The sequence below is a fragment of the Agelaius tricolor genome, unplaced genomic scaffold, assembly GCF_023055355.1.
Source record: "Agelaius tricolor isolate 1412-34295 unplaced genomic scaffold, bAgeTri1.0.p SCAF_4, whole genome shotgun sequence".
Taxonomy (NCBI): Eukaryota; Metazoa; Chordata; class Aves; order Passeriformes; family Icteridae; genus Agelaius; species Agelaius tricolor.
In genome coordinates, this window is record NW_027269264.1 from 17,783,175 (window position 1) to 17,927,353 (window position 144,179).

The 144,179-nt window shown below is 40.0% G+C and overlaps 2 protein-coding genes and 1 long non-coding RNA gene across 6 annotated transcripts; 1 reads left to right on the forward strand and 2 right to left on the reverse strand.

The window, feature by feature from the left end:
- Nucleotides 1-2,366: 2,366 nt before the first annotated feature.
- Nucleotides 2,367-10,265, reverse strand: NXNL2 (nucleoredoxin like 2). Its single transcript, XM_071425932.1, has 2 exons — nucleotides 9,898-10,265; nucleotides 2,367-2,953 (listed from the first exon to the last, which is right to left on the reverse strand). The coding sequence occupies exons 1-2, from the start codon at nucleotides 10,197-10,199 to the stop codon at nucleotides 2,785-2,787; spliced, it is 471 nt and encodes a 156-aa protein (XP_071282033.1). The 5' UTR covers nucleotides 10,200-10,265; the 3' UTR covers nucleotides 2,367-2,784.
- Nucleotides 10,266-23,588: 13,323 nt separating this feature from the next.
- On the reverse strand, nucleotides 23,589-94,170 carry SPIN1 (spindlin 1). Of its 4 annotated transcripts, XM_071424779.1 has the most exons (7): nucleotides 93,584-93,721; nucleotides 92,905-93,062; nucleotides 55,728-55,956; nucleotides 36,565-36,613; nucleotides 31,039-31,292; nucleotides 29,862-30,095; nucleotides 23,589-27,348 (listed from the first exon to the last, which is right to left on the reverse strand). In XM_071424779.1, exons 3-7 carry the CDS (start codon nucleotides 55,777-55,779, stop codon nucleotides 27,149-27,151), a joined length of 789 nt encoding a protein of 262 aa, XP_071280880.1. In that variant the 5' UTR covers nucleotides 55,780-55,956; nucleotides 92,905-93,062; nucleotides 93,584-93,721; the 3' UTR covers nucleotides 23,589-27,148. The 4 variants fall into 4 exon arrangements, with proteins under 4 accessions (XP_071280880.1, XP_071280883.1, XP_071280879.1 ...); XM_071424782.1 differs by lacking the exons at nucleotides 92,905-93,062; nucleotides 93,584-93,721 and adding an exon at nucleotides 94,036-94,170; XM_071424778.1 differs by lacking the exons at nucleotides 92,905-93,062; nucleotides 93,584-93,721 and adding an exon at nucleotides 93,813-93,953.
- Nucleotides 46,716-50,880, forward strand: LOC139588935 (uncharacterized). Its single transcript, XR_011678867.1, has 2 exons — nucleotides 46,716-47,041; nucleotides 50,387-50,880. It is a non-coding gene; the product is annotated as an uncharacterized lncRNA (long non-coding RNA).
- Nucleotides 94,171-144,179: the final 50,009 nt, after the last annotated feature.

Below are 144,179 nucleotides of genomic sequence, written 5' to 3' on the forward strand. Positions count from 1 at the left end.
TGCCATTTTTCATAGTAAAGTAATTGTCCATAAAGCCTACAACAAATTCAACACCACTGGTTCTTAGCAATCTTAGCATATATTGATCCATAAATTATTTACTAATAATGGACAATATCTTGTCCAGTGGAATTAGGAAGAATGCTCCTCTTCTTAATTTTTTTTTTTAGTTGACCCCTTTAAAAAGGTGCAGCATCAACAAGTATCACTATGCCGCTGCCTATTGTCGTATTTTTAAAATGAGGTGTTTTTTTCTCACTCTACTGAAAAAGTAGTAGTACTCACTAATATTCAAGGTGATGGTGACTAAATATAGAGGGTAGAAAGTCATCAGTGAACTGAAGAATTTAAGAAAGTTAAAGGGACAATTATTTACATTCTAAGATGAGTACACTGAAAGTTCCATTTCCAAAGAACACACATCCCAAGTAATAATAAGCCTTACAGCAGACCCACTTCTCTAATTTCTAGGATTTGCTTCTCTAATTTCACAAGGTATTGCTAATAAGAAAATATTTTCCACTACTCTGTACCTCATCTAGGTCAAATATGGATTATTTTAGCACTGACAAGAAAAACAATTTTCTGATATTCCAAACACTGATGTGCAAAACCAACAGTCCTTGACTGAAGTCACACCAAGCTTTTTATACCGTGTATATCTTTGTTTCATCATTATGAATTTTTAGCTGAATTTTACTTGGAACTTGTGTTACTCAGTTGGTGTCAATTATCCAAAGGGCCTAAGTCCATCTCTGTTACAAAATACTGAGTTCTTTCATATATGTGCATATGGACAAACAAGAATCAATATATCAATCATCTTGAATCAAGATATCTTGGCTGAAGTAATGCCTGATATCTGATAATAGGGTGCAGTGGATACTTTCGCTATAAAAATTGTTCCACGTTCAGGTAACCTATCTTCAAACTTTTGGAAAAACTTTGATAATTGTTTTTCTCATCTTATATTTGAAATACATCTGCTATTAGGTGGTTTCAGAACAGCAGGCAGAGCTCACATCTCACTTGCACAAAAAATTTACTAAGGAGCTTAGCATTCATTAGGAAAGACCATGAATACTAATATGGTGAGACGGCACAAATTAGAAATTGTCTGTGGTATACCCAGATGTAATTTTTAAAACAGCTAAAAGGAGCACAGAACTCACAGCTCTGCTGAACACTTTCTAGAGTTATTATTTTCCATTTAAAAATCAGTTTCTCTGGTGTACTTGCTTCTTACCTACTGTGAAGTACATGTGACTTTTTACATTTCCACTCTTCAGACAATCTTTTCCTCCTCCATTACAAGAAAATTGCACAGGTTTGTTATTAAATTATACAACTATTCACACACATTAAAATTCAGACCCTCTTTGTTAAGTTTTCTCATGGTAATAGAGACAATGGTGGATGGGGTCAGCAAGCCTATAACTGCAAATGGGACATCACAATAATGTTTTGTTTGGCTGAAGTGGTGACCCTTCTGACAGCAAAGAACTGTCTGCAGAACCAGCACACTCTGAGGAATCAGCACTCTCGGGTGCCTCACTGAAGTGCCTCCACACTAATGTGCATAGCCCAGGGGATGGACAGGCAGTCACAATTCTGGGTGCAGTTGGAGGACTGTGACCCCCTTGGGGTCACAAAGAGATTTGCGGGGATGCTACACACAACTGGAGTGCTGCAATTGATGGATGCAGGCTCTCGTGATTGAGAGCCAAAATTGAGTCAACCAGATTTCAAGTGTTAGTAATAAGTGCTTGTAATGGAAACAATAACAGCTCTGTTAAAGTCTTTAAGTTCTAATCAGCAAACACTCAGCTGGCATGGGAAGTGGGGTTTTTTTGGCTCATTAATTGCATGAATGTCTGGGCTGGGACGCCAACCATGAAGAGACAGCAAATCAAGCTCTGCTTTGGATACAACATGAGCATTCATCAGAGAGACCTGGTATAATTGTTGATGTTTGCTTCTACATATTTTGGCAAAAGAAAAGATGGAAAATGGTTTCTTCTTAACCTGACCTGATGTTTACTTGGGTGCTAACATAATAGAACCATGGAACGGCTTGTGTTGGAAAGGACCTTAAAGATCATCTAGTTCCAATCCTGTGGAATTGGAACTTAGCTTATAGGGCAAAGTTTTAAAACCCATGGTTAAGGAAAACTGAGCAGAACTATAAATAAATATAAATAAATCCCATAAAAGTAAAATAAAGTAAAATAAAGTATATTTAAAAGAATATTAAAATAGTATTTCTTCAGTACTGACAAACAAATATGTTCTATTTAAAAGTCATGACATTTTCTGATTATTCTTGTTAAGGTAGATAAGGAAATACATGAGACATATTTCATAAACAGTCATTTATTAAAGCAAACAGTTTCATTTTCTTAATAAAATGTGCTAATCACCTGAAAAAAGTCATCAATAAATAGGTTTTTTGCATTTATTTTTACTGTGTTGACTTTGCAAAGTAAGTGTTTGCATAGATTTCACAGGTTTCTATTATTACTGTCTAAACAGCCTATTCTTCTGAAGTTCTTTAGTATTATTTGGAACATTGTGCTTCATATTAAATATCACAGATAGAACAATACAACAATAATTGCATTTTATGACACTGGAATAACTGGTTCTCAAGTCAAACCCAAAATTTGTTTACAAGCAAAGGTAAATAAATAAGTCTTACCCTTCTCATTCTGAACAAAGCAAGAGTCTTTTCAGAGCTCTACCAAGTTCTCCACTATGCCTTTTCTTGCTTTATTTGTCAACATTTTAGCTGGAAAAATTCTGAAAGATATCTGCACCCTCAAGCCAGTTCCGGAAACATGACAGCCCTTTGTCTCTGATCTGCTTTCTTCCCTTGTCAGTAATGACTTCGCCAGTTTGTTTCACAATCACCAGTTTAGGAATTGCTGTTATGTTGTATTTCTTCTTCAGATCACTGTGGGAAAAAAATTAAAAATAAAACACACCATTAGGAGCATTTTAAGAAAACCCCTAGTGTCTTTACAAAGGCTGCTCTGGCCAGGACACATGGGAGAGCAGAAGTGATGAGTGCCTGGGCTTCCTCAGAGTTTGAAGCAGAGCACTGGGCACTGTAAGGAGATGAACAAGGCTGTAGCTGGAAGCCTACACAGTGAAATGTAGCTCTGAGAGTTAAGAGAGCTGCAGCATCCTTCCTGTAAATGCTCATCACTGCTGCCTGCAGTTTCCACAGGAGCAGAGGCTCTTGGAGATGTAAAAGAAGTCCATAGAAGCAAAGTTTGATATACTCTTCCACCTGTTTTTTTGCTAGCCCAAAACAGATGTAATCCTGGGTCCGTTTTACAGCACAGGAGAAGGATCTCACTTAGATTAGTATTTGATATTCATTCCCCTACAAATACACTTGAGTGTCCCATAGTGCTACTTCCTGCAATCACCATTAAAGAAAGCATGATACATCATCTTTTTGAGTAAATGGAAGAGACTGAAGATACTCCTTAAAATCCCTAAGAGAAACAAGCCTTCTACAGACAGAAAAGTGAGCAATCAAAATATTTGGAATAAGAGCCACCTGTCTGTGTTGCCAGAGAAAAAAATTTCAACACCTCCTCTGCACCTTTAGAAGAACCAGAGGACAGACACAAAACAGGCAGTAACAGAATAGCCAAATTCCAAAACACAACATCTCTCTCAAAACATACTTAAAATACTAAATGGAAATATGCTGCCTGAGCGCCATCACCACAAGCAAGAACATTTGCTGTATGACGTTCAAACACCACAGAAATTTGAGTAGGAAAAAAATGTAGACATTGCTAAAAAATGCTTTACACTAATACATAGACATTCTCAATGATTTCCTGGGAGGAAAAAAAATACTGAAAGATAAGACTGAAATGAAATACTGACCCAGATAAGGCATACCTGAAACATGCCTTCCCTTCTCTATTTTTCCTTAAGAGAAGAAAAATCAACAGGTGAAGCATACTGCTCTGCTGTTTTGTAGGCTGAGCAATAATGCAGAAAATACTATGGAAGCAGCAATAATGTGTATGGACCAGGTTTGCTTCCTCAGTGAATTGTGACATACAAGCAATCAACCAACAATCCCCACAGACCTTTCCAAAATTGCTAAAACAGGTGAAAAAACCACATTCCAAAGCAAGTATGCATAGAAGCCATGTAAAACTACTATCACCTTGTTATAGGTAGATAAGGAGACGATTGCCTGTCACAATTAAGGGATGACTATTGTGTGAGTATTAAGAAAAGTTTTAGTGATGTATAGTTATGTTATTAGAGTTTAGATGTCCTCTGTTCTCCCCATAGCTCCCTTTCCCCCTGCCCAGTATTGTGACCATGAGACAGCCTGGGTTGTCTATGTGGTAAATAGGTATGATTCGTGCTGACAAAATTGAAACAGTAATCAATATTGATACAGTAATTAATATTTCAAAATAGTAAAACAGTTAAAAGGTGTAACGCCAAGAAAGAAAGGGAGAGGAGGGGTTCCACCCCCCCCCACACCCCTTTCCTGCAGATGTTCAAGGCAGGAAAAAAAAAGAGATAACAGTTACTAAAAATTAACAGAAAGGAAAATTTGGTTGGGTCCCAGGAAAATGCTAATTATATGAGATTTATCGCTTTGATGCTTAAATATAATATTATGTTAGTTTTGGCTTACATTATACTAGCTCGGTGCGCATGTGTAACTCAAAGCTGAATTAAAGGACATTGAGGAAGAGGAGAGGCCTTCATCAGAGATGACCCCCAAAGAATGATGCAACCATCTGAAAGAGTGGAGGAGAGTGCGCAGTAAAGGTGGTGATGAGGGCAGAGGTAGAAATGTGATGAATCAAAAACGGGAGGAGATGGCATTGACATATGGCATAAAAGGGGGAATTTTTGCTTGACAAGCTTGTATGTGAGGTGGCAGGGGTTCGAGGACCCTGCACTCTGTACCTCACACTGTTATTTTTTTTTTGCTTATGTGCTATTATTGGAACCAAATTATCCCTTATTTAAACCAAATTATATTGTCAATATTTCAAGTGTATCTGATTTTATATATTCTAAGCTATTCAATTAAAATTGCTGCTACCTTTAATATTGTTTGGGTTTTTTTTTTTTTTGATGATGGGATAATTGGGCAAATATAACATCTAGGACAGGTAAAAAGAAGGCTGCACATGTGTCCCTTGCATGGGGCAGTTGGGAATGGAAAAGCTTGGTGCTTAGGGGGTGCAGCATGGCAACACCTGACCTCTAATCAAGTTACAAGAAAGCAGTTTCCACTGACAAATGGCAAAGAGGAGCTGACTGACAGAGTTTGGGAGGGGCCAGGGCTGGCTGATGCAATGCCCAGGGGTATAAAAGACTGAGCATCCATCTTGAAGACTAACTGGCTATGTGGTATGCACATATCCCATGTAGCCAGTGCTGCAGCTTTTTCCTTCGGCAGTCCTTTGTTGTATTTCTGTTAAGGTTTAATAAACCTTTTTAAATTTTCAAAGTGAGCAGCTGTTTCTCACAACCTCATACCACCTGAATGACAAACAAGATGGGTGGAAGACTTATTAAGACTTATTGGTGAACGATAAACACAATTGTATCAATCACAGACAGAGCACAAGGAGACTGAAGATACGGAATTTGCCATGGAGACTGGAATCTTACACATCACTTTCCTAAGGGAGTGCATATATCCAGCCCAGCATGGCACCTTGTTCAGAGAGCCTTAGGGCAGAAGGTTGCCTGCATCAAACCAGACTGAAGCATGCACAGATTTTGTTCACATTTGTGCGCAGCTTTCAAGATCGGCGGACCTGAAGAAGGCTCAGAAAGAGTTCTGCAGACAGTGCTTCTTAATCACTTGGTACATAGGTACATGTGCTTACAAAAATGACTATTTAAAAGTTATTAATATCATTTTCTCTGATAGGAACCTAAAATGTCATGATTCACCTCCACAAACCACATATGTCCCATGGGACTAACTCCAATGGCAACTCATGGTATCATTAAACCATAAATAGAAATAAAAACCCATGACATTAAGACTGAGGCAAACTGGAAGGCATAGCCATTGTTAGATCTTCTTATTCTTATGAGAAGGTTGGATGAAAGTTTCTGAGAGCACAGATTTTGTATTTCTAGAAAATACTGACATTAGCTGGGAGCTAGTTTTCTTCACAGCATCCTTCATGGTGTGTGCCAAAACAGCACTGATAACACACAAGTAATTTAGCTATTGCTGAACAGTTCTTATGCAGCACCAGGGCCTTTTCTGCTTCTTGCGCTACCATGCCAGTGAGTAGGCTGGTGATGCTCAAGAATCAGTGAGGAGGCACAGCTGGGACAGCTGATCTCAAACGACCAAAGGATGTTCCATACCATGTAACACTATGATTAGCTGTAAAAGCTGACGAAAGAAGGGAGGAGGGACCAACATTCAGAGCCAGGAGATTTATTTTTCCATGCAGTCATTACAGGATGAGGCTATCCTGTGCTGGAAGCTGTTAAATATCTGTCAGTGAATGGGAATTAGTGAATGAATTTCATTTCTTGATTTGCCTGTGTATCTTTACTTCTGCTTTATCTATCAAACTGTTTTTATTTCAACCCCAAAGTGTTCTCACTTTCACCATCCACATTCCCTCCGCCATCCCGTGGGGGCAGGGAGTGACCCAGCAGCTGTCTGGGTCAGGCAGAGCCTACCCAGGCTGAGCCACAACACAAGTCTCTTTATATAAGGGTTTAAGATCTATGGGCAAGAGCAGTCCTGAGATGAAAATAACATGGGACAGATATAATATAATCTTGGGAACATAAATGGTAAATTTTATACATGTGTGTAATGTGATATCTGAAAACACTTGAATTATAACAGCTTTCACTTGGAAGTGCAGTCATGTGAAAGTGATGGGCTTCTTGCTCATCTGCTTCTAGTAGTATGTCCTGTAATACCACTGTAAGTATTTTCTTTTAGCTGTGAAATTTCTGCATTGTTAAATCTTAAGTCATAAGCATGCATGTCACATGCTTGGGATTAAATTTTAAAGTGTCTGCTGAGATTTTGCAATAGCAATCTAAAAACTCTAAGAACTAGGCAATTGCTCTTAACTGCTCAGATACTTAACATTATTCTATCTTTGTTTTTTAACACCCCATCATCTCCAGGATTTCTGCAGGTGCCAACCTACCCTCATACGTAAAGCTTCCTAATATAAAATGTACATATAACCTTTTCATTTTCTTTTTATGGGCATTTTCCATGATTCTAATTTTTACTGAGCTGTACAGGACAACTCAGTAAAAACCTGCCTACCTGGAAGCCTGCAAGAACTACTGCACACACCAGGCACCCTCACAAAAACTGATGCCTTTCATCACAAGATTCAGTACAAACACAGCAGAATGTCTTTGTGTGCCATTATCAAAACATCAGTCCTATTTAACACCCTTTGTTGTTGATGTTCTGTCCAACACCTGCTTTTCCTCTCTACTACCTTCTTTCTCTTCCAAGTGTTCACTTCCTACCAGGCTGTCTTCACACTCCACTTGAAGAATCAAAATACTGCGCCTCAGGCAACAAAAAAATTTACATCAACCTCAGACAGTAAAAGGATCAGGAGCAGTATTTCCTAATCATGCCACAGACCACATAGGGTAGTAAAGGTGCAGTCCCACCTCTGGGAAATAGCCAGGACTGACAGCATGGAAGAGTCTGGAGATCCTGCTTTGAATTCAGTATTCTGTTTCTCTGAAGGTAGGCTTGACACTGCAGTGTTAGGCTCTACACACTACAAGAACGAATGTTGGCTATTTCTTAAGAAAAATTAATCACCAATGCTTCTGTTCTTGAAAAGTATTTTGGATGGCGTACTTAGAATTGGCTCTCATGTCTAGAAGAGACATCAGTCTATGCTGCAATTATGTATCTTAAACACTGAAGCAACCAGCTAGGATATCTTAACCTCACTGAAGATATTAAATGCCTTCTTTACACAGTCAAAATAACAATAGCCAATTCAATTAATTGCAATGGAACTTTAAAAATAATAATGGAATTTAAAATATTAATAATACAATTATCTTACCCATTTTGTAAAAATTATATTCTTAAATAGAACTAGTACCTAGCCAGAATTATAGTTTGGAGTAGTGACTACACATCTGCACTAAGTCTATGATTTTTAACCAGTACCCCTGACACCAAACTACCAGTTAATCCAGCCTAAGCACCTTGAAGAGCTCCACACAGTCCTTCATTGTTACACACAAGAAACACAACTCCAAAAACATTGCTTGTTCATATCCCTCTCCATTCTGTTCTTCAGTAACCACTGTGATCTCACATCATCTGGCAGGACAAGCCATGCTTCTCAACAGAACTGTGAAGGACATTACAGGATGCCACAGAAAAGCCAATTAAACAATCTCTTTGCCTCCACTCTGCATTAGTTGAGCAAGAGCAGTCAGAAATAGACCTCTAATCCACAGAGGATGAAGCTGTAAGCACATTCCCATGGGCCATGCTGAACAGCTTGCTGGGTGTGGGGACTTCAAGGGCTGCATTTCCTGATGGAAATCTGCCTGCATTCTATTATGTTTAGTAGATATCAAATACAATTACTGCCGGGGAAGATTGTAGAGAACTATGCAAAGCAATATTCAAGCCAGTGGGAAAAAGATCTAACATAAATTGGTAGTGGGCATCCAGAAATGAGCCAGGAATGGATGAAATTGTTCCTGGCTTCAAGTAATTTGCTCTTGAGTTTGTCAAACTGCACTGGAAAAACAAGATTAGCCAACATGCTCCCTGTTGAGTGAGTAGCTGGGGTGTTACACATCAGGTAGCATACTGGGGTCGATCTAGAATTAAAAGGAAAGATAGAAGTTACTAGAAGCACTAGAAAAGATTCCTTTCTTAAAATAATTGATTTGGCTGCAAGTTTTATTACCCAATCTCCATTTAAAAGTCATATTACCTTCTTGGCTGGTACCACCTGGAAAAAAAATTTCTACAATCAACTCATTTAAAGAGACGGGGGAAAAATCTCTTTATCAATATTTACATGTATTTCAGGACTCCAGTTACAGGCATTTCAGTAATCCTGAACATCTTACTTGTCCTCCTGTAATCCCAGTTTAAACGTATAGGAGCTAAATCAGATTTCTAAAAGTCATCCAAATGAGGCTCCATCCTTGACTTAGGTCATCAAAACACTTCTTGGTATCATGCTTCACCCTGTTACTTACACACATGCCCTTTCCTTTTGCTGTTTTCATGAGCAAGCTGCCTACAGGAATGTCACTTTGGAAACGGAACAGCACAGGAGTTCTACACCCCAGTACCAGGTGCAGTATGCCACCGCTAAACTCCAGCTGATACTGTATCTGTCTGAAATTCTTCACAGTTTCCTCTGCTTAAAGTAGTTCAGTTACAAGTTTTGCTGCGTCTTCATTTGCCTTTTTCCCAGAGCACTAACCTAGACAATGCAGACCAACCTTAGTAACAATTACCACCGTGCTGAAAAGCAATCACTTGATCCTCACTTGCCATTCGTTTTTACTTCGCTCATCACTTTAACACATGGGGTCTTTACTCTCTGACTCTTGTTCACAGACCTTTTAGCTTCCAAAGGAGGTGCGCAAACCCGCGTTCTTTACGTGTGGGACGGGCTAAAACCCGCGACCCAGCGGTGCGACAGCCAGCGGCGGGCGCACGGCCGGGGACGCCGCAGCCTGGGCTCCAGGCGCCCCAGCGGGAAGGCAGGCGCGGGCTAGCGGGGCACCCGCGGAGGTTCGCGGCAGCTGCTGTGTCAGGGCTGTCCGAGCGCCCCTCCGCCCCCTCCCGGCCCTCGGGGCAGCGGCGCTGGGGTGGCCGCCGGTACTCACTGCTTGTAGGGGTCGTGGAAGGGCAGCGCCAGCCAGTCCCCGTGCATGGCGCGCATGTAGCCCAGCATCTCCTCGGCGCTGTGGTCGGAGGAGATGAAGACGACCTCGAAGGGGGCGGGCGGCTCGCTCTCCTCCAGTAGCTCCGTGTAGAAGTCACAGAGGACGGGGGTGAAGTCGCGGCACGGCGAGCACCAGCCGGCGGAGAAGTACAAGCCCACGACTTTGTTCTGCAGGGCCTCTTCGGGGTCCACGCTGCGGCCATCCTTGCTGACCAGGAGCCGCCCGCTGAACACATCCACCATGCTGGCACGGCCGCGGGCCCGAGCGCTCCCCAGGGACCCTCCCTCCTTCCCCCGGCGCCGCCACACCGCCGCGACACCGCCGCCCTGCCATGGCAGCGCCGCCGCCGCCCCTTTATAGCGCCCGCCACCGCCCGGGCCCGCCCAGCGCCCCGCGCAGCCACGGAGACGCGGCCGCTTCCCCCTGGCCCTCCGAGCGCCTCCTCCTTCCATAGGAGCTCGGGGCAGCTCGAGGATTGCTCGGGGTGCCGGACCTGCCGTAAATTCAAACAGCAATCCCGTGCGCCGGGCCCCTTCAGCTCGCCATGGAGCTCACCGCCTCTCTCCTGGAGGTCTGACCACCAGCCTCTGTAATTTTGACAATAAAATTTTTATTATCAGGCGTCCTGCCCTTTCTTCTTTTTTTTTGTAGCATTAAAATTATCTGAATTCTGGATATGAAAGGAGCTGTCTATTCTCTGTCCCAGTAGATAAGAGGAATTCTCATTTTATTCCAGTGCACTTATCATGTGTTTGGGTTGAATAATGCTTTTTTCCTCCAGCTGACATTGAGTTAGAAATTAATAAAAATTGTATTACAAACAAGAAATCTTTTTTCCTGCGTAAAGCAAACTGCAAAAATGGAAATGAAAGATGATTTGGTGGTAGGGCTATTAAATTACAGTTTAATTAAAGGATCATCACGGTAGGGTGATAATCAAACTTGGTACATTTTCTCCTTTCCATGAACTGTGCAAAACCCAATTAAAGAGAATTTGTCTTAAAAAAAATTATCAGTATCCCCCAAAATAAATTCTAGTGTTTATAATGGATACTTCAAGTGTTTAATGAAGCTAGCTTAAAATTATTTCACATTAAAATGGTGTGTACAAATTCATTCTAGGATTTACTCTTCAGTTTTTCTCCTGTTTTAATCTGCAGCCTTCAAAAATCTGTCAATTTTACTTACAGAAAAGATAAAATCGTGACAAATATGTATTATGATTCAAATACTTAACACTAGAATGGAATGGTCCTTAGTTATGAAAAGTACTTGCTTGGATAAATTGCAACCAAGTTTATAGTGAAATTAAAGTCCAGTTTCTACATCTGATCATCTTCTGACCATAGAGTATGAACAGTGAGAACAGCGATACTTCAAGACAGAATTCCAGTTTAAATTTGCAAAGGAATAAATTGAGCACAAGTATTCTCCCCCACATTTATTTCCTTTTGAGGTCTTTTTGAAACATGCTTTTTTTCCGTTGACTTGACAAAAAATTTTAGTTTGTCTATGTTCTGTCCTCAGTGGAAAAGGATATGGTCTTGTTTAAAATAGTTGAAGATGTGAGAGAAAAGAGAGAAAACCCAAAGATGAACCTCAGAAGTAACACAGCAATCTTGGGTTTTTTTTCAGTAGGCTCATCAAAACTGGTTGTAGGGTCACTTTGAACTGGGAGCTGCATTCCTGCCATTTCTCTTACCCCTTTTGCCTATTACTATGAAGATTTATTGCTAATTAAAAGACTGTTTGTTTCTTGTGCAGAAGTTCACACATTTAAAAGAAAATAGTTCATTCATCATTGTTTTCTAAGAGATTCTTTTGAATTAATCTTTACAGAGCAGACGTTTTTATTTATTTCCAAGTATATCTAGACTAATATGTTACTTCAATTCTAATATTCAACTGGAAAACCAAAAACATTGCTTAGGTGTTTAAAAAGTAGCTTTTATTCAAATACTGTATTTCTCCACTTTTCATGGAGAGGTAAACTATGTTTTTTCAAACCCAGATACTCATCTGCTTCCAGTACAGAAGTGACATTTAAAACAATCTAGTCCTCCCATCTGTCACATCTCCTATCAATCCTTTCTCCAACTTTTGAATGCTGTTTTGTGCATTTCCCCACTTCAAAATTCCTCTGGATGTCAAAAGTAGAAGACAAAAGGAGCTTTGAAGGTTGCCTGTTCTTAAAATAGCACAGGTGAGAAATTAGGCTTGCCTGAGTTTTTGATTTGCCATACTGTCTGCTTTTGTGAGACCATTGTGAAATAGGATGGAGACAAAGCATTTGGAGCCTGTAGAATCACCAACAAATGGAAAAATAAGTTTCCATACAAGTTCAGGCTACCATAGGTTCATTCTTGATATTCCTACCAATTTCTCTTTCCATCGGTGGTGAAAGTGTATTTTCTCAGGTACTATGAGTGGAAGCAATGACCCAAGGAACTTCCAACTGTTCCATCTGTACAGATTAGAAAGCTGGTTAGCCAGAAACAGGGCTATGCCATGAGAAAAGAAAATACTGAGATTGTCTTTGAGACCTCTAGGTACGGAGAAAAAAAGTTGATAACTACACACATCTCCCTGGGGAGAAGAGCTGGATGTACATGACTGTGATATTAAATTTCTTGAAGCTCATTGAGGAACAGCTACTAGGCATGAGGAACCAGACACCTTCCCTCAGGATGCTTAAGGCAATCAACTCTCTAAACGTATCAAAGATTCACTGAAAATGCTGCATAACACAGAAAATCTTGTCTTGCACCTGCCGTTGAATTGGCTACAGGGACATTTCTCCATGACACTAACATGCACCAATAAGAAATGCCTCGCTTTATGATTCATACCAAAGAGACTCAGACCTGTTTCAGTTAGAAATGTCTTCTAGGACTATTCTTGTTAGTGATGTTAACACTGTGGTGATTTATTCCATCCCCAGTCTCCCCTTGGACTGAAAATATTGGAGCTTCTTTACACAGAACCTGTGGTCCTGTCTCAAGGTAGTGTGTTGGCTGTGATGTGACACTATCAGAAAATCTGCACACAATGCTCATCCAGTGGAAGCCTCTGGGGAATTCCAGGATAAAATGAAACAAAAACTTCCTACCACAAAAAATTGGGCTTATGATTTTGCTAGAAAAGAGCTTCTTGTTATTGAATTTACTATACTATTTTTAAGGTAACAGTATTTAGTCCTGTCTTTAATCTAAGCTGAAGACTTTTAGTTTATTTGTGCTCACATTGCAAAGATTATCCTAATTTCCTTGTGAGTTGTGCTCCAATTAACACTGAAGTTAATTACATATCCAGATTTTGACACACAATTGAGAATTTAAAAAAGAAAATATGAAGAGTCTGAATCATAAACTCTTGCTTTTAATGGCATAGGGCAGCATGCTGAGATAGACCTGTAGAAGAAATGAACTGGAAGTAAAAAATGTTCAAACTTGCTGACTCCTAAGTAATATAAGAAAATACAATAAATACAATATGTGCTCAGAGCAAAATAATTCCATACACCCATGGTGGCAGAGTTAATGTCTCTGTAAACTATACACAAGATAAAGTGTGAGAAGGTTCTGAAAGCCTGTCTAGGTCTTTAAGGAACATACCCATTGCTCTCTCCTTCATGTACCTTCTTCGTAGCTGGCACAGGTCTGAGTAGTGAATTTGACCCAATAAATATTTGCAATAAAGAGTCTCTTAAAACTCATGTTATATGCATGATGCTGGATTTTTAAATGAAAAGGTATAGAACATCAAGTTTCAATCTACTTATAATTCTTAGGCATTCTGTAGGAAATGCCATCATTACACCGTTGATGTTGGCAGGCTGTATATCCATACAGTGAGAAGCCATGAGGCAAAAGCTGACTAAATTCACTCAAAGGAGAGTGTGACCTGGTTGAGGGCTTATTGACTCTGTGGACAATTAATCATTAATGCACCATCTAGTTAATTATAACCCGATGAAAACATGCAAATGACAAAACTAATAAAGATAAACTCTGGTTGGGCAATACTGCATGTAGTGCAATCCCTGAAGAAGTCATATTAGCAATTGGCCTTGGTGAATCCCATTATGAGTGACTATTAGCCAAACAGAAAATCAGAACACACAGAATAAAGGAAACACATTGGTGGATTGAAGAGTTAAATTTGTAGCAATCATTGATAAAATTTTGTAAAATAGCTGGGTTTTTTAAAATTCCTTTTCATAATACATAAAAATATGCTTTACAGGAGAGAGTTATAATCTGAGTTATTGGTGAGAAAGAGGCAAAGTTACTCACCACAGTGCATACAGTGAAAAAAAGGAATAGCAAGTTTCTTGATCTCAACCCAACACATTAACCAATGAGCTGGGGAAAGAAGCCAGTGCACAAAGAACTACTGAGCCAAAAATAATTCAATTTTACTATACACAGCTTGCCAACTAAAGTAGTTATTGCATATTCATAGCATTCCTTAGAGCTGACACATTCGGAACACCTTTTCCTCAGCTGGGTTCAGGATCTTATGACATAGTCAGCAGTGATACAGATATGTAGTGAATGCTCCCTCATGATTGTTCTTGGAGCTGCTTCCCCTACATAACCTCCAAACACAAAAGAAATAATACCAGCTTTTCTCCAGTAGGAAAAGTAATCAAATAAGAAGCATACTTTTTATTTTAATTACTTACTATTTTATTAATTTTATTTCAACTCTTTGGTGCCTATTGCTGCAGATATCAAGGGTTACCTGTTAGGGAATCTTACTTTTCCTTCCTAAGAGATACTGGGATGTAGCTTAGTATTCTTACCACAAAGACATCCACCATCATCAAGAATGAATGAGAGCTGTAGCAGCTACCAAATAGCCAAAACATTTTAGTACAGAAGATACTGTAAGGTATATCTCCTTTTCTTTTGTTTTCCTTTTTTTAAGCAACAGATTGTTAGCAATAAGAGGCAATAATTATCAGAGAACACTGCACTGTGCTGGTGAGGCCTGACTTTGGGTCCTGTGTGCAGTTTTGGATTCCACAATATAAAAAGGCATTAAGCTATCAGAGAGCATCCAAAGGAAGGCAACAAGGATGGTGAAGGGCCTTAAGGGGAAACCTCATGATGAGTGGCTGAGGTCACTTGGTCTGTTCAGCCTGGAGCAGACTGAGGGGAGATCTCATTGCAGGAATGGCCTGAAATTGTGTCAGGGGAGGTTTAGGTTGGATATTAAGATAAGGTTCTTATCCCAGAGGGTGGTTGGGCACTGAAACGGGTTCCCCAGGGAAGTGGTCACAGCACCAGCCTGACAGAGTTCATGAAGCTTGGACAATGCTCTCATGCAAGGACAGGGTGTCCTATCCAGGGCCTGGAGATAGACTCAACGATCCTTGTGAGCCCCTTACAAATCAGGATATTCTTTAGTTCTACAATAGCAATTTTTAAGTAAACATTTGCAACATTAGGTCTGGATCCCAGTTTAATAAGCATTGTTGATGTAAATAAATAGCACATATGGAAAGGGTGAAAGAATGCTCTTAAAAATGTTTAAAAATTAGCTGGATTTGAGAGTTTTCAAGGAATATTTTTTCTTTTAATCAGGAAATACTGCAGCCTATTAACAGATTCCTACTATGCAAAAAGTCTGTGATAGGAAGTGCAGCAATAATGGGTACATTCTTTCTATTTTACAGATTTTGAATTTAGGAAAGGTGTATGAACTTCTCCTTGCAGTACAACAAGCCTGATTCAATGATCCTTTACATCTAACTTTATCCTGAGTAGTGTATCTCAAATTACCAAGTGCTAGATAGTCTAAATATCAGTGCTGTAACTTTTTGACTTCCAAATAGGTATGCCAGGGAAACAATGCAGTGTAATCTAATACAGCAGCAGCTGCATGGCAACAAGAAACAACATTTTCACCTGCAGAAATGGAAAAATACCGTGGTAAAATTCTGCACTAGTTCATTTGAGTTCAGTCACACTTTTCACTTCACTCTAGCCTTTTGGCAGTTAATGTAGTAAAGAGGACATTTAGGGTTTTTTTTGTCTGAAGAGACCTCTGACTAGATGTATTCCTTTCAGATTCAGAGTCATCCAGCACTAGATCCTGCATTTATGTGCCTTATGAGAAGTGTAAAGCTGCTTTTGAGTCTTTGTGCAGAATCTAGGTCAGTGCCCTACAGTTGCTAGCAACCGCCACTTAATTCTAACTTTTTTCAGAGTTTTGGTTGAAGAAAAATGTCAGATTGACACAAGCACTCTGCTGCAAGGAGGGGCTCCATAAGTATAATAGCAGTTTCAGTTGCTTTAATGAATTTGATAGGTGCATACAAAAGTAATTGGCATCTGCACAACCTCTTCTGACAAAACTTGAATAGAGTCTTCAGTTGTGGAAGGGACAGCCTGCATCTACTTCTGCCCACCTTGTTAGCAGCCTCTCTTCTAGCTAGATTAAATGACTTCATTAAACCTTGTACTTCAGGCGCTCATTTATTAGCAAAAAAAGGACTGGGTCTAGAGAAGCCAGTGTAAGTTTTACAGTGCTGAAGCTAGAATACTGTTCTGCCAATAACCAAGCTGCCAATGCAGCTGTGTGGCAGCTGGTAGCAGGAGTTCATATTGAGAGTTTTGGCAGAGCACATTCACCTCATTGCAGTCACTTTTCTCATGGGTTTGTAGATAGCCTCCTAAGACTTTTCAGTATAGCATGCTCCTTTTCACAAGAAAGCTGTGGTTTTGCTGTTTGAATTAAGGGAATGTTCTTTTAAGGCTGGCATTCACTGTCACTTACATTGTACATGTTTTATCTAGCCACTGTAAAATCCCAAAGACCTTCCCCTTACACAGACATACACAGAATATGTAACATTCTGTAGCCTGTCGTACCATGTGCTCTGATTTTAGAACCATTAGAAGCACAGAAATAATTGAGAAAGTGATGTCACTAAATAGGCTGAAGTCTCCACTAGAACCCCTCCCCAAAAAGTAGCCTAAGAAAGCCATTTTCTGTTCCTTTGGTTGACTGTGAATTAAAAAACAATGACTGTACTTTAGAGCTCTGAAATGACAATTAACTGCAGAGAATGACAGATGTCAAAGATTCAGGTTGCACATGCTTGTTTCTGTGCCTCATGAACATTGACTTTAATGTAGTTTTCATGGCCAATCCCTGCCCATAGCGGGGGGTTTGGAACTAGATGATCTTACAGTCTCTTTCAATCCAAGACTTTTTATGATTTTATCCTTTTCATTTACATAGAAAATCATCTTGGGCAAGGAAAAGAGAAATCATACATAAGTTGATTAGAGTTGAGTAGAATAAATCCTTATGCTATTGTGGTGAGTTAACCTTGCACGACTGTCAGAAGCCCACTCAGCTGCTCTCTCAGTCCCCCTCCTCAACAGAACTGGGGGAGAAAAATGTTGAGAAAGTTCATCAGTTGAGATGAAAACACAAACATTCTTTACTAAGTACCATTGAAGGTAGGGCAGACTTAACCAAGGAAAAAATAATTTTTTGCAAATTAAAAATAGGATTAGGATGGTAACAAAGAAAGACTGTACCAAAAATATCTTCCTCCCACCCCTCTTTTTCCGAAGCTCAACTTTGCTCCTGAATTTTCTACCTCCTCCTCCTGCCCAGCTGGTGCAAAGAACTAGAAAATAGGGGTAGTGGTCTGCTCATAATACTCCATCTCTGCTGCTCCTTCATCTAAACACAAAACTGTTAGAGTTGGAGGGGACCTCTGGAGATCAGCCAGTCCAAAGTGCCTGACAAGGCCAGTCAGCTAGAGCAGGTGAGAGCCGCCCATGCCGGCTGTGCAGAGGGCTCGGCCGAGGGGCCCCTTCGCCCCGGAGAAGCCGCAGCCACACGAAGGACCCGGGGGTGCCGTGGGCTGCCACAGGATGCCCCGAGGGCTCCCAGACCCCGCTCCGGGGCACGGCAGCGCGGTACGACAGAGCCGCAGCGCTGCAAGGGACGGCCTCAAACTGGGGCCTGCAAGGGAGGCACCTGGGCATCCCCACTGCCCACAGGCACATCCATCCACGGGATTCCGTACATTCCCTGTGCCGTGGGGGCACGGCAGCCACAGGGGAGCCTCAAGAAGACCAGATGTGGAGGGGAGCAATGAGACATCTCTTGTCTAGAAAGTGATATGCTTCCACGTAACCCCTTCCCTTCCCTTCCCTTCCCTTCCCTTCCCTTCCCTTCCCTTCCCTTCCCTTCCCTTCCCTTCCCTTCCCTTCCCTTCCCTTCCCTTCCCTTCCCTTCCCTTCCCTTCCCTTCCCTTCCCTTCCCTTCCCTTCCCTTCCCTTCCCTTCCCTTCCCTTCCCTTCCCTTCCCTTCCCTTCCCTTCCCTTCCCCCCACCACTTCCCTTCCCTTTTACTATAAAATAATTTTTTTTTTGCACCAACATCTAACCTCATTTGTTTTTAATCATGTTTTTGGGTGTATTTCCAATCAGTTTTCAAAGTGGAAATTAGATCTCTGTGTACAAAATAAATCTCTGTGTATAAATTTAACTCTCTAAGTCTCTGTGTATAAAATGGAAAGTCTATTTTATACACAGAGATTAATTTCCTTTGCTCTTCTGGGTTTAAACCAGATTTTAACGGGGCTCTAGGAGAACTTCTGCTCCAACGACTGGAGCACCTTCTTCCCCTTCCTTTGCCCTGACCTTGGTGTCAGCAGGGCTGTTGCTCTCACATAATCTCACTTTTCTCTCACAGCTGTCTTGCAGCATTTTGTACCCTTTCTCTAATAAGCTTTCCAGAGGCAGCACTAATAGCTTGGCTAATGTGATCAGCAGTGTCCTGTAGTGGGACTGTTCAGGCTGGCTGTGTCCTACACAAGGGCAGCAGAAGCTGTTTTCTCACAAAGGCCACTCCTACAACTTCTCTACTGCCAACACATGACATGTACACCCAATACCCCTATTTTAAATTCTTGCATCCCAGTAACTTCATCCCAAACCTTCTTCTATGGTTGAAACAATTCAGAAGAGGAATTACTTGAACACAATCATCTTCATATTCAAGAAATTGTTAAGGCTGCTAACTATGAAAAAATGGCTGCTCCAGGCATACTTCTGGGGCTAAGCTACAGGAACAGATCACTGTGAACAGGACATAGAGAAGATGCAGAAAGTTGGGTCCAGGATGCAAAGACCTCAATGCTGTTTATGTCACCTGCCACTAGAAGGCCGGATTTGTTTTCTACATAAACAGTATTAAAAGTATTAAAGCCTCAAAGCAGCAGTCTTTGTGTTCACAGTAAAACCACATTTAATCCTGCATCTCCGAGTGGCTCTGACAGACATTCTTCCTGTGAGATGGCCCTGGATCTTGAATAGAAGTAACAGAGTGAGACAGGACTTCCCCAGTACCAGAGCATCAAGACAGAGCCTTCCTTATGTTGTTAATCCCATTGTAAGGAGAGCACTAGAGCATGGGTCAGGACCAACCTTAATCTGGTCCAGTCAAGAAAGGATCACTGCTTCAGAACTGAGTATTTATACCCTTACAGCTCTTGTCCAAAGGCCAGTAAAAAGCAGGTTCATTTGCTGCCATACCTTGCAGGAGCCTCCTACCCCAGTGCCATCCCAAAGGCAGTTTAGGATTTCAGTCAGTTGGCAGGTAATTTTTCACTCCATAGCACGATTTTCTCTGGTGCTTACTCTGCATCTTTCCTCTGCCACTCAAGAGTACTGACTAATCCCAGTTAAGAAAACCAAAATTAACTTTGAAATTGCACTTGTTATTTCCAAAATGTTTTTAGTGATATAATTAGGTAGTTTACAGAAAAGCAGATTTCTGAAGAATTCAAATTTCTGCCTCTGGCAGGGTAGTGAATACATTTTTTTATTAATTGACTCAAAAGGACACAGCTATCAGCAATTCTTATTTTTGCAATCTTGAACCTATACTGAGTGCAAAAAATGTTTGTACTCTACAGAGGAGCATCTCAAAACAAAGAATGAAATGCACAGGCTTTCTGCAGTAATGTTTTTAGCACTCTTCAGCTACTTTCTTCCTTCCACATACAAATACATTCTTTAAAATTTGAAGCAATTCAGATCTCCATTTCATGCTTTTGTATTATCTGGAGGAATATGACTAGATAGTATCAATTAGTAGTAATTTTAGGTAGTTGTAGTTTTGTCATCTGCTAGAGTGGTATTTGTTGAACTAAATATTCAGAATTTTGTAGAACATCTGGTGTTATTTTGGGCCATTTACCTGCATAATTTGATTATATTTTAAATATGACAATTTTCATGTGTTAAACCAAATCTGTGGAAGCCAAAATGCTAAGAATCTTCTCCTGTGCACACTGCTAGTCTTGTAATATCAAGTTAAAGGCTAGGATAATGTTTGGATTTACAACATTAAAAAGCACTATCTATTGCAGTTAATCTTAATTTTCTTTTCTTCTCGGTAAAATTTAACACAATGCATTTCTCATATAATATGAGCATCTTCCTGTTAAATCTTCCTGACAGTTTTTTAGAATAAAATCTTATTCTCAGTTCCGAATCAGTAGAGAATGGATCCTTATATTGTTTGGATTTTTTCCCCCCTACCATCAGAAGTTCTGAATCAGAGTGGTTAGGTTTTCGGCCTCACTTTTTCACAAAACTGCACTGTAACTCCCTTTTTTATTTTTTGTCTATCAGCTACTGAGTAGACAATACACTGAGCTGCAGTAATAATAATAGAAGAGGATTTTGTGTCAGGCAGAATGACATCCTTTTGAGGCATAACCTGAATTAAATTAAAAATGCTGGAGAATATTGAGGATTCCCAGCAAAACAGAGTTCCAAATTTCCATAATGAAATGTGTGGCATCCTATCGAAAAGTTACTTGTAAAAACTGCTGTTGCCATTCTTCCAACACTAAGCACAACCTTTTAATCACTTTATCTTCTCTAGTGCTTCTGCTGTTAGTGCTGATTTGTTTTGTTCTTACAGCTTAAAAGGTTAATGTTTCATAATTCATTAAATCAATGGAAGTTTAAGTTAGACATCTGCCTCTGTAAGCTAAAAATAACGAGGAGCTAGTGAACAGTGTGCAAAATCAAACAAATTAGTGACAGCTTTTATCCAGTGGTAAAGGTCTTTATGAAGATAATTTAATCAGTCATCCCCCAGTCCATTTCAAAGCTGAATACATCATGTGTAGCTAGTTAGTGCCACAGGAACAAAACGCATCAGCCTAAAACTCAGATGAGTGCTGCCCTTACACTGAGTAATCTTCCATAAAAGAAAGAGAAGAATAAGACCACTCTCTCCTCAGTGGCTGTTTACACGGAATCACTTTGATCAACAAGAATGTGTGTTTAAAGTAGTGTGAAGTTGTGTTGAGTCGGTTTTTTTTTAATTAAAAAAAAATTGCCTCTCATCTCTCTGGGTAGAACATCCTTAGGAAGTGACAAGATTATGCAAATCAAAGTAAACGTGAAGTCCATGTTCATTACTTAAATCAGCTTCAAACAGACCAGTCTGTAGACCTGAGGAACAACAGCATCAAAATACTAAAAAAGGGCCTGTAAAAGTGAGACTCCATTGAATATAAACAAATTTAAGGATTAATTGCATGGGGGTGGGTGGAACCAGTGTCAAAACATAGAGGTACTTAAACTATGAGGTTGCAAAACCATTCACACAAGTTGCATACAAGTGAAGTTAAGCAAATCATTACTGATTTCAGAAGAAAAATGTGCAGAGATCTGTAATGAACATCTGTGTAGAATAGGGAAGTGTTGACACCACCTCACTTACACTGCTGAGATCTCAGCTACTTCCTGTTATATACACACAGGTGGACATTGGGCATATACAGCTCTGCACTCTGTTTGGAAATCAGGAAACTCCAAGGCAATGGGAAGAGCAGAGCTTAAAAAAATCCTGAGTAGTTTGATAACTTCCTCAGGTTGTAAATCCTGAAATGAATTAAATTGGTAAGTTACTGATACTGGTGAAGAGGTTAAGTGATGTAACATGCTAAGGCAGGAACTTACTGAAAGAAAAATGAGTCAGATTGAAAATAATGCTTCAAAGTTTGTAAAATAGTAAAAATCTTTTATTATCTAGTGCTTGAAGATGAAAGAACACACCTCTAATTTCCTTCACCTATTTTTACTTCTCCTTTTGTACCCTAATGATCTTAAATTACAGCAGCCCAACCTCCTCCAAAATATCCTTACTGAACTTCATCCTTTCCAGAAAGCAGTAGTCCCCTGAAGTCATCAATGGCTCCACTGCTTATAGCATGAATATAAAAAGAAATTATGTCAAAGTAAGCAACTCAGTGGGCAAATAGCTTTTTTTTTCCCATGAAAATTTAACCTGTTCATATTGACAAGGAGGAACCTGACAGATGTGAAAATACAATACAGCAGCATTAACACAATAGCTCTGAGTAAGACCCCATCACCCTCTTAAATCTGAGGGACATTACTGTCTACACAGCACTGACATTTCAGATGTTTCTAAGTCAGCTTGTAAGCAACCAGCTCTCAGGAGCGAGCTCATTACTGCAGTGATAGACAACAAAAATATCCTTGCCTCTATAAGCCTTCTCTTTTTCTCTATACAGAGGAAGATGCCACCAAACTGAGGGTGGTTTATCAGTGGTAATACAGAACAGGTTCAGGCATTAGTCACAAAGTGTAAGTATCTGTTGTTAACTACAATTTAACAGACTGATCACAGAGACAAACACCTACTTTATGCAGGTGCAAAGACTTTTTGGAGCAAAGTCTTAGACTCTCCTTAATCACAGATGTACACAATATAAATCTTCACTGGGAGCAGTGTCAGAGGCAACAGGATACAATAAACTGGATGATGAAATAAGGGAAAAGGCTTGGGTATGCATGCTGGCATTCTCCATATTCTCCACGTTCTTCAGTATATGACTAAATGAGCTTGGTGCCAAAAACATGTTTTAGAATCACAGAATCATTTAGGTTGGAAGAGATCCTTCAGATCATTGAGTCCAACTGTTAACCTAACACTACAAAATTCACCACTATACCACATCCTTTAAGTGCCATGCACCCTTTATTATCAGAAAAGTAATAAAGAATATATGTTCAATATGGGAAGCCTGCCTTAGTAATTAAACCACATCAAGTCTTCAAAACAACTTAGAAGACTTTAGAAAATCCACAACATGGTAATGTTATCTTCTTTCCTCATCACCTCCAATTTGCATCAACTTTGTTTTTTATCACCATTACAATACACTTTATTAACTTTTAAACTGCTTTAATTCAAAGTAAATTAATGTACCACCAAAACACTGAAAGACTGTGAAATGCTTCTGCAGTTCCCCACTGCCGAGACATTTTGTGTGCTCTGGAAATAGAGACTGCTTCACAGATCTGCACAGTCCCTGGTGGGGGGGGGCAGTTTTCTGTGTTTAGTTAAATACAATTTAACAGTATGCTTTTCCTTAGGCAAGTTCCATCTTGCAAGCAAACATATTTCATAGGGCAAGTATTATACCAACATACATGGCTCAACATTAAAATAATAAAACTCTTCAATCAGAAAAATGAAGAAACTGCTTCTTCAAAATCTGAAATCACATCTCTGTGTTTTGCTCATGAGAACAAAGTTTACAGGCATAAGTTGCACATAAAGGGTTTATTTTAAATGTTTTAAGGATAGAGTTACATCATAATTATAAAAATTACTTACAGAATTAAGTAACAATTTAAAGTGTTTATACTTCTAAATGCAGAGAACAGGGAACTGTCTACATTGTTGAAAATAAAATAAAAATAAAGAAACCAAGCTCTAAAGATGAATTAATTACCTAATTTAAAAATGTGAACACGAAGACCTCTGAACTATACACATACCAAGAACCATCCAAATTGCACTAATGATGTAAAATACAAAAAGCACAGCATTTTCAAGGAACCAGAAACTGTTTTTACCATAATTCTTTTCCCTGATGCAACTAGACAATTCTCTCTGAAGACAAAGCCCCTATGTTTAAACAATCCATTTAAAGAATGCTTCTACCTATTCCAACAAAAAGGGTTTTCCCCATCTCTACTCCAACATAGTTTAGGGTTTGGCACTCAAAAGAAAGAAGAAGAATGTAGTGTTCTGCTATTCAACTGAAATTTTATTTTTTTCTTCAACAGAATACATGGTCCCTTCAAATGCTGTATGACACATACAACTGGAAAATTACCTTCCGTTGGCACTATGCTCGTCTCACCGGTGCATTTAATCCTACTAACAACCATTAAAACAGCACAATAAGCAAATTCACAAAAAACTGAACACAAAATAAAAACAGAACAAAACAAAAACCTAAACATTTTAACATGCAACTTTAGTTTGTTACATTGAATGTTCTAACCCTCTAAGCATGCAAAAAAGGATGGTCTGCATTTAAGTTGGTTTTTTTTTCCCTTTTAAGTTTTACATGGCAGCCTGACATCACACACACACACACACACAATATACAACAATACTACAGCAGGTAAATGTGAAAGGTGAATAAATTTTTATACAAAGATCCATGGCTTGTGCCATCACAAGCCCTATGTGATTTTGGAAAGTAATGTTGAACCCCTATAACAAGGAACCAACATTTAGTTACCAGGGTAACGCAAGCACTGCATGCAGATCTGAAACATGAGCCTAAAACAAAGCCCAAAGCAGATGGGCAGGGAGTGGAATTAGTCTCAAGCCTCAAAACTGTGGTTTAAGCTATCAAAAAAAAAAAACCAACCAAACCCAAAAAAACAAAACAAAACAAAATATCCCCAAAGAAACCCCAAGTGAAAATATCCACACAACAGACAAACGGGGACATCCAAAAATGACAGTGAAATTTACAGTTTGTAGATTATACTCTAATTGTCAGAATACATAGTGTATTCAATAGGCTTGCAGAAAACCCACAAATGCAAGCCTAATGCTAGAAGTGTTCCAGTAGACCTAAACCTCAGATATTCCAAACAAACCTCTTACTCCTCAGATATATAGCCCCAAGCTCAGTGTGCTAGGTAATCCATGTATCTTGTGTGTAATTAATACACTCACTCATTCCTGTGCCACAAATGTCGACTTGGGCTCATGGAGCCAGGCTCAGCTTTGAGATTTACATGCAGGACTCTTAAGAGTCAATAGAAAACACAACAGATCTGCAGGATGAAAACACTGTGTTGCAAATCTGCTCACTTTGTTCAAACACAAGAAACATTTACGACTCAGCTACTTACTGCATAAGGACTGCATCAGAAGCTATTCACTGAAAGACAATAGCCTGCCTTTGGTTGCCCATGATGAAATACTGGACATAATGCAATATAGTAGCAATGGACAAAGAATTAAGGTATCATATTTATATGGAGAGTATTTATTACCATTCAACAGCGTAATGAGGCACAAGACTTAAGGCTAAAATATGAAATCAGGCAAAAAAATGGACAGAAAGGGGCTTAAACCACTGAGTCTTCAATATCAGGAATACCCACAACAGAGGTCATCTGCACCTCTGTCCTCTGATTAACAGCTCCTGCATTCTTCCACTAATGGCACACAGCTGGATATCAGGGTATTTGTTCCTTCCATCAACAGTGTTAACTGTCTTCACGTTCTGTACTTCTGTGAAGCAGTTCTTGAAACTTGCAGAGCTCTGCCTTACTGTAACATGACAACCTTGTTGCTGTGCTGCATTGTTGTTCCAATTCCATTGTTTTTAAAAGCTGCCACACTTAAGGAAACCCTAATTTTCATTTACAACTATCTTGCAAGATTATAACCATGAAAAGATTTTGCAGTTGTGGGCTGCTATTTACATCCACAATCTAATGCAGATGACTGAACCACTGAGACTGCCTTATAGCTTCCATTAGATAGTACAGCACTGGCATGCAGAACTCTAGTGTTCATAGAATGAAATTAATGTTAACAGCATACCTCAAAGCAAGTACAATGTACACCACAAAAGGCAACAACAGGTTTAAACTGTAGATTTTTCCAGACACTCCTTAAGTGGAAAAGCCAGAAAAAGAATAAACCGGGAAGATGCCTTCTTGAACCAAAATTATTAAAAGCAAACCAAACAAAGGAATGCAACAGACTGAGCAGAAGGCAACAAATGCTTCTCTTTCTCTAAAGTTACATCTTCACTGTAAAAGGACAACCCCTCCCACTCCCCTGGTGTGAGATTGTATTTACCATGTAAAATATTAACTACTGTTAAGCTTCTAAGTCCACACACAGACATTCAGGTTGCTAGGTTTTGATTTTAAATAAGAGACTACTGATGCCAATGCGTAGTCTAAAGTCTTCTGAAGTAGCATATATACTGTTAGAGTTGTGGCACCAAGCACTTGGGTTTTGCTAAGAAGTGTGTATAACAAACAAAGAAAGAAGTACGACATTTAGGATTGAAGGCAGCCTTGTTGCATGTATTTTACTGGTTCCTACAACTTGTAAATATGGGCCATTAACCTGCATATTCTAATTAAGTGGTTATACAGATTAAATGTAATTTTATAGTTTAATGCCTTTTCACTGAAAGGTGCGTAATCCAAACACTTGATATCCTACTGCCCTGTGACTAGTAAAAAACGCACAAGCATTTCCACGCACTGCAAGTTCTTAAAAAGCTAAATTTGAAATAAAGTGTAGAAACACAGCAGATTGATGTTACTTGGGTTAGGCACTCCTTGATACTGCACAAACGGTTTAAACCTTTCAAAAAAGTCACCTCTGTCCCAACCCTGAAGACAAGGACTGCCAGTATCCAAGAAATTAAATTTAATGTTACAAAAGAAGGCGTATCAAAATATCAAACTACACTTGCATGTGGCAGTTGAACAAGTGAGTGCAAGATTGAAGAAAAAGTCAAAATCTATGAAAAAATTTAGATTAATGATTACAACACTAGATCAACTTTACACAGCTTGAATTTGCAGCTGTTCTTTGCTTTTAACTCCCTCCTGCCCAAACATACTGACTTCCTTCAAGAAAAGGAGTTCTCTTACACAAAATGTGTCATGTTTGTATTACTCAGAACAAAACAGTTTTGCTGGCAGAGATTGTGGGTTCGCAGGGACATTTAAGCTTTCGTTAAACTGGAAAGCAGTCAAGTCTTTGTGTCTATAAATTTTACATTTAATAGTTCCACAAATTTGGCAAAAGTTCATGATGATGTCTAGGATGTCTTCACCAAATCGTAGACATAAATATGGAAATCATCATCAAACTTGATGAAATAGACAGATGGTTTGGCTTCAACTTGATGAATGACCATTCCAGTCCTTTTCGAGCCATCTTCTTTGGCATATTCCACTTGTTTGCCTACCAGGCTGTCCACAACTTCACCTGGTTCCCGTTCTGCAGGAGGTGAATCATCTGTAACATAAACCCAGCAGGCTTTAGTAGACATTTTAATAAAATTTTGCACTACGAAAGACAACTGCACAGTCATCTTTAAAACTCATACAAAACAATTAGAATTTGTAAACAGATTACTTAATTTCATTCAGACAAGCATTTAACAGTTGCCATGCTTGTAGAAAGTAGTTGCAGAAAAAGTTTTTAAGCAATGCTGTCTTCAGTTTTATTAAAACAAAAATAGTACTTTGGTAAGAGAAGTAATACTTTGACAGGAGGGTGTATCCACAAGTTGTAGAAAATGGCTGTAGATAGCTGAATTTAAGCTATGAGCAGAAAAAGGCATTGGACCTACTTAGCAGAAAGGTACCCTAATTTAACTTCCCTCTTCCCACACACATTATTCAAAGGTTCAATACGTGCATTTAACTACAACAGAAGCATCTCTTCCGAAATGGTACTAGGTGTCAACTCCTTATTAAAAGGGACTTTTGACTCCATATTTGAGTAATTTTGGTAAAGTCTGACTGTATTATTTTCCTCTCTGGCAAAACCTAACCAGACAATCCCTATGCTAAATCTGGATTATGAAAGGTGTGATTTGTAACATGCCAAGTGACTGGATACAAGCCAATTACAGAAAATGATAAAGGGTAAAAAGTACTGTATGGAGAACTGAAAGCTAACCACATCTTCTTTCTCAACTCCTCTTCTTGGATTCCTAATTCAGATAAACTTGTAGTTTGTATTCTACAGGAAAATCTTCTAAAGCAATTGCAATATCTGATGTGGCTTTTATTCTGGAAATCATAAGCTTTTAAATTAATAACTTAGTTACAAGTTTGTATTTAAGAATCCCTTACAGACTCTACCAGTTTTATTTTGAGTTTTGAGAGCTGTGAAAGAACTCTCAAAGGAGAAAAAAAAAAAAACAACAGGGAATGAATAGACTGGCTTGCATTTGCACTTTGAAAGTCTTGCAAACAGAAGGTTTTTGTTTTTCAGTTCCTCTATAAATGCATTGTCACACATAGTTATTATTCTCTTAGTATGAGTTTTATATTTCTTGGCAAAGATGTAAGTTCAACTCCTACATTTTCACTTAGAAGTGTAGGCCAAGTTTGAGTATCAGATCCAGCAATATATTTTCCCCTCACAAAAAGAAAAAAGGTTAAAGCAAATTACCTATTATTTGGTCTCCTCACATGTGCAGAACCTATATTTGATAAGGGACAGTACCCTAGAAATTTTATTTATAACATTATGGCAAGTTCCACCAAATTTATAGAAGTATTTTCAGATATTCTAAAATCTGATTTTGAATAATACTACTCCAAAATACTAACATTCAATTGTTGAGTCAAGGACATGATTCAAAATATCTGGAAAGCATTCACATTCAGGAAAGGAAGCAAATACTTAGAAGTGTTTAGAAAATCAGTAAGCAATAATCTTTTGGCAAGCACAGAGGGTAAAGTGCACTAAAACCAATTAAGATTTAAATGGAAAGAAAGCATATAAGCTTTCCCTACTCTCAAGGTGGAAGAAAGCAAAGCAGACTTAAAATACATTCCTAGTCCATTTTGATGATTAATACAAAGAACAAGTTATTTTAACATTCAAATCTGAAAGAGCTTGCTTTATTTCTTTAAGAAGAGGAAGGTCACTTTTCTCCATTAACATTTGTGGTGCTTTCTTTAAAGCATCAGAGATGCTGCTTTTTGCTCGGGCCAGAGGAGAGGGTCATCTAAACACAGATCATTAACACAGAGATTATGCAAATAAGTGCCACTTTTTTATTCTGCCAGTAGATCATTACCAGTGGTGCATCTGAAAGAAGATGATCTCAAACTCCACAAATTACTAATTGGATCACTGTAGTGGTTGGCTACATAGTGCTTTGCATATGTGTTAGTTACAATAATTTTCTTTAAATCCCAGATGGCTTCTATCAGAAAGGGCTTTGTAACACAGGAGAAGTAAACCCAAAGTATTCTTTATAATCTCTTTCTTTGAACTGACTATCTAAATCTCTAGAATAATACTGATTCTGTGAAAAGCCTCCTGAACTTATGGAAGTCCTGAAGAAGACTACTTCCAAAATGACAGGAAAGGTACTAAGAGGAAATCTTTTCTTATGTGTTACAAAACGTGAGAGAAAATCAAATTTCAAAAAATAAGTACTTCTTTCTCACAAGCAACTACTGGAAGACTTCTGGCTTGTAAATTTCCAATAAAAAACCAAAATGTGAAGTCTTTCACGGTAGCACACCCATATTTTCAGCAGAATTAAGATTAATTATGAAAAGGTATTACCCTGCATATGTCACTGCTACGAAAAGTTAATGTTTCAGCAGTTAACACAGATGTTCTTTCTTGTACTACCATATTTGTTAGCTGTGATACTTTGATAAAAAATTAAATGGAACATCAAATATGATGGTTTGTCAGCTGTCTTGACCATAAATAAACCACAGCTAAATGTTCAACACGAAAAGCTGTCAAAAGAAAAGAGTAATTGGCCTACTTACTTGAATCAGGCATAATGCGAAGGTCACCTTCTTTATAATCATCTAAGAGCTGGTACATGTACAAGACGGGATCTTTCTCGTAGGTTATATAAAACCACGTGTTCATAATAGGAGCTCGAGCCAAAACCATCCCCCTCCATTCATCTTTTGAGCCATCCTCTGTCTCAAACATATGTTCCACGGCTTTACCAATCATTGTGTCTGCCAGGTGGGCATCACTAATTCGAGACGAAGCTGAAACAACAGCATTTCAGGTATTCATTCAAAATGTGTCTTTGTAAAAATAATCTTTATGCTGATTAATGCACAAATCTTATTGGCAGTTAGTAAATTCACACACAAAACAAATAGTGTCCATTCTAGAGAGTTTAGTGCTGCAGAACTAAGAACTTCAGAATGTTGTTAAAATAATTATGAATTATTGTACTCCCTGTGATTAAACAATCACAATGTAAGCTAACAGGAGATCAATCAAGCAGCAAAGACTCTGTACTTTAACTAGACACTGGGCAGGGAGAGGCAGAAACAAAAGGCCTATCTCAAGGCAGTTCTACAATGGTATTAATTCAACTTTGGGGATGGTTCCTTGTAACGCCACCCTACAGATTGTAACCAATTCCTTTGCAGCTAGAAGAGGCTTTTTCTATTTACAAACTAGTGTTTACTTGAGTAGATATCAAACTTGGTGGATTGAAAAACCTGCAGTTTAACAATCCAAATGCTAATTCTGAAAAACAAAAAGCATTATTACTCATCAGGTTAATTCACTTAGAAAATGTCTTCCAGCCATTATTATAAGTACATGGTGGTTGTACAAGAAAAAATGTAACCTTATTACTGTTAGACACACAAAATAGCCAACACAGTCTAGATGGCTTAGAGTTGGAATTTTAACAGAAATATCAATGTTAATCTGAAAACTATAGAACGTACTGCATACTACTTTAAAGACAGAAGACAGCAACTGCACTCACTAGCATCATCAAAATTCATTGGAATAGAAAAAAAATCAAAGCACTTAGATTACCTGCTATGAGACAAAAATGAAATTGAGCAGTAACATTTAAGTGGTCATGGGTTATCCTGGGGGAAGTCTGCAGGGATTAGTGGAAAACATTTGGTGATAAATGTCAGCCAATATGTGTATTTATTTAGGAGAAAAAACCCAAACACTTACCAACTCTGTCTGGAAGAACTTCAAGTGCTGAGACTCTTTCATCTTTGTGAAGTTCTAGTCCATACACACAATCAAATCCATCATACTTTATGAGATAGAGCGAGGGATTTACAGGAACTTGATCAAGAACTGTGCCCTTCCATTGTGTTACAGGTCCACTTCCTTCTTTCCATCCGTGCTGTATCCTGCAGCCTACAATGTTTCTTCGTGGCTGAGAGATAGGTTTGCTTGGTCCCACATTGTTTCTATGCTTTCTGTACACAGATACAAACATTAATATTAAACAGGTACATACATAATCTGCCTTAGAAAATAGCTGTTTGCTTTTACATGACAATATATTTATAGCTTAGCACACCTTATTCAAATTAGGTCATAAAGCTTATCAAACGTTATTGGAAAAAAGAAAAACATACTTAGAAGTAGTGACACATTTTTGACATGCTGTATAAGATAAGATTTGTGCATTAAGTTCAGTTTCCTAGCAGTAAATTCTAAATGTAGTTTGCTTAAGCCAAAATAACAAATCCTATCCCTTGGATATGAATGTCACTGAATGTCAAAAGTGAAACTCACCTGATCAAATCTCAAAACACAAGGTTACCTGGTAACTGTAGTAGTAACCTGTAGTTACTACTACAACTTTACTACCTTGTTACTCTCTGAAGAACAGTAAACAACTCCTTTCCAGAAGGAAGAAGTCAGTGCAAGCATTATGTGGCTGACTGAAATTCTTTCAAAATGTTTGTTTTCCCTAAAACAGACCTATTTTCACCTGAAGAAAATTTTGGCTCCTTCATTTACAGGTAATTTTGATTCCATGTAGTTTTAAAGACACATGACAGCAACAACACTTCCATATTTAATATGGAAAATTAAAAACTGCATGTAATGTAAATGGCCAGAGAGGGGATACTCCTTTATGTGGAAAACAGATCAAGTAACTTTTTTGTCCTTCTGATATTTTCATGGAATTGGCATGAAAATTCCCTCTGGTAAGTAACAGTTGCTATTCTGATGAACTGTAATGTAAGCTATTTGACAGTTCCAAATCACTGAAAGTGTTATACAAGTTTTGTTTTATCCAGCTATCAAAACCACAATTTTGAACACAAATGGAAAAAACTAAGGGGCATTATGACAATATACAAAATTCTCCTGGATATCAATTAGTTGTAAAACAAATTTTTGAGCTACTGCTTGTAGTACTCATCATTTCAATGGCAGTAATATGTACACACAACTAGCTTAAAAGTAACATCTAAAAGATGATCAGTTGCAGAAGGCAATATTGTTCCTTAGATTAGAGATAGTGATCAAAGAAAAAGGTCTCCAGATATGATTAATGCTCTCATAGAAGTCCCTATATGATCAAAAAAATACAGATAACAATCATACCACTGAAATCCTGGAAGCAGTATTTCAGAATAATACACTCACAATATGATATTGGAATGTTTAATGCTGTATCACAACTGTAATCATAACTAGATAAAAACAAGATACACAATTAACTTCAATACTTATCCCACCTCCAGACGTTAATTCACCATGAAGATCTTAGCAAGGGTATTTTCAAATTTCACTTTTGTTATCATTTGAGGTTTCCAAAGATCAGGCTGCAGTTTTGCATTCCTAACTTTGATTAACACAGATAACTGGAACAGGTTTGAGTTCCTATAAAGAAAAACTCTCCCACAAAGCTGGATCTAATTTTATGCAAAAACTAGAATGTATTTTCAGATTCTAGCTCTACTCAAGTATATATATATATGTGTTTTTAATTGTAGTAAGTGTCAGTAATAGCTTACTATTACAGAATAAGTTCAGAGATCAGGTTCTCAGCACAAAATTGAGTTTGTTTTGTATTCAATTCATTTAATTAGTGCTAATGGAACACTGCTTCATTCTGAAGGGAATAAAAACTACTAGAAATAAAAAAAGTTTAAACTGACATTGCTTTGTCTAGTTTAAGCAGTTTATGTTGCTCATCATTTCATCTTTGAAAAAAAATTATAATGCTATTGATATTCAACCTCACAGTCAACTTTACTTTCTGCCTACAAAGCATAATCCACTTTAATATTTAATTTGGAACAATAAGGTAGAAAGCTTTACACTCATTCTAAAAAAAGACAGAAGAAGATAACATAACTGAGTTCAAACAGGTTTAAAATGCCTCATAGAGCAAAGATTATTAGGAATTTAATTACAAATCAAGTACCAGCTACATGTACTTGTAGTTCAAATTTTTGTTTGAAGGTTGCATAACTGAACAGCTGCTCACTTCTCATTTGAAGCAGTTCATACTATAACAAATTAGATACTCAAACTAGTAAATTATCAAGGAAAACCTACTTCTTGTATCTGAACATGGTAAGAAAGCAAACAAAAGTTTCTAACTATTAGTAAGTAAGTTATGAATGTAGTTCCATGTAAGACAACCAAGTAACCAAATCTCCTTTCCTCAACAGCGTGTCATTTTTGTAATAAATCAAGTTACTCAGATAACCTTCTATGATGTTCTATCCAGAACGTCCAACACAATTTTTCCTTCTCTTTCATTAAAACAGTATTTAAAATTTCCACAGACATTTGCTCTTGAATATTTGAAAACAATTAGACATGTAAGAAATGAAGCCAGGATAAACAGAAAATAGCAAGTCCTGGACGTAGTTCTTGACACATCAGACATATCATCATTGTAAACGGCCCTTCGATTCCCAAAAGTTTCTGATCCTCTTCTTTATCTTGCAGGCTGTATGCTGTTAAATAAAAACCTAATGCGAAAAAGTTTCATTATCAGAACCAGATATTTTGGAAATGTTCTAAAGACTACACAGCCAGAAGAAAATCTGCTCAGATGTTAAAGCTGTGTTTATATGGTCCTTACACAAACTTTAATTTGGCTACTGCTATCTGGGAAACCAACATATTTCAGAACTTCAGAGGACTGCTAGCAGAAAAATCAGCTATTACCAGAGAGTTGTGCTTAAAACACAAACTAGCATTTATAAAAATAGGAATGGCAATGCCCAGTAACCTACAAAGTTACTCATTTAAGTTTCGTTGATTGTTTTTTATCCTTATCATGTCATCTCAGAAAAACACCAAAAGAAAATAAACAAAAACAGAAGGATGAAAGAAAATGACATCTCTCAGATATGCAAAACATGCATAACTGTGAAAAACTGGAATGAAAATGATAAAACATTATAGAAGCAGTACAGTAGCAGTGGTCAGTATGCCTTCAAATCTCTCATGGTACAAAACAAGTTACAGAAAACAGGATACAAAACTTAATACAACTGTGATCTTATTAATGTCTATGACTAATAACATAATGGTGATCTGAGAATTGTTATTAACTACTTTTCGGAATATTCAGACTATGAGGCATGTTAATTAACACAGAATTTTTGAAGTATATTCTGTATACTCCCTCAAAAGCAAAAAAAATCATTAAGTTGTGAATTTCAGCTCTAGATGCTGCAGAAGCCAAGAGCAGTTACATTAAAGTAGTATCAAAATGTCAAAATGTTTAAGTTCACTTGTAATAAATTGCAATTATAACCTACACCTCCGAGTCTCTGAATTGCTGACTACAAGAAATCTGGAGAGCCTATGAAGAAAGGATTGTTTCATACCTGTGCTAGATCTTGCACTATCCTAATACACTAAGCATGGAAAGAATGACATTTGTGAGTTTATTGATTGATCTGATGCCAGTGAGGTCAGCTTCATATTGGCAGAGATCACCACTACTCAGTGACAGAGCGCTTGGAAGAACTGTCCTAAAACCACTGGAATCATCTCCAAAAGGCTCAACGGTTGTGGGCCCCTCTTTCCTTTAAAGAAAAGGGTATTGTCTGACAAATAGTTAACTACTATTTAAAGAGTTCAGAAGGCTCATCCACACTGCTCATTCTATCACAGCCTCACTTACTGAGTCATGCCTTGCTCCTTCCTCTGCCATAAACCTTCTGAAATAAACCTTTAAAATCTCAATGGCCTTTGAGTACTAGTAGGCTTCCTTTTCTTTTTCCTTAAATGAGGACATAACTATATAAATAGCTAAATCAGTGACAAAGTACATTACTAACTCACAGTCGATCATGTTGGCTCAGAGTAGTGTCAGCATACAGTATTACATCATATTCATATCCTACTCATTTATGGTAAACGATAAACAATGTTCCACTACTACACCTCATTCTCAGGCAGCACACAAGAAGTCACCTTGGCTTGGTACAAAAAAACCTTAACTAAGTAATAAAAAATTGAACTAGGCTAAGTTAACATAAAACTAAGCTGGATGCTTAAGTTAAATACCTCAAAATTATGTCTCTTAAGATCAAAACTTCTTATGTCCCACAAAAGCTTTTATGCTAATAAATTTACAGCCTATTTAGTTATTTAAATAAGTGTATATTAACACAACAATAAAGACAAATCTAGCCACCCTCAAGTACAAAAGGCAACCCACCTCTGATAGTCTTCCCATCATACACTCCTTTCTCTGAGCGGTTGAAAGAGAACAAGAGAAATTAAAGTTTAACCAACTCTACCTGCCCTAGACAAAAAAATGTTTCTCTTTGCCTTCTATGAAGATAGACAAGAATGGATAATGATGAGCTGGTGGAAGGCATCAGAGTAGTTTAACATCAAGTGTTGTCTCTGGGAAACAGTTAACACTGTTAATAGTGATTAACTAGATTAATTGTGGAAAATACACCTGCCAAACAAATTGCTTATGATTGATACACACTATATGACTTTACACTTACAAACAGCTGGTAACATTTCAAGTTTCCAACTTACCCAGCTTAGATTTCTCTCACCAGATACAGCCAGATATGGTATCTTGCTGCATGACACTAAGACCAATTATATCCAGAAGGTTACCTCTACTTTCACACAGCTACTCACCAGTGTTCAGCTGCTACTATTTAAAATGTCGAAGATGGAAAAATACATGCCATGAAAGTGTAGCAAAAGCAGGTATCCTTCCTTCACATACTAACACCAACTTCCTTACAGAAGTATTTCAGTACATTCTTTATTTTTAAAAAACGAAAAATCTTTTCCAACACTACAGTTATAGTGCTATCTATGATTAGATATATCTGAGATTCCTTCCCAACTGGGTTCTTAGTAAGGATGATTTGCAGTTTTTTTTGATCTTGATCTTGTGACTGCATGAACTCTGTGCCAGAGAACAGACATCCTACAGCAGACATGGCTAAGCTAGGCTTGAAAATCCTTCTCTACAGATTCCAGAAGAATTTCGAAATTGTATTAAAAAATATAGTATTAACAGTCAAAACAACATTTAAAACTTTATCTGTGGGGCTTTCTTTACCCTACTACCCTCCTGAAAGGATTAAAAGTCTGACTCTACACACATACACAGACTGAATATTATTCCACAGTTTTCAAAAACAGAGTGGAACAATCAGATATATTTCTAGAGCAGTACTTCCAGTTACTGAGAGCTATTCTTTAGTAAATACATTAACGACTTACTTGTGGGATGTTCTTTTCTTCATCATGCTGGCAGACACTCCTGCATGACCTACAATATAAAAGATGTTGGAATTACTGAAAAATAATTTAAGAACTTACACAAAAGCCATCATATTGAATGTCAAAATGTAAAGAATCCAAACACTTCATTTTATGACTGATCAGTGAAAAGGCTCTAGAGAGGAAAAGGCTCTAAAGAGGTAGACATTGGCTACTTGCACATGAATCTGGGGTGGACTGAACTTGGCTGGATGCCACGTACCCACCAAAGCTGCTCTATCTCTTCTCTCAGCTGGACAAGGGAGAGAAAATACAACCAAATCTTCCTGGGTCAAGAGAGGGTCAGAGAGGCATCACTCACCATTCACCATCAGAGGCAAAGGGAATATTAATTTATTACCAAGCAAGTCAGAGTAAGACAATGAGAAATACAGCTACATCTTAAAAATACGTTCCTCGCAGCTCTCCCTTCTTCCTGGGCCTAACTTCACTCCCAATTTTTTTCTACCTCCTCTCTCCCTGGTAGCACAAGTGGACAGGGAACGAAGGTGCAGTCAGTTAATCACATGTTGCCTCTGCTGCTTCTTTTCTTTCTCCTCAGGGTTAGGGTTAGTTCTCCCTCCTCAGGGGAAGGACTCATACTTTTTCCCCACTGAAGTGTGGGGCCCCTCCCACAGGAGACAGTTCTCCAAACTTCTCCAATATGAATCCATCTCAGGGGCTACAGCTCTTGGCAAACAGCTCCAGTATGGATCTCTTCCACAGTGTGTCATCCTTCTGGAACAGGTTGCTCTGCAGTGAGCCCCCCCCACCAGGGTCACAAGACCTGCTCCAGCATGGGCTCTTCTCTCATGGGGCCACAGATCCAGCCAGGAAACCCGCCCCAGTGCAGACTTCCTGCAGGCTCAGACTCCTTCATCCACCCACCCCAGTGTAGGGTCCTCCATGCACTGCAGGGGCACAGCTGCTTCACCATGATTTTCACCACTGTCTGCACTGGACCCTCTGCTCCAGGGCCTGAAGCACCTCCTCCCTTTCCTTCTGCAGTGACCTTGGAGTCTGCAGGGCTGCTACGCTTACATAGTTTCACTCCTCTCCCGTAACTGCTATGGGGCAGAATCTTTCCCCTGTTCTTAAATACAATGCCCAGTGGCACTACCCACCCCAAACAGTCCCCTCATGGCATTAATTTTCACAAATAGCAGCTGCCTGGAAATCTGCAATCACTGACAGGCTCAGCTTTGGCCATTGGCAGATCCATCTTGGAGCCGGCTGGCACTGGCTTTCTTGGACACAGGAGAAGCTTCTACCTACTTCTCACAGAAGTCACCCTTGCACCCCCCTGGCACCTTGCCATGCAAACCCAACACAGAAGCTCAGTTAACGAGTGACAGCAACTATTAAAATGGAAGTTGAACTAAACACAACAGAGACAGTAGTTGCAATGGTGAATCAGCAACAATAGTGAATCACCAGGCTGTTTTAAGCTTCCATCCTTGAGTTAGTAAAAGGAGATGCCAATACACATCATCCTGAGTTAGCAAGACCAGCACTACCTGCGCCTAACAGAGCACATAAAAAAGTAAAAATAAATGAATTTTTACTGAGAGAAGAGCACTGCACTCAACCCAGTGATAACTTGGGTTGAATATGAAAAATGGAAACCTTTTAATAAGATGAAATGAGGAAAGCAGAAATCAGGCTTCTGCTGGAAGAGAGCTGCTTATGAGCAGCCGTGAAGAATTCAGCAGAGGAAATATGCAAGATCAAAATGACAGAAAAACACGTTCAAAAGAACACTGTACATTAAAGGTAATGTGCACAGGAAGAAAAATCAAAATTAGTGATTAGAATGAAAACTGCAGCCTCAGATCACAGTCAAAGGCCACCTGCACAGGGATCATTTACTGGGGTTGACTGAAAACAGCCCTTGTTAAACTGATGGCTGATGGTGACTACATGGCCAGAGGATAACTGACCTTGATCCTGATTCTCCCTGTCTTCCTCACTATACTGCCTTTGAATAGTATGGAGTTAAAATTTCTTCACAGCAGCTTGTTTTGGGCTGTTTTGGATTTTTTGCTTCTTGGTTGCCATATCTAAAACAGTCTGGTCACAGTGCTGGACTGAACCATGTATAACTCTAATGGCTCATGTTTATGTACAAACATGCCTAGAATTTTAACTAGGAATGCTTGAATTAACATTTGCAGAGAAGTGCTTTAATTTATCTATAGGCTTAAACAAACCAATTCTTTTAAATTTACACTATGTGCATGTTCCAAGCATATCTAGAATTACATATATATTGAAGAGAATCACACAGGAGTCAAGCAGTGACAGTACCAATAATCTTTAAAGTCTTCATAAGTATTTTATTATTTTAATTTTTGTATGCAAAATTTAAGAGGGCATACACAAAGTTACAGAAATGGCAGAATTAATATAATTAATTAATAATTAAAATAATCTTATGTTTAGTATATTCAAGCTTGCATCATGTAGTCAGGAATCTGCATTTCCAACAGCAATGATATCTGAAATGTTCTTAATTTTTAAAAATTAGGCCTTGTCTGTCAATTACTGCAGTAAAGATCCTTCTTGCAATTTTTGACTGTCACAAAACCAAATAATTAAATTGAGTATTTGTAAGAACTTAGCTGGAAAGACAAAAAAAGCATCACAAAAAGTTTGATTAGAAACCTGTAAGGCTTTAGGACTTTATTACAACCTGTAAAAAAACTTTCTAAGCATAATTTCAGTTACCTCTCTGTACATGAGGCTGTGTTCTATGATATGAAATATAAATTTTAAAAAAATATTAAAAATATGGTGATGTTTTATTTTAAAAGAAGTAATTTCTTCAAATCCAAGAACTGTTCTTACAAGATAGAGAAACTTCATCAACAGAAGATGAACATATGTACTTAACATTTTACATTTCCAGCTAATGAGAGAAAAGTAAGATTTTGGCTAAAGTAGCTCAAGTAAAAACACAGCAAAACAACAGAATGGTGCAGCACACGAATTTGCTTTCTGTCCACCTCTCAAGGACTCTGTAACCTGTAAGAAGGGAGGTATGAAGGATTTATCTTTCAAGTCAAGAACTGAAAAACACTAGATTGACACAGAAGGAAGATTTACTCCAACATTTGCAGTAAGTACAGAAGAGAAGTTATGCCGACCTCCGGGAACGGGATTTTGCTGTTTCCTAAGTTTTCACTTTGGGATCTTCAAATTTTTTTAAGATTCAACTTGTTCACTGATGTGATGAGCTCTATACCAAAGGCAACATAGACAACTAAGTACTACTCATCATCTTAAGTCAGTCTCTTAAGAGAGCTCCCAGTTTAATACATGAAGTGATGGCATTTGGATGTTTAATAAATATATCAATACCAAGTATTTGAAGATCCTAGGTTAAACACACTCTTGTACTAACCAGACGCCAATTTGCCACAATTTGCCCTCTTAATTTGCACAGTCTGAATTCAGATAGGTCTCATAGAGATGTAAACTCCTTTTAAGGATATATCGGGTTATACTATTGAATTGCTTGGCTACCATAGTGGGTCTAATGCTGGCCAAATGCCAGTCCACCCACTAGAATTACTTACTCATTTTCTGCTGTGAGATAAGGATTAGAAGGAGAGCAAAGCAGGCTCAAACTTCAAAAGGTATAAAGAAAACTTTATTAACACAATTAAAAGAAAAATAGAAAGAAATCAGAATAAACCTTTAGAACAGTTCACTTCTCACCACACCCTCTTTTCTTTTCCACTGGGAAAGTAAAGAGACAGAGTAAAGAGACAAAGCCTGGGACTTTCAGTCAGTTTACCACCTCTAAAATAGTCTTTCTTCAGTTCTCTCAGGGAGAGGAGTCCCTCTTGCCATGCCATGGAGACTTTTCCATAAGAAACAGTCCCCTCATGGCTTTAATTTTCACAAATAGCAGCCGGAAATCTGCAATCATTAAGTCCCTCCCACGTTTTGGTAGTTTTTTCCATAACTATCACCACAGGTGAGTAATTTCAGCTTATTGGGGTACAATTTTAAGGACGAGTTGTTCTAGTATAGAAACAAAAGTTCTCTTCTTTTATCTCTGGAAACAGAGGTTTTCTTCTTCCATCTCTGGGGAAAGGTTTCTCATCTGTCTCATCTCTCTCTGTTCAAGCTACTTCAACACCTGCTTGCTTCAACACTGGTGCCTCTGCTTAATGTGGCTAGAACACTACATCCCGCCAGCGCATTCCATGAGTTACAGGGGGGGAAAAAAGTCTGATGTATCAATTATATCTTCACCATAGCCATACAAGAGAATTTCAGCCCAAGACTAAGGCATCTCCTCATTCTACTTCCATCTCCTCCTTTACTGACCTTGGTGTCTCTATGTTGTTTTCTCTATGTGTCTTCACCCTTTCCTTCTCTCTCACTTGAGAGAGGATTGATGACTGCAAGTTTCATCTGTACACTAAAAATGTTAATATCTTGCCCGGGCTGTGGATAGCCATATGATCTTTGCTGAGCAGTGGCCACTCTGGTTGCATGGCTGTTTTCTGGCCCCTGCTGCATTAAATTCCAGTTGCAGGGGCTGATTTCTGTGTGGGGCTGCAGAGCCATCTCTGCTTTTAGCCACATGATTTTTCTGCTGCACCAGTAGAGTGGCTCAGTGGCTCATGGCTGGCTTGGCTCCTTCCAAAGCTGAATGGAGCTGGCATGCTCCACTGGCCATGGTTGGAACTCGGTGGCAGCAGAATCTCAGCCAAGCTGTGCTGCAGGCCAGGCTGGCCGGGCTGTGTGGCAGAGCAGGGCTGGACTGGCCTGGCCACACCACACAGCAGAGTGAGGCCTTGCCTGGCTAGCATCCAGTAACCTGATGGAAGGCTAGAAGCAAGAGAGCTTTTCCCAGGATTTGTTCATTTTTAAATACGTTTTCCACAGAGGCATTTTCAGCTCTTTTAAGTGGTTTAACAGGTTGTCAATATTCAAACTAGCCAACTGATTGGTTTTGTCAGGTCCAAAGGAAGCTGCCAAGGTCCTTACAGGGAATCACTTCCATAGCTCATGGATTTTTTTCTTAACTAAAACCTAAACTATGTTAAACCATAACAGCTACACAATTGTAGAAATTGCAACAAGAGTTTCTCTGTCCTCTACAGCAGCTCTGGACATGGGGAGAGGACAGCGCAGAATCTTAGGTTTAACATATTCTAGTCAGAAGGTCAAAATCAGAACTATCTGCCTCCTGAATTTGTCTTGGTCCACAAGAATGGAGCAGGTGGACAACATGACCCAGCCATGGGCACTCCCAGACCAGAGAGCCAAACATGTCCTGGGCTGCATCCAAAGCAGTGTGGGCAGCAGGGGAGGGAGGGGACTCAGCCCCTCTGTTCTGGTAAGACCCCAACTGGAACCCTGGATCCAGGGGTCCTAGCACTGAACAAGCCTGCTGGAATCAGGTCACAGAAGGCCACAAATATCACTGGAGGGCTGGAGCACCTGCTGTATGAACAAACCTGAGAGTTGGGATTGTTTGGCCTGGAGAAGAGAAGGCTCTGAAGTGACCTTATTGCAGCCTTCTAGTACGTGAAGGGGGCCTGTAAGAAATATATGGACAGACTTTTTTAGAAGGGCCTGTTGCAACAGGACACAAGGTAATGATTTTAAAATGGAGAAGATTAGCTATAAGAAGTTTTTGTACATTGAATGTGGTGAAATACTAGCACAGGTTGCCCAGAGTTGGTGGTTGCCCCATCCCTGGAAGTGTCCAAGTCTTCACTGCAACTTCAGTAGCCTTGTGTCCATTCATTGGTTCAGAGAGCACAGTGAAGCACTTTATTAAGTTCTAGCAAATTAATTGTGACTTTAAAAGGATTATGAATAAATTTTCTGTCTTCTGAAGCATGATTTCAAATTTGGGGCATAGTAATGACTGGGGATATTCTATTTAAAAAAAAAATGACCTTTAAAAGGTTCCTTTCATATAAAACTATTTTATTTTTTTATGACTAAGAGCACGGAAACATATTTTTTGTAACAGAAATTGACCACAAACTCCAGCTTCCAGAGAAAAGCAACAGAATTAAAAATTCAACTGTCATATGGTGTTTTGTCATACTTGTGTTTTCTGAGGCTCATTAATTCAACCCCTTCCATTAAACCCTTAAAATTCAACAGCAAAACTAGAAATCATGTTTCTGAACTTTACTCCAGACAAAGATAAAGAAATAGGGTATGACAAGACTAAAAAAATAACTGTTCAGGATGTTGGCTTCAAGGGAAATATACACGTCATTTCAGCTGGGGCTATAGGAGAATAAGAAGAAGGATAGGAGAAAGTTACTGGCAATGTTTTGCTATTGTGACATGAGTTGGTACCCTCCATGCAATCCATGAAAATCAGACAGGCTCTCCAGAAAACAGCAACCATATTTTACTTCTCTGAATATCTCCTATGTTTACAACAGGCAGCAAAACCTAGATGTTTTGAAGTTGTATTCCAGAATCATCAGTGTGAACAGCAGTAATTCCACTCTGTATCTGGAGACTATTTCAGAATTACTTTCAGGGACCTAAGAAACACTTCAGTGTGCTGATTCACACCTGGTATTGCTCAACCTCAACTTACGAGTCTGAAGAAGGGAGGTCTTTTAATTGAAGTAGGTCAGAAGTACAGACGTAAGCCAAATTCTAACTCTGCACAAAAGATTTCACTGCAATTCTAAGCAATTCACATCCATGTTCTCTTTTCTTAGCTAATAAAGACAATACTGAAACAATTTACACTTGATTTACAAGTGGAAAAGCTACAAATGCTCATATATGATTCAATTATTATATGCCCATATATGTGTTAAAAGTTTTCTTTACTAAGAGAGTACTTTTTTGTTTTCAAAACATCTAGTAAAGGCTTTACAATTGTTCCTGACCATCATGCATGTTATGATTTGTGGTGAGGAAGCAATCACCAACAAGTGAGTCCAAATGAAATGTAATTTATTAACTGACAGAGCAAGTGATAATAGGCAAATTACAGCACTGGGTGCAGCCGGGCAGTCTCCGCTCCACCAAGGGCTCACACACACCCGGTGGTTCAGGCCTCTCTTTTATCTATCGTGGTGGCGTAGTTTCCGGTGTTTCCTGCGTCTGCGCCAGTAGTTGCTAGGGGTCTTTTTCTGCCTTTTGGTGGTTTGTTGTAGTGCGTTCTTATATTTTATAATACCTTGAAGTAGTTGGTTTTGTATTCCCATGTTTTTCCCAAATGGCTTATCTCAGACTGTACCCCCCCCCCCCCTCCTTTTCCCTGTACTTGTGCTATCCCTTTCCTGGGATAAGATCTCCAAAACCCCCACCCTGGCTCTCTGCCAGTCACCTCGACATCCCAGCCCCCTACCTAGAAGTTTCGGTCCAAGTTGTCGAGTGATTAGCCAGGGGCCAAGGGTCAACCCCCCAAGTCCTGCCCCATACGCTGCTTTGTATGTCTGTCCCCCCAGCACCCATCCCCCAGAGATACCTATTGGTCAGTAGGATTTTATCTATGTTAGTTTCCTCCCCCCTTTAAATGTAAGCTTCGAACATCCCCCAGCGCTCTCGGCAGGAGGAACCCCCTGAGGTATAGGAGCTCCCTCGGGACTCCTTAATAAAACCTTGGAATATCCCCTGCTGGGAGTCGGCCCCTTTCCTCTTCCACCGACGTCTCGGTCGTCTCTGCTGCAACAAAGGCAACCAGCCTGAGTGCCCTCAGCACCCTCGGGGCACAGAGAGTGTCTCCCTGCAGTCGGCCGTGGTGGGGCTACCCCCCCCACTCTCTGCCGACCCGGGTAAGGCCCAGGGACTCGAGAGGCTTGCAGAGAGACTGGGACAGCTTGGCGCCCAGCCGTGGGGCTCTGGAACCATTCCAGGAGCCCACGGAAAGGGGCTCGGACATACTTTCAGTCTGTTCGATAAGCCTTCGGCCGGCAAGCTACCTCAGGAAAGAAAAAACTCCGTTTTAGTGAGTTGCTCTCCTGTGGACGAAGCTGGGAGCTTCTTATGTACCCTAAGAAGTCAGCTTTAGGTGGAAATCAACATCCCAGGCTTTTTCGTTCCCCTCTCCTGCAGTTGGATTGGTAAGTTTTACCCTTCTCTTGTTTTTCCCCTCTTTGGGAGTGGGTGTTTCCCTGCCCTTTGTTCTCAGCCCCGCCGCGGAGGGCTGAAGTTTTTTTTTTCTCTCTATTGTGGGCAGACTGCCAGCTGTAGGCTTTTCTCCTCCCCCCCCCACCTGGGTTGCTGAAATTTGAGATACAAATTTAAAATCAGAGCCAAAATGGGTGCTAGGCTTTCTGTATCTCACAAGGGTGTCTATTATCATCTTTTAAACATTCTTAAGAGTGAAAAAATCCGATTTTCAAAAACAGATGTTAAACAGTTCGTCAGATGGCTTTTCCTTCACTTCCCTGACGTGTCCACTGAAAATCTCAGTGATTTAGCTTTTTGGGACAAAATTGGTAGTGAATTATTGAAGGCAGGGAAAGCAGGAGACATATCTCCGTCAAAATTTGCTTTTTTAGCCCTGCAGATAAGAAATGTTGTAAAATTTAATTTAAAGATGCAAGAACAGCCATCCGGCAACAGTTTCAATATCTCTGTTTCCCAAAAACCCGATCTACCCCCCTCCGAGTTCGGTTCTCCCTCCCCCACTCACCTCCCCCCACTCCCAGCCCCTGCACAAACCCCTGCTCCCCCCCCGAGGCCCCCTGTCTCCAACCCGGACACTTCTACCCTGAATTCCCGAAATCTTACCCTCCCCCCTGCTTCCACAAGTTATAATACCGTGTCTCACAACCTCAGTGCCCGCCTTGGTACCCCTGAGCCGCGCCCGGTAACTTCCCCGGACCATAATGGCGGACACCACGTGGCAATGGTGGTTTCCTCGCCTTCCCATAATCCCTTTCGCTCTCCCAACAACCCATTCTGCTCGGAGCACCCCGCCCCCGAAACCCGCCCTCCCGCCCTTCCCCCGTCTCCTCCCCCGGCCCCTCCTCCGGCTCCTCCTGCCCCGGCCCCGGCCGCCCCTCCCGCTCTGGCCCCGGCCGCCCCCGCCCCCTCAGAGCTCTGCCCGCCCGCCGCGGGCTCTCTCCGCCCCCCCCATGGCCCGCCCTCCGGCGCTCAGGGCAGTGTGATAAGAGACGCTGTCGCTGGGAGACCGAACCCGGAAACAGGACAGTCCTTTTCTGCTGCCCCTGTCTCATATATTCCAGATGCCACCGGGGCATTCCAGCCAAATTATAGCCCCCTTTCTGTTGATTCTGTTAAAGAACTAGCCAAAGCCCAAAAAGATTTTGGGAGATCAAGTGAATATTTTAGAGGGCTCCTTAAAGCTACATTATTTGCTCACATTTTAACCCCTGCTGATATAAAACACCTTTTTTCCTGCCTGTTATCCTCTTCTGAATATCTCTTGTGGGAAGTTGCATGGCAAAAAGGATTGAGAGCAATTTTACCAGCTCTGTGGGCTGATGAAGCTACTGCTCGTGATGTTTATGGTAATATGTTATCCCTCGATCATCTCTGTGGACAGGGGGGTTGGGAAAACGCCGTGACCCAGGCAGAAAGCATTCCCACAAGGGCTTTCAGAGAAGGTGCTAGAGCAGCTGAGAAAGCTTTCTTTGGGCTCCGTCCTAGTATTCCAATTGAAAATTATTTGAAAATAACACAATCTCCATCTGAGTCCTTTTTGAGTTTTGTGGAAAGGTTGAGAAAAGCTGTTGAATTGCAAGTTCAGAATGAAGGAGCCAGGATGGAAATCCTCACCGAGATTGCTAAAGAAAATGCCAATGAGAAGTGCAAAGCTGCTATCCTCAGCCTGCCTCTTGACCCAACGCCTACGCTGCAGGCCATGCTTGAAGTGTGTGAGAAGAAAGTTACCATCACCCTCGCTGACACCGACGAGAGACCAAAACCACAGAGAAGGATTGCTGCAGTGGAAACCCCTGAGCCACCATTTACCAGCCAGCTCCAGCATGTCACGATGCCACAAGAGAGAATCTCCAGCACTAATAGACCTTGCCATCTTTGTGGGAAGTTGGGGCATTGGATGCCGGACTGCCCTCTGAAAAAGCAGTTTTTAGACTTTAAATACAATATGCTTAAAAACCAGAATTCCCCAAGGGACCACCTCTCAAAAAACTGAGTAAAGAGCGCTCCTTTCCCCAGCGCTATGACAAAAATAGGGTGGGCTCAATTCAAGTACGGGGGAGGGAAAAGAAATCTAGTGTAAAAGATGTACCGGTGCCAAGCGAGGCACTGGCTTTGAACAAAACAGAACATTCAGTTCATTGGAATAATCCCAGACCAATCTTAACCACTGACTCTTCACATAATCCTTACAGGCTGGCGTTGACAGAACCTCTCCATCTCAGAGACACTAACTGGCATTTCATATCTGTTAACCCTGAACAACCAGGTACTTGGACACAGCTTTGCCAGAAGCGTCACAGTAAGTATGTCGTCCTTGGGGACACAAAACACACACCCCAAGAAATTATTATTCCTCCGGGTCTCATATCATCAGACCCGAAACAATTTGTCATATGGCTTCACTGTACTCATCCACCCGTGTACTTGCCCAAAGGCCAAATCATAGCCCAAGCCATCCCAGTACCTGAGCCTCCATGGGACCAGGAGCAAGCAAATACCCTCAGAGGTAAACTCCTTCCCAATGTCTGCTGGACTCAGGTATTGGGAAGAGAAAAACCCAAGCTATCATGTGGGTTACACCGTGGTGGTGAGTACAAGTCCATACAAGGACTTCTAGATACTGGAGCAGATGTCACGATTATTCCATCTAAAGAGTGGCCATCACACTGGGAATTGCAAAACGTAGCAGGACACGTGCAAGGTGTAGGGGGAATTCAATTGGCAAGACAGTCAAAAAACGTTGTTCAAATTGAGGGACCCAATGGCAAAATAGCTTCTATTCGCCCGTTTGTTTTAGACTACACAGAGCCCCTCTGGGGCAGAGATATTTAATGGTTCAATGGGGAACCACAATTGACATCCCAGAAAACCCGCAGGTTTTTCGGGGAGCGGTCGCTGAGGTGCGCCATGCCCAAAAATTGATTTGGAAAACTGATACTCCAATAAGGGTAGTTCAGTGGCCGCTCAATAAAACCAAATTAAAGGCGCTTGAAGAACTTGTACAAGAGCAGTTAGAAAAAGGTCACATTGTGGAGACCACGTCGCCGTGGAATTCGCCTGTCTTTGTCATTAAAAAACCAAACAAAGACAAGTGGAGACTACTCCATGACCTCCGTCAAATCAACAACGTTATTGAGGACATGGGGTCCCTACAACCAGGGATGCCCTCCCCAAGCATGCTTCCACAAAATTGGTCTTTAGCTGTAATTGACATCAAAGATTGTTTTTTTCACATTCCCCTACATCCTGACGATGCTCCGCGTTTTGCCTTTTCGGTTCCCACCATTAACCTGGAGGCCCCAATGAAGAGATACCATTGGACCGTCCTCCCTCAGGGACTGAAAGTCAGTCCTGTGATTTGCCAGAGGTATGTCTCTTCCTTGTTGTCTCCAGTCCGTGAAGCTGCAGGAGATTCCATCATCCTGCACTACATGGATGACATCCTGGTGTGTGCCCCAAGTGATGACATGCTTACTCACACACTTGACCTGACAATCAATGCATTGGTTGCTGCAGGGTTCGAGCTCCAAGAAGAAAAGATTCAAAAGATGCCACCTTGGAAGTACCTGGGCCTTGAAATTGGAAAGCGGACCATTGTGCCGCAAAAATTGACTATCAAACATGATATCAAAACCTTAGCGGATCTCCATCAACTTTGTGGATCCTTAAATTGGGTGAGACCTTGGCTAGGCATTTCCACCGAAGACCTAGCCCCCCTTTTCAATTTGTTAAAAGGGGGAGATGACCTTAGTGCTCCTAGGACCCTCACCCAGGAAGCGAAAACCGCACTGGAGAAAGTTCAGGAAATCATGTCTACTAGGCAGGCCCACAGGTGCCAGCAGGGTCTCCCCTTCAAATTTATCATCTTAGGCAAACTGCCACATCTCCATGGTATGATTTTTCAGTGGGAAACTGTCCAGGCAAAGAAAAAGGACCAGGTCAAGAAAGATCCCCTCTTAATTATAGAGTGGGTTTTTCTCAGTCACAACAGGTCAAAAAGGATGACAATGCCACAAGAGCTGATGGCAGAATTGATCCGGAAAGCAAGGATACGGATCAGAGAATTGGCAGGGTGTGACTTTGACTGCATTTACATTTCCTTAAACCTGAAATCAGGCCATTTGTCTCAAGCAATGCTAGAGCAATTTTATCAAGAGAATGAAGCCTTGCAATTAGCCCTAGATAGCTACACAGGCCAAATTTCAATTCACAGACCGGCCCACAAAATTTTCAACTCAGATGTTCAGTTTTCACTATCACTGACAAGTATTCAGAGCAGGACACCTCTAAAAGCACTGACAGTTTTTACTGATGCGTCTGGTGCGTCTCACAAGTCAGTGGTAACTTGGAAAGATCCCCAAACTCAACAGTGGGAGGCAGATATTGCCAAGGTGGAAGGATCACCCCAAATTGCTGAGTTGGCCGCTGTAGTCAGAGCTTTTGAGAAGTTTCCCGAGCCTTTAAATGTGGTTACTGATTCAGCTTATGTTGCAGGTGTAGTGTCTAGGGCAGAGAATGCTGTGTTGCAAGAAGTTTCCAACATTCCTTTATATGAATTACTTTCTAAGTTAGTAAGAATTATTTCTGGCCGAGAACACCCATTTTATGTAATGCATGTTAGGTCACACACAGACCTGCCGGGGTTCATTGCAGAAGGTAACCGGAAAGCTGATGCCCTTGCGGCTACAGCCAAGATGGCCCCGCTCCCAGAGGTATTCCAACAAGCAAAGATCAGTCATCAATTTTTTCATCAGAATGCACCTGCCTTGGTCCGACAATTCCATCTGAAGCACAAACAAGCCCAAGCCATCGTAGCCACCTGCCCTTCTTGTCAAAATCAGTCACTACCTACCTTAAGTGCAGGTGCAAACCCTAGGGGCTTGCAGAGCTGCGAAGTGTGGCAGACAGATGTAACCCACATCCCATCATTTGGCAGATTTAAATATGTCCACGTCTCCGTGGATACCTTTTCTGGTGCCATCTATGCTTCTGCCCACACAGGGGAGAAAGCCAGTGAGGTAAAGAAGCATTTCATGCAAGCCTTTTCCACATTAGGAATCCCTAAGGTCATCAAAACAGACAATGGCCCAGCGTACAAGTCCAAAGACCTTCAGAGCTTCCTGCAGCAATGGGGAATAGAACACAAAACAGGCATCCCCTATTCCCCGACAGGCCAAGCTGTGGTGGAGAGAGCCCATCAGAACCTAAAAAAGGTTCTTCACCGACAACGTGAAGTGATGAAAACAGAGACCCCTCAAATCCAGCTGTCCAAAGCGCTGTTCACACTGAACTTTTTGAACTGTACCTTTGAAAACCTTAACCCACCTATTGTAAGACATTTTAACGAGAACAGTCAGCACAAATTAAAAGTCCGTCCGCCAGTCCTCATAAAGGACCCTGAAACTTGGAAAATAGAGGGGCCCCATGAGCTCGTAGTCTGGGGTAGGGGGTATGCGTGCGTATCCACTCCCTCAGGCTTGAGATGGATCCCCTCCAGGTGGGTGAGACCGTACATTCCTAAGGTGTCAAAGGACAAAGCTGCAACACAGGTAGCCAGTGCCTGCTGGAGGAGGAAGCGCCGTCAGACTCTTTAAAGTTAAATTGTTGTTACCTGGACCTCATCCCTAACATTTTTTATTTTCAGTTTTAGTGTTTTCCTTTGATCTGAACTCAGCCCTGGTGTCATCAGAATGAGCCCCATCCTTCCGTTGCTTCTGTTGACAGCCGTCCATCCAGGTCAGATGTGGATCGTTCCACAACCTCAGGCAAATGTGTGGACCACCCTCGCCAGAGTCCTCAACCAAGACCACATTTGCCTGTCAACCTCTTCTGTGTCTGACCCGATGTCCACTTGCCTTGTGGGGATCCCATCTAAATATGATGAATTTCCGCCAACATTAGCTGCTCCCCTTCCCCCAGTATATAATCCGTTATCCCCTTGGTCAAAATTAATTGATAGACAAGCAGTAGCAGAAAAAGAACCCCAAGAATTTGAACTCCTTGGTTCTGCCAAGGCATTCTATTGTGTTCAGTTTACGTTTACACCAAAAGATCAAGTAGATTTGTACCATGAAGTCAAACAGTTTAAAGTGAATTATACAGCAAAAATTTGGTGTAAGAAAATTTCCCAAGTAGGAATACCTTCTACCCCTGATAATAAGCCCCGTGCCCTTCCTAAGGGGTTTTTCCTCATTTGCGGGGACAGGGCATGGGCAGGCATCCCCTCTCGTCTAATCGGAGGTCCATGCACCATTGGAAAGCTGAGCCTGTTTACACCCAACAAAACCCAAATCATGGATTGGCGAACCAAAACCAACACCCGCAATTCGGCCCGCAAAAAGAGAGATTTAAGGAATCTGGACCCAAATTGCGATTCCGAAATTGTACATTGGTCCAAACCAAAAGGAGTTGCGATCACCGTGTTTTTGCCATGGGTGTCTGCAGCTAAAGCTCTAGGCGAATTATCACATCTAGAGTGTTGGGTTGCTAAACAGGCCAATATTACATCAGCTGCACTTTCAGACCTCCTGGCAGACGATGAAACAACAAGGCAAGCCACCCTACAAAATCGGGCTGCAATTGATTTTCTCCTCCTGCTACATAATCATCGTTGTGAGGAGTTTGAAGGTCTCTGTTGCCTGAATCTGTCATCCAAAGCTGAAAATGTCCACAAAATCATCGGGAAGATGCAACAAATGGTCCAAGACATCAAGCAAGAGACAGCGGACTGGATGGATGGACTCTTTCAGGGATGGGGACTCTCGGGCTGGGTCAAATCCATTTTGAAATCTGTATTTTTAGTTTTGCTTGTTCTTCTTGTTATTTTGATCAGTTTTGGGATCATCAAGAGCATTGTGACCAAACTGATCTCAAAAGCTATTTCCCCTTTAGAGGTCAATCAGGTGACTGTTCCCACCTCTTCTGAGGAAGGGACAGAAACCTCGGCAGAATTTACAAAACAGCCTTGGTTTGCTGATGATTGATAGCACTCCGAGCTGAAATTTAATGTTTAGGTGCCTCTTCCTTTTTTATTTAAACGAAAAGAGGGAGATGTTGTAGTGCGTTCTTATATTTTATAATACCTTGAAGTAGTTGGTTTTGTATTCCCATGTTTTTCCCAAATGGCTTATCTCAGACTGTACCCCCCCCCCCTCCTTTTCCCTGTACTTGTGCTATCCCTTTCCTGGGATAAGATCTCCAAAACCCCCACCCTGGCTCTCTGCCAGTCACCTCGACATCCCAGCCCCCTACCTAGAAGTTTCGGTCCAAGTTGTCGAGTGATTAGCCAGGGGCCAAGGGTCAACCCCCCAAGTCCTGCCCCATACGCTGCTTTGTATGTCTGTCCCCCCAGCACCCATCCCCCAGAGATACCTATTGGTCAGTAGGATTTTATCTATGTTAGTTTCCTCCCCCCTTTAAATGTAAGCTTCGAACATCCCCCAGCGCTCTCGGCAGGAGGAACCCCCTGAGGTATAGGAGCTCCCTCGGGACTCCTTAATAAAACCTTGGAATATCCCCTGCTGGGAGTCGGCCCCTTTCCTCTTCCACCGACGTCTCAGTCGTCTCTGCTGCAACAAAGGCAACCAGCCTGAGTGCCCTCAGCACCCTCGGGGCACAGAGAGTGTCTCCCTGCAGTCGGCCGTGGTGGGGCTACCCCCCCCACTCTCTGCCGACCCGGGTAAGGCCCAGGGACTTGAGAGGCTTGCAGAGAGACTGGGACAGTGGTTGTTTGGAGGAAGGCTCCTGTCCTCTCTCTCAGAGTTTTGATGACCCGTACACACCATATATAGGTGTGTGGCTGCATGTAGTTACATATTGCATATTCAACTTTTCAACATATTAGCTTGTGACATATTGCAGTTTAAGCCTTATGACATTTTGCAACATATTAGCCCGTTACATTTATCTTGTGGTTTTTCATCAGCTTTCCTTTTTTTTTTTTTTTAAATAGACTTGATGAACAAACTTGAGAAATTAACCCATTACAATGCAGTTCAGGATTTGTATGCACGCAGGATATGTATGCATCACAATGCAGTTAGGATTCTGTATCTCTGGGACAACACTGCTAAGAAAGACTCCAGAGGACCATGCCTTTCACTTATACAGCACTATACAGGTGATCATTAGATTTAGAAGTGTCAATTGAGTTAACACAGAGTAATCACATCTTACTTTACAGTCAAATATACAGTACATTAACTTTTTTTAAAAGGCTGTATTTCTCTTATATTTGGGACAGCAATACACTAATTAGAGAGACAGGGAGGCACACTGCCAAGAGCACCTGTCTGATTCACAGAAACTACATCATGGAAAGCAACTCTATACTTTGACAAACTCCAAGAGTCTGCAGCCATGTACTCTACTGTTGTGTAAAAATTAAACATCTACCTCGCCTTCTTTGCCCCACCTTCAATCCTACCTCTTGTTTCTCAAAAAGGAACTACATACAAATTATGTTTCCCAGAGAGAGATTTCAAAAGCCTAGATATTATAAATCACAAATACCTCTTCTTTTACACCTAGTTAACAATCTATAAAACCATTTCCTTCTTAAGCAGACAGACAGGACAGCTGAAAATTGTCTTTATCAACAATGCTACCAACCTGCAGTTCCACTGATTGATAAGTCTCTACAACAGGATGAAATCAAAGCCAGTTGAAAAATGCTTTGTTAATGCATCAAGTTTTGCCCTATATGAATCTGTGACACTACCACCAGTTTATCTCTAACCTCCAGACTGTTTTTTGCTACCTACCCATATATGATCCTAAAATCCAACAATTTTATTATTTTACATTATTAACATATCCAATATAAAATACATAGACTATTTCCACTCTTTCACTGTATCTTTTTATTTTTTTTTCTTCCTGATAAAGACTATATTACTGCTGTATTATTCAATCTCAGATAACAGAAATTTTATAGGCAAGACTTAAAATTCTAATTTCTACTTAAGATGTAGCTATTCTGGAACCCTATGTGCTGTTTGTAAGTTTCTTGGAAAGCGGCAACCACCATTAAAAATGGAAGGCAGTAAATAAGATATTTGTATCCATAATGCTGTAAAGCTCAACAAATCTCATTAAAAAGTTACTTCTTAAAGTACAACTTTTTTTCTTTTTTAACAGCTGTTCTAGGTAATCTCAGAGATTCTCTTAAGTTTACCTAGTTCAGCCCTATGATGGGGGAAGGCACTTTTCACTAGATCAAGTTGCTTAATATCCCTTTGAACATAACCTTAAATATTTCCAACGAGGAGCCACTCACATTTGGGTAACCTGTTCCTGTGTTTCACCACACATACTCATTGTAAAAAATTTCTTCTGTATACTCAAACCTAACTGTACTCTCTGTTTAAAACAATTGCCCCATGTACTGTCACTGAAGGCTTTGGTAAATAGCCTTTCTCTGTCTTCCTTGTAAGTACCACTTAAAAACTAAAAGGTTTCACTTCCTGGAGCCTCCACTTTTCCCGGCTGAACAACTGCAACTCTCAGCCTTTTCTCATGAGAGGAGCTCCAGCCATTTAGTCACTTATGGCCATCCTCTGGACCTACTCTCTTTCCGTCTGAAGCCATTTTCTCTTGTCCTGTCATTACAAGAGCTTGTAAATAGCTCCTCTACAGCAATTTTTGAAGTCTCCTTCAGGTAACAGCGGGCCATAATTACGTCACTTTGAGGCCTTCTTCTCCAGGCTGAACAACCACCTGTCCTTGTGGGACAGGTGCTCCAGCCCTCAGATTATCTTCATGGCCCTCCTTCTGGACTCATTCCAACTGATCCACACCATTCTTATATTAGGAGCCCCAGAGCTGGATGCAGAACTCCTGCAGGTGGTGTCTCATTGGAGTGGACTAGAAAGGCAGTAACACATCCCTCAACCTGCTAGTCATGCTGCTTTTGATGCAGCCCAGGATGTGAGAGGCCACTGGGGCTGTGAGTGTCTGCGTGACCATGACCCTGATGGGTCATGTTGAGCTTCGTATTTGCCAACACCCCCAAATCCTTCTTGTCAAGGCTGTCTTCAGTCCATTCTCTGTCCACGATATACTTGTGCTTGGAATTGCCCCAGCACAAATGCAGCCTCTGGCACCTGGCTTTGTTGAACGTCCCAAGGCATGCAGGGCCCACCTCTCAATCCTGTCCAGGTTCTTCTGGATAGCATTCCTTCCTTCCAGCATGCTGACTGCAACACACAGCTTGGTGTCATCAGCAAACCTGCTGAGAGTGCACCCAATCCCACCATCCCTACCACTGAATAAGACGTTAAACAATGCTGCTCCCAATACTGACACCTGAGGAGCTCCAGTCATCACTGTCTCCATTTGGTTACTGAACCAAGCATTTAAGACTTTGCAAGGGATCTCTCCTTTGAAACCCTAGCTCTTACTTGAAAGATAACTGCATTACTTTTGGAATCAGTACATGTTTCAAATAAGTGACAGCAAATTTTAACACAGTCTCAGGTAAAATACAAGTTTGAAAGTCTCCAAAGGGTTACTGAGAAATCCTCCAGTATCAGTTCCACTTTTCAATGAATCAAATGTGTACTTGGCAGCACCTAAATCATCTATTGCATAGGTATTTTAGAAGTTATCTGAGCTTTCCCAATTGCACTTGTCAGTTGGTTTCTTGAGAGTTTCATAAAAGCTACAATTCACAATGGTTGGTGATAAAAAATTATGTTGCTTTCCCCACACAGGTCACTCATAAATAACTTTTGACACAACACAAAATAGGACAGTCAGACCTGTACTGCTACATTTACATTTAAATTTACTACTTAATTTTTTAGTTTGTCTTTTCAAGCCACGATCTTCTAGAATAAAAGCAAATTTTCTTTTAAAACAGGAATGCTGACATCTAAAATTATTAACATGTGCAGAAAATCATTCACATATTTAAGAAGTCAGTAAAGTAATAATGCTTTTCATCCATTAAAAGCAAAGAAAACCATTCAGAAAGAACACCTCACCTGCATCAGCTCTGGACCGCTGACCTGGTGATTTTCCAAATGGGGTCTTCATTCATCTGTGTTTAAGTGAGCAGCAAAGCTGCTGGACTAGGGTGAAAATCCAGTTCTTTCCAACTTCCAGGATATCTTCTTTTTAGTCTTAGGATGAGACAACCACTTATTAATCCACCATTCAATCAACAACTTGTCCTTCTTCAAATGCAGAAGATGCTTTTTCAATTATAGTTCTCTGAAAAACAAAACAGATGAAGTTTATAAGTAGCTTGATTTTGAAACAAAAATATTCCATCTTAACCAAGTCCCACCTAATGTTTGTTTTCATATGCAACAGGATATTCCTTCATATTTTATTATTCTGAAAATATTCAGCAACACAGGACATATATGGCTAAACAAATACAAGGGCTCCTTCTTTTATCTCCTAATCACAGTATATTTCCAGGTCACTATGTCAATTACAAAGACAAAGGAAAGCTTCTTAAAAACCATTGAGCTTAACACAGGGAGGTATGACTACTAACTTAGAGAAACTGTATTATCTTTACTGGGTTAAAGTACCATCTAAGTATCTAACCAATCTATTTGGTTAGAAATAATATGCTCCCACTCACATAGCAGAATAACTTTGCCTCACACAAGTTTAAAAAAGACTGGTGAAAAAAATGCAACACAAAAGCTTTTAAAAGCACTGATTTCACTGAAATGACTGCTCATACCAGCAATTTGTTGAGCAGGTCAATAGTTCATAGATCTGATGATTCACAGATCTCTTTAAGTTTCTGGCAATTCTTTCCACCTAAGATCATCAAATTCCTAAAGCACTTAGTCATCACATTCCTCTAGATAAGGGAGGTAACTGAGGACAATTTTTAAATACATTTTTCAGGATTTAATAACAGAAAATTTTTACTGTGTGAAAAAAATCTAAGCATTACAGGTTAATTTATTTCAGAATAACATTTCTGGGCCAGAAACACTTATCTATAAGAATTCACTACTTCAGTGTTGCTTACAAAAGAGGCAAGTGAGATCAGATCACTTCCTTAAGAAATGTCACTGCTAATCTGTGAGAGATGAGGTCGGTCTAATCTGTGAGTCAGCACTGTCTTCCCACTTTTACTTCAGTTTTGGAAACTTGTCAATTTTCATACAGGGGTTAAAACCTGAAGAATGCCCCTAACTAGTGATCTAGACAAGGGAAAAAATGTAGCTTAAGCTAACGCCTTACTGAATAATGGAACATAAAGGTGACAAATCTTGAGGTATGGTAAAACTGTTACACAGAAAAATGCATTTACATCTAACACTTGACAATTCTTTCATGAATTGTACCCATTTACTTCTTGGAACAATACAGCAACAAAGAGCAATACACCTAGGAAAAATCGGTAGGGAGCAATCTGCAAATTTTAGAAAGAACTAACTTAAGCAATTTACAGTCAGGAAGTCATAAGAACTTGTGAAATTAAAAAATTATTTACAGAAACATACCAGTTTTCCACATTTCATCTCATCCTGAAATCTACCAGTGTATACCCAACAATGCTGAATGCTACCATGGCAACAATATTCAACAATATTCCAACAGGAAGCAATTAGTTTGCTTAACTACTTTACTAGAAATACAGCATAAGGATTATTTTTCTACTGAACTCAGATGTATTCTCCTATGGACCAAAACACATTAATATAGAACCATCACAGATTATGAAAAACCAACTCTAAAATCGTAGCACTTCTGTGATATAGTACCATGCTCAGTCTCACAGATACCTCATAAAAATACAAGAGATAACTATTCTCCTCCAGAAAAGCTATTAGTTGAGAAGTAACTGTAATCTTGTATTATATCTTCTGATCTAAAAACCCCCACAAAACTAAAAGAACAATCCCTCCAAAACATAAACCAACCATCACTACCTTCACAAATCCACAAAATGTGAAAAATCTTCAGATTTAGAAAATAATACACCCTTTTACAGTAAGCTGTTGAACTATTATTCAAGGGAAGTATATTGTAACACCAGTATTACACACTTCCCCCTCACAAGATTTCCAATTCATAGTGAAAATATAAAGTACTAGATATTTTGATTGCACTGCTTATGCAGTTATGTATAGAAAAATAACTAAACCACAACAAAAGATATGGTTTTCTACCAGTTTTTTTAATAGAATATTCCCAAATTTGAAATCATGCTTTGGAGACAGAGAATTTATTCATAATCCTTTTAAAGTCACAATTAATTTGCTAGCAATTAATAAAGTGCTTCACTATGCTCTCTGAACCAATGGATGGACACAAGGCTACTGAAGTTAAAACCAGATTTAGCTGCTTAAACTGATTTTCTAGAAACTAAGCCAGTAACTGTTACCAGTTCAAAGCCCTACTGAAGATGAAACTCTGCTTTCCTAACACTAGTATTCTGAATTCAATACATTTCACTTGCATAGCAACAGTTTTGAAGTTACTAGCAATGAGGCATAAAACCTCATTTTCTGAAAACAAATTGATGCACTTTAAGAACACTGAATTTTAAGAACATGTAAGTTAAGTCTTTGATTACAAATACACTAAACTCTGTATAACTTAGGATTCCTAAAAGTGATAAATGACAAAATATCAGACTTAATGCCAACATGCAAATATCTTGATATCCTAATACAGAAAATCATAAAGAGAAGATAATTAAGTCATAAAATGAAAAATCTTTTACTGCAACTCTTAAGAAATGTTATGCTTCACATAAAGGTAGGAAACCCAAAACCAAAACACACTTCTGATGCACTCAGTCGCAATAATCTATTCTGTGTAGAAAGAGCAGATATTCCTTGTTTGGCAATATGTAAGATGACCTATGAAACAATCAACTTTTTAAAGTCATTCTGTTGATAGTGGCAGATACACTAAAGTACATCCAACATAAGTAGGGGTTTTTTGGATACAAAGTGACACATCCAAATCAACTTTACAGACGAGTCTTTACAGTGTTACAGACTGTCAGTAACTTCTGGAAGAGAAGTGCGACTGCCTGCTTGTCAGACACCCATTTCTTCAACACCCAACAGCACAGGTCATGATCAGTGCAGCTGAGGGTTTCACTTAAAAGACAGACATTGTTTTGACTTGAGAGCTGCTACTCACCAGCCCAGGTGTGTTGCTCATCTGTTTTTACAAGCCTTTCTACACAAAAGCACACTTTAGGAAAAAGTGTGGAAATTGAAGACTACTTTGTCTGATAGTAGCCTAATTATTGCAGAGTGTTTCAGAGGCTATTAAGTGTTAGATTAAAAACACTAGCATTACAAATTGTCAATCACACCAGTTCTATTTGAGAATAGTGGAATCATACTATCAAAATAGTATCAAAATAGGCAGAAAGACATGATATAAGGACAGAAAAAAAAGTCATGAAAAAAAATGTTTTGCAATATAAAGGGAAATTATGGAAAAAACAACATGCACAGACTTCTTACTGTGAAATATCTTATCCCCTTTCTAAAAACTTAATTGTTTACAAACATTAAAATGTTTATATGAGCTTTTAACTCCATGAAAATAAGTGTAACGACCTAAATTAATTCCCTAGCTTAAATTTTACTTAACATTCATGTCTGTATTTCCATAAAATTGCATGCATTTCACTGCAACACATGGCACAATGCTGTTTAGTGAAAGCTTCATTGCTCTGCTATCCACTGAAGAGGGATGCAAGCAGACAAAACCAATGATAATTAATGCTGACACCAAGCATCACAATTTTAAGTGCTTCACTCCTAACCAGCATATTTAAATTTTACCATCATGAACACAGAAGGAAGTATTTGCTGAGGAAATGCTTTAGGGGTAGAGAAGTTTGGAAAGAGAGGAAGGGTAATTGCATGTATTGCTTGCATTTAGATGATACAATTTCTGCCGAAAGTGGCAGGCTTGCACTTTCTCAGCTCTGTTCCAGCTGTCAGAGCCACCAGTGATCAGGCCTTCTGGCACCACCTGGTGGGCTTTAATATTTTTACTTTGCTATCTAAAACACTTCTGTATACAACTCACTGAGAACTTCCACTGCTAGCTGCTCAGGGGAGGACCAGTGCTTCACAAAAATGTTCTGGGGAAGGAGTCATTCTAAACTGAAACGCATAAACTAAATTCCTTGGTAAGCAATTGTGACTTCCATAAATTAGGTCAGAACTACTGCTATGTATTTCAGATGAAGTAGTAGTATAGTTTATTCCAGCACTAACAAGCTGGATGAAGAATGCTATTCAGCATGTTAGTCTTTTATTCAGACTCCCTAATCCTTACCATATGAGCAGAAAGGATCATGCTCAGCAAGTCTCCTGCACCTACCTCTTCAAAGGCAATTTTACTGTTAAGATTTCTCCTAAGTAATGATTACAATAAAAATATGCTGGTTTTAGTTTGTTACTGTTGGGTTTCTTTTTTCATTACCTAATAAAAAAATCCTAAATGCTTTCCTGTGGTACAAGAATTCAGCAACTCAAATTACAAATTTTTGAAATATCTTACCAGCTGAATCAGTATATTAGTTATTAGGAACTTCTTTTATTTTATACTAGGGATTTGTGTGGGTAGTAAGATCTGATGTCTGAGAAGAAAGTACAGTTACAGTACATGGAATCTGAAGATAAAAGTGATTTGCAGCTGACAACTATGGAAAAAATACTTTTCAGAAACATGTTTATGAACTGAAAGACTCCAAATCACGTACAACTACCACTCCACTATCATGGCCTCTGCAGTTTTACCTCTACCCAGAGAGGTGCTGTCTACAATTGTACAGAAACAAACAGCACTGGTGTGCAACTGTGTATGCATATACACAAACACACCTATGCCACTGCACTGGTACTGCTCTATGGGGCTTTGACCTGGTCTAGGGAAAGAAGTCCCTGCCAATAGCAGAGCAGTTAGACTAGATGTTCTTTAAATGCCCCTTCCAACACAAACTACTTTCATGACAGATATAAAACTCACAAAATTCAAAATTAACTCCACATTGCAATGCCATAGTGATGAACTGCAGATTATTCAGGAGAAGACTAGAAGAATCTGAAATTTGTGCACACTGTCTTCTGTTGTCAAGGTGTCTTTAAAATTCAAGAGACAGAACACTGCAATTTCTAATTATTTACTAAAAAATTTTAGCATAAACAAATGGGCAAGTTATTTACCATAATGAAAAACAGTATAAAAAGGTTTGCTGGTAAGTTCTTGGGGCTGTAGGGAGGGGGTGGAGCTCAGAATTGCATGGGTGTGGCTATTCTATAGCATCAACACGAGCACTGCAGGGCACCGCCTTGGGGGAAAGAAAAGGTAAGTACCCCGCAGAAATGACACAACTTTGTTTACCTCTTTTCAGAGAGGTTGCTGGAATCAGCTGAGTGGACACTGCCCTCTCTTGCCACTCCTGATCCATTCCTGTCCCTGAGGAGAATGCAGCTCTGGGTGTCAAACACAGCTGAGCCCAGTGGAACAGTTAAAAGCCCTGGTGCTGCTTGGAACCTGTGGAAACCCAGGGAACCAAGCCCTAGCAGAGTGAAGAGGGCACAGGTAGAGGCACTGGGGTGGCAGTCAGCCACGGGGAACAAAGCAGTGGCATAGCACAATGTGAATGATCCTGCTTTCAGGGGTCTGTCACTGTTTTTCATTGTCTCAGACCTGCAGGACAGGGAGAGCCAACTGTGGGGAGAACCTGCCATCTTGTCTTTGTCCTAGCTGCCACAGAGAACTACATGGAGGTGGTGAACATCTGGTTTTGTCTATAATGCACCTTCTCTTCTTGTATACTTTTGTTATAATATTGCTGCTATTACTGTGCATTTCTTATTCCACTGCTGTTCGCTTTCACTAAATTGTGATCTTAACCCATAGTCTCTGTCTTCATCAGGAAGAAGGAGAGAGGCTTATTTGGAGTTTAATTTGTGGCTGGTGTCAAATCACTATTCATTGGTGCCCACTGTGAGCCACAAAAGGGTTGAAATAACTTTGATCTAAGAATCTGTCTTATTAGGTACAAAATTCGCTAGTTACAGCTGCTCTATTTGTTCACGGAGGTGTGATATTTAACCCTGCATATATTCCTATACATGCTCCCCATGAGGCTATTTTTAGAATAGGGAGAAGGATCAGGATTGCTTTGTTGCTGTACTGTGTGACATGATAACATCAATGGCAATAAAGGTCATCTGGGATGTGTGTTCAGTGCTGTTCACTGGTCCTGGCCTTGGCTGCTACCTCTGAGGATTCATTACTAATAACACCCAGCCTGTAGAGGGGCCAGAGAACAATGATTTTTCTCAGCCTTTCACCCTTTTTTCCTCCTTTGAGCCTCCTACAACAGTTTTTGAGAATCTTGAATTCCATTTGGATGTTAAAGAAAGCATATTCTAATTGCAATGTCTGCCAGATTTCTTCAGTGCAGTCTAGAATAAGTGAAATTTAGAATAAATTACGTCTACACAATGTTTTGAGTCAGCATAGACACATTTAGGGAAGCTGCTCAGTGAACTGCCCTGAACAGTCTGAGTAGTCTGGGCTGAACAGTCATGACTAGTATAGGATGGTGGATAAAATAAGCCAGCTTTTAAAGGAGCATGCTGCTCCAGTGGTTTGGAAGTTCACCCCTGAAAAAGAGGGGACCTTGATAAAGTGGCAAAATATTTGAAAGAAAAATGCTGTGACAGCTCCAGAGAGGCGTAAAGTTATGCAACTTGCTGACACTTGTCAGACACTGCTTGTGTGTCTGACAGCATGCCCAGGGAAAGGAGAAGAAAGCAGAGCAGCAGGCAGCAAGGTGACTCAAACTGCAGCTGAACCAGAGGAACAACCCATGCCAGCAGCAGCTGCCCCTGTTCAGAAGAAAAAATTCAAGAACAAATCAATTCACATGGTGAGGAATGAGGATCCTCAAAACCAGAGGAAGAGACAGGGCTGGAGATAATCGCCTGATCCCTATCCATGGGTGAGCTCTGAGATACACAAAAAGATTACAGCCACCAGCCTGGTGAGCCCTACTCACCTGGCTGCTTGATATTGGGATATAGTGGCAAATGGTGCAACACTAGATGGCAATGAAGCCAAGCAATTAGGATCCCTGTCCTGGAACACAGGCATTGACCAGGGGATTTAGAAAAGACCAGAAACTCTCAGTCTCTGCAAGTAACTCCTGCCAAGTCGGATGGAGAGGTATTTTTGCACAGATGACCTTTTAATGCACCAACACAAGTGGAACACCATGGAGGCAAGGTATCCAGTACCTGAGAGAATTAGTTGTAATGGAGGTAATCTGTAAGATTCAAATAATGAGCAGTCCCCTATAAATACTGATGAATCCAATGTGCGCAAAACATGTGGTGAAGTTCCTAGAGAGTGTGCCAGTGTCACATGCCAACTCACTGGCAGAGAAGTCCTAGAGGGAAGGAGGAAAAAAAAAGCGAACAATTTGGCTACCAGACTCCAGCTATATAAAGAAACTATCTCCATCTGTGAAATGATTGTCCAAGAACTTACAACAATGTAATGGGAAAATTAAAGAGGAACAACAACAACAATTTAAAAAAGACTACCCAAAATTTAAGGAGGAAATGTCCCATGCCCTGCCAGTACAGATCAGAGCTCCTGCTATTAGGCAGCAGGTGCTCCCCAGCTAGAGAGAGAGAGGGTACACACCACAAGGTAATCTGTGGTTCTAGATGCATGACCACTGAGAACACGTGAGGAAGTAGGATGGAAAACCCACCTCTGTTCTAGCAGCACTTCTGTTGAGATGAAGAATAAACACCACATTAAACTCTTTGATAATAAATGCAGCTCCCGTTTTCCTTGGGCAAGACCTCAGAGCGATTAAAAAGGCTGATGTTACTTCTGATCCTCTTGAAGGGACCTCCAGGTCATATTTACAAGAAGTAACAAGTACCATGACCAGACCAAGAGATGCCCTGCCTCTAAACAGGAGGGGGAAAGGAATGATCACGTCTACTGGAATGTGGATCTGATGCCCCGGTACATAAGACACATAAAAATGTAAGGCTTTAATTGGCACTAACACACTGATGCCATCAAGGTATCTTGGGGCAGAATCCATCTCTCTTTCTGGCGTGACAGGGGGATCCCAACAGTTGACTGAAGTAAGCATGACTGGAAACGAATGACAAGAACATTCCCTCAGGAATCTGTGGCTCTGGGTGCCAAGAAGAGCAGAGTCCAGAGGAGTTGAGTGGAGATGTCAAAAGTAGTGTCACTGGTTCAAGAAGCCACCAGGAATGATACAGTGGTTCAGTGTCACATGGATGGCCTTGCTTTTCAGGGTGTTTCTGCCATTGTTTTCTGTTGTCTTGGGCCTGGGGACAGGTAAAGCTGGCTGTGAAGAGCACATGCCATCTTGTCTTTGTCCAAGGAAACCCCACAGCACTGAGTGCAGGAACAGCCACCAACCTGTCTTTACCCTGGTGGCCAGGCAAAGGTAAGTCATGGTGATGAACACCTGTTTTTGTGTGTAAAGCCTTCTCATTTTCTATACTTTTGTTATCAGCATTGCTACTATTACTGTATGTTTCTTATTCCACTCCTGTTTGCTTTCAGTAATTGTTATGTCAACCCATAGCGTCTGCCTTTCCCTCCTCTCTTACTAGAAGGGCAGGGAGAAGAGACGTGTCTTATTTGGAGTATAGTTTCCAGCTGATGTTAAACCACCACAGTTATGAAGGTAAGAGTAAAACCAGGAAAGCTGACATAACTTAGGAATCCTAAAATAAATTTGGTAACACTATTGTAGAACAATAACTATGAACAGTAATTATGTTGAAGAATTATCCCAAAGGTTTAGAACTACATGGGTAGCTTTAAAAAGGGTACTATTCTTTCAGAAGGCTGCTATCTCAGGCAACAGTTTGAGCAAGTTTCATTAAACCTATCATCTTTTAGCACATGTCCTTACCATAGCTCTCTTAAAGTTAGGAATGGTGATCAAGGTGAAAGGTGTATTTATTTTGTTTTAATTAACTTGAAATACTAGTATGCTCTTACAAGATCACATGTAGATGGTAACCTGTGAATACTGCATTCAAAAGTTCTTACACACATGAAAAATAAAGATGAATGGAAAGAACAGACAGAGAGAAATGCTAGAATTGCAATTTCCATTGTTTCCTATCCAGCCTTTTTACTTTCTCAATTAGCAAAATGTAGCAGTTAGAGAACCCAGTAGAGTTTGTGCTTTACTTCCATTTACTTCCATAACATTTCCTTCATGTTATACCATTAAAGCAGCTTTCTCACTAAATCCAGTTCAGCATTACAATGGGTGTAACTTTAAATAAACTCTGACAGTGTGTATTTGGGTTAATTTGTAAATACAGCAGTAAAAACTTCATTAGAGCTGGGATTACAAAACAGTACTTTAAACAAATGGGCAAGTTATTTACCATTATCTTTTTTAATTTCAGAGACTTAATAACACCTTTATAGGATCAGAGTATTACCTTGCAAGACTAATTTTCACAACTCCCTCACTACACTTCTAAACTGCAATAAAAGCACCAGTGAAGAGGTCAGGAGGGCACAGGATTCTCAGTCCCCATGTTAGAATGCAGCCTGTTCTGATTTAAGAAAAAAGCATTATAGGCTGAATGATAAAAAGATGTTGTTTTCACCAAGCTTATAAGTAATTTTTGGTGTCGACATCTACATGTATTTTAGCATACCCTTACATATATTACCTTACGCTTACATATATTTGTATGCACATGTATTTGCAGTATTCCTCATCATTGTGGGAGATTCAAGGTACTAAAAATAAGAGTCTTCTTATCTGCATTAGAGCACCCATTCATCAACAGCATGAAAAACCAAAAAACCCAAGGAAATAGGACCTTTCATGGTCTACTGAGAAACACCAAACATCCAGAACACAGAGTAATCATGTTAGACTCTACCATGCAGGAGAACTGCTTAAAATTACAGGAAGAACACATTAGATCACATTTGATAGCAAGAGTGGATGTTCCTTGAAAAGCCCTGGATTCCTGGGAGAAAAATCAATTTCAGAATTCTAAGCACTATGCAAATAAGGACAGGGTTTGTCTTAAAATGTTCACATATAAATATGTATTGTAGTTTAAAATGAGTAAAATCCATAGGTGAAAAAGTGCCTGTGAGATGTGGAACTTCCCCATTGTTTTCCAGCCCAATATAAGAGTCAATAGACCTAACTAGTGCCACATCACTGAAATTGATTACTGAAGTTCACCTTTAGGGACTCAAGGTCTTTCCAAACAGCAAGAAGTACTTTCCTGAAAGTTTAGGTATCTAGAATCCAGTGCCTACTCTTCTGAAACATAGCAAGGGGTCACTTTCTAAAGTGTCTAGATCCTACTGCATACAAAGAATAGAATTATTTCAGACTTTCTGGACAACTACGAATTAAGATTATGTCATCTTGATTCTCCTCTGACTGGCTTGATATTTTATGCCACACCTCAGGATATAGCAGAACATGAATGTGGAATTCTGGCCTCAAGAATGCTATTGTTTTCACCTGCCATTTGGGTACTCCTCGGAAAGATCATCTGGCTTGCTTCCTTTGTGGGTCCTTTAGTGTGGAAGGTAACATTTTCAACATACTTGAACACAAAACAAAATAGCAAGTATATATGACCACAAAACAACTACTTTTTAGCTTCAGGGTTACAAAGGCCCAGGCTGTACCAGCCTAGGCTTTTGGGGATTTTTCTTTTGTTTGTTTTTTGGTTATTCTTTATAATGGGGAAATGAAAAAAAACCAAACAACCCTTACTACAAATTGCCTAAAGAATACTAGCAAACAAAACCAGAGGTTGAAGCATGATCCATTAGAGACCTGGAATTATCAGTTCCTTCCACGCGGGTAAGAATCTCAACATAACCTGTGAAAAGCTCCATTGTTAACTTGCATTGTCTGTCCACATACTTGAACAAATCACTGTGTAGGAAACTTTAATATGCAGTTATTGTAAGGAAACCCTACTGTAGAGGTTCACAGAACTGTGAGCTCAATGTACAGACATTTTCTCATAAATAGATTTCTTTTTGAGGGCTCTTGTAGCTCAAACACAGATGGAAATTAAGCTTCAAACTACCACTTCTCTTCCTCCAACAGCTCCAGTGAGAAAGGGACAAAAAGGCAGAGATTATGGATTGAGACAACAATTCATTAGAAAAACAGCAATGAGCTAAGGAACACAAACAGTAGTAGCAACAATACTAATACAGCAGAATAGAAAAGAGGGTGATCACATGCAAAAAATGCTTATAGAAGTCCAACTGACCCAGTGTTACCACGTCCAGTGACACACAGATTCCTTAGACAAAGGAGAATATCGTAGACTTTACCATAGCCACCATCTTCTTCCCTGAGCCCAAGACAATGAAAAACAATGGTAGACAAATCATCTTGGGAACTTTAGGAAGGAGGTTGACACACTTGAATGCATCCAGAAGAGTGCAACAAGGCTGGTGAAGAGCTTGGTACACAAGCCTGATGAAGAACAGCCGAGGGAGTTGGGGGTATTTGGCCTGGAGAAAAGGAGGCTCAGGGGTGACCTTTATCACTTTCTACAACTTCCTGAAAGGTGGCTGGAGGTAGCTAGGGGTTGGTCTTTTCTCCCACAAGAACAAGAGGACACAGTCTTAAGCTGCACCAGGGGAAGTTTAAGTTAGACATTAGAAAAAATTCTTCCCTACAAGAGTGACTAGGCACTGGGATTGTCTGCCCAGGGAAGTGGTGGAGTGGAGTCACCATCCCTGGATGTGTTTTAGAAAAGACTAGATGTAGCACTCTGTCCCATGGTTTAGTTGATGAGGAGGTGTTATGTCATAGGTTGGACTTGATAATTTCAAAAGGTCTTTTCCAGTCCAGCTCACTCTGTGATTCTGTCTCCACCCATGCTCCTTCCTCAGGCCTAAGACAAAAACCATAATGTACAAATCCCCCAGCTGGACTGCCCACACACTACTCTGTTGGCTCCTTTGCTCTCCTGAAAAAACAGAACAAAATAAAGGCAGTTTTGCATCATGTTCCCTTTTTCTCCAATTTAAAGCCATGCCCTCTAATAATGATGTGGGTGCTATAGAATAACCTGGCCCTGCCCACACAGTTCCAGGTTCCATCTCCCTCCTGGCAACTGTGATGAAATTAACTCTGTCCTAGCCAAAATTAGGACAAGTGTGAAATTAAGATCATAGAATAAGGATGGAGAATTACAGATCAGAAGTTTCAATGTGCCTTAACTGTTAACAAGGGAGGGAGTAAGGGAGAATACAGAGGATTCTGTATTGGCATGCTCTTTCTTTTATTGGTGGTATGTATATGAGCAGTTCCTTCCCATGCATTTTACTACAGTGGGAATTTTTGTCCTGATGCATTAACCAGGATGTGCTAATCAGATCTCACCTCTGCCAGGCCTAGAATTAGCATGTTCATGTTGCAAATTGTCTCCTTCTGTACCTGACCTCAAGTTTCCACTGTGATGATTTTACAGACAAGTACCTTCTGTGGTCTTGACAGTCTGAGACAGGAAACTGTGCTCTTTAAGTCCTTACACCTTACACCCCGTGGCTCAAATACTGCCCTCCAGGGACTTTGTTCTTCAGGTCATAGGTTGGCCACAAGCATGATGTATACGAAGCAACAGAAGAAGAAAAGACAGAAGCAATAACATGAACAGTCATACAATGTACAGTAGCTATCCAAATCATTAAAAATGCAAATCCAATGGCAATCATCAACCCAAGTCTCATTAGCCACTTCCCCTACCCTCTGAGTCCCAAGGATCAAAGTACTGACATAATCCAGGAACTGGTACTAACTCCTAGAAAACTGTCTTGGTCTTGGAGTGATCGGCAGCAATTTCTTTTAATTCTGCCTTGGGCTTTTTCAGTCAATGCCACTGCATTGTGAACAGTGATATAACATTCAGTTTTATTAAGATTTAACATTCCACATACCCCTTGCTCGCTTAATAATAACATATCTAAAGCCCTTTTAGACACTTTTTTGGACTTGCAAGTTAAGGTCTCTGAACACATACCTCATCCAGTCACTGAGGGTATGTATCTTCAACATAAAAGGTTCTCATGCAAAACAGAAACCAGCTCTCATACAAAAGGTTCTCATGCAAACACATCAGTCCACTGGGCCCATACTCTATTTCTGCAGGGGACAGAGTACAGCTCTGAAGAAGGGCAGAAGAAGACAGGGAGAGGGATCCTTCCTCACTCTGGGCTTCTTGGTGGTGGGCATCCCCAAGTCGTTCTTCCAGGGGTACCACCTATATGGTCCAAGTTCACACACAAAATCAAAAGGTTGGAAGTGACCTTTAAAAACATTGAGTCCAACCCATGCCCTAACACCTCAGCTAGACCATGGCACTGAGGGCCACATCCAATCTTGTTTTAAACACATGCAGGGATGGTGACTCCACCACCTCCCTGGGCAGGCCATTCCAATACTTTATCGTCCTTTCTGCAAAAACTTCTTCCTAATATCCAACCTATATTTCCCTTGGTGCAGCTTGAGACTGTGTCCCCTGGTTCTGTCAGTTGCTATCTGGAGAAAGAGACCAACCCCACCTGACTACAGCCACCTTTCAGGGAGTTGTAGAGAGCGATAAGGTCACCCCTGAGTCTCCTTTTCTCCAGGCTAAACACCCCCAGCTCCCTCAGTCATTCCTCAAAGGCCTTGTGTTCCAAGCCCCTCACCCCTTGTTGCCTCCTCTGGACACGCTCAAGTGTCTCAATGTCCTTCCCAAACTGAGGGCCCAGAACTGGACACAGCACTCAAGGTGTGGCCTCACCAGTGCAGTACAGGGGAAGAATGACCTCTCTGCTCCTGCTGGCCACACTATTCCTGACACAGGCCAGGATGCCCTTGGCCTTCTTGGCCCACAGGGCACACTGCTGGCTCATGTTCAGCCGGCTGTGGACCAGCACCCCCGGGTCCCTTTGTGCCTGGGCACTGTCCAGCCACACCATCCCCAGCCTATAACGCTGCAGGGGGTTATTGTGGCCAAAATGCAGGACTCAGCACTTGGACTTATTAAAATTCATCCTGTTAGACTCTGCTCATCCATCCATCCAACCATTCCAGGTGTCTCTGCAGAGCCCTCCTACCCTCCACAACAGATCCAGACACACTCCCAGCTTAATGTTGTCTGCAAATTTACCATGAAAGACTCAACACCCTCATGCATGTAGTCAGTAAAAATATTGAACAGAACTGGCCCCAGCACAGACCCCTGAGGGACACCCCTGGTGACTGGCCCTAGCTGGATGCAGCACCATTCACCAGAACTCTCTGGTCCTGGCCATCCAGCCATTTCCTAACCCAGCAAGGAGTGCTCCTGTCCAAGCCCTGGGCTGCCAGCTTTCCCAGGAGTGTGCTCTGGGAGACAGTGTCAAAGGCCTTGCTGAAGTCCAGGTACAACATCCACAGCCTTTCCTGCATCCACCAGGCAGGTCACCTGGTCATAAAAGGAGACCAGGTTGGTCAAACATGACCCCTCCATGTTGGCTAGGTCTGATACCCTGGCTATCCTGTAAGGGCTGTGTGATGACACTCAGTATAAACTGCTCCATTACTACTGAGTAAGGTACAATGGGTGTCACACTGGCCAGCTTCCAGCCATCTGGAACCTCCCCAGTGAGCCAGGACTGTTGGTAAATGATGGACAGAGGCTTTGCAAGCTCATCTGCCAGCTCCCTCATCACCCTGGGATGGATCCCATCTGGTCCCATAGATTTATGAACATCTAAGCAGCTCAGCATTCTCTGACTGCCTCCTCTTGGATAACAGGGGGACCATTCTGCTCCCTGACACCATCTACCAACCCAGGAGGACAGTTGTCCTGAGGACAAGCCACCTTCCCACTAAAGACAAAGGCAAAGAAGGTGTTAAGCACCTCTGCCTTCTCCTCATCTGAAGTTCCCTTCTGCATCCAATAGAGAACAAAGGTTGGTCTTACAAATATATTAATCGTAAAAGGAAGGGTAAAAACATTTATTATTATCTTTTACAAAAGTTGCCAAATTAAGTTCAAACTGAGATTTGGCCTCCCCAATTTTTTTCCTACATGCCCTAGCAAGCCCCTTAAATACTTCATGAGAAACTTGACCCTCCTTCCAAAGATGATACATCCTCTTGTTTTTTCCTCAGTTCCTTCAAAACCTCGTTGCCCATCCAGGCTGGACATTTGCGTCATAGAGTCATCTTTTGGAACACAGGGAGAGTCTGTTCCCATGCCCTCAAGATCTCTGTTTTGAAGCATGCCCACCTTTCCTCGACTCCTTTGTTTTTAAGGGCTACTTCCCAAGGAACTCTCTGAATAAGTCTCCTAAACAGGCCAAAGTTTGCCCTCCTGCAGAAGTCCAATGTAAAAGTTGCACGTATGCATGGCAGCATACCCCCTTGAGATCTGTGTTTGACCGATGATAACTCTATGAGCAGTTGCCTTTTTTCACACGCTTTGATTCAGTAGGAATCCTTGGATGCATTAACCAGGATGTACTAACAAGGTTTTGCCTCCTCCAGGCCTAGAATTAGCATGTTCCTGTTGCAACTTCCTCCATTTTCTACTATCTAAATTTGCTGCTGTGCAAGTTCACCTCATGGTTGAGGCCTGGACAGGCAATTGTGCTCTTAAACTGTGCCCTTACATTTGGGTTATATCAGAATCACTTTTTACATTAAAAATTAACTTAAGTCGTGACTTTGTATTCTTTTAAGAAAATAAGGGCTGTTAATGGAAGTAGAAACCCAATAGCATGTTTTTCATCAAGTAACATGTAAAGAATCTTGCTTCACAACATGTACGTTAAAACTATGAGACAGTTTTCCCTGATCTTATTTCAGCATACTCTGTGCTAAGAACACTGTAAATAAAACAGAGCCCTGATCAAACATCAGATATTAAACAGGAACTGCTGTTGCCCAAGCTGTTGAAACTCCAAGATAGCAATGTTTTGATTTTAGATTTCTTATTTCAGAGCAATAAAAAAAATTGCTCAAAGAATACAAAAACTAAACACAAAACAAAGCAGCAGTGTACAATATGGAGTATCCTAAAAACAATCTAAAATACCTGAACCTGATCTAAAGATTAAATTTGAGAAAAATACAATTCAGAGATCAAATCCCTAAAAACAGCAAGCTCAAGCTTTTGCCTACAGACCCCTAGTTGATAAGTTAAAGAAGGCTTCTAAATTACTTTTACATTTTTAAAGACATTTTCTGTAGAACTCAAGGAAATTTTTCTTTTTCTCCAAATCATGTAAATCAGTATTAGCACTTTCTTAGTAGGATCTTTTAAACTTGCTGTGATGCATCGCCACTTAATAAGAGTTCGACAACTATTAAGGGGAAAGTTGAGCAAGCCTTACACTTGCTTAATTCTAATTGCATAGCTTTTTTATAAAAATACAGTTCATTATTTCCATGTTCATTTGAGTTCTGCTCCTCTCACATTCACAGCGTTTTAAGTACATGCATAATGACCATTTAAGAGATGAGGTAAGCCTTAACAGGCACACAACAGCAGTCGCTAGTGGTACCGCATAAACCCGTTCAAATGCTTCTATGGAGGGTATCAGGTTAACAAGTCTGTGCCACCAGCAGCATGTAGGCTTGCCTGGCTGCCCACATTTACTGGTTACCCTTCCAGACTGGAAGGTCTCTTTACCTCTCAAAACCACTTGTCACACTACAGCCGCTAAAGCTATCTGCCACTATGAAATATTCAATTAAAGTAAGCCAAGAAGTCTCTCACTTGAAAACACCTTACTCCTCAACCACTGCCTTACATTCTCTCTTAAACCCTCCTCCTGACTTCAGCCTTTGCTCTTTCTTGCATTTAAGTCATTCTGCCATTGCTTCACAGGAAAAATCCTTCAGTCATTTGACCATAACCAGTTCAATCAGTTGCTCAACTTTTTTTGCAGTTCCTCGTACCAATAATCTTGGGATTCCTGCAGCATTTTTTTCTATCCTAGGCTGTTTGCAAAACCAGCCAAAGCTAATAGTACACTGTTCTCTGTGGCTTCTCACTGAGGGCTATTTGTCACAAATAAAATTCATAGCCATCACTCTGAAAAACTACATTTCAGTCAACATCAGAAGCATTAAAAAACATAAAGCAGATCACAGACCACAAACCAAAAAAGTCTCAGTGGTCGTCTTCAGCAGTGCAACAAGTAACACTCAAATTACAGTTGCAATCCTATTCAGCCCACACCATGCTGCACAGAAAACATGGGGATTTACCAAGCTCTGTTGCAGTGGGTCTTTGGTTAAGTATGCATAAACAAGAATTGTTCAATGCTTATTTCTTTGAGTTGAAGTGATCCATTAGCAGTTCACAAATTTTTTTCCACTTATAAAAACCTATGCCCTTAACAAAGATATATTCCTTATACTTATCAATTTCACATCTTTGATACAAAATCTGACATATTAATCAAGAACAATACAGTTTCTTTCCAAAAGAAAAAATTCAGCTTTTCCTAACTATATAATTATAAAGAAACTTAAGAAATTTTGATTGAAGTTTCATTATGAATTTTCTTTTAAAATTTTGAGGCCACATCCAGGCTAAGAAGTACTAATGACAACCACAAGCAGTCAAAAGGAACTGCAAATAAGCAGTACCACAAAATTCTTAAATGCCTGCTTAAGAACCACTCCCCAAATACACTCATCTTACTAGTTCAAAATGCAATAAAAGGAAGCCATTTTAATCCCTCAATTTACACCATGTTCTGACCAGCTCTTTTCACCATTTTGTTAGTAGACTGATGTTTCACTATGCACTCTTAAAACCAACGAACCCTTTCTGCCTTTCATCCAAGGATGTCTGATTTATAATTAATTAGGCCATACAAATTAAAGGAAGTGCTATAGCAAATATTCAGTTCATCAACTAATAATGAAAAAAACCCACAGAATCATTAGGGTCCAAAAAGACCTCCAAAATTAATTGTCCTTTGACAGAACACCATCTTGTTTGTCAACTAGACTGTAGCACTAAGTGCTACATCCAGTCATTTCTTTCACAATTTCCAGGGTAGCCTGTGACTATGCCTCCAAAAGTATTTGTAGCTTAGTTCACTAACATGCATCATAGAGAAGTACTAGATCAAACATGTTTGTCAGAAAACTGATATCTGACAAGTCATGTCATACATCATTTTCACTTATTTATTCAAAAGTTTTAGCCAGTCAACAGCAACATGCAGGGCACGCATAAGCCCATACACTGCAATTTCTTGAAATCTAAAAGAGAAAATGTTTTTTAAATATTATTTGAAGTATTACTTAAGCTGTTTTATTGCTTTTGTACTTTATATGAAAACAGTATTTTCCATAACTGTATATAAAACTCAACTGATTACACACTTGATCTTATACTACTACTCGCAACTTTCAGAACAAAAGAGGCAGTACAGAACTTAAAAGCATTTTTCAAATTTCCTTGCAGTCATCATCTATCAGGAATACAACTAATTAAAACTCATTCTGGTCAGAATGTAATGCAACCACATGCATCCATGCAAGTGAAAGCAAGAGAAAGAAATGCTCACTGGTTAATTCAAGTGATCTCTTTGTTTGATGGCTTTAAAAGGCAGAACAACTCTAAGCCCAGAGAAACTTATCTACTATAACTGACCCCAACATGCAATTATCACATGTCAAAAATTATACACTTTGCATACATTAAGCAAAAGACAGTCTGAAGCTACTCAGAATTAGTAAGGTAGCAAATATTTCTAGATAAAGAGCATGAAGTTATTTTGCCAGCAGAATAATTAAAGAGGATTATGAGCTTTAGATCTACAGGAGATCCATTCCTTTCCTATGTACACAGGGAATAGTTTCCCTTTTACAGGAAGCATTCATATAAAATTCTTCTTTCTGACTTGCTTACTACTCATTGCTTTACTGAAATATAGTTACAAATCTGTACTACAATTATTAACTACATAGGAGTTTCTTCGCTGTTTTTTGCAGCTAAAGTTCTCAGAGCAGAAATAGTTGTCTTTCTTAGGTTTTTTATTTCCAAGAGTATCTTTTATCACAGTTAAACCAAGACTTTTTCTACTCTCTAAAGCACGTAATCTGTGACAATAAAATCTACTGATATTAGAAATGCTTCAGGCATTTTCAATATCATTTCAGAGGCCAAATATTCCAGCTTTAAATAATGCACTGCACATTTAGCCCAGTTTTCCAGCAACTCAGCATCTTCCTTTTATTTTTCTGTATTGTTAAGATCTGAAGATTTAGCAGATGTCCCTGCTCTAAAGAAAGATGTGGTTAAAAAGAAACCTGACTTCCTTCCTCCAATTTCCCAGGACACTGGCTATTAAATTGTAACTTCCTGACAAGGTGGTGAATTTTATTTCCTCTATTACATTCCGTGCTAGGTTTGGCTGGGGTAGAGTTAATTTTCTGGTTGGTACCGGGCTGTGTTTTGGATTTCTGCTGAACACAGTGTTGGTAACACAGCAATGGGTTTATTATTGTTGAGCAGACTTACACAGGCCTAAGGCCTTTTATGTTTTTTGTACTGCCATGTTGTTGAGGAAGCTGGGGGTACGTGGGAGGTTGGGATGGGACACAGCCAGGACAGGTAACGCGAACTGACCAAAAGGATGTTCCTTACCCTATGACATCATGCTCAGGATGTAAAGGTGGGGGGTAGAAGAAAGGGTTGGGGGACATTGGAGTGATGTCATTTGTCTTCCCAAGTAACCATTATGTGTGACGTGACCCTGCTCTCCTGGGGAATGCTGAACACCTACCTGGCCATCAGAAACAGTAATTAAATCCTTGTTTTGCTTTGCTTGTTTGGATGGCTTTTGCTTTCCCTATAAAACTGCCTTTCTCTCAACCCACGAGTTTTCTGGCTTTTACCCTTCCAATTCTCCCCCTGACCCTGCTGGTGTGGGAGTGAGCAAGTGGCTGCATGGAGCTTAGTTGTATTTATTTGGTTGCCAGCCGTATTTAACCATAACACAAGCCTTAACACTTAGTTCTACTAACATGCGGGTAGTTCAGTGACCCAATACAGGAAAATAATCCTGGCCCTCAAGCCAAGTTGAATTTATCACGCCATTATGAATTTATCACTTCATAATGTCCAATTCTCTTCCACATCTTCAACATCATTCAAATGTTATACTGGCTTTTCTGGGTAATAGTAGAGGATCATTCTCACATCAACACCAGCCAATAACCAAGGACAAAGTCATGACTGACAAATCTGGTGGCTTTCTACAGTTTTGGCACTTGAAGGAAGAGTGATTAACATCATCTACCTGGACTTGTGTGAAGTATTAGGTACTGTCCTGCACAGCACCCTTGTCTCTAATCTCAAAAGACATGATTTGATAGATTAGACAACTTAATGAGTACAAAATTTGCTGAAGGGCGGCACTCAAAAAGGCTGTGGTCAACAGTTCAATATCCAAGAGGACAACAGTGATAAGTGGGGTCCTCAGGGGTCACTACTGGGATCTGAATTGCTCATCATCTTTGTCAGCAACACAGCCAGTGGGATCAAATGCACCCTCATCAAATTTGCTGAAGACTCCAAGCTGTGTAGGGCAGCTTCCCTCCATATGCTGGAGGGAAGTGCTCCATCCAGAGGGACATGGACAGGCTTAAGAGGTGGGTCTGTGGGAAACTCATGAAGCTCAAGATGGCCAAGTGCAAGGTGCTGTACTTGGGTTGAAGCAATCCCAAGCAGGAATACAGACATTGGGCAGACGATCAGTTGAAGAGCAGCCACAGAGAGAAGGGCTTGGGGGTGTTGGTGGATAAGAGGCAGATCAATATGACTCAGTAATGTGTGTTTGCAGTCAAGAGAACCAATCACATCCTGGGCTGCATCAAAAGTATCATGACCAGCCAGTCTGGGAAGATGATATTACCTATCTAGTCCACTCTCACAAGTGGACTAGAGAGCTAATACCATCTGCATGGTATGCACCTGGAATACTGCATCCAGATCTGTCCCCCAGCAGAGACAAAAACACAGACATGACCTGTTGGAAGGAAGTCCCAAGGAGGGCCACTGAGCTGCAAGGTCAGGCTGAGAGAGTTGGGGTTGTTCCGCCTGGGAAGAGAAGGCTTTGGGGCAACTTTACAGCAGTCTTTCAGTAGCTGAAGAGGACCTACAAGAAGGCTGGAGAAAGAGTTTTTATCAAGGAAAGTAGCAACAGGACATGAGGGAGTGGCTTCAAAGAGAGAATAGGTTTAGATTAGGTATCAGGAAGAAATTTACTGCGCAGGTGGTGAGGCACAAGAACAGGCTGCTCAGAAAAATTGTGGATGCTCTATCTTTGGAAGTGTTCAAGGCCAGGCTGTATGATGCTTTGAGCATCCTGATCTAGTGGAAGGTGTCTCTGCCCATGGCAGGGGGGCTGGAACGAGATGATCTTTAGGGTCCCTTCAAATTCTGTGATTTTTAAGATCCCTATAGCCTTATACCATAAAAAACCTGCTATGCCAAAAGAACCCCCTCTAAATTAACTAAACCGAACCCTCAGCCCAGTTTTCTTCAACATCTTTATTAAAGACTTGGATGCATGACTCAAATGGATACTAAATAAGTTTGACAGGGACATTAAATTAGGAGATGTTGATTTTCTCAAGGAGCAAGAGACATCTTGACAATTAGAGAGGTGGGCGATCACCAAACCTGTTAACAAGGGCAAGTACTGACTTCTCCACCTGGGACAAGCCTGGACATGTGTACAGACTAAGGAACAAGAGGCTGGAGAGCAGCACTGTGGAAAGGGACCTGGGGGCACTTGTCAAAAGAACTTGAATGTAAGTCAGCAGTGCCCTGGCAGCCAGGAGGGCCAACCTGGGGTGCATCAGGCACAGCACTGCCAACAGAGGAAGGAGACTGCCTCACTCCGCTCTGTACTGCACTGGTTCAGCCTCACCTTGAGTGCTGTGTGTAGTTTTGGGAGCAACAATATTAAAAAAAGACATTAAGCTATTAGAGAGCACCCAAAAGAGAACCAGAAGGATGGTGAAGGATCTGGAGGGGAAGCCTTATCTTTTCTTTTCAGCCTGGAGGAGACTGAGGGGAGACTTCGTTGCAGTCTACAACTGTAGACTGCATGAGGGGAAGTGGAGGAGAAGGTACCAACCTTTTCACTCTCATGACCACAGGCAGACCTTGAGCCAACGGCAAGAAGCTCAGCCAGGGGAGGCTTAGGATGGATATCAGGAAAAGGTTTTTTACTCAGAGGGTCACTGGGCACTGGAACAGACTCCCCAGGGAAGGGGTCACAGCACCAAATCTGTCCAGTTCAAGAAGCATTTGGACAACTCTCTCAGGCAAGCACAGTGGGGTGTGATTCTTGGGGATGGTCTTGTGGAGGGCCAGAAGCTGGATGTGATGATCCTGATGGATCCCTTCCAGCTCAGCATATTCTAGAATTTTGTGATTTAGTTTTATCAGCATTTTCTTTTAGTAGCTTTTAAAAAACATGTTACCAACTTAAATAAAACCAAAACAACAGTTTTCTTAAATTACATCTACCTTATTAATCTATAGCTTTTCCAATTACTCTTGTATTACTCTGTACAGTGAAAGCTTCAAAGGGATTTTCCTCCTGCCTGTAAAATGTATAATAAAATACAATCTTAGAGAACTAGGCCTTAAAAGTCCTCAATATTATCATCTCTTCTGTTGTTTATTTGATGGTAGGTTAAATTTAATATAGCTAAAGCAAATTTTTCAAGTCTTGTATTTTCTATTTACCATTTAGCTAGACTTTCTATTTTTATTTTTAAAATACACTGCCTAAAATTATTCTCTGTAAGCATGCTTTCATTTTATCTTTCAAATTATTAATGAAACTTGAATGAAAACTAACACAAGGACACACTAAACATGGTTTACCAGGACTCAGGAGATCATGCAACAAGTCATTACCTATAAACACCTTCTACAGCTCAAGAAACTATCTTCATGAAAAAACTACCTACCTCTGAGCACACACCTATAATTTATTACTTACATTTATAGCTCCTGTAAGTATAGGTTACACTAAGACATGTTTTCATCTGAAGAAGTTTAGCTGACTGATGAAAACAATATCTTTTATGACACAACTCTTTCACAATACTTCACTGTATTTAAGAAAAAAACTTCTGAGATATAAGGTTTTGTCTTCAGTTACAGATGCTTATGGAACAAAAATATTTTTTTTTTAAATGCATTGAATAAATGATGAAGTAAGAACAAATTTCCAGACAGACATTCTGGTATACACATGCATCTATAAACTCACCACATTTTACAAGTATACCTCAACACCTGCATCATCGACACAGGAAAATTAACGTAATGACCTTCAACAACAACGATTTCTCCATTTTGCCTTCACAAATTTTAATAGCAGTGATAGAGTGGACACCTATCAACCCTCAGGCATTCAGCAGTAAAAAGTGCCTTGTTATTTCTAATAAGCAAAACAATCCAAGATGGGGATCAATTAATTATAGTTTTTTATATCTGTTTCCTAAAATGCACTAAAAGATCACCAGTTATATAGAGCTTACATTAGCATCACACAAACTGAGAAATCCCCTTCAAATAATTATAGACAAATTTTCATCATACCAACCCACTGATGGCAGATACTTCTGCTGGGAAGATCAACCTTTGGTAGAAAACTCTGTAAATAATCAGACATACTATGCTTCAGTAAAACTTGCGACTATTTAATTGTCCACAGCTGCGCAACCTTTCGACTTGCACCCTAATTTAACTATCAGGAATAGAAGTCAGTAGAGTGAAAGTAACATAAAAACCACATTTATACTTAGTTTCATGTAGAGCATAAGCAGAAAGTTTTTAATAGTTCTCTGAACTCAGGAACTTGCTTAGCATCTGTAACGCCAGTATGGACACGATACACTGAGTGATTTTTTCAACAGCATTGAAAATGCAGATGTACATAATCATGTTATTGTCCCCCTCTCCTACCAAATAAATGAACCAAAGACCAGTTGGTCTTTCTACCTCTGGAATTTAAAAAATGCACAAAGAAGGACAAAGGGAATGACATTACTTTCAACAGAAGAAAGGTGTACTTTAATCATGCTTTATCTATTTTTCATTCTATTTTTTCCATCAAAAAGGCATTAGTGAAACTAATGAAACATCCAGCCTACTATTGTTGTGTAGGAATTAATCCACCTCTGTCCAGAGGTTTTAAAAGTTCTCAGTCTTCCCATAAAGAACAAATAGTTGCACCTGCAAGAGATGATCATCTCAGCTGGCACAGCTTAATCAGCTCACAGATCAAGGCTTCTTCCATTTTCTGGGCCGTTACATCAATTGGAAAGAGTTTGGGAACCTGCGATCAGAACTTCCTTAATTTTATTTATATGTTGCTCTATATGGTCCTAAAATTCTTCAGAAAAAGTGGCAGAAAACCTCTATTAAATGCCATTCCTAAAGGCATCATACATCAGTGGTTATTAGGTTTGCATCCAAAAAACACTGATTTTTAAAAGCCAAACCTCAAGTCATATGGGTTGATTACAAGTAAGAAGCCGTGATAACATTACATAGTCACTAAGCTAGACATCAGCTGCTGACTGCAATTAAAAATAGGCATAGGATTTTGCCTGAAAAGGATTTTTCAACATGCACAGGTGAAAAAAAACCCAAAAACAACCCACTGACAAAAACAGTGATAAATGAAAGAAAAATAAGATTAATGAGGCAAAAGAAAGTAGAAAATAACATATGCATACCAGATCCAGAATGCAAAAACAAAAACAAAAAACCTCAATTAACTCCAGTTTTTAAGTTTACGCTCACACTAAATATGTTTGTGAGATTCACAAAAACTTTCAGGGTAAAGGAAAACTGTAGGACTGCAACTTTAAGCATTCATAAATAAATAACCCAGAAAACAAAGGAAAGTTCTCCAGAAAATAATTTCAGAAAACCTTGTAGGCTTAGTCTGGCGTTTTACAAGGTATTAACAATGAAGCTGTGCAAAAGCAGAGCATTTTACTAAAATTAAACTGATTAAAATGTAATAGTTTCTTATTTGATCTGCTTCCCACATAGACAATATTACAACCAGATTAAATATTTGGCTAAGGACTCATTGACATTTTGACATATGCTTGCCCTTTGAAGCATTCCTTGCTTGTCTCTTGGTTCAAAAAATAAATTCCAAAAATTAAACACAAAAATTCAAAAGAAAATTTCATATATCTGGTATTAAAACATACACATTTTGGCTGTTCTACTGACTAGGAATGAAGCTAATGAAGGGATAAAAGAACTGATTCATGCCAAATAAGCTTACAAGAGCTTCCTTAAAAAAAACCAAAAACCAAACAAATAAAAAACCCAACAAATGAAATATGCTTTTTAACATAAACTTTCAAGTTCTACACTAAATCATGCAGTGGTTTTTAAATAAATTTCTAGACTGTTTTCTTTCTAATAGCTAAGAACAAATGTATCAGTTTTCTTATACATACAGATGGTAGAGCAAAACTAATTTTGAAAAAAAAATTCCCATTACTGCAACATTATGCAGACTTTAGAAAAAGAACAATAAAGACACACATAGCACATTTTAAAAGACTTTTCTTATAGCTCTTGTCTACTCTTCTCTCAAGCAGCATGAAAAAGCACAATCTCTTTTATTAATGAATTATTTGCCTATGCTAACAGAACACAGGGTTCAATTTCAGTACTTTTCTGTCCTTCTACTATGGAATCATCATCAGCTATCAAAGTTTAGCCGAACACTTTTAAAAACAGTGACAATGTTTACAATATACTTAGTAATACAAAGGTATTATTTCTTTTTACTATACTGCTACAATTCTTCCTAAGACTTTGCACAATATACCAAGACACTGAAGTACAATTTCTTTTTAAACCACCCTCTTACAGGCAGTGCAAAAATACTTGCTGATTTAACCTTGTGTATGTTCTAACCTATGGCCTGATCATTTCATACTTACATGGTCCTCCATGCTTAAAGCAATCTTACAAAATAAGGCTCTTTAAAAAAATATAAAGAAGAGATCTATCTAGTACTTATTCAAAGTCATGATAACCTCCCTTACATCACTCTATCCAAAGGTAAATTTTAACCCACTCCTAATTGTTCAATCTACTGCAAATACCTTTGCATTTAACCGCAGGGCAAGAACCTGCACCGCTGGCACAACAATGAACTGTCACAGGCTTGTGTAACCATCCAAAGCAGCACACTTTTACATCATGGCAAATGCGAACTGGGTTAGTTTTTCAGTTGATGATCAACAGGGATGGAACACATCTCTACAAGAGCAGGTTGAGAGATGGGGTTGCTCCGCCTGGAAAGAGAAGGCTTTGGGTAACTTTATGGCAGCCTTTCAGCTGCTGAAGAGGACCTACAGGAAGGCTGGAGAAAGACACTTTATCAAGGCAAGGAGCAACAGGACATGAGGGACAGGCTTCAAAGTAAGACAGAATAGGTTTAGATTAGGTATCAGGAAGAAATTCTTTACTGTGCAGACGATGGGGCACTGGAGCAGGCTGCTCAGAAAAGCTGTGGATGCCTCCTCCCTGGAAGTGTAAAGTCTGCCTCAATAAGCCCTTGTGCATCCTGGTCTAGTGGAAGGTGTACCTGGTCTATGGCAGAGGAGCTGGAACTAGGTGATCTTTAAGATCCATTCCAAACCAAACCACTCTGTGGTTCTAGAACTTTCTTTCCTGGTACACAACTATCCTCCCCTCCCTCCAATTAAAAAACCCAAAAACTCATGAACAAAAATAACAGCTGCCCAGGATATGACAGCAGCACTGCACAATCACTGTGCTTGTTACCATTCTATGGTGAATGCAAGTGAACTTTAAGTTTTATAATGCAATTATTCTGTTAGTCATGTTCTTACAGAAAGAAGTGACACAAATAATTTATTATAGCTCTAAGCAAGTGTACCGAATTTGGTTTGGGAACATTTACAAGAAGTCTCTGGAAACCATGGAGAAAAACATCTATTTAAGAAAGTAAGGCACTTCACTGTTCTCTGCTTGCGTCTCTTCAAGGAGTATACCTCAGTTCACCTCTGTCAGAAGACTAGGTTTAATTCCTATTGTGCTAGTCAGAGAAAGATTGCTCCAAAGCCAAAAGGATCACTCCAACATTCTGGAAGAGCAAGCCTAGGGCAAACATACCAACACTTCTGTTAGAAAGTAATGGAGTGGTAAGTTACTGCACTTATAAGTCTGTTAGGTTCAGTAATCATGGCAAATCAAACTCCTGCGTTTACAACTCTTGGAAAGGCTGCCTGATCTTTCTAAGCATCATTTTAAGTACATCACAACCACTTCCCCACAATGCAGGCTAGCAGCGTGGCTACACACACCTGCAAACATGGAGGGAATACAAACAGCACAGCTTTTGGGGGCAGGGGGATGATCTCCATTGGATGGAGCACTTTTAGGCTGTGCATCATAAGTATCAAATTATTCTTTGATGTGTTTGAGTATCCTGAGAAGATGCCACTGCAATACTAAATTAAACCCAGGCATAATAAAAGAAAAATCCTAAAACAAATGTAAGAATTTGTGACACAAACACTTGTAAAAAAAATTCTTATGCAACACAACCACCTACCAACTTCTAATGCAAACAAAGTGCATAAACATTCAAGATTCTTATAAGGATATTATTCACAGCATTGACTAGAATATCAAAATTTAATTGTTAAGAACCCCAACCTAAGTAACCAGTGAGAATATTGGCATGTAAGTAGGAGTAATTCAGCACTTGAAAAAAAAAAGCAGGACTGCAAAATACTGAAAAGGGATAAGTTTAGAAAACAGTTACCAACATTAGAGCTTTCTATACAACCAAAACTATGACAAGATTAGCCACAAGATCATTTATTCAAAGATTACAGACACATGTATCCAAACTTCTCCCATAACCAACATCACAGTAGCTACAAAATGACAGTTTTTTATAAATCAGATATTAACTTGGACTTCCACTGGACACAAACACTGATTGCACCTATTCTAATAAAAATGTAGCTCTGTTTCTTAAATCAGCTGACAGCAGGAAGAGGAATTAAGAGTGAAAGTATTGATAAACTTTGGCCTTTTCTAGACAGAAGAAGACAGACACATTTTTTACAAATTACTGTAATGAAGGAGCAAACAATACCATTTTTGCAAACTGAAGCATGATCACACTGAATACTAAATGCATATTCCAAGCATAGGAAAATTTCTCATTACATACCTCGTTTTAAAAAAACCTTACATAGTTAGACAATTCAAATCAATAGCATTTTTCATCCTATCTTTGCAATGACCAGGGGAAAAAAACCCTAAAAATAAAAAACTGAAATAAGGATTCAGAGAAAATTATCTCTTGGCTTTAATCTACAGTTTGAAAAAACTGAGCAGCCAGTCTTAAACCAAATTTGTCTTACCTATTTTCTTCATATTCAGCCATTTTAGCTTATATTAAATCAGTTCTCAAATGCATCCATGTAACAGTCTACAGTGGAATCATAAGCCACTTAAGTGAAAATACTTGCTGTTACACATGGCAATCTCTTGCCATGGCTACTAATGAAAAATGAGATATTAGTTTTTCCAGATCTATGGCAGAATATTCACTCACTGTTTAAAAATCTTGGCCTAAAGAGATTATCACATTTAAATGGTGAATAGCTGCCACAGATGTCAAAGTTGCAATCTGCATAAGAGCAACTCACTGAAAACAAAATTCAGCATTCTATAATATAAGCTCCAATTGCAGCTAACTACACTGGTTTCTGTAAGTCTGGAGGGTCAGTGAAAAAACAAAAATTTACTTTAAAAGAAGATAAATTAGCTGTAGAAAATTTATGTCAGATATTTGCAATATTAATTTAAATATTTCAGTCAGAACTGGATTCATCATCAAAGACAATGGTACCTTATTAAATCACCAATCATACATTCTTCTCTAAGATGAGAACCATCAGCACTGTGATGTACCATGGTGTGTTCTTTGCTTGAGTACTGTTCTTTCCCATTTTTGGTGAAAAAACACAACACATCCTGCATAAGTGTGTATGTGCGTGTCAGTGTGAGTGTTGTTAAGGAGCAAGACAGCAGAGAGATAAGTTCAAATGTGAAACCAGTGACTCTCCCTAAAAGTTGCAGAGACATCAGAACACACCAACCCTCATACCATTAGTATTTCTTAAAAAGCACAGAAGAAAAATGCACAAAATATTACTTTGGATTTTATGGTATTACGAAATATTACTTTTGGTGATGGTATCTACATACTCAGGAAACGAATTAGCAGATGTGAAGTATTTAAGCAGATGACAAACTATTTCAAGCTACTCTGGGAAGTTATTTACTGGACTGTGAAAAAATGAACTTTAAGACAACATCTGCATGCATTTGAGTACAGCTGACTTAAAACACTATGCTGTCCTCATTCTCTAGCTACAGAAGGTAACAAAATCATGGCAAGAAGGAAGGCAAAGCTTCCAGATGACAATCACCTTGGAATTACTTGTTTACCGTACTGTGTCTGACCCACAGTAAACCTGCCTTCCTTTCTTCAACTTTGGTGGTTAAGTTGTAATCGAAACAATTGCTGCTCTGAAACTATTCTACTGTGCACAAACAGAAATTAAATGAGAAAGTAAATTATGATAGAACTTGGAAGTAGAACTTCTAGCAAGAACAACAGATAAACGAAGTCTCTTTTTTTGCTTTATAATCTAATTTTCTCTTTGAAAAGTTTTATATCTGATCTGACCTAGATTCTCCAATAAACACTTAAGTGTATTTCCTGAGATTCTGCATTAACCTAGGTATTGGTAATAACAACAATCCTCCCAAAAAACACACACATCCCTCTTCCATTTTGAAAATGCACATGCTTATTTGTAGGGAGGACTAAATTGTCCTGTGGTCCTTGAAACCAAGTTGAGTCTACTCAACTGGGCAGCAGAGAATGGGAAATATAGAAACCGAAGAGAAAAAGTGAGGCATCTTCCAGCAAAAAGGATCTCAGGAAGCAGAATATTCTTCCCCATAAAACCAGGTGAGGCTTTCTAGGAGTCTGTCGTGGAGATAATCAAAGCACACACTACAACAACCACACCTCTGCCCTTTTAGCTCATGCCAGTGCATATTGCACCACCGTCACCCAAACACAAACTCTCCAAGAAATGTGATTAGAGGCTTAAGTACAATCAAAACCTGGGATGCTTATTCACACCATCACTCTTCCTTCTTCAATTAAATTATACCCAAGAGCAAAAGAAAAAGCCTGCCTCAAACAAATCCATGCAAATTCAGTTCTTCAAGCTTCTAGCCTAGAACTGTCTGTAATGCAATGTCCATTTCATTTCTGGTTAGCCAAGGTTACAGCACCGGAAAAAGTACTTTTCATCCACTGTTAATACAGCCACATATCCCTACTGCCAGGAAGAAACATTAACCTGTCTGATCTCTTTCCATACAAGCCATAGGTATAAACACTGTAAACACAGTGCTGGGCTTTAAGATTCTTCCTTTTGTTTCTTTCTCTGGGGGAATTTTCTCCCGTATGTGTTGCTAGGAGACAGTAACGACTGGGTACTTACGAGGGACAAGAGAAGTGGCCACAGCTCAAGGGAGGGGTCCAGCTGGCTACTCTTCCTGGGTTTCTCTAGGAAAGACAGAAATGCCACGAGAATTGTGCTGCAAAGAGAAAGGGCTGGGGCAGCTCCTAGCTCTCTTGCACTTGGCTTTGGAGGAGGGCGGTTGGAGCTGCTACTTGGAGGAGGGAATTCACTGCCGCCGCTGGGGCCCAGCCCAGTCCTGCTTCTCTGCTGGTGAGAGCACACACTGAACTAGGACCTCATTATCAACCAACCAACCTCACTAAAAAAGGGACTTTTCACCATCTGGTGAGGTGCCTCAGGAGAAAACCCCGGGAAGCCAACTGCTTTCCCTTCCCAAGGAGCCTCTTCCCTGCCCTGCTCAGAGCCAGGCTGCCACTTCCCCGCCCCCGCCATTTTGGTTTTCCTGCTACTGTTCTGAGATTTTGCTACATTGTAGCACTGCACCCCCGAATATCCAGAATGCCCCGTGGTTCCAGCTGCAGCTGCTAAATTTCTGATAAATCTCATCCACCACTCCGGGACTTTGCTAATCCCTACCTTCCCAGTTTACTGCTCCGATATCCCTGCTACAGCTCCTTCTGCTATCCAGAGGGGGCACCAGGATGCCTGCCCTTGGGGGTTCCTAAAGGAAACCCCTTTTCCCTCCCTTGCTACGGACTCCGCCCGCCACTGTCTGCGCGGGGAGACACAGCCGGACCCGCGCACAGCGCCCCCTGCAGGCGCGGGGGAACCACGGCACCCGCCGGGCCTGCCGAGAGCCAGCAGCCCCCTGCCGGCCGCCACCGGAACCGCACCGATGGCGAGAGCGCTTGAAGAGTGGGAGGAGACTCCCATGGGATTTCTGCTCGTTTGCTGTCGCTGCCACTGTTGTTGGCTTGCCTTGCTATACACACTAGTAAAGAGCTGTTATTTCATTTCTCATATCTTTGCCTGAAAGCCCCTTAATTTCAAAATTGTAACAATTCAGAAGGAAGGGCATAATATTTTGCATTCCAAGGGACACTCCTGCCTTCCTTAGCAGACACCTGTCTTTCAAACCAAGACACACAGGTATGCAAAAGGCATACTGAAGGCAGGAGCAAAACTTCCCCTGACTTGAACAGATAGGAAAGTCCACTTTCCCTCAGGTCTTCTGTCCGGCACCTAACAGTATGTATGCTTTACTGACAAAAAGGAGTGCAGAAGACAGAGATGTAATTCACCTGAGATGTACTCCTGCAGTCTAGGAAATGAAAATTTCTGTGCTTATTCACTCCTCCCTTCAGCAGTAGGGAGAGATGACCCAGAGCCCAGCTGCTCTGCCTATCATCAAACAACCCTAAGAATATGCAACAATCTGTGGTTTCCAGGTATACTGAATGTCTGCATATCCCTTAACCCTAAAAGCACTCAAAAACAGATGTCTGTGAAGTCACATGAAAGTCAGAATCTATTGTTAAGCTGCTTTTGAAGGCATACTTGTCAGAGTACAGATTTTGGCCCATCATATCTCACAAAATCTCAGCACCACCACAATATCTCATTTTTAGCTCCACTGACACCTAAGCAATTAATGGGTTTGTAGGCCATCTTTCACCAACAAGACAAAGAACTTCTGAAGAAAAAAGTAATTACATCAATTCAACAAAGCTCTCTGCGACTGGAATGCTTTGAGAAGAAAGGAGTACATTGATCTCTAACTTGTTTACCTCCTTTCTAGCTTCATTGTGATGTTTAGCTCATTGTCTAGACCATACATGGTTATTAAACATGATGGGCAAGCAATTGTCCAAAATCAGTCAACTCTTTTCCAAGTATAATTTTATGAGTTACACAAACTCCAAATTTGAAGCATTATTTTTACTAATTTTTATAATTCCTAGAAAATGGAAGAAAGACAGTCTAACCTGCAGACACTTTTAAGTGCACAATTAAAACCAGAACTAAGATATAGATATGCAGCAGAATACACATAATACTTCCCAGTCCATGGCAGGTACTTAACCTTTGCTTACTAAAAGAACCCGAAGCAGAGCTCCAGACTTCAGCAAACATCATGTTTGTCAAGGTATACAGAAAAGTTAATCAACAAAACTTTATGGAATTTTCGCTAGAGAACTAATCTAGAACATGTTTTTTCTTGTGCTACTCAGCTCACAAAAATAATTAAATCTAGAAAGGTGAAAATTTCTCTATTCAAAAATTTCAACTTAAATCACAAGATAATATACTGGACTTGAGCTGCCTTGATTCTATGTAACTAGCAATAACTTCCATTTAGGAAACACAAACACTAAATTAGTAAAACTGAAACAGTTCTGAAACACATAATTACTTGATTTTAATGAATCAAATAGACCAAAAGTTTGATATCTAATGACTCTTTCTGTCCTTATCCACCTAGGATAAGAAATCATAATCTAGCAAAGCTCTCTTTTACATTTAAACTGGATTAAAAGAAATTCAGGGGAAAAGAAGTTGGGCAGATGGGTTTTGCCTGTTCTGTTGTTGTTTATGGGTTTTTTTGAACTCCGTGTTGGTGACACTTTACAGACCTCACCATGATGGCACAGACAAGCTAGAATAGCTTAGTATACTACAAAGTAGTAACTAATTGATACAGCTCCATGTTGTCCAAAATGCCATATGGAACAGACGGTCGTGAGTTCAGCACCCCTTCTGTGAAAGTCAAGTATTTACTATATCACTGGAATCCACAGAACTGCTTTTGAAATAAGCACCTACTCTCACCAGTATCTGTAGGTGCACAACTTGAATAGTGTATCGGAATATTCCACAATAACATCAGAAAATCACACTAAAAAACCACCAACCAACTAAAAAAAACTCCAAACTGAACCCAATCAAAGAGCTAATCAAGTTTTAGACATTTTTAAGTCTTATCAAAAAGCGTATGAATTCATCAAAATATTTCAAGAACCTCTCAACCAAGGTGCAATAATTAAAATACAAGGTGCAAAAATTAAAATACAATAAGGTAACAGTTACAGCTAGTAGACACCATAAGTAATCATTACTATTTCTATATATTTCATTTTGTGGAATCATTGCAATAGTGAAGTTTCCAAGTCAGTCATTCAAGACCTCATTTAACACAGATTTAGAGCAGTTTCACAACATATGTCACAGAAAATAAATAAGAAAAAATATAACCTGGATTTGTAGAACTGTCCTCCACAAACTGAAAGGCATTCACCTCCTGAATTCTGTATGTCTTAAGCAAATTCACATGTTACTATATAACAGCAAGTTAACTTCAGCCACCACATGGTGAAAGCAGTTAGCTCAAATTATTCCACTATTGTTTGAAATGGATCAGCGAGGAGGCCCTTTTGTCTTTAGAGTCAACTGTTCATAGCTAAATGCAAACCAGTTAACCACACTGTTTTAAGGATCTCAATATATATTCACATCAGAGGGAAGCAAGTCTACACATTCATAAAGCAAAGTCAGATTCCCCATTCTTTTAAGGCAGGTAGCACAATGGCAGCTAGATAGCATCTGGACAGCAAGTGGGATACATCTTGATATACAGGAGACACTCATTATGAGAACCAGTGTCAAGAAAGATCAGCACTCAGCCTTCCATCATAAAATCACTAACCTCTAAAGAGCAGTAAGAGAAGGAACACAAGAAAAACAACAAACAAAAAAGTTCTCTCACACCTGTCATGAGAAACAAGCTATCTAACCACACAACAGGAAACAACTTTCTGTAAGAGCATTCTCTTTTGGTTCAGCTTCAATGCACAGCTTTCGAAGATGGTTTTCTAAACCAGTTTGTTGAATTGGTTTTAGTCACCTATGAAAACATACTGCCATGCCACACCATCAAGAAATCAAAGTTTGAACTTTCTCTTACCAAGTCAAAAAAAAAAAAAAAAAGGATACAAGAAAAACAAAATGGAATGATGAGAAGTATGCAGCAAAAGGCTTCAAAGGCTTCATTCTTTGGAAACGGGAAAAAAGGTTAAAAAATGGTGTTTAGCTTCAGTAAATAGAATCCTTCTAAAAATATTTAATTTGTCAAACATTAAGCAAATCATGCATTACATTAACACACAGTTCTTGCATCAGCTATTGGTTTACAGATCTGAATATGTCAAAGAGTGCAGTCTGGCAGCAGATAGCAAGGAAAGATACTGGGTAAGAAGAGGGTGAAAGAATATTTGGACTGAGAAAATATTAAGTACTGAATAAGAATGTACTAAATGTTTATTACCTTTAGGACTGTATGTTACTTGGTAATTTCATAAATATTTAGAACTACAGCAAGTCATGATTTACTTGATTAAAGATCTACTGAAAAACATATCTACTTTGAAAAAACAGTCTATTTCTAACTTCTCCCAGCAAGCTGATCACAGAGACTGCATTTACTGCAGTCTTCCTTTTCCTCAGTCTCATTTGCCAAACAGTTTCTGAAAAGAAGGCTTTACTAGTCTCAGGTTTTTAATTTGGTTGAATACAGCCTAGCATAACTCACAAAGGCAAAAACACTGGAGGGTCTTCACTAAGTGAAGATGCAGAGATTTGGCAGGTACTTCAACTACATCTGCTCCTTTTGGGCTCTGATGACCCACAATACTGATTTTTGACTAAATCAACACAACCAAGACAGGAAGAAAAACCTTTTGAGTGTCACAGAAAATAATGCAAGGTGAAGTAAAGATGCTACAGAGGCAAGAAACTTCACAAAGATGATGAAATAGAGACAAATGTTACAGAATAAAATTTAGCTCTAGCAACAAAACTGCAATGTAACAGAGTTAAACTGCGTTGTGCATGGCTTATTTTTATTCTATTTTGCTCTTCAGCCTAAGAATTGGCTTAAGCATCTGAAGACATATTTGGAAGGAGGAGCTGCACACTTCAATGCATTTCACATTTTTAGTAGGTGAGCATAATTTCAAAATGCAGTAGTTATCACAATAAATGACAAATTAACTACAACTGGTAAAACTATTCTAGTTTAGGCAATATTGCCTTCAGACTGAAAAATGTAAAAAAAAAAAAAAGTAACTGCCTGTTGCAGGAATCTACTGATGTATCAGGCTATAGACTTTTGCTCTAACTTTTCCATCTAGAATTAAAACAGTTGCCTCAGAAGCCATGACGTAGATACACATTCCAAAATGATACTGTAATTTGGATGACTTAAGTTTTATCTTATTGTAAGCTCCTTCTATATATTATTTTTTCCATAATCAATGTTTGCTAATCACTGCTTATTAATGGGGATGGAAAAAGCAGCAGAAAGAAGTATTCATATGCAGTATTTAATTCGCAATTTATATCTCAGTAGAAGCTGCAAGATTGTGCCATTCCAATGCTTCTCCACTAGAAGCTTCTAAAGCAAAGCAGACAAAAGACGACATAGCTAGGACATTTGTTACTTAAGAGCAGTGCTCAGAAACCTATGGCTATCCATGTGTATAAATAAAGACTGTATCTTTAAGTATGATCCTTGAAAAATTAAACACTTGGAACTACAGTAACAAGTCTAGAAGGCAAATATAAAGCATCATGCCATAACACTTTCAGCATTCACCCTTAATTTACAAACTAGAAATAAAACTGTTTCATGGCAGATCACTTTAGATACGCTCGAACTACCTTCAAGTGTTTTGGTTTTACGTCACAAGCAGCAAAAATAAAAGCCATGTTTATCAAAGCCAGAAGGGGGTGCTCTGAATAACTGAGGTGGAGGGCACTGAACTAAGCATTTGCCTTGCACTACTAAAGAGGTAAAAGCATGCTGTCTTGTTTTCATTTGGGAGCTCACTTAACTTCACGTTACCATGCCTTTTTTACAAAAAACCAAACAAATAAACAAGCAATAACAACAACAAAAAAACCCAAAATAAAAAAATCTGAAATCACTCCTTTTAGGAAAAAGGAAATGCTTCGGTTTGTACTATTGTCATCAAAGGGCAAATTAATTTGTGACAGAAAGCTAGCAACACGAAGACCTGACAAGTGTAAATTCCCGTTTACGTACTCCATGTTTCGCAAGCTGTTTAAGGTACTAACAAGGAGATACAGAAAATGCGAAAAAGCCAAAACGCCGATTTTACGGGTTTTAACTACACAATGCCTATTCTGACATAACTAGTTCAGATCTCTTTAATGTGATTGTCCAGAGCTGACCCCTTATACCGAATTGTCCTGAAACGAAAGAAAAGGCCCTAGTTCATTCTGCCAAGTGTAACACAGTATTCTCATCTCTGCCAGCACTTTGGTGCATCCGCCACCCCCCACCCAACACGAGAAAAAGATACGCACATTCCAATCAAGCCTCTCTCAGCGGGGCTCACCCAGTTCCCCCCCTCCTTCCCTCCCTTCCTCCCTCGCCCCAGGCCTTGCCAGGTTCCCAAATCACCTCTGATTTTAGGTTTCATTTTGTTGTAAACAGCAAAACGAAAGGAGAAAGCTTCCAAAGCGAGAATCCTTACCCTTGAAATCCCGCCATGCGCGCAAATAAGGAGGGTGAATTGTTTTTCCTCTCTTTTTTTTTTTTTTTTGACGGGCGATGAAGGGGGAAGGGGGAAGAAACAAAAGCCTACACGGAGGAGCAGCTAAGCAGCGGAGACTGAGGGAGAAGGCGGAGACCCTGGTGGAGGAGCAGGGCGAGCGTCAGCCATGTTGTGTGTGTGTGTGTGTTGGTCCAGTATTTACAAACCTGCAGCTGCAGCAGCGCTTGGAGCCTGGGAGAGAGAGGGGAACGCAGGGAGGGAGAGGGAAGGGAGGAGGGAGGAAAGGAGCGAGGGAGGAGGGGAAAGCGGCACAGCAGACAAAGGATCGCAGCAGCGCAGAGCGAGCGGGGCGCGCACACACCGCGCCGGCGCTGTCTCCCGCGGCCCCGGCTCCCCCGCCGCCCTCACGCCCCCCTCGTCCCGCTTTCCCGCCTCCACCTCCCCGGGGAAAGGGTTATCCGCCAGCAGCCCCTCGGCGGGCCCCAGCCCGCACACAATAGCTCCGCAGCGGGGAAAGGGGGAGGGCACCGCTCCCCTACGGGCGGATGCGGCGCGGGGCCGTGCCGGGGGAGGGCGGCAGAGCCCCGGAGCCCGGAAGGGCGGGGGGGTTGCCAAGCAGCCAGGGAGCTTGCGGGGAAAGGGAGAACAGAGACGACACCTCCAGACCGGAGCCTCCGCGGCCCCGATGCCGCCCGCGGCTTCCGGGCGGAGAGGGCGGGGGATCCACGAAGTGAGAGGCCCGAGGGAGGCGAGGCGCGGTCGGCCTGGGAGCGCCGGTTCCCCCACAGCGACTCCCTCCGGCTCTGCCCGGTACTGGGCCGGGCCAGGCCAAGGGCGGCGCGACGGGCTGCGCTCCCCCCGTCCCCTCCCTAGCCCCGGTCGCTCACCTGCTGGCGGGGCGGGCGCCCGGGGGTGCCAGGGCTGCCGCTCAGCCCCTCCCAGCCGGGCCGCTCAGCTTCTCTGCGGCGGCGGCAGCAGCGGCGGCGGGCACGGCCGCTCCCCTCGTCTCGCTTGTCCCCCTCCGCGGCCGCTGCCTCCAGCTCGCCTCTGCCACATTTGGATCCCCCTCTCCCTACGCGATCTCCGCCGCCAGGATAGAGGCCTCCTCACCTTCCTGCCAAATAGTGAGCCGCCCGCATCGCGCCGTTCAAAACACAGGGCCGGGGCCCGCCCTCCTCCCCCGCGCTGGCCCCCCCTGGCGGCGCGCAGGCGCACTGCGCCGCCTCGACTGCGGCGGGCAGCCCCACCCGGGCCGCCATGGGCGGCAGCGCGGCCTGAGGGGCGCGGGTGGCGCACGGCGTGCCCCAGCCGTGCCCCAGGTCACCCTCCTGCTCTCAGTGCGCACAGAGAGCCACCGGGCCGTGTCTGAATGTCCTGTACTGGGAGGGACCCACGAGGATCATCGAGTCCAGCTCTCAGCCCTGCACGGGACACGAGTCACACAATGTGCCTAAGTACATTGTGCAAACGCTTATTGAATTCTGCCAGGGTTGGTGCTGAAGAAGGTCAAGAGTGTGGTGCAGATGCCAGAAGGCAGGCTAGCACTTAACCTGAGCAGGGAAAGTATTTGTAAATAATACAAGCGAACAACTGCATTTTTGTATGAAATTGTCTTCTCATTTCAAGAGAGGCGACGTTACTGGGAGAAAGAAGGTGTAGTTCCTTCACAACTTAAAGGTTTCCCTGAAAACGTGTTGATCTATGCAATAAGGACATGAAAAAAGGTGGGGAAGCCTTCAAAAATCTGTGCTGAACAAAAGCACTAGTTAAAAATTCTTTCCCCCTCTTGAAGGGCTGTCATCCCTGCCCCTGGCAGGCTGAGGGACAGTACTTGAGGGAGCAGTAATGGAAAACCTGCAAGTAATCAAGACTTGTTCAGCAATTGACAGACCATAAGAAGATGCCATCTTTTCAACTGTTAGTATTAGATGCCAGGACATCTAGGAGAAAATTAGTATGTTTCTTAATCCTAATGGGGAGTATTTTCTAATTCATGAAGCATGCATGATCTAGATGGAGTGGAACACAAGGAAGAAATTTGGTGAGCCATACCAGTGTAATATGTGATGTAAAGTAATTCATGCTTGTGTGGAAAATGTATAAAATAAAAATTGTAAAATAAATTATACATGTAACAAAAATCCAAAGAGCCTCAGACCATGGACAGCCCAGAGGCAGATTACTACATAGAAGCTGTGAAACTCCTGGTGGCAGCAGGAAAGAATGCCTCCTTAGCAAGTAAGAAGACATATCTGCTGCGGAGATGGGCTTCCCCTGGAACCATCCAGCAACACCCAAGAATGATCAGCACTTGGTAAGTATCATCAATCAAGATAGCTGAAGTCGTCAAGAACATACGTCTGAGTACAGACTTCTCCTGACCTGATCAGCGCCCCACCACCACTCAGCCACCACACAGCGATTGTCCAGCCCTGTACAGTGAAAAGAAACTTCATGCATATGCGGGGTGACAAAAGGAATGGGGGCACCTCTGCCTCAGGCAGAAAAAACTGTATAAACCAGCCCTGCTGGAAATGGCATTTGTGAACAGAAGGAGGTCTGATGTGCTAGAGGTCAGATCCAGGTTCACCAAGAGCCAATCCCGGGCTCCATGCTGTCTCTTTGGCTTTGGCTTCCGAGGACCGAATTTTCGGTCGCGAAAATAAAACCTTTCGCTATTATTATTAATTTGGCTTTCTTGCTGAAAGAAACACCAGAAATTTTCAGATGAAACTGTCTAAGGCATTAATTAGGAGAGGAAAAAAAAAAAAGTAAAATAATCTGGAAATATATTGATGAAAATATGATACAGTGGCATCAAATTCTAGTCTGTCATTTTGGTAAATCTTTAAAGCACAGACCTCTAAGATCCATTCATACTGTCATGCTCACAGCAAAATGGGAAACATCAGTAAGATTGTTACCTTTTGACAAATTTGTCTAATAATGAAAGCAGTTGGATAGCTGATCTGCCATAACAAATCATACTGGTACCTTTTTCTGAAGCAAGGCTTGGCAAGAAATTAAGTCAGCTTGGGGAAGGGAAGATTTTGTTCAAAGAACGGACATTTGGGATTTCTTAGTTAAACAGTAGCAAATGCACAGGGTAGTATCCAAGTTCCCAAGTCACACTTATAGATCACATCATTCATGAAGTCTGTGCCTGTGACAGAAAGTAAAATATGGGTATGTGAAGGTACAGACACACATAACTTTGCTTAAAATTCTTATTGGCAGAAGAATCTTATTTTTAGTTTCTCCCTTGTTGTTTTCACATCTCTTAATTTCACCCAAGGAACTGTGTCCCCAGTAATTCCTATGATAAAAGGGTTCTGAGATTCTGAGAGATTATTCATTTGCAATTTAAAGGAAGAAACTTCTGAGAAAGAAAGAGAAAGAGAGTGAGAAACAATGAAGTAGGGGACAAAGATTGGTAAAGATGCGGGTATGTGGGTACAAGTTAATAATGCTGTACCATCTGTGTCAGATTGTAAAATCTGTAACCAGCTTTGCATATCATTAGATAAGCAATCATTGGCTAATTTTCCTGAAATTAAAATAGACATAGAGTAATAGAATTGCGTAGCTAGGAAGGGACCTTCAAAAGTCGTGTAGTCCAATGGCCCTTCAATGAGCAGGGACATCTTCAACTAGAGGTTGCTTCAGCTCAGTTTGCTCAGAGCCTCATCTGTCTGACCTTGAGTGTTTTCAGGGATCAGGGATCTGTCCCCTCTCTGGGCAACCTGTGCCAGTGTTTCACCACCCTCATTGTAAAAAATTGCTTCCTACGATCTCTAAATCCCCACTCAGTATATAATCATTGCCCCTTGTTCAGCTGTTACAGCTAGCTACTGCTAAAAGGTCTGTCCCTGTCTTTATTGCAACCTTTGCTTAAGTACTGAAAGCCCACTTTTGGGCCTCCCTAGTGCCTTCTCTTCCTCAGGCTGAACCATCCCAAATCTTGCAGCCTTCCCTTATGCAGAGGTACTTCATCCCTTTGACCATTTCTGTATCCCTCCTCTGGAGTCACTCCAACAGTTCCATGTCTTCTCTGTGCTGGGACCCCAGAGCTGGATGCAGGGTTCCAGCTGGGCTCTCACCAGAGCAGAGCAGAGGGGCAGAATCCCCTCCTTCCCCTGCTGCCCACACTGCTCTGGATGCAGCCCAGGACACGTTTGGCTCTCTGGGCTGGGAGTGCCCATGGCTGGGTCATGTCCAGCCTCTCACCCACCAGCACATCCAAGTCCTTCTGGGCAGGGCTGCTCTCCATCTGCTCACCCCCAGCCTGGATTGATACTGCAGGTTGCCCTGATTGAGGTGCAGCACCTGGAACTTGGTCTTTTTAAACCTCATGAAATTCACATGTTTGCTGAGCTTGTCCAGGTCCTTAAGAATGGTATCTTATCCCTTAGTTGTGTCAGTTGCATCACTCAGCTTGGTGTTTGCAGATATGCTGAGGGTGCACTTGACCTCACTGTCTGTAACTTTGATGAAGACGTTAAACAGGACTTGTCCCTTGAGGGACACCATTTGTCACCAACCTCCATCTGGACACTGAGCTTCTGAACACTGTTCTGTGGATGCAAGCATCCTACCAATTCCTCATCTACTGAACAGTCCACCCATCAAATCATGCATGACTGTTCAGACAGTGAGAATACATAGATCTGAATATATGGTGTGGGACATACTCCATCATGGAAGGATATTAACAGCTAGTTAATATCCCAGCTAGTTAATATCCCAGCTAGTTAATAATGGAAAGATAGTAACAGCTTCTCAGTAGTGGCTGTGGTGCCATTTTTTCTGAAAGGATTTAATGGTACTAGGATGTATTAGTTCTTTTGAGCTGTCATTGACTGTAGCAGGATGCTCTGCCTAAGTGGGGGTAAATAGCTCAAACTTTTCTCTATTTGTAAAAGTTATCAGTGGTAGATAGAGAAGGGATTCATGTTGCTTTTGGTTTTGAAGAATGCTGAAGCCAGCCTGAGTCTTTTATCCCAAAACTAAACATTCTGAGGATGTAAAAACCAGTGTTCTGACAATAACTGACGTTGCTGAGGAGGCTGCAGACAAAGATCCTGATAAAGAAACCAGCAAGTGATTACACTGTAATCGATTTAAAGGTGCTGAGCTAAATGCTGCTGAGCTGACATAACTGGCCTAGAAACATGTAATTTACAGTCAATGACTTTGTACTATGAAAGCCCAGTCCCTCTTCTTCCAGGAGGAACTTGCAACACAGTCCTTCTAGGAGTACATGTGGAGATTGAGTTCTGATGTCACACTCCCTTGAGTGCTGATGTCCCTCAGGGTTACTTTGCCCACGGTCTTTGGTTTGGACAAGTAGCATGAGTCTCCATTCAATAATTATTTAGCTAGCTTCAAAATTATTGATTTAACAAATAGCGCACTCAGCTAGTAGTTACAGTCCTGACTGAAGTCTTTTAGTCTAATCACTATCATCAATTAAAGTAACTGATTTACTTTCTTCATATAGATGTGTTTGGTTTGTCATCCTCAATCTTGCAGCACAAAGTCATATAAGTTTTGATCACACCTATGTAGTCCTTTAGACATAATCATTGATTAAATCTGTGACTAGGATTGGATCCAGCACACCCAGACCTCTCTGAGAAGGAGTTCAGAAAGCAAGGGAGTCTTTTCTGAACCCTCTGTCACAATGGGAAGGTCTCTCTGTTTAACTTTGTCTGAAGCTTCCATTCAGACCACAACATATAAGAACCAATTCTAGTCTTCCTACACTTTGTCAGTTCAGATGTTTCTGTACCCAGGAAGCCAGATCAAAATATGCATTGCCAATAACTCCAGTTACAATGCTCACCCAGAAGCCTTTACATTGTACCACAGGTCCTGTTCCTCAGTTTATGAGCCACAGAACGTAAATGGGATGTAGCTGCTTTTCAAATGAAATAGTATTTGAGTCCAACGAGGTCTTGTTCCTGAAGTCATCATGCCACATGTGAAATCAAGAAAGTAATTTCTGTGGTCCCAGGAGCAAGGACTGAATTCAGTCCTGCACACACTCCTGACACTGTAGTTCTGTTATGCTGTTGGAGGGGGCAGGAGCAGTTTAAAAGGAAAACTGTAACTACTGTTAATCCTGAACTGTGTCAGGGTTGTAGTTGTTTTCTTCTCTTGGAAAGAATGGGAGAGTCATTACTTTGGAAAACTCTCACAGAAAAGGATCCTCAATGCTATCAAGCCATTCCTTGCTTCAGGATCTGAAGTGTGATGATCCCTGAGGCATAGGAGATCACTTGATTGAGAAGCTCTTGCGAAACTGACTGCCCATCAAGGCCATTTGTTCTTCCTTCTGAATTGCTAAGAGCTCCTCCCTGACTGTAGGTGGGGCAGGGCAAATTGTACTGTGTAACCCTTGCAGCTTTGGATCTGACCTTCTGCTTCAGCCAGACTGTGGATTCCTTGGCACAAGCTTGGAGCTCTCATGTCCATTCAGGTTTTCTGAGGAAATGTTGGAGGTCATGTCTGTTCAGAGAAGCCCAAGACTATGTGGCTATCTGACAACTAATTAGGCTAGGCAATACAAGCCCTCAGATGCTGACCAAAGCAAACCCAGATACTATATTTTGTACTAAATAGTCTTCCTTATGGAAGAGACTCAGCAATATTTCTTCAACTGCAGGAGGAGTAGTTCTATCAGAAGTCTTCCTTTAATATTGTCTCCTTCTTGTCATCTGTGAACCAGGGAAACAAAAAAGAATGTGGGGGAACATTTCAAAATTCCCTGCTAAAAAAAGCTCAAGGTTGCAAGTTCTTTTCACATGGCCATGGTGAACTGTTGTTTGTTCTCCTAACTTTTTGGTTCCATTAGGGTGAAAAGCCTTCCACTAGAGCTTGGCAAGTATAACATGACATAATGTGACTTTTTTTATCACAACATAAGACAAAGAAACTTAAATTCCTGAAGACCTGTAGAACAGTCTTCATCTTGCTTCCTTAGGAGTACCTTAAGAGTCATGAAGAGCTCAATTTGGCACCATCACATTGTAAACTCAAAAAGCAGCTTAATTCAGTTATTAGTATCCTGTTTTTTTACAAAATGTTGTACAAAAACTTCTTGGAATGTTTAATGCTCTAAATGCTGCTTAGTTTCTCTGGGAACAGAATGGCTGAAATCTCCCACAAGCTTTGAAGGCTGTTGGGGTGCTCTTGGTAGGAACCATGTTCCCCCCAGTTCCAGAAACATTTTCTTTTTCTAGGAATTATCAGCAGTCAGTCTTGAAGAAACAAATTGATTATTGACTTGATGGTAGAATCAAGAACTCTTGGAATCCAAGTTGCTTGTTGTGAATTTGAAGGGGAAATGCTACCTTGCCTCTGAGCCTGATTTTCAATCTGCATCCTTAAATACTGGGATTAGTCAGCCGGTTGTTTTAATTTTCTTTAAGGGACTAAGGGGACTTAATTGCTGTATTAAAGGGTAGCTTTAATTGACTCTCTGGAAAATTTGTCTGTTCCAAGCTAGTTGTTATAAAGCTGATATAGAAGTTATTTAAAATTAAAGGAAACAGAGGCCTCCTAGTGTGTTTACTGAATGACGTAGTTGCAACATTTGTGTATTATCACATCTACGGGAACCAAATACCTGTCTTCTAACAATTTAAGTAAAACAACAATAAGGTTCAAATATTGGTGATTTATATTAAAACTTGTCTTTTGAAAAATTTATCTATGTATGCATCAGAACATGGTGAATAAAGCTCAGCCTAAAGAGATTCTCCAACTGCTACAGAACTGAAGCTCAGGATCTATCAGAGATGTCTATCATGTGCTAACAGAGAGAGTGACTTCTGATCAATGTGTTTAATTTCTAGGCTTACAGTGAATCTGCTTAGAATTGAAACATATAAAAAGTAAAAAACAAACTAAACTATGTTCAAAATAAACTAAATTAGAACTTCAGTTTGAACCAAAATCTAAAAACTAACTGAAATTTTAGAGGTTTGATAGGGAAGCTTTTGTAGCCAAATTAATTATTTTTCTTATAGCTCAGTCTCAATTTGTGATTACATTTTTCTTACTATTAACAAAAGCCTTCATTTTTACTGGTGTAGTTACATCCCTTTTATAAGTGAATGATCTATTACTAAGTGTCAAGGAATGATAAACTACTGAAGGGGAAGGAGTCTAATGTTCTTTGAGAGAAGAATCACAGATATTAACAGATTATCTTTTAAAACAGATAAATATTTCTGTCATATGAGATGACATCCTGCTTCACAGACTTACTTTGATCACAGCAAGAGACAATGCCCAGTGGAACATACTACTATTGCAGAAATTTAAACCCTTTTCCTCCCACTCTTATATCTTCCCTCCTCACTTTCATACACGTATATCCAAAATAAGTAGTTGCCAGCCTTTTGCAGAACAAAGTATAGCATTTTTTTCACTGATTTCCATATAGGTAGAGGAAATTAATCTCTATGACAGAAAAGGAAGATACTTCAAAATACACTTTTTGTTCATGATTTCCATTATATGGGCATTGAAACATGAGAAGTTTTATTAACAACTTATTTTGCAAATATATGACATCATTTCCATTCTGATAATTTTTATTTTAAAAGAGTTACACAAGCACTTGAGATTCATGTGGTCTCTGTGCCATGTTCTTTAAGGCTTTCCAGGGGAACCAAACAATAATATTAAAAAAGTACACAGCAGGAAGAAAAAGAAAGAAAACCACTGTGACCAATCTTGGGAAAAAAGGCATGTCACCTCAACTTATTAATAGACTTCAAGGAATATAGGAAGACTGTTATTTCAAAGATTTAGTACTGAAAGGAGAAGAAAAATTATGAAATACTTTTAAGAAGGGCAAATGTATTTCTATTCAAGATAGAAAATACAATGTAGATAATCTTGTGTGATTTTCCTCCCAGTAGTGTTGGATTAATTAGGACTTAAAAGGTATTTTCCAGTTCCATTATTAGCATATCTCGTTCTGTTTCAATTTTTCATAGTATTTACTATGAAAACTTGTACTTTACTTGTAAATTGTGCTTTATATTTATTATTTTCATTTGTTCATTCACTTTTTATGTGTGCTGTCTTCATTACCTAATTTATTTTGCTTTAAGTGCAGCCATGTCACTTCCAGTTCAGATGTGTTTGCTAATTCTTACACTTTGTTAGTATAAAGAGGAAAGTGGGCTTTACTGTGTTCTGTATTGATACTGAAGATGCAGTCTGTACAAAACTTGGTAAGATGAACATTTTAGTGGTCTCAGCTGTGATGGTCTAGGAATCCAAATTAGTCTGTTTTTATAGTAATACTTATCCAGTAAGCTCTGAGTAGGACAATATGAATATGAAAAGAAATAACAACCTGTGGACGACTAGGTGCACTTAAACTCAGACATAACACATCCACCTTCATAAAACCTGCAACCATCTAAAACATATGCTTGCATAAAAGCCTCAATTACTTTATACTCAGCTGCACTTGCAACAGAACCTGGAAAGAAATTTAGAAAGAGTAACACAAGGGAAAAGTAGTTTGCAAGGCTCAGCATGGAGAGAAGAATTTAAGGAAAACCTATGTAAAATTCGTACAATATGAAGTGATACCTCATACAGTTATTTTATACCACTCTGTTTTGAAAATTCTATTAAGAATTCATAAAACATATTTAAAGCACGAACTTCATTTCCGCACAACCCTGTGAGACTCATTAGGGACAAGCTTCCTGAAGCCTATACAGCAAATGGAACCAAATCACACCAGAACAATTGATAGAAGACATACCCACAGAACTTCACAGCTATTTCAATAGGTACCTCCCAGCACAGAAACATCAAAATATAATAATTCTATATATGGATTTAGTGGAATGTGATCCACTCCATTGCACCCATCATGTGTCTTCATGGAAACAATGTGCTGTTCTGCTGAACAAACACTGCTTTTCACCATTGAACCAGTTGATAAAGGATGGAGACATCCATTTAGTAGTAGTATTTTCACAAAATAACTGTCCTTTGTGCCTTAATATTTTTCCTCTGGGGAGATTAAAAACAAAATACCTTCTAAACCACACTTGGGAGCAAACATTTATACAAGGGGACTAAAAGTTTCTAACTGAATTTAATTATAAAATTGAATTTTGACATAGTATCATAGAATTATTTTGGTTGGAAAAGACCTTTAAGATCAAGTTTAGCCACTAGCCTAGCACAGCCAGGTCCACCATTAATTATGTCTCTGTGTCACACCTACATATCTTCTAAAAACATCCAGTGGTAGTGACTCCTGGGCAACAACATTTCCCTGGGCAGCCTGTTCCAGAGCCTGACAACCCTTTTAGTGAAGAAATTGTTCCTAATTTGTTTCTCTCTATATATGTAATCTAAAATTTCACTTCAGATACTCCCTTCTAGCGCTTACTCTCCTCTATCACTTGCTATTGTTTGCTTGGTGCAGAGCATTGTTTTTTTCTAGTTTTTTATGTTAACATTTTATGTACAACTCAGTTAAATTTAATGTAAATGTTCTTAGCATGATAGATGCAATTTTTGTTTGGTTGCTCAAAAGAGCTTAATCTAATTTCTGGTCTTAATCTTGATTTCTCCCACAACTTCCTCTTGCACTGGTAGATGCAGTAAAGGAAATTTTTATGTAAGCACCTGTTAGTGGTACTGTGAATGAACATTCTTGTGAGCACAATTGCCTAGATAAAGATTCTTAAGGCTTTCCTGTACTTTTTCTGCCAGACTTAACCAAACTATGGCATAATACTGACTGTTCATATAATGAAATTCTCTAGTCTACAGTCTAAAAATAATTGTTTCCAATCTGTTTATATTTAATAATATTATGGGAGTAGTCAGCCTGAGTACTCTTTCATTTTCTGAAGCCAGCGAGCAGCAGTCAGACTATATGTATTTCTAGTACACAGTTAATATGGAGAATAAAGATCACTTTGTAAATCTTGAGAAGATTTAAGGGAGCTCATTAACTTACAGAAATTCTCAGCACCTTCATTTAAAATATTTTCCTTCCCTCTTAACTCAAAAGGAAACCATCAAAACTTAACATCTAGGTTGATTCCAGAAAGCAGATAGTTAATGATCACCAAAATCCCCAATGGTAGTATTTAGTGATCACCATAATTGCAGAACAGTTTCTTACATTTTTTTCCTGAGGCTTACCTGTGCATTTTAAATATCTTGAATATTTCCAGGAACTGTATACATTAAACCTGAAATTCACATGAACATCTCACAGCTGAGTAGATCTCTCTAAAATGCATTTTCTTGCAGCCTTCCATGAATATGCATTTTTGGAATATGCTGATAATGATTGACAAAATTTCACAGTGTTATTTCAGATCCAACCTATAAATTTGTGATCTGGGAACATATCTCTTGATATCAGAGTTGATTAGTTTACTCTTTCTACTATTTTCTATACCCTGTAGAATCTATAATACAGATGGTTACAAAGCAAATCCATCATGTTTTTAAAAAACACAAAGGATTATCATTCAAATATTTAATTGTGGAAAACATATTCCTGTCTAAGCAGAGTTAGATTTTCACCTCTTTTTTTTTTTTAAGTTCTGCTTTAGCTTTCATTCACAGTGATAAAAAATATACAATATGAAATCATGCAATCATTGGGAAGAACAAATAATATGCCACAAATTGAAATTGAATCAATATTGAAAAAGGCAGGAAAGTTGCTTTGAACTGTTCCAGCTTGAGGTGTTAATGAATCAAATGGATCTGAAATAAGCTAGCCAGCCTACCAGCAAAGATACTGCAGAAAGAAAATTGTTCAAAAAATACTGAGGTAAAATTTTCCTGGTTTCAATATAGAGTAGATTTGCTTTCATTAAGAAAGAAAAGTAATTTATAAGCTCCTGCTGTTAGGAGATGTTCAGAGTTAACTCCCAAAAAAGCTTATAATTCAATGAAGACTTCACTGCTTACAGAAATCATCAATCTTTGCAACAGAATAGTATCTGAATATCTTGGGATTTATGACGTGATTTTTATGTAGTGTAGCAGGATTGAGGAAGGTAATCCGTGAAGTTTGTTTACCTATGGTTCCAGAGAATCAAAAGATACCATTTTTGTTCACTTAGGGAGAAAATAAATCTTTGCTACTTGTGTAGACAACTTACGAATCAGAGAAAACAAGTAACATGGATTGTCCAATAGCAGCATCAACATCCATCCTGTCTGGGAGGTGGGCATGCCAGCTGGGGATTTAGATTGCAACTACATATGTGTCTGTAGTGGGGCTGAAGCAATTGCTACCTCTGTCTTCATGCTCACTGACAGATAACACAGACAACACAAAGAACAAAAATTTTCTGTTCCCCTTGCAGTTACTAAAGAGAGCTTAAAGAGTAACAGGCAAAATAGATAAAGAAATTTAGAAGTAGACACACAGATGCAAAACTGAAACTAGTGGATAAGTGGATAAACAGATCATGAGCAATATAGTGGCTTTTGTGGCAAAGGAGGCTTGGTAGTCTATGTACCTTGCCCTTTGCACTGTCCTCTGAATCCTGTAAAGACACCTCACAGCACACTAAGTGGCACCTGATGCTTGACAGATGACACAGCTCATGGACACACACTTCTTGAGAGCACTTGTGAGTGTGAATGATAGGGTGGGTGAAATTGATTTTACTGTAAAATCAATAAACCTTTTCTTCTTATAAGGTCTCATCTTGAGCTTTGCAGCAAGGGTTGCAATATTATTTCAAATATAGAGATCCATTAGGAAAGGGAATGTTGAATAAGGAAAGAATATAAGGAAATTAGGAAGGAAATTAGACTGCAGATAAATAAACTGAGGCCTCTTATGTCTGTTAGTTCACTTGACTGGAAAACAGCTCCCTTAAGGCTCCTCCAGTAAGTCTGAATTGCAGTGAAAGTGTAGTTGAAACACAAATGCATGTTCTAGCATGATAATTAATTAAACTTGTCTAACCAACAGTGATGTTGTGTAAAACGGGGTGCTGAATGAGCACAAAAGGGATGTTGAGGTTAAAGCCCCTCATTTCACCAGATGTAGATCCCATAATCCATCTCCAAGATACCTATTTACTTAGATCAGTTGTCAGATTATTTACGCTAGAGTCTACCTATTGCTGTGTAACCACCTTCTTGAAAATTTGCTTCGGCTGTTCATAATGGAAATAGAAAAATGGAGGAACAATTATATAATGAAGAGTCACTTTTGGCAGGTGAGGTAATTTCAACATAATTTACTGAGAACCTGTTTTCCTTCACAAGTGGGGTCTTTTTTTGCCATATGTATGTGCTTTGTTTTAATTATGTGATATCTAAACTTGTGCTTGTAAGCAGCTTCTTCAAGGTGATTTTGGGTGTGTTGTAGCTTTAACCATCCAAACACTTCTCAGAGGTACACAGTGAAAGGACAAGAGACAGCAGTCATAAATTAGAGCAGTGAAAATTCTGACTCTTTATAAACAGCAGTTTGTTTCTGGTAAAGAGATCAGACCCCAGAATGAGCTGCCCAGAAACTGGAATTTCCATCTTCAGAGATTTTCAAAATTTGACAAGTCCCTGAGCAGCTCTAAGTTTGAAGTTAGCTCTGCTTTGAATACTTCAGAGGTCCCCTCCCACGTAATTTTCTCTATGAACATGTTAAGAATTTCTCCATGATCGTGTTAAGAAAATTCTAGTTATTTAATGTCTCCATTCTGGTTCAGGGCTGAGCATCCTTCTCTGTGGAGGCAATTCTGAGCTTTCTTAAACAACTTCTGAGAACTGCTCATATAGATGCTCAACACAGAAACATTATTTTCCTATCAATAAGAAATATCAGGAAAGTGCCACCCTACAATTTTCTAATAAAGTCAAAACAGTACTAATATTAAAAAAAAAAGTGTAAAAAGACAGGAAAACAAATGTTGTTCAGAAATATTTCAGATCATTAAAGTGGAGTCTCCCATAAATTCAAATAAGATGTAACTTTTGCTCTGTAGACACCTGTTCCTTTCTTCTGCATCCTTCTAAAAAAGTGTTCACAGCAGCAGACCCTCAGAGCAAGCATTAAACTATAGGCAGCCACATTAGTTGAAGAGAAAAGATAACTTTCCTTCTGTACCAACTCTTTATGAGTGTGGGAACCAGTTTCATCCTTCTGCTCTGAGTTGCTTGAAACCAAGGGCTTGGGTTCACCTCATCTGGTCAAGGAGCATGAGATGCAGAGCAAAATAAGAAGTAATACAGTTAATTATATAGATATTTTTAAAGATACAATGCTAATGCAGTTAATTTTCATATTATAAGCAATTATTTTTTTACTGGCAGCATATAATTTTAAGTTGCTGCACAAGCTTATTGAAAACACAGTATCTGAATTAGAGTTTGTAATTATTTGTGAATTTAATCCAGAACCTATTATTAACACTTGCAGAATATAAGGAATTTTATTTTCTTCAAATCCTTGACTTCAACAGCATCATAATCCTGTGATAAACAGGTTTTAGGTAAATGCTCAAAGTCAGACAATTCTCATTCAGGCCTGAATAATTTCAGACTTTCGTTATGTACCTGTTGCCATCAATTCAGAAAGGTTTAGATTTTTTTAAGGTACTTCTATAGTGCTGAAGCAGCCCATTTTGAAAATCTGAGGCAAAAGTAATTTTCCTTTGACTCTTCTTTAACCAAGTGATTTGTGAATGGATGCACTTCACTTTTCTAGAGACCATGATTTGATTAAACTTATAGGTTGGTGTCGGGGGCGGGGGGTTGTGGTGAAGCTCTGTTTATTTGTGTGTTGTTTTCTTTCCCTGCTATTATCAGATTACTCTTAGGAAAATAAAAAGGAAATATGTTGTGACTTGCAATAAGTGAATTTGTCCATAGTGTAAGAAGCTGAAGTTATTTGGCAAATATTAATTGAAGACTTATTTTAAGAAAGCGTGGATAATGGACTGGTTTAAATCATTCTTAAAGTGATTTCAGGTAAAAAAAAAATCAAAAATCATGTCTCTGTGTAATTCAAATTCATATTATCTGATGATCAAAGATGGGTTCACTGCCATTAATCTATTAAATATGTTGATTGTTCATTTCCCAGTTAGAGTCACGTTATGAGTATCACATGTTTGTGTATCAGAAATAAAATTAAAAATTCATGTTTCTTTCTTTATAATGTCTTAAACTAACTTAAAAGTTAGCAATGTTTTACTGATTCTTGGACATAGGATGAGACCTATAGCAGTTTAAGGAAGCTAGTCTACATAAACAAGATTTTACCAGAAACATGTTTTTTCTGGGACTTCTGAGGAACAGTAGGTAAATAAAGATTCATTAACAGCCAAGAAAACATATGAAAGTCGCATATAACAGCAGTAAACAGTCTCTTACTGCATACAATGTGAAATAAATATGTAAATTCAATACTGAAATTTATGCCATTAAAGTTGGGAATTTACCTCTTCCAGTCTGAATTATTCTATGATTCTGTGGCAGTAAGTCAGCCTATTGGGGAGGTAATTTCACTGGGTATACTTAATTTGCAATAATAAACTCTAGAGAAATCTTGGGCCACTTGCAGATGACTACCTCTGAAGAACAGAGTGTAGTGACAGAGAAAAAACATCCCAATACCTTTTATCTGCATATCATTTACATACAAGTACCTAACCTTTAATATGTATGTGGACATTATTAATAGCAAATTAATAATCTGTGTGAGGCAAACTTTTTTTTCCTTTTTTGCTTTTTAAGCTATCTTCTGACTCCTGCTTTCAGAAAACCTTGGCTTATTTCTCAGATATTCTCCCAATATCTTCTGGTCCTCTTACTTCCAGTTAGCCTAGAAAAGACAAATTATGGCTATACAATATAAAGCTTTGCTGAACTTCTCAGCACATTGGAAATAGATATATTATCTGGCATGAACTGATGCCTTTATTAGTATGTAATATTTGTATCATAGCTATGTGATTTACATGTATGTAACTAACTTACTAATACCTGTGTAATAAGCTCAGGTGACTTAGTAGGTAGTTTATGCATTCTAGAAGTTACAGTTATAGCAGGAGAGGTTCAGCAACGTGGAGTGATGGGTTCTGCCCTTGTGTCACAGCTCTAGGCAGTGCTGCTGGCTGGGGTCAGAGTGGCTGGAAAGCAGCTCAGTGGAAAAGGACCTGGGGTGCTGGTTCAATGGCTGAACATGAGCCAGCTGTGCCCAGGTGGCCTTCATGGCTATAGAGAAGGCCAATGGAATCCTGGCCTGTGGCCAGCAGGACCAGGGCAGTGATTGTCCCCCTGGTCTTGGCACTGATGAGACGACACCTTGAATCTTGCGTTCAGTTCTGGGCCCCTCCACCCATGAAAAACACTGAGGTGCTGGAGAGTGTCCAGAGAAGGGCAATGGACCTGGTGAAGGGTCTGGAGCACAAGTCCTCAGAGGGCAGCTTAGGGAGCCGGGGGTGTTTATGCTGGAGGAGACCCAAGGGTGATCTTTCTGCTCTCTGAAAGGAGGTTGTGATTAAGTAGGCATGGGTCTCTTCTGCCACATAACAAATAAAAAAACAGGAGGAAATGGCCTCAAGTTGTGCCAAGGGACATTTAGATTGGATATTGGGAAAAAATTCTTCCTTGAAAGAGTTACCAAGCACTGGTACAGGCTGCCCAGGAAAATGGTTGAATCACCATCTCTGGAGGTATTCAAAAGACATGTAGATGTGGTCGTTAAGGATGTGCTTTTGTGGTGGACTTGTTAGTGTCATATTCATGGTTGAACTCAATGATTTTAAAGATGTTTTCCCACCTAAATGATTCCATGATTCTAAATTATAGATGAGAGATCGTATCTTTGGTAACAGCTTTAAAAACAAAATCTTCAAATACATATCTGTCTCCTAAACCTACCTTCATTTACATATGGTTTGTAATCTATACTATGTAGTAAAGAGGATACTTTATGAGTTAACAATAGTATCCAATCCCTTCCATTAGTAGCAGATCAAAGCTTCATCTTGAAAATTTTTTTTAAGTAGGTGTTGGCATGAGAGAGCATCATTGTTTGTCTTGTGTAAGAGTACTCACTGCAAACACATCCTCATCACCTCATTGTTTCCCAGATCAAATTGATGCAGAAGTGTCTGGCCAGGTGTATTGGATTTTCACCCCAGTAGTAAGAAGATGGACTATTTCTGTGGCTGACATCAGGCCAAACCTCTACACCCTTTTCAAACTAATGTAAGTTTTATATCAATGTGTCTTTTAATAATGTATAATTTTCGATCTACAAGCTGAGTAATCTGGACAACAAATTCATGTGTTGCAGGAAAGTAATCTTACCACTAGAATAGAGAACTACTCTTATAACTGTCTTAATGAGAAACAATTGCGTCAGTTCACAGTTAATTTTTGTGCCTTTTTTTTTAAAAAGTAAAATAACTGTAGAGATAATTGTGGAGCCCTGCACTGTTACTGAATTATGGAGAGTTAATTGCTTGAATTAATCATCAAGACTCAAGTAAGAAACAGCCTATCTATAATATGGAGAGATCTGAGAAGTTTCATTCATTTGAAACACAAGGTCTCAATACTGCTCCTTGATTCCATTTTTGTATTCAGCAGTTGTTTGATGATAACATGATAAAGGACGGTTACATTTTCAGTAAATTATTCAGTAAATATGCATTGAGGAGGACTGGAGAGGTGTTTGGATTTAACTCATACTCCATTTTCTCAGGAAGGGCCTAAAGGCCTGAAAAGTGCTTGCACAACAACGAAAATTTATGACCAGTGAAATTGCCCAACTTCTACACTCAGGATGTCCACAGACTTTTGGTAAACTCAATAAATCTGACAAGGCTATCTACAGGCTATCACTTTGCTAGACAGTCAAAAATTAATCTGAACTTGAAAGAAAATAAAAAAAACAAGACAGAAATATCCTATTCACATCTTTCATTCTCAGAAGATGTTTCAGAACTGGTTCAAATTAAGCTGAAGCAGTGCTGTCGCCAACTGGTCCTGTCTTTTTTCATCCTTTTGATGTGTACTCCTCCTTATTAGCCTGTGTTAGATCTAGTGACAGTGAAGTTGTGTGGTGTGTGGGAGCTGCATTTTCACTGAAAACATGTTGGTACAAAATACCAAGTTTTTTATTTGGATCATCATACTGGGAAGGGTGGGGAGGAAATAAGAAGAAAAATAAATGGTTAGACTGCTCCTTCTGACAGCAGCTGTGTATCTGGTTCATTTAACTCCAAAACTGCATGAAGAGAAGGAAAAAAAATATCTTTTTGGACAATATTTTGAATAAATATGCACTTACCAATGTGTCTTTTATTACACTATGCTGAATTTAAAGGAAAGAAAAAATACTTGTATCCCACAGCAAATATTCATAACAGCATATAGTGCTGCAAAAAATCATGTAAATAACTTGACCTAATTAAGATCAGTCCACTCAGAGTAAGAAGCCTAAGAGATGAATCAAGATACTGAAAAATGAGACAGATGTTTTTCTTGGATTGGATTAGCCTTGTTTATCGGTAAAGAATTTTTAATTAGCTGTTAGACATTTAACCTAACTGTGAAGAGTAATTTGCACAATTTGCACAAATATTTGCTCCAAGACATAGTCATCTCCACTTAGGTGCAATTATATCTATTTTGGAAACAATGGACAGCCTTACTGTGGAGGTCACTAGTGCTTTTCAATGTCATACATAATAAGATCAAAAAGTATATCTAAAATATAGTTGCTTCAGACAAGATTCTAAGGAATTACATATTTCTGAATACAAAAATACCTGATTTTGATTTTTTCAACTGTTGCACTTGATAAAATGTAATATAAAGGAAAAGTACACAATTTTAAAATATTTATTTACTTGGATATTTGACTTACCTACCACATCAATCTAGCATGGTCTAAAATAATCTAAATACTATTACAATTTTGTAATTATACTTAGGTCATCATACACATATTTCAAAAACAGTAAATTAAGACCCCACATGCCAAATTACCTGGTCTCACGTTAAGAGTATGGGAATTCAGCAGAAAATGAGACCCCTTGAGTTCCAGGTGGCCTTCAGAGATCAGAAGGCCTGATTATAACCAATTTAGCACTGTAAATCCGGTCAATTTCAAAAGAATTTGAAGCATAGGTGCAGTTTACCAGTCCAACATTATAGGTCTGGTTGCACTCAAAAAGTAATGTTCACAATCCAGATTCACAATAATCAGAAGCAACAGAAAAGCATGTTCAGGACTGCCAGTGATAAATGCACTAAAAATACAGAAAAAAATACACAGTGTCACATCAGAAAGTTTTGTGAGAGATATTCTAATAGTGGTGTGTATATATATATGAAAATTAATATTCTCAGGTGTGCTACAATGCAGTTGGAGGTGTAAACCTCACCTAAGGCCATCCCTTCAGGAGAGGAGAAAGAGGAGAGACATTGTCTATCAGTCAATGCCGAGCAGATAAAGATATTTTTCCCCTCCAGCGATGTTTTCCTCCTCCAGAGGTTTTTCCCCCTCCACGTGTTTTTCCCAATCCAGCCTTTTCTGCCCCAAGCCCACCTTTTATACTATAAATTTTGGCCCGGCCCTAGGGGACTGAACAATCAGTGGGGTGGGGTTTGATGACTTTGGTCATACATGTGTTGCATAACACATGTTCTTCATTTGCATCCCAAAGGATGCTTAAATTAATCTGTTAATCGGGCTTAATGAGAGTCTCAGTTACTTTTAGTCAGGATTTATAGTTGACAAAAGAGGTAGAATAAACACTTTGGTCCTCCCTCACATACTGAGATTGCAGAAAAGGCTGCCTGACCTTTTTCAGTACAGTACGGTACAGCAGGTGCCATATTTTTGTATTTTTTCTGTGCCTCACTGAAACAACATCGGGTGGGAGTCTCCACTCCAGACATCATTCTGCTGTTAAGCCCTGCTTGAGCCAGAAGCATGATAACCAAATGGCCCAGCTCATGTTTTCCTCAACCAGCTTCTTCAATTCTGCACCTGTCTTAAAGCAACACTGTACAATTCTGACTATTTACCACACCTGGGAACAGATTTTATAACCACACCAGAAATCTATCAAGTTAGTAGGATTTTCATTTACTGCAGAACTCATGTTTATACTCTGCTCAAACTTACTAATGCTAAAAGTGAATGATTCAAAAACTTGGAAATAAATTCAATTATATTGAATTACCACCATCCTACATTGAAACCAGCAGTCAGGACTGCTGCTGTTGTGTAATTACTTTAATGGCCCAGAAAATAAATACCAGTTCAGGTGATGTGATAAACAAAGTATCAAATCTCTTGCTTCTTTATCCCAATGGCACTCTGCTGCATTTAGCATGGTGCAATTTTTTTCATACAACATTAGTATTAAGACTTACAAATACAATATTTTTTCCAAGTACTGCAGGAAAAGGATAAATGGGATCAAGTGGTAATACATTGTACTTTGTCTTGTATGACTTTCAGAGGCCCTCTCTGCTGCTCTCTCACTCCTCCTCAAGACAGCAGGAGGGAATAAGATGGAAAAGTCTGAGATACAAGCTGTTTAACCAGAAAAGAAAACATTGCACATGGAAACAAAGCAAAAAATGGGAATTATTCACTACTTCCCATTGTCAGGCAGATGTCTGTAAATTGCCTTGGAAGCTAGGCCTCAACTTACCTAGGGTTGCTATGAAAGCCAGCACTATAACACCTCCTGATTCTCCTTTTCCACAGTTTTATTGCTGAGCAGAATTTCTCACCATTCAGGCTATCTCTTCTATCACTTGGAGACTGTTGTCCCTTGAGACTCTTGCCCAGCTGCAGCCTACCCTCCTTTGGTAGTTGAAGGCTGTTGGAGAGACAACCTTGATACTGTAGACCAAACACTGATGTGTTTTCAGTACTGTTCTAACCACAAATGCAAAGCTTAGCACTATAAGGGCTGTTCTGACAAAAACCAGCTCCATCTCAGCCAGGCATTGTACATACATACTCTTCCTTTCTCTTCTGTCCTATATTTTAAGTGTCTGCATAGACCAAGTTTGATTTGAAATATGTATTTTCATTGTGTATATAATTTTGTGTAGTGTATTTGAGAAATTATGTGTTTTGAATAGTGCATAAATACTGTTTACAGATGTGCAAAGTTTGACATATTTTGGGGTTACTGAGAAATGTGTGACATCAAAAGTAAGATGAAAAGCTCCGCTTTATCAAATAAGTTACATTCAGAAGTATAGACAACATAGAAATCTCAACTTCACAGTCTGTTTTCCAGCTGAAGGGATAATTTTCCTCAAACATTAAGACTACTTGCCATGTGATTTTATTCTGCATAGGATATGTTTATGTCAGCAAGTTAATGAGAAATTAGCTTTGCATTAAGATTTGAATTTATTAAAAGGACTGACAGAAAAGATGATAAACAAATGATATAATTTCTAGTGTCAGACAATAAGATGTCCATGAAATCCTAACTGATTCTGTGAATGTAATATTCTGTTAGTCAAGGCTAAAACTTGTCATTTTTGTCCCCCCACTGTTATGGCAGACTTCCTCTCCTCCATTATTATTAATGTATTCACCTTTCCATGAAAATTGTTACCTACAGCTGAAGATTAATTTGCAAAATTCTATTCACATTGCACACACTTTGTGCCACCTTCTGCTTTTCTGTCAGAGTCTAACATCTTTTGTAGCAAAAGCTAGAAGCATAGCTAAGTGCAGCTTAGGGTGATGGATACATTTGTCTCTTAATGCTCAAGTAGATATATGAATGCAAATTCCTGCTTGAATGGTCTCACACAGGGCCAAAGTGGCCAAGTGCCACTCTGGAAGAAACAAGTGAGAAATCAAGATGTAAGTTACTTAGATTGCAGCAGATGTGGTGTTATTTGGGAGCATTAAAAACTTGGATGTAGGTTAGCACAGAAATAACTTAATTAAGAAGGTGGTGGAATCACATAAACACTGAAGATGGTTGCAAAAGAAAAATGTGTCTGCCAAGAACAAGCTAAGTACAGTGTAATGGTTTTTCCCAGACAAATTTTCTACAGTTCAGTGAAAAATGTTTGGGAAAATGGAGAAAAATTTTAATGTTGTAATACAAGAGAAAAGTGATGCAAGTGATTTAAACTGCCTACAAAGTGTTACTGCAATGTGTTTTAGACCATTTTGAAACGGCATGAATGAAGTAGTCAAGGATAGCTCCAGGGAGATCAGGCTGGTCTCCACTTTAAGGTGGCTGTCAAGCAGATTTCCACTGTTAGTCACTGAAGAGAACTTTTGTGAGCCTCCCTGTCTCTGGGATTCTCAAGGGGGCTTTAGTTTGTCTAACTCTCTGACTGCGTTCACCAAAAATATCTACAGGTATTATAGCTTGACAGCAAAAGTACTGATGAACTTCACAGTGAAGCTTTTCCAGCAAGCTTTATTTACATATCTGAAATAAACACCCTTATTAGGAATGGATACAATAGTGGTCCTGAATGCCAGATAAAATTATATAGATATTTGCATTTTTATATTTTTATATTTATGTATCTGTATATATGCCCATGCTGGAAAAACAGGTATCTGTTTAAAAAAAAAAGGAGGGCCTAGTATAGCAATTATATCCTTGTTTTCACACAAACACCAGAAAACAGAAGAAAGGAACCCCAATATACAACTTCAGGAATAAATTGGAAGAGAAGCAGCATTTACCACTTGAAGCCAGATTGGTTGTGAAAAATCATACAGCAAAAGATCAAACTATCAGTCCTGCATTCAAATGTTATCCTTAGTGTGTAGTCATTAAATCTGGAAATCCACAGAGACATAAGGACATGCAGATTCATATATGTATATGCTGATCTGAATTACCTGCTCTTTGATCCAATGACATCTTTCTCTTTTAAGAATGTTTAGAACCTTAAAATATCTCTATTTGTTTCACAGGTCCCACTACTGTTCTGCCTCTTGTGTGGTATATATGTGCTGTTGAGCAGAATAACTCTATCAATGCTTTTGTGATGACTGTTCTTTATCTTTAGTTACAGCCTTGACCATTGTTTTATGTGAGAAGAGTTTGAGCGTAGCTTGTCTCTAACTCCAGTGATCAAAGCACGTCTAGAGATTATGGAGAAATTGAAAAGACCTAACAAGAAGACATTCCTTATAAATGAAAGTAAGGCACAGAATTTAGGTGGAAGTTTCTGAGGACATTTTGCATTAAATATGCTGAAAGTGATAGACACACAATTCACATTGTTGTGAGAAATCAAAAGAGGTGTCTGATGCTTTTGAATATCAATCAGAGGAGCATAAAGGACAACTGCACTCATGTCTTCTATTTTAAACCTGACAAAGTAATATTCAGATTTCTTTTCTATAAGCAGGTACTCACAGCTGCATGCTAGCTAGTTCGAATACAAGCTTCCACAAAAGTCTATAGCATGAAAACAAGACAGAAAAAAAGATACACTGTAGTACTATTAAAATGAAGAATTTAGTCAACCAGATTTACTGAGTAAAATCCTGGCTCCATGTCAGACTTGGGAATTTTGCCAAAAAATTTAATAAGGTAAAAATTTCACTACTTGCATTCTACGATAGAAGAGGAAGGAAAGGAAAGGAAAATTACATTAAAGAAAAAAGGGAAAGAAAACTCATACACATATTCAGCTCACATGTAAATTCATATGGCTATGGATTTAATGAATAATGACAACTGTTATTCTTTATCAACATAATTAATAAATTTTAATGAAGCTGTAGATTTATGTCTGTTTTATCTATTTTATACCTGTATTTAGGGGGTAAAACCAAGGAAAAGTCAGGTTGATGGCTTTCTGTGGAAGCAGTTTTTTCCAAGTGTGATATGAGAGTCTGGAGATTGAACAAGGATTAATGTTGAAAGAAAATGTAGCAGGAATTCTGATAATCACCCTTTGTATTCAAGAATGCCATTTGTAAGGAATACCTGTGTATATGCGAATAGAATATCATAGTGAGTAATTTTTGTCTAAGTGGATGGATATTTTTGCTTGAGTATGCTATCAAGCCCTGGAAAATTATTTATTTAAATCATCTGCCCATTTTAAGACATTTTTCCAATGTGAATATGCCTTAGTTCCTGTGCATGATTCACAAATGGCTACTAGTTTACAAGCTGCAGGATGATTACAGCAGCAGAACACACTGATATTCTTCCTAGCTACACTGTTCCTTCTCCAAGAGTTTATTTTTTTTTTTAATCTGCTATTGTTTTGACAGTATGCTGTTATACTTCAATATAAAGACTTCAGAGAAAGAGTGATTTATTTGTATTCATGATGATTATGTTGTCCTTAAAAAATGTTGTTTCGTCTTTGGCAAAGAAAAACAAAATAATTTAGCTTCCTAGAACAACTTCAATCGCAGAAGTTCCTAATGAGCTAGGAAGTATTAGGAGGAAAAGGAGACCCCACCCACTGCCTTGTCAGGACAGGAGATTAAAGAGATGGGAACCATGGTATCCATATGAGAGGCCTGTAAAAGAGGAAAGGGAGGTGCCAGCTCCAGTTTGGCCAGCTTCCTGAGCAGTACAGCAGGGTGACCCAGATCCTCAAGTAGAAACACTAGAATGAGAATGTGTTGTTGCAAGTGACTTAGTTGCTTTCTCCTTGTTAGAAACTCATGATCCTAATAGAGTGTGCTTTCCCCTCAGCAGAGCTAGGCAGCATTCTCATATCACACCTTGACTTTGTTTGGACCTAGCCACCATTTCAGGCGCTGGATTGGTAATGGATGGCAGCTTAGTATTCCTCCAATTTAAGTATGATTTTCACTCTTTTCTTTCCAAAATCATGCCACAGACATAGTCCCCATCACTGAAGTAGGCTTTCCAAAGCTTAACAATGACGATTGCATGTTGCTTACAATATTGGGACTAGACAAACATAGATTACTGGTGAGACACAGTAAACTGAAGAGTCCCCTGCTCTGACTCATGCTCCTTCCTGAATATGCTCTGGAAGGACACCTGAGATCAGCAGACTACCCTCATTCTACTTGGCATCTACAGCAGCACTCAGCTGCGTGCCTGGGGTGACTTCATCCACATCACTCCTTGCCTGGTGACTTGGTTCCTGTATGATCTTTTGCTGTTAAACCAATTCTCCTAGCTGAAGGACAACCAGCATGCCTCTTCCATGAGAGTACCATCAGGATTAATGATTCTTCATTCTTAGACTGGATCTTTACTCCCTTGAGTACCAGCGCAACTGGAAACAAAACAACAGCAAAACAAACAAAAAATCGAAAAAGAATACTTGAGAAAAAAAATATTTGGGGAAAAAAAAAGAAAGGAAGCCTTGAGTTTCCTAAGTGGAGCATACAGACACAGCATGTTGATGACCTCATGTAAAATGAATATTTTTTTAAAAAGTTACCATGTTCTAGAAATCATTACATTAAATATGAGTAATAGGTCAGTAGCATAAAAGGAAATATCCAAACTCAGAAGTCTGTTTAAATATTTCTTTTGTCTTCTGGCTACATTTATAAGGTCTTAGTAGCAGTAGTTGTTTGTTAGCTGAAAAATTATTTCACATGTTCCATGTTTTAGTTGCATGTGAAAACCTAAAGAGAAGTAAGAATTGCACATTAAACAAGCCTGATCCTTAACTCAGAAAGTTTATTAGTGTCTTGAATAAATACATAGATCTATTAATTTTTAATTTCAAATTTACATATTTTCTCATTAATTTATAAAGTATCTTTGACTTTTACAAGTTAAGGAACAGAAGTGTTTGGGAAGTAGCCCAGCGACCACTTTGCACTATCAAAAAAGTACATGATTTTTGTGAGCCACGAGATTATCACAATGATAAAGCTCAAATACTGGAGTAGGGTGCTGGAGAAAAGTAAAATAGAACTGAGAGGCACAGGCAAAGTTGTTCTATTAATTTGCTATTCTGAGTTGCTGGGTACAGAAACATTTAGAGGAGAATACTTCAAGGAAAAGTGAGCTTGTAGTGTTAGTCATCAACACACCTCTGTGAAAGAGCCTCTTTCGACACAGAAGCAGTAAAGGCTGCATCTCATTACTGCAACACTAGGAAAAACTGCAATCTTGAAAGGCAGAGTTAGAAGTGGATATAATGGCAATAGGCACCCAACAGACTTGAGGAGAATCTAATGGAAAAGTGCTCTCATTAGCAGAGGCAAAGTTACTTCCACTCAACAGTTATTTCTCCACTTCCTACATGTCTTCAGTGTGCGAATTTAATGACTCTCACACCTGCAGCTGTGCCTCTTTTGTCTTGGAGGTGAAGGTGTAATGAGATAGAGTGGCTGTCAGATGATACAGGAAAGTTCATGCAGATGCCACTGTTTTAACCAGACATAGAATTAAACATTGGAACAAATATGAGGCAACACACATCTGCAGACATAATAGCTCATTTTAAGATTAGATGCAGGACTCACTATGTGAAGCCTGTGACGTGCTTTGTTCAGTGAGTCAGCGTAATTGCTGATTAATTAATTCTGATCTTTTAAATGAGTGTACTGTTGCTCTTTGGTACATAAAAACAAAACCAAAAGCAAAACAAAACCAAACAAACAAACAACAAAAAACAAAACAAAAAAGCTGGGAAAGAAAACACAGCCATAGAGAAATCTGCAGAAAAATGTTTGCTAAAAATATGTAAATCAAGGATCTGGATCCTGGCAGCGTGCACTGTGCCTCTCTGGCACACATTGGTGAGCCTCAGAAAGAGAACTGTAAACCAAGTGGAGACCACCAGGGAAGCTGAGATTCCAAAGACAGTGCATCATTCCAGTACCCCCCGGGGGTTTGGTTGGTTGGTTGGTTTGTTTTGAGTTTGGTTGATTCATGGGCCATACTGAGCCTTGCATCCTGACCACAGCTGAGATGGCTTTCTGTTGCTGTGACCCAAGAGGTTTTCATGGACAAGACATTGGCCACTCTACTTTGGAAATGTTTCCAAAACAAATGCATTTAAAGTAGAGGAAATACAGAAATTTTGGCTCTCAACAGAAAATTTTAATCATATTCTGGAAAACTGGGCTTTCAATGGAAACAAGATTCCAGTGAAGTTACTACCATGAGTCCAAAAATGTCAGTGTGGAGTTTTCAAACCACATAGATCCACTTTGTACTAAATCCCCGTCCCAAACTGACATCTCCTGAGAAAGAGGGATCAAGTAGGATCTAGAGGATTTTTATTTAAGATGGAAATATCTGAGAAAAGTAAAGTTAAAGATTTCTGGAAAGTATGTTTTGTTTCATGATTTTCTGCTGGGGGCTGGGGAGAGATGACAAGCCAACATAATCCCACCTAATTCCTGAGAATTCTTTCCTGATTAGTCACACTCCAGTCCAGGGAAGGGTCTCCTGCATTTCCATTTGTGAAACAAAGGGAGATCATGACTGTTATCTGAAAAGTGATAGCAGCATATGCTCTGGTGCAAAGGCACATCCCTCTCTTTATCTTCTAATTAATGGATGAAATGTGACTTTAAGGATCAGTGTGAACAGAAGTAAAAAGAGGTAAATACAGCTGACAACTGCTGATACATATATGAGTATTATACCAGGTTGTCATACAGTTGCAGGATTAAAGAGAATTTCAAAATTATACATGACAAAATTTCACACTTATATTCACAAAATTAAACCAAGCTAACATTTTCAGCTAGTCCTGTACCACCATAGCCAATGGGAGATTTATCAATTCGATCATTGTCATCTGTCTGGGACTGTAAAGTGAGGGCAAACCTGTACTAAATACCTTTATCAAAAGTTTCTCTAAATATATTGCAGTTCCTAGGTGAAGAATTTGGAAACTGACACATGCCTAAATGTTTAGGATGAGTAAACATTTACCTTGAAGTTTTGAGAGACAATACATGGAATGTGATTAATTTCAAAGCACGTCACTGTAAATAGAAAAAGAAGAAAATGCTCAGAAACTGGAAATGTACAGTAATCCTAACCACTCCATGATCCATTTTCACTGAAGTAGCTCATCAGATATTCAAGTCTTAACAAGTTTTGGGGAAAATTATGTCAGAGACTGAAGACACAGTAAGGTATCTTTGGTACAAAATAATTTATTTGAAAATACTGACTAAAATATCTTTCCCTGACTATGAGAAATTAAATGCTATGAGGAGGTTGTTCTTTTAAAGCTTATTAAACTTACTGGCTGATCAGATCACTCTGTAAGATTTTTTTCCTCAAGGTTGTGTTTCATCTGATTTTGTGACCACTGACCGATGAAACTTGCTGTCTACACAGTTCTAGCTCTGAAACAGATTTGGGTTTTCTGGATGGGAGACTTTGTCTGAGACTTCTTGTATTTTCAACTTAAACCATAACTTTACACAAATGCAAAGATGCAAGTGCAGATATTATCTGGAGGATGTTTTTGCTTTGCAATCTTTCTGATAAAATTTAAAAAGCAGTAAATCTACTTCCGATCTCCCCAGAAACTTCCCCTTCCCACCCCCTTTTATTTATTTTTTTCCCCCCACATCTTGATATTCTTTGTGAGTGGTTTGTGGGTCTAAGGAGTCCGCAGCAGTCTGATCAACCAAAGTACCAAAGGCAGGTACTTTGGATGATCAGACTGCTGCGGACTCCTTAGGCAGGGTAAGGAGCAGCATTTAGCAAGGAGCAGTGGCATAGGGAGGAGCAGTGGCATGGCTTGGAGGATCATCAGTGGAGCCTATTTGACTAGACACAGGCAGAAGGATTACTCTAACAGTAAATAATCTCTTACAAATAGCTTCCTGGAATTGTGCTTTGTGAGACCGTCACCATTTTGGAAGTTTTCAAGTTACCAAAAGTGTTGATGTTTCAAGCAATATTTGTAGCCAAAGGTGTATATTGAAGGATTCTATCAATGTTAGGGACAAAAGATTGGTGGAGTTTATTTGGCTGCCACTTAACAGCAAAAGTGATAGGTTCCTTCTAGGGAACAGGCACTTCATCCAAATGTGAGACTTCTGGTCTCACCTCTAGAAACCTCTGCTCTATCTCTTCCTCAAAATACATGCTGTATTTTGCTTTTGTTTTGTTCTCTCCGTTTGTTCTCCATTTTTTGCTTTCTCTTGGTGCTTTTATTTTAAGCAAAATGTTTGACCCATGCAAACAAAATTGAGTAAATCAGTAGGCTGCTGACCCAGGAGGAATGGAGTGATGTGACAGAAACAAAATTACTGCATAACTTAATGACATATAACTGGTGGTACTTCACTGTGCTGAATTTATATATATTCATAATGTAAATTCTTCACTATTTGACAAAGAGGCTGTAGTTCTGAACTTCATTTTTCCATCTTCTGTATTTTTTTCCTTTCATAAGAAAATAAACTAATTAAAGAGTGAGGAGAATCCTCATTTAAATTATTAGCATCATTTTAGCAATCTAAGTTAAACAAAACAAAATTTTCTGCTCCTTCAAATCAGCTTAATTAATCCTGTGAGAACTAAATTAGTCTTTATGTTGACTGTGTTAAAGCCCCTTGTTAACTGGCAGAATCATAAGCTCATTATATGTCTCAGTGTTCATAAGAAATACAGAAATAAGGTTTCCAAGTTACAGTTCTGAAAGTAGGAAAAAACCTATCTACTTCAAAATACTTATTAAAAAAAAGCATTAGAAACAAGCCCCCTAGTCTTTTACATCCTGTGCTTCTACTTTTTTCTCTTTACTTTTTTTAAAGGGGAAATGTTTAACCTTTTTCTCTTCCAAAAATTAAAATCAGCTAAAAAAAAAACCAAAATGCAAAACAAAACACAAAGCAAACAAACAAACAAAAAACACCAAAAAAAGCAGCTTTTTTTTTTTTACTGCTTAGAAGAATTGCATCTGATGAATAGATGTTTGGATCTATTTGGATTTTATTTGCAATTGCAGGTAATCAGGAGCTCTGATTCAAGTTTCTCTCATTGTCATAACAGAAAGAAAGCTGTGGTCATTGAGATCCTTTTTCTTTATCATGTTAGTGTTGTCTGGATCAAGGACTACTAATGAACTTTTTCTGCTTCTTCTGTTGTTTTCAATCATAGATTTCACAAAGATTTTAAAAAATTAATTTTTGAATTTAAAATAGTAATTTAATTGGAATAAGCCAGCAGGTCCAAAATTTGTTTGGGATAACAAGATAGACAGATGGGCTTGTAAAAAAGCATACAGACTAATCGATAAGTGTTGTTTCCATAGGTAATCATAAAAAAATCACCTCAGGTGATCTCTTTTTTTTCCCTATAAAAAAAAAATCAGCTGAAAAAACCCTCATTTATTTGAGAAATATCCTTCTGAAAAAAGGAATCAGCCAGCTCTTGCTGTAACCTTCAGACTTGATGTGGGGACAAAATTGACAAGAGAAATGACTTGATGCATAGTATTTGAATGTTGTGAAATTATAATTTTTCGTTTGTGTTCAAACTTGTGTCTTAGCATTGGAGTTCTTCTTTGAGAAACAATGGATCTTTAGCTGAGAAACAGGAGATTACTTGATAAAATTAATGGTGCTCTCACCTCTCAGTTCAAAAGATTTGTCACTTGCATGTTTTGTGGCTGTTACCACCTGGAGCAGCTTTCTCAGACTTTTTGTAAGAAGCTCTTGCCTGGTATGCAGGTAGGAACATAGAAACATGTTTAAATGTGGCAGTGTGATTTATCAGACTGGTGTATTTTCTGAAACAGCACTGATTGCAACAGTGATATACATAAGGTCAAATTTAAAAGGGCTTAAATTTGTAAGAGTTGAGGCACATCCTGTTTTTTCAAAACCGACTTTGAGTTTAGAAAGAAGTGTTAGTCTTCCAGGGTTTTAGTTTGAACAACCTATGAGAAGCTTATAGAACCTAGAATCATAGAGAATCTCAATAGAACGGACCCATAAACCTCATTAAGTCCAACTCCCTGCAGGACTGTGACCATGTTCACAGGGGTTCTTGGATGAGGGAAGAGACGAGAATGTTGACTCCATGCTTAGAAGGCTTGATTAATTATTTTATGATATATATATATTACATTATAACTATACTAAAAAGAAATAGAAGGAAAAGGTTAATCTCAGCAGGCTAGCTAAGAATAGAATAGAAAAGAATGATAACAAAAGGCAGCTCTCTTGGACTCTGTCCGAGATAGCTCGGCCTTGACTGGCCATTAATTATAAACGTCCAAGATGGGCCAATCAAAAATCCAACTGATGCATTCCACAGCAGCAGATAACCATTGTTTACATTTTGTTTCTGAGGCCTCAGCTTCTCAGAAGGGAAAAAAATCCTAAGAAAGGATTTTCACAAAAAGATGTCTACGACACAGGACTATGCAATGCTAGAGCATATATGCAGCTTTGTTCCATTTTCTCATGTTCTACTGCTGCTCACCAGAGAGGGGAGATCAGTATACCCCTGCACTGCCCACCTGAAGGAAGCTGCAGGGCGATGGGATCACCCCTCAGTCTTCGGTTCTCCAGGCTAATTAAACCAAGTGACCTCAGCTGCTCCTTGTAAATCTTGCCTTTGAGATCTCCTACTACCATGGTAACCCTCCTCTGCACTCCTGAAGAACTGAATGTCCTTCTCATTTTGTGGCAACCAAACCAGCCCCCAGCACTTGAGGTGAGGCTGCCCCAGCTCAGAGCAGAGCAGGACAATCCCTTCCCTTGCCCAGCTGTGATGCTGTGCCTGATGCACCCCAGGACACACTTGGCCCTCCTGGCTGCCAGGGCACTGCTGACTCAGATTGGATTTGCCATCAGCCCAAGTCCCCCCACCCCCATCTCTTTCTGCAGGGCTGCCCTCTGGGGTCCCATCCCATAATTTGTATGTATAAGCAGAATTACCTTGCCCCAGGGGGAGAATCTGGCACTAGCTCCTGTTTAGTTTCAAGTGGTTGGTGATTTCCCAGCTCTTCAGATCTCTCTGTACAACCTCTCTGCCTTGGAGAGAGTCCATGGCTCCTCCTGTTTTAGTATCACTGGCTAGTTTAAAATCAACAGACTGGGAGTAGCCAGAAGATATACAGGAGATAAGTGAGTATTAGGGAACATTGGCCCCTGGAGCAGTTACCTGGTCTGGGAAAGACTGATAGGAGAACCAAAGAATTAGGACCAAATTAGCATGGAAGTGGAAGGGATCAATAACCGGTAGGAGATCCAACACTAAGAATTGTGTAATTTGGAACAATGAATGAGAATTTCTTTGGGTTTTGTATGTATAAATATGTGAAAAATGGGGTTAAAGAGCCCTGTGTGATTCAATAATTTTCTGCACAACCCAGGCATATGTGGATGAAATAATTTCTCTGGCACACCTTGGCCAGAATAACATCCTGGCCACAATAAAGTAATGCCTGAATTCTCTAACACTGAAAAGATGTTGGAGAGTTTCTGTTTTTCTTGCTGTTTTGGTGATGGTGTTACTCTTGGGGTCGGTTGTCCTGTGCAGGACCAGGAGTTGGACTTGATGATACTTGTGTGTCCCTTCCAACTCAGTGTGTTTTGTGATTCTGTGATAATGCTTAATGCTTCAGTAGGAGAGGCTCTTTGGTCTCACTAAAAAATGCAGAAGGCCACATATCACATGCAGTTGATAAAGAGACGTACAAAATTATACGCTCTGCCCACTATGAAATGTACAACAAAGCAGTTGCCAAGAGCTTTGAATTTCAAGACAAGATGCTGGTTATACAAATAAATAGATAAACAAGACCGACTTTTATGTTTGGAAGTCAGGTCTAATTCTAATGATGGAAACTCTGAAGTTAGTTAGCCTTCTATACATCCCAATAGTATAAAGGAAATTTAAAGGAAATCTGAAGTCTGAAGGAATATCACATAACTGATAGATGGTGTGAAACTTCTTTCAGTAAAATACTTTGGGTTTAAATGTCCTAGTAATCACAGAAAGTAATCAAGGTGCTGTTAAAATAAACATGCATGATGGGAACCCAAGTGAATACAAATCGTATTTTAAAATAAAGGGAATTGGAAAAGAGTTGCTGGAGAAGGTAGTGTAGATAGATACACTATCCTGTATTGTACTGCTTGAATTTGCTATTTACATTCCTTTACACTGCATTGTGAGAGGTTCACTCTCCTGTAAAAATTTAAAAGTTTATAAGAACAATAGGAGACAAAGACAATAAGGCAAAGATTTACAGCCAGATGCCTCTAGGAATTCAGCCAAGAGCACACCTGCTATTTTGGAAACACCCGTTATATACCATTACCATTGCATCAGCCTGTTACATATTCATAAACAATTACACAGTAAACTTTTCCCCAAACTAGTTTACATGTTCCAAGAATTGTTTAGCATGGCCCCTCCTTGGGTCTGCCTTTTTAGAGCATTTCTATTCCTTGGCTGTGGTTTTAGTTCATTCTTATAATCACCTCCAGTTTTAGGCCTTGGTCCGTACTGTCTTCAGAAAGCTAGTGCTGATAGTTAGCCTATCAGTAGCAGGGTCCTCATCACATATTCCTTGGATATTATCCCAACCAAGCAGGCAGTTTAACAAAAGCATATGTTTATCAATGTTTATCAATAATATGTTATTATTTCTAAGTTTTAGTTAACAATAGAAATAAAAACTATATCCTTATAGCAAAGTTACTTTAACACCACACATATAGAATCCATTTTAATATTTGTGAAAAGCCAAAAGTATAATATGTATCTATAACAACATGGTAATAACAGCCAGTAAATCAAATGCTACAGCTTGGGATGGTCTTCAGCCATGAGCAAGGGCTTTTGTGGCATTGGGGTCCCTGGGTTGATAGACAGGGACCTTCCGGTATCAGATTCCATCCGGAGCTGCTGGCATCTCCCTGGTCAGGAGCTGGGCTGTGAGAGGATCAGACCAATGAGCTGTTGAGACCTGGCAGTTTTGAACTCCCTCTATAAGAAGGCTCTCAACAATAAGACAGGCTGTTTGTCCCATGGAGCTTTGGGGTGTGTGTGGTCCCTGTCTCCAGCCACCAACCACTTGGAACATATGGAATTTAATGTAATAGGCTTTAACATAGCAAAATTATGCTCTTGATCATGAAGATCATCTTAATGTTAAAGATCCCAAATTAACAGTTAGAGTGCAAGTGCCTGACAGCATTTCTCTGGTAAATTATATGTTGAAGGATTCATTATCCTTGGGAGTTAAATTCATGTGGAAATCAGCGAAGAGTTCTTTTGCCTTTGGCAATTTTTGAGTATAAGAAAGCCAAATCTTTAATAGGAGATGAATTTTAGCAAAAGAAGCAGGCTGTTGCTTCCTGTAAAGTAGAATTACACTAAAAAGAATATAATTAGTATTTGCATGCCTTGAGCCTAGTCATAAGTGCATCAAAATAGGGTAAATTATAGCAGTATGTAAGAATTTTCTAGCACTGTAATACTGCTAATGACATAACTGGTACCAACCACAAAGCATCAATTCATAAACAATACTAAGCTACAAAGAGACTTGCAATAGAGACTTCCTATACAGCCAAGATGCAGGAATACACCTGAACAGTAGTTCAGGTAGAAAATCCGGGAAATGAGCACCTGGACACCAAACACAGGGAAAACAGAAAAATTCTGTAGAGTAAAGAGGAAACCCGCCTGGTGAGACCCAGCTCCCAAAGTCAGATAAACAATCCTGGGTGATGAGATTCCTCAGCTTTTTATTATTGTTGTGCTGGAGGGATCAAGGAGCATAACACCACCAAAGGTGTTGAAATAAATCTGGAGCATGTTGTCTCCTTTTGATTTCAGCTTCTCTGCACCAAAGGGCTTTCAAGCCTGAGTAGCTGAACCTTGATTACTAAGACAGTGGAGAACTATAGTCATCAGTGCTGTTAGCATGGCATCAAGTCTTCATTTACAGCTGATTTCAGACAAGATTATTAAAAACTAATTTTGAAAATGCAGTGGTATTGATGGAGAGCAAATAAAAGCTAGCCATTGGCAAAGTGTATTTTTAGTCAGTGTTGGTATGAAGTCTTATGAAGTTTAGTCTTCATAACAGTTTTGTTATGAAGACTAAAACTGGTCTGATCTCCTATAGACCCTAGTGAAAGAAAGAAAAAAATATAAAGGAAAGCTAAAAGCTGGAGGAGTATCACATAGCTGTATGCAACCATTTACACTGTAGACAACCATTTGGGTAAAAGATATTGATTTTAAATTTCAGATGAACTCCCTTGCTGTGCAGTTACCTTGATTTTTATTATTTTTGCCTTAAGAAATCATGAACATCCCTCTGGTGATTGCTATTGTAAGGGTTATTATTCTCATTATTGCCAGAGACATTAAAAAACATGCTACTACTTTTTATGTAGGGAGTTAAAGTTCTTAGCTATTCTGATAGTTTTCAAGAACTTTCCTGGAGTAACTTTGGTGGCATCTGGTAGCTTCAGTGGCTGAAGCCAGAAGAGGTGATCTGTATTGGGTTTTCATGGCAAGGTGTTGGGAGAAGGGAGATTTCAGGAGTGGTCTTTGTGAGAAAAGAGCAGCATCTGCCCAGGTGTTGGACAGAGCAAGCACCATCTGGCTCCAAAACAGACCCACAGCTGCCCAAAGCTGAGACAATCAGCAGCACTGGTGGTTGACACCTCTGTGATGTCATGCTTATTATAGATTTTATAGTTATTTATAGAGTTAAAAACGACACACAGCAGCTCAGAGAGAGAAGATTGTGAAAAACACAAGGCTCTGCTGATACCTCAAGCATAGGAGTGTGGCGGAGCAGGTTCTTTCCCTGCAGCTCACTGAGGATCATGCTGGGGCAGATATTCATGCTGCAGACCTTGGGACATCTGTCATGGTTTGGCCTTGCTGGCAGCTTATGCAGGTGCTTCCTTGCTTCCCCTCCCCTACACTCTGTAGGATAGAAGGGAGAATCTGGAGAACACAAAAACTCATTAGTTCAGATAAAAATGGTTTAATAATTGAAAGAAAATAAAATCTAATTATGCCCAGACTTTCCCCCAGAAGCAATCAGCACCTCTAGCCAACACCCCCCATATACTAGGCATGATGTTCTATGGTATGGAATACCAGTAAACTTTCACCAGTCTTTGATGCACCTTGGGGAAATTTGTGAAGGACTGTACTCCATGGAAGAGACCACTTCTGGTAGCCAGAAAAGAGCGTGATGAGAAGGAAATGGCAGAGACAAATCATAATGAGCAGACCACAGCCCCCGTTATTCTCTACATGGCTTTTGTCTGTGTGTGCATGTGTAGGAGTATGAATGAAGGAATGGAGATGAGCCCCCAAAGAAGAGGAAGGTGGGGGAAAGGAAGGTGGTTGCAGTCTTGTTTTTATTTCTTGTTACCCTATTCTTAATTGGCAATACATTCAATTAATTTTCTGGAAGATGATTCAGTTTTGGCCATGCTGGTATTTGGTGACTTATCTCCCTGTCCTTGTGTCAACCCATGGTCTTTTTCTTGGTACTGTGATCATCTGTCCTGTTGAGCAGGGGGAGTGGGAGACAGTTGGGTGGGAGGCTGGCAGTCAAGGTCAGCCTCTCACACTGTCTCATATAGCCTTGCTCTATTATTCTCACTAACACCAGTGGGACCACAGTGCTTCCAGCATGATAAAAAGCCACGTACATTGCAGGTTAGGCATATTAGAAATACAAGTTTTCTATAGAAGACAGAAGTAGCCTAACTATGAATGCACTCATTTGCTGAGAAGAAAATAGTTTGTAGCTGCAAATTGATTTTTAAAAGCTTGCACTACCATGAAAATAGCTATTGCAACAGATAATTCTAGTAAAAAGATGTTTTTGTACCTGCTTTATTGCAATTAGTTGAAGTTAGGTCCTGCTATTGAGACATACTGCTAATGCACATGCTACTGAGAACACCCTTAGCTACAAGATTCAAAATACCAAACCTTCCCCCCCCCACACCATTCCTAGTTATTTTGTATGATATAAAAACCTACTTTTTCATAGCTGTGATCAGATGCTTAAAATCTTCTTGTATGGTTGCCCTGGAAGCAGAAAGCTTACAAAAAACAGTGAGAAAGAAGGTGAAGCACGGGCATTTGTTTGTTACTTTCTGAATCATCAGGCTGACCAAACCCACAAAAGAAGTGTGATATATGTTATGGAATAATTCGTACCTGCGTAAAATATATATGAAATAAGTTGTGCTTGTATGAAAAATTCTTAAAGATTTAAAACCACAAACCACAGACAGAGATTGCTTCACAAATTGTTAAATCACAGACAGGAAGGAAGAGAAAAAACCTAATTAGCAAATGAAAAGATGTGGCTCCCTGGGAGATGGGCCCTTTCCTGGGACAGTGCAGAGACACCCAAGAGATGAATACCCGATAAGTATCTATGATCAAGATAGCCAGAGTCGTCAAGGGTGTGCATCCCAATGCCAGGCTCCTGTAACTCCACATCAGCATTCATCACTTCCCAGAAAGGGTTTTGTCCAGCCCAGCACAGAGAAAAGGAAACTACGTGAATATGTGAAGCAAGGAGAAGAATAGGAGAAACTCTACCCCAGGTGGAAAAAACCATATAAAACCAGCCCAGCAGAGACAGCATTTGTGAACAGGGGATCCGAAGAGGTAGGGTTTGGAAGAGGTAGGGTTTGGATCGGTGTTCACCCAGCGCCAATCCCGGGCTTGACGCTGCCCCTTTGATTGTGGCTATCGGAGACTAAGTCTCGGTCACGAAATAAATCCCTTTTTTTATTGATTATTGATTTGGCTTTATCATTTATTGTTTATAACACAAGGAAGAAATTATCAAATGTGACTGTACGGACCTGAAGCAAAACTTAGTGGTCACCAAGCCAGATTTAAGAGGAGCCCTACACATCAGCTAGCCTCCAGTTTTCATCTACCATTATGCTTTGTCCAAGGGAACAATAATGATAATTAAAACCACACCACCTTACAAAGGGTAGTTAAACTTTAAAATTACCTTTGTATGTAGCATAAACAAGTGTCTGAAAATCACAGTTATCTGAAACTTCCTCTTTGAACCTATGATAACTTTTAAAATTGCTGTGGTCTGACTCATACCTGGGAAGGCAGCCTTCTGGCCTGCTCAGTCCAAAAAATTATACTTTTACAGACACAAAGAGCAATATTTTATTAAAAATCCATGTTTGTTGGAAAAAAACCAACCCTATAATAAGGTTTTCTACAGTCTTATCTCACCTCTTACACTGTTTTTACAGAGCATTTTATTTAAAATGGTAAGCAGTTCTTTAAATAGCTGGTTAGTTACTGTCCTGTAAGGATTATATTTTACTGCTTTGTGATCAGTTGCTGAAAAGACACTTAAACTTGTTTTATCATCTCAGAGTAATGTACAACCCTCTTCCTAAAAGGAACTAAATAATTTGCTTTTCCTGAAGCAAGATAACATTTAAAATCCCAATTTAAATATATATTATTTGATTTCTTTGATTGTGTTTTGTTTCTGCCTTGTTGAACACAGCACAGTCTGACAACAGATAAAATCTGAATTCAAAGGCAGGCAGGCAGTAGCAAAAGACACTTCTGGTAATTTGATCTTCCTGTTCCCAGTTTACTTGTTCTAACATTGCCCAGGAAACTCCTTGCTATCCTGTGCTGACATCGATCACTTAAAAAGTTCAGGAACTCCTTTCTGCAATAAAGTGAGATGGAGTTTTTCCCTGGCTTAGAGAAAAATGTCATTTTGGTTGCAACAAACTGTGAAGTGTGAAGAACTTTGTGAACATTTTCCTTGAAAATGGTGCTTTTTACTTTAACAATTTGTATGCACTTTATCTATCTTATTTAAGGATATTGTTTAATGTTTTTGCTCATTATTCATACTGACCAGATGGTAGGGGTATCAGGAACAAGATTTTAATTCTCAAAGGCGAGCTGGTACATTGTAATTATGCACTTCATAGAAGAGAGTGTACAGATATAGTCCCCTTAAGTCCTTGTGATCCTCAGACTATTAGATGTAGTTTAAATCTCTACTATGCCCAACACAGAAGATTTTTGTTCTATTTTTGCATATCTACCATAGTTAAGTATAAAAATACTATATTATCCTATGTTATATTGGTATGCAAATAAATACTAGCATAAAATATAAATATTAAAAACTTTAAAGAACAATCAAAATGTTTAATTCATAAACAGGACTTCCCCCTTCATTACAGATGACAAACATATAAGATAATAAATAACTTCCCCATTACAGACATTGGAAACTCTCTAGTGAAATACATTTTTAATTAATAGGGGTACACCACACACCATTTATTTTCAAGGCCAGATTTTAAACAGTAGTGAGTTGGCTTGACACCTGATGGTATAAGGCAATATTTTTATACCCAAAAGGGTGACATAGCCTTTATCAGAGAAAGAGATGACTAAAATGCCTGTCCATATCAATTTGAATGTGGAAAACGAAGAGGCCCTGAAACAGGATACCACTTCTTCTCCACAAAAGAAACAGAAATTATTCACTAGTTACCAAAATATTGCAACATAATTTATATCTGGACCCTTCTATATGACACTATTATTACTTCCTTAGCCTTTCCAAAATGTCTGCATTGCAGGCAATTGCTGTGTTTTTTATTTTTATGATGATTCACCTTAAATACTCACCTGTTTTGTTGTATATGAGACCCATTGTTATCCTAACCCTGCAACACAAAATCAAAGAACTAACATACGAGTAACAACCAACAGTCACAGATTTCACAGGGCAGATAAGCATTTTTCTTTCCCTTCTGCCTTTTAAAGCTCACAGAGGGCAAAGAGATGAATTTTCAAGGATCTGACAAAAAGTACTGAGTGAAAAGGAAAAATGCACTAAATATGGTGATGTGGAAATTTGATTAAAATAGTTTTCCACAGTGGAAAAGCAGCCATCCAAGCAACCTGCTGAGATTAAAATCCTATTCATCGTATTTGCAACTGGAGTTCCACCATGTTTTTCTAGCTGGGTCTTTATGCTGGCACATAAGAGCTTGGTTGTTCATTTGGCTCCGGGTTGTTGCTGTGATCTTGGTCACATGAGGAGATTTCGGCAGACTGTTCACATTCCTTTAAACTCTTGCATAATAGAAAACAGTTGTTGAACATGCTGCTGAATACTCTGCTGTTCTTCTTCTAGCCTCTCCTTAGCATGGAGAATCTCCTCCTGCAGGGAAACGCCTTGTGAAGCCTTAGATGAAGCATTCAGACAGAGCAATTAATGTGAAGATTTACTTGTAACTTACTATCCAGTCACTTTCCGCTCTATCATTACAAATTCTAGTGAGCTCTTGCTCTCTGGTAAGCTGAAGTGCATGCAGAGTGCCCCCTGCACTGCAACAAACCCAAAGAGAAATCCACAAAAATACCCAGAGACAGAACTTCACAAAATAAAACTACACAGTCAGCTGGCAGAGTTGCAATGTTGAGCATGCCCTGTGCAAAGAAACATAAAAGAATGGATAATTAGTTCTGGTTTTGCAGGGGTCCAGTCTTTCATCATGTGATGCCTTTGCAAGACAGATGTTTACCTCAGGGTGACCACCAGGACTGAGAGTGGATTTAACTGAGAAGATGACAGTCTTTTTCTTTCCCTACTAGTGGTGCCCAGTGTTCCAGATCACATACCATAAAGGGACAATACATGTACAGACAGCTCTTCTGTCCAGCCCCCCTCAGCCCCAGAGGTACATTCAGCCTTGCCAAGAAAGAGCCCTTCCTCATCCCCAGAAGTAGAGGAGGCAACACCATGAAGAGACAGCTGTTGTTACAGGATGGGAGCAATCCTGTCTCCTGTCATGAGAAAGTACAGGACTGTGCCAGGTTGTGCGACTCAAACACAGCAGGTCTTTACTTCTCCACTTCTGCTTCCTAGGGGAAGGTCCTCATTTCCCAGTGTTGAAAGACTATGTGAGGGAGGCTGGGAAAAATTCAAGACAGTAGACATGTGATTGTTTAATCCAGGAAGAGCAGTTGACCTAAAGACTCTCTTTGGTTATGCTGGAATATGAGTTCATAATGTGTGACTGTCCTTGCCATCTAATATGTCAGTAGCTGTATTCTGTTCTTGTTTTCTGTTGGATCACAGGTCCAGTAAGTCAGTTACATCTGAAGAAACTCAGGAAGAGAGTAACTTATTAATGGATCAACATGACATCCTGGTGATGGTGTAATGAGTTAATGTCTTAGTTTGTTCATCAAGTTGCTAAAAAGACTATAAAAAGAGGAAAAGCCAATAATAGAAAAACCACAAGGATAGATGTAACCAGCTAATATGTTGCAAGATGAATATAACGGGCTATGTGCCTATATATGGTAAAGGCTATTGTAAGACCTCGAGGAAGAGGACGGGAGCCTTCGTCCAGGCAACCACCAGAAGGCAGAATAAGACCCCCTAGCAACTATCGGCGCAGACGCAGAGAACACCGGAAGGACACCCAACAACAACAGATAAAAAGGAGGACTGAACTGTCAAGTGGTGTGGGCCGCTGGTGGAGTGGTGACTCCCCGGCTACACCCAGCGCTCCCGGGTGGGTGCAAGCCTTTTGTTGGCTTCAGCCAGTGCTGTGATTTGCCTATTATCGCTTGCTCTATCAATTAATAAATTACATTTCATTTGGACTCACTTGGTGGTGGTTGATTCCTCACCGCAACTTATAACAAATTGGTGCCGTGACTCGGATCGGAAAAATTCTTGGAGAAGAGAACCTGCTGGGGAGGCGCCCCACCTCATGGTGGCCCCAAGGTGAGGGGGCCTCCCCAGGCCATTCTCCAGGACACCCGACCGATGAACCCAAATTCGATAATAGGCAAATTGAAGGCTGGCAACCCCATAATCTTTGTGCACGAAGTCCGGACGAGACGCAGCGAGGAGCGTGAGTATAAGCGGGGATAGCGTCCGGTTGGGGTTGGGATCCCAGAGTGTGGCACTCCCGGAGTGCGGTGCGTGAGACGTCCTCTGGACGGTGCTAGTGCAGACCCCTTATAGTGCAGTTCCCAAGTACCTGCGAGGGACTGGGCCACGAACAGGGGGAAGTGAGAGAGTGTGTGGAAGAAGACGCTCTGGGAGGGGATAAGGGAAGAGCAAACCCTCTAAAGATACTCCAGAAGATGGGACAAGGGAAGAGCAAGCCCTCTAATCCCATGAAGAAAAGACCTCGCATAGGGCTCCCCTCAATACCTCCAGATAGCCCTTTAGGCTTGATGATTAAGTTCTGGGATGCTTATCCCTCCAGAAGGGGAAAGGACCGAGGGAAGATGATCCATTATTGTATGGAGGTTTGGGGAGGGAAACAGATCAGGGCAGGTAGCCTTTACTGGCCTGTGTTTGGACCATTTGAGGATTGGATCTGTCAAGCTCTGAACACATATGTTAATTCAAAGGAACCATTTAGTGTGGAAGAAAGTGAATACGCTGCCCTGTGGACTGTTGGTGAGACCCGTTTTTCCTTATTTGTATTAAAATCTAAGAAAAAAAAGAAGAGATGAGGAGATAATTGGGAAACGCCTGATCTTTCTCCCTCACCTTATTTACCACCCCTACAAAATCCTGATGCACCACCCCCTCCTCCTCCTCCCCCGTTGCCACCTCCCGCACCCCCTATTTAAGACCTCGACAATTTTGAGTTAGAACCTGATTCTCCCCGGGAAAGAAGGATAATAACTAGGAGCCAGTCTCAGCGAGACGCAGGTGAGGCTCCTTTACTTCCATTAAGAGAAGTAGGAATGGGCATGATTCCGAACCCCAATGCAGGACAGCCAGGTCAGCCTGCTCAAATCCCAGGGGTAGGATATGTGATGGCTCCTTTGAATTCAGGGGATGTCAGGGAATTCAAGAAAGAAATGGGACATCTCTTGGATGATCCACTAGGGGTAGGGGAAAGGGTGGATCAATTCTTGGGACCTAATATATATACCTGGGATGAATTACAATCCATATTGGGAATTTTGTTCATACCTGAGGAACGGGGAATGATAAGAGCAGCTGGAATGAGAGTTTGGGACCAGGATCACCAACAGGGGCTGCATGGAGACATGAAATGGCCACTCCAGGCACTGTAGGCAGATTGGATATTCCCCCTTTTGAGGTAACCATTAAAAATCCCTAAAACTCCTGAAACTCCTATCAGGGTAAAGCAATACCCTCTATCCAGCGAAGGGAGGAAGGGATTAAAACCAGAAATTGAATGACTATTTTGGCAGGGTTTGCTTGAACCTTGTATGTCACCCTTCAATACTCCCATACTATCTGATCAAAAATTGGATGGGAGCTATAGGTTAGTACATGGTTTGAGAGAAATTAATAAAAGAACAGTTGAGAGGTTCCCTGTGGTAGCCAATCCATATACCTTACTCAGTAAACTGGGGCCTGAGGACAAGTATTACACAGTGGTGGATCTTAAGAACACATTTTGGGCTTGCCCACTTAAGGAAACATCATGAGATTATTTTGCGTTTGAATGGGAAGACCCAGACACACACCACAAGCAACAACTTTGATGGACAGTATTGCCCCAGGGATTTACAGAATCCCCTAATCTGTTCGGACAAGCACTAGAACAGATCCTGCAGGAATATCACCCCGAGGAAGGGACCACCTTAATTCAGTATGTGGACAATTTGCTAATAGCAGGAAAAGAGGAAGAATCAGTTAGAAAGGGAAATATAAAGCTGTTAAACTTCCTTAGTCTCAAAGGGCTAAAAGTTTCGAAATCTAAATTGCAGTTTGTAGAAAAAGAGGTAAAATATTTAGGACACAGGCTAATTGAGGGAACAAAAAAGTTGGAACCTGACAGGGTCCAGGGTATACTCTCCCTTCATGCCCCAAGGAGTAAAAAGCAAGTTAGACAACTGTTGGGGCTATTTGGATATTGTAGACAGTGGATTGAAAATTGAAGTAGGAAAACCAAATTCCTGTATGATAAGCTCACAAAGGAGGGACTAGTTAAGTGGTCTAAGGAAGATGAGGAACGACTGGACACATTAAAGACGGAGCTGGTGAACGCTCTGGTTCTCAGCCTCTGCGACGCCAGAAAGCCTTTTTATCGGTTTGTCAATATAGATGAAGGTACTGCATATGGAGTATTAGCACAGAATTGGGCGGGGAGCAAAAAGCCTGTGGCATATCTTTCCAAATTATTGGATCCTGTTAGTTGGGGATGGCCAACTTGTCTCCAAGTAATAGGGGCAGCAGTGCTATTGGTGGAGGAAGCCAGCAAGGTTACCTTTGGAGCAGAGCTGCACGTACTATCTCCACATAATATTAGGGGAGTTTTACAACAAAAGGCTGAAAAGTGGATCACGGATGCGAGGCTCTTGAAGTATGAAGGGATACTAATAGCATCCCCAAAATTAAAATTAGGCACTACATCCCTTCAGAACCTGGCCCAGTTCCTTTATGGGGAGCCTGAAGAAGAACTCACGACTGTCTACAGAACATTGAGGCACAAACAAAAGTTCGCCCCGACCTAGAAGAAGAGGAGTTAGAAATGGGAGATACGCTGTTTGTGGACAGATCCTCTCGAGTAGTGGAAGGGAAAAGAAGGTCAGGGTATGCAATAGTGGATGGCAAAACCCTTTCAGTGGTAGAATCAGGACCCTTGAGCCCTAGCTGGTCAGCCCAGGCGTGCGAACTCCACGCTATCTTACGAGCTTTGGAATGGCTTAAGGGCAAAACTGGAACTATCTATACAGATTCCAAATATGTGTTTGGCATCGTGCACACTTTTGGAAAAATTTGGGAGGAAAGGGGATTAATCAATTCCCAGGGCAAGGGGTTAATTCATGAGGAACTAATTCGAAGAACCCTTAAAGCCATAAGAGGCCCTGCGGAGATAGCGGTTGTACATGTTAAGGGCCACCAAACAGGAATTGGAGCCACTACCAGAGGGAATAATTTAGCAGACCAGGAAGCTAAAAGAGCAGCTTTGATGATACTCCAAGAACCGAGTAGTAGTATCATGGAATCTAGAGAAAATTGTCCTACATGTGGTAAAAATTTAGAGGAGACCCTCTGTTATGCTTGCTGGAGGACATTTGGGACCGAGGCTCTAAGGTGTTCTTGTGACAACCCAGAGAAAATCCATTGTTGGTATCATGGCTCAAAATATATCCTAACTTTCTCTGCAAAGGAACAGGAAAAATTAAAGCAGATGGGAATACGAGAAAAAGATGGGAGTTGGTTGTTACAGGATGGGAGGGAAGTTGTCCCAAAGGCCTTAGCCTTAAGAATACTCCAGGCAATACACGAGAAAACACATTGGGGCACACAAGCATTAATTGATTAGTTTGCTAGAAAATACATGTGTATTGGGTTACATAACTTGGCAAAGCAGATTACTCACCGGTGCCTCACCTGTCAGAAGGTTAACAAACAGCACCAGAAGTCCCGGGTAATGGGGGGGAGGGAGTTGGCCCATAGACCGTTCTCCCATGTACAGATAGATTTTACAGAATTACCTATAGTAGGACGATACAACTTATTGGTCCTGGTAGACCACCTGACCCACTTTGTAGAAGCCTTTCCCACTGCTCGAGCAACAGCTCATGTGGTGGTTAAAACAATACTTGAGGAAATCATTCCCAGATATGGCTTAATTGAAGTAATAGACTCTGACAGAGGCCCTCATTTTGCTTCCAAGGTAGCAAAAGAAGTTTTTACTGCTTTAGGAACACAATGGCAATATCACACCCCATGGCACCCTCAGAGTTCGGGCAGAGTAGAGAGAATGAATGGAGAAATAAAGAGGCAATTGACTAAAATAATGATAGAAACAAGAATGTCCTGGCTCAAATGTTTACCACTGGCTTTACTGAATATCTATACCCAGCCATGGACAGATGTAGGGATTTCCCCATTTGAGATGTTATATGGAATGTCATATGACATGGAGGCACCAGCAGATCATCCTTGCCTGGAGAATGTACAGATAAACCAATATCTAACCCATTTGATGAACAGGCGGAGGGAGCTCCGTGATAAAGGGTTACTAGTGCAGAGACCTCCCTTAGATGTTGCCCTCCATCAAATCAAACCTGGGGATAGTGTTGATTAAGACCTGGAAAGAAGCTTCCTTAACACCTTGTTGGGAAGGTCCGTATGTGGTATTGCTTACCACAGAAACTGCCATTCGAATGGCTGAGAAAGGCTGGACTATGCTAGTCGAGTAAAGGGACCAGTTGAATCTGAGCGCACATGGAAAGTAATGAGTCAGCCCAGAAATCTAAAAGTTAAGCTCAAAAGACACTAGTCCTCACCTAGATCAAGGTGAGACCTTTTTATTCTCCCTGGCAGGGACTGAGGAAAAACCAGAAACCAGCGTAGTGAATGTGTTGAACAAATTTCAGCCAGTTTGGCTTGGACTCTGAATATTAAGATATTATACTTTGGAGATTTTAAAACAAAACAGGTGTATGGACAAATGGAACTACCAATGTGGCAATTTGCCCAAATTGATGATAAATTGTGCCCAGAGGTGCGTGAGAGGGAGCAATTTCGCTGGAATCTCTTGGAAGAACGAATCCTCCAATGGTGTAGGGATATGCTATCTTTAGAGTCTGAAAGAGTAACCCTTCAGGACATACAATCAGACTATTTTTCAAAAAAATTCAAAACATTTGAACATTTAAAATGTACAAAATGCACCTTTTGTACCCCTTGGATCCTGCTCGAATGTGGTAAATGTAAAACACTAAAATGGATTTATGCTAGACGTTTATTTTATAATTCATGTGCAGAATGTTATCATGAACACCAGAGGAACTCTGTGTGGGAAGGACAATTAGAAGCATTTATTGGTGGGCCCAGGTCTGTTCAGAATACATATCAATTATTCGAGAACAGAGAACAAGCTTACTGGGCAGTCAACGCCAGCGAAATCTGCACATCTGTTACTCTTTTAGCTTATTGTAAAAAATCGCATATAATCACTTTTGAGTGTATGTATTTGTGCCTTATCCTCATTCTGTACCTAGCATTAAGTGGTATGCTGAAAACGAATATTGGCGCCAACGTCGCCTACGGGTTTATTCCCAAAGACGAACAAAAAAGTTATGGATGCTAGACGCAATGACAAAGGATTGTACTATATATTGCAGAATTGAGGGGTGGGAATGTTATCCTTTTGTATGCTTTTGTTTGCAGGATTTGCCAAAAACGGTGGTGGGTCCAATACAGCTGGGAAAGACCTCCGGCTGGTATTTATAGAGGGTGTTAAAAGGGGAATTGACAGCAACCATTCTAAGATTAGGGGAGCTTTTGGGAGAGTGGGTAAGATATGAATTTTAAAGGCAATAGGGAATCTTTACTAAGGGTCTAAATTCAGAGACATGTTGTTCTCATGCTAGTAAATCCACTCCCTTTGTAAAAAGAAATACTGCCGGAAATGGATGCCCGGTATTATTGCAGTTCTCCTCTGGTAAAGGATAAAAATTGGGAACCGTATAGAGAAAGGCAAGAACAAAAGGGATGCCTAAGCAAATACCTCTGCTGCTGAGAAGATGGTTCACCCCGTGGCCCAATGCAACTGGATTGACAGGTGAGGCAGAGAGGAAAAGGCAAAGGGACCTGCGACCCACGGTGGGGCATGCTTACTGCCTCTCGAATACTGAAGATCCCTTGAGGACTAACACACTCTGGGAATCTGAAGGACAGCTCCCCAGAGAAATCAAAGAGTATGTAAAATCTTTAGAGTAGGACCCCACCCTTTTTTGGCAAATCTGTGATAGGGGACATAGGAATAAGTAACTAGAAATATAGAGGGGGGGACAACATCCAATTCAAGTAGATATGAGATTCACTTAAATCTATTATAAGAGTTTTGTTTGCAGGACTGGATCCTCGAACGCTCCCACAACCCGTATATCCCAGTTTTTAAAGAAAGCAGCCAATCATCGAGCAGATCAGCAACTCTCAAGGAATCTTACAATAATGAAATCCAAGTGGCAATGGTACCTCTATGTGGTACCAATCAACAGAGGGCAGACTGATATGGAATACTACCCTTTCCAGCCATTTAAGTGGGTTCTACGCCACCTCTCAGATGAAATTGTTATCAAAGAAACTATTACATCAAACACCCCATCTTTTGAATTTATATTAAGGGACATTTTTCCCCTACGACTGCGATTTCCTCGTTTTGGAAAACAAACACTGTACCAAACAGTGTCCTGCTTCTAACCCAGGCAAAAATTACTGTAATTATCCTGGGTACAGGTACTGTGGATATTGGAGTTGTGAGACAATTGTAACAAGTAACAGATGGCAACCACAACAACCTGATAAGTTCCTGCAAGTCAAGTACGCTCCCCGTGGCTGTCGTGAACCAGAGTTCAATGGTGGTAAACAGATATATATGCCCCAAGATGGGAGAAAGCACACTTGCACGGGTTATACTATAACAATTCTGCAACCAACCCATAAGAGTTGGGCCATGGGGAGAGTATGGTCAGTATTTGTTCGCGCCTTTTGCAATATTTGGGTGAATATACAAATTGTCCGACTTTTCCATTGGTACCCCGACCAATTGGACCCAATCCAATTCTTACAGCAGGTGGGCCCAAAAAGGAAGCCACAGCTAGTCACAACGTTACTTTCAATAATCCCTTAGGGACTTCAGCTTTTTACAATCCATTTCTTAGTGTATTAAATGCTACCTTTTTATCACTGAATCAAACTAACCCAAACCTTATGAAATCATGCTGGCTATGTTATGATGTGAAGCCCCCCTTTTATGAAGGTATCGCCCTCAATATCCCCTTTAACTACTCAACAACAGAGAATCTACACCAGTGCAGGTGGGACACTCCTCGGAGAGGAATTACCCTAAGTCAGGTCACAGGCCAAGGCAAATGTTTCGGTAATGCAACCTCAGCAAGGCGGATGGGCAATTTCTGCACCGAATTTATCATGCCTAAGAGTAAGAACTATAAATGGGCAATTCCGGCCACATCAGGAATGTGGGTTTGCCAGCAATCTGGGGTAAGCCCCTGTATACTCCTTGATAAATTCGAGAATGCTAACAATTTTTGTATTCAATTTTTGTATTAATTGTCCCAAAGGTCCTGTACCACAAGGAAGAGGAGGTGTATCACCTCTTAGAAGAACAAGACCGAATCCAAAAAAGGGAGGTAATAACAGGAATAACCATAGCAATGCTCCTTGGTTTAGGTGCTACCAGTGCAGACACAGATGTCTCAGCCCTTGCAACTCAACATCAAGGGCTCTCTCAACTACAGTTAACTATTGATGAGGACCTACAGAGAATAGAGAAATCAATTTCCTTCCTCGAAAAATCTCTCTCTTCACTTTCAGAAGCCACCCGGCAGAACAGACGAGGGTTAGACCTCTTGTTCATGCAGCAAGGAGGTCTATGTGCTGCTCTACGAGAAGAGTATTGTTTTTACACGGACCATACCAGAGTGGTCTGAGACTCAATGGCTGAATTGAAGGAAAGGCTGGCACAAAGGAAGAGTGAAACAAGGACGGTTCGAGTCTTGGTTCAACCAATCCCCATCGTTAACCACCCTACTCTCTACAATAGCAGGACCAGCAATTATGGTAATTCTTGGGCTAACTTTTGGACCCTGCATATTTAATAAAATACTTGAGATAGTGAAAGGAAGGTTAGAGGCAGCCCATCTCCTTTTAATCAGGACCAAATGTGAACCGATAGAAAATCTAGAATTGGGAGAGGAAGTCACCTTGAGTCAACTTGCATTAAAATGATTTGATGAACAAAATGGGTAAAAGAAAAGGGGAATTGTAATGAGTTAATATCTTAGTTTGTTCATCAAGTTGCTAAAAAGACTATAAAAAGGGGAAAACCAATAATAGAAAAACCACAAGGATAGATGTAGCCAGCTAATATGTTGCAAGATGAATATAACGGGCTAATATATTGCAAAATAAATGTCATAGGGCCTAAACCGCAAACTGTCAGAAGCTAATATGTTGAAAGGCTAAATAAGCAATGTGTAACTATATGTAGCTATGTGCCTATATATGGTAAAGGCTATTAGACTATTGTAAGACCTCGAGGAAGAGGATGGGAGCCTTCGTCCAGGCAACCACCAGAAGGCAGAATAAGACCCCCTAGCAACTATTGGCACAGACACAGAGAACACCGGAAGGACACCCAGCAACCACAGGTAAAAAGGAGGACTGAACTACCGGGTGGCGTGGGCCACTGGTGGAGCAGTGACTCCCCAGCTACAACCAGCGCTCCCAGGTGGGTGCAAGCCTTTTGTTGGCTTCAGGCAGTGCTGTGATTTGCCTATTATCGCTTGCTCTATCAATTAATAAATTACATTTCAATTGGACTCACTTGTCGGTGGTTGATTCCTCACCGCAACTTATAACAATGGGAACAGTACTGTCTCAGTTTAAGCTCCTGTGTGTAAAACCAAACCGCTGCCAAAGAGAGGATGCTCCTTCAGAATGCACTTGACTCCCAGGAAGCTTTTTTCTTTCACCAGATACCTGTCATGTCAAAACCCAAAAGGCTGAAGAAGGGTTTGCAAAAATCTGCAGGTGGGTGGTGTAGGATCTGAGACCCATCAGGGAGTGGTGAGGGACAGCAGGTATGATGGCACTGCCAACCCCCTGCTCCAGCCCAAGTTCTGCTTCTCATCTTGAAGTGCCTCCCCTCATTATAACTGCAGAAGGCTTTAAAGTGCCTGCCTTTACTGTGATAAAAGAAAGATGTCTTAGTAATGATAAAGAAGCCTCGCCTCACATGGACCAATTATGATATTTTAAATATGTGGGGCTAATAAATCAATAAAAGAAAAAAGGGTTTGTTATCTTCCTACAAAACAAACTTTTTTTGGTGCAGTTCCTAATGTAGGAGTTTCATAATAATAAATTAGGGCTCAAGTAGAGCTGTGGTGAAAAAATGGGCTTAGTATTTATGCAACTGTTCTATTCCTCCATGTCCACAAAACATAACTAAGAAGTTGAATAAAAACCCAAGTATAATATTTGAAAACAATTAAAACTGTTACTCAGAACAAGCAGTTAAATTGTTCTAACAGTTCCCTAGAGTATTTAGATAATAGAGGTTGTGTATCATGTTGGTATGCAGTATGAAAGAAAAAAAAGAAAATTGTTTTGCAGTAAGAACTGTGTTCAAAACACATATGAAAAGGATTCAAGTGGAATGTGTGTAATACCCACAGCTGTACAACCTCATTTGGAAAAATTTTACCCTTAGTTTATGGATCTCT

Coding starts and splice junctions, on each gene's coding strand:
- NXNL2 (XM_071425932.1), bottom strand. CDS start 10,199: ATGGTGGATGTGTTCAGCGGGCGGCTCCTGGTCAGCAAGGATGGCCGC. Junction 2,954..9,897: donor TTCCACGACCCCTACAAGCA/GTGAGTACCGGC, acceptor TTTTTCCCACAG/TGATCTGAAGAAGAAATACA.
- SPIN1 (XM_071424782.1), bottom strand. CDS start 55,779: ATGAAGACCCCATTTGGAAAATCACCAGGTCAGCGGTCCAGAGCTGAT. Junction 36,614..55,727: donor GCGGTCCAGAGCTGATGCAG/GTGAGGTGTTCT, acceptor TTTATATTGTAG/GTCATGCAGGAGTGTCTGCC. Junction 31,293..36,564: donor AAGAAAAGAACATCCCACAA/GTAAGTCGTTAA, acceptor ATCTGTGTACAG/AAAGCATAGAAACAATGTGG.